A 142,029-nucleotide genomic window follows, 5' to 3' on the forward strand; every position below is an offset into this window, starting at 1 on the left:
TGGGCCACACCTGACAGTGCTTAGGAGTAACTCTTGGTAGTGCCAGGGAACCACATGTAGTGCTGAGGGTTAAAGCTGACTTGACTACTTACAAGGAAAGCGCTATCCCTGTCCTATCTCTCTGGATCCACAATTCACCCATTTAAAGAGTAAAATTAAACGGATCTTAGTATATTGGAAGTTGTCCAATCAATTAATTTTAAACATTTCATCACCACCCCCACCATAAAGAACCCTGTATCTTTTCTTAGTAGCTCTCATTCCCCTTAAGTCATTAAAATTTAAAAAAAAGGGGGGGAGGGGAATTGGGTCGGGGAAGCTGGACAGTATAGTGAGAAGTGTGCTTGTCTTGCATGCAGCCAACCTGGGTTTGATCCTTGTATCACATATGATTCCTGCCTCCTAGGTGATCCCTGGACACAGAGCCAGGAATAAGCCCTGAGCACTGTTGGGTGTGCCCCCACCCTCTGCCAACAAGAATATACAAGAATATATGAATGCCGACAGTTGAGAACTTATAATTTTTAAACATTTAAAAATAAAAAAATGACACCAGTTAGAATTAAAAAATTTATTACAAAGAAACATCCCATAAATTTCTTTTCACCAACAGAATAATGAGAGTGTAGTCATTGCAATAGGAAAACTTTAAAAATCACTATGAAAAACAGTATGATTCAAGTTACAACTTGTGTATCTGTGCACAAGTTACACAGAAACTTGAGAAATCTGGATTACACAGGAATGATGATTACCCACACAGCTGATCTGGACAGTCTGCCTGAGCTAAGCCTTCTATCTCTGGGCCTGAAGAAAAGATACGAATCACAGCAACTATGCAGATTCTCCAGATGCCAGCATTGGTTTGGGGGATTAGAAAAGTTCTTTAGTTTGATTTTCCACTCCCAGATAACTAAGTCTGAATTGCTCAGTAGTTGTGATTAAAGGTGCTAATTCCATCTGCTTCCACTTCCTTTGAGAACCAAGTCCAAGAGAAGTGAAGGAGCCATCCCTTTAGGGGACAAGAGCTTTCTTAACAGACTCTGGAACACGGCTGGCGTAGTAGTCAAAATTCCTCAGGGAGGCCAGGACGCCTGCGGAGTTCATGTGCTTCACTTCCTTGTTATACTGCAGGGCATTGCCATGGATGTCTGTTAACTTGCCTAAAGGAAAAACACCAGCATTAGTGGAAGACTGTATCTTTCAGGGTCTAGTTACACATTTGTTTGTTTTTGGGTCACACTTGACAGTTCTCAGAACTCACTCCTGCCTCTGCACTCAGGAATTACTCCTGGTGGTGCTCAGGGGACCATATGGGATGCTGGAGATCAAACCTGGGTCAGCTGGGTGGGAGGCAAATCCCCTACTAGCTGTATGACCACTTTGCCCCCTTTAATTATTTATAAATGTATTTTTTTCCCCTAAGTACCAATATTCCTATTCCATTAGTTCTGGTTAAAAAATAAGGTATATATGTGTGTAAGGCCCCGTTTTGTTTAGGGCTGGGAGCCTTGGGGCCATATTCGGTGCTCGGGGCTTATGCCTGTCTCTGTACTCAGGGATCACTACAGGAAGGGCTTGGGATCCCATGTGTGGTGCTCAGAATTACAGTGGGGATGTTTTAGTGCAAAGCAAGTGTCTTAATCCCTCTATTATCTCTCTAGTCCCAGTGGCCCTAGATTTGATTCCTGGCACTAAAAAAGAAAAAGGAAAGAAAATGAGTGACCATAAGGGTAGTCTTAATTCAGCAGAAATATAGAACTATAATATAATTCAGACGAACTGATGGATAAGAAAATTCCCTGGAAAGAAAGAGACTTACCTCCCACAGCATGTAGGATAACTTCAGGGGCACAAGTATCCCACTTCTTACAGCCAGGACTTGCAAATACATAAGCAGATGCTTTGCCTTCTATCAGTTGAATAATCTGTAAGGTTCAAGGTAAACGGACTGAGAACCAATAAAGATCAATGACCTACTTCTATCAAGAGTATTTCAAGAATTCCTTTTGTCAGATACAAGCTAGCATATAATCTTTAGTACCCAGGCATGGAAATGATTGGGTAATTATGCAGACACACATGGAATACACATATAATCATATGAAGGGGGGAAGTGAATCAGCAATAAGGGAGAATTCAGAACAGTCTATAAGCTACAAGATTAATAAAAGTTTCTTTTATTGTGTATTTTTCTTTCTAACCATAAAATCAATATTTAAGGAGATGATTTAAAGTTTTGGGCAGGAGAGAAAGTATAGGGGTGAAGGCACTTGCCGTAGACAAGGCTGACCTGTTCACTCCCCTTCACTGCCTGTGGTCCCAGCACTGCAGAGCCAGAACTAAGCCCCGAGCACTTCCAGGTATGGCCCCCACACCAAACAGTTCTAATCTCATAACAAATAAACACTTACTACAGAAAACAACAGAGAAATATCAACTACTGCAACAACGTATAAAGTCTAAGTAACCCTTCCAGCTGAGGAGTGTAACCAGCAGCTTCTAAAGACTTCAGAGTCACACCTGCTCCTCTTTCCACCATCAAAGTAGGTTTCTTTTAGTGTTGATTCTTTGGGACACACTTTGTGTTGCTCCAGAATTACTCCTGGCTCTGTGCCAGGAGCTGCTCCTGAGGGTGCCTTGGGGACCTTATGTGGTGCTGGGTATTAAACTCAGGCCTCCTGAAGGCAAAGCATGCCTTCAACTGGCCCCCCAAGTAGGTAATTTTGAACAGTCGTCTTAAGAATTCCTAAAATGCTCAAATGAAGTCCCTGACAGAAACTGTGTAACTTGCTCTTATGCCCTCAGTGGTCACGGTGTGCCGACAACTCAGACGGGAGAGACGGAGAGAGCACATGCCCATGGGCTGAGAGCCTGGCATGCACAGGAGAGGTCAGCATTCAACCCCTGGCATTGCAGGTCCCCTGAGCACTACCAGGAAAACCCTGTGGGCACAGAATATGGGTGGCAGGCAGGAATGAAGGGGTCCAGGCAGGGTCAGACTAACAAGCTGGCAGGAAGAGGAATCTAGAAGGGTGCCCAGGTGTTTGGCTGGCACAGCTGGGACAGGGGGTGCCTTTCAGTAGATGACAAACAGGAATAGGGAGGGAAGCACGGGGTGAGGGGGCAGAAGGTGTGATCAGGGTGATGTCCAGGAGCAATTCCATGAGAACAGAGGCCGGGACACAGCTGAAACTGTGGCCCCTTTCCCAGTTTCCTCAAGGGCCTAGCAGAAGAACAGAGAGGAGCTGGTAGGCATGCCTGTCCTCTCAACCCACTGAAGAAAGTTCTGGAAGTAACCCATGATGGTTCTTGAGAAAGAAACGTCTGGCCAGAGGTGCAGGGTCTTAGACTCATCACTCGTGCCCAAACTGTCTTCTAAAAAGACGGAGACCTTACATTTTGGCAAAGTCCAAATGGTCCTGGAACTTGCTTCTAATGATGAATTACAATCTTGGGTGCCTTCTCTCAGATTCCTACTCCAGGGTTGTTGAGGGTATTATTAAAATTTGGGGGGGGGGGTGAGGAGATGTGGAAGTCTGGCCACAACCACCAGTGCTTAGAGCTTACTCCTAGCTCTATGCTCATGAGTGATCCCTGGTGATGCTCAGGGGGCCACAGGCAGTGCGTGGTATCAAACAGCCAGAGGGGCTGCACACAGGCAAGTGCCTCGCCTCCTCTGCTTTCTCTCCAGCCAGTTTGGGAGTTGTAAGTACCGCAGCTGCGCCCGGGGACGCAGTGCATGTCCCCACAGACAGACGCTCACACACCTTGTTTCCTGCTCCTCCCACACGCAGCACGTCATCGGGGTTCATGGCAGCCACGCACTCGGTCACCAGCTTGTTGCTATGGGACCGGGTGGTAGTGATGATGTGCTTCCCGGCAGGCACTTCTTTCAGCTGAAACCCAAAGGCACCTAAGCCCAAAACGCCCCAGATGGTCCGCCCCAACACGGCGTCCGGTCCTGCCTACAGAAGGGAGCAAAACAACAGCAAAACCTGTCACCACTGGTGGGAAAACGTGAGGCATCAACAAAGCAGTTAGCCGCTAGCATTATGGGCTAAGCACGGCAACAGTTGAAATTAGAAGAGCCAGACTAACGGCAGAGACAGTTTCCCGATAATGAGTGCATGGCTCATGGCTATTTCCAGCAAATATTTGAGTTTCTCAGGTCCCGAAGGGATGTCTGGAATCCTCTGCGAAAGCACATGACTGCCGGTTCCTGTTCCTCTCTGATCCACCCAAGGAGCTTGTTACTGGGTCTGAAAACACTGTTTGCAAAAGGGACTGAAGTCCTGGAGAGCAAATACCATGCACGGGTCTCTACTTCACTGTGCCCCGTAACGACCAGGGTTACCAGGAAACTGGGCACAGTGCCAGATGCTTTGCCGCTATGGAGATTATTAAAGTAGCCACAAATCATGACTTTCCATCGAGCTGTGGGTGAGAGGGTTGTACTCCTGCCAACACAGGATGTGAAACGCCCTGTGCAGGGGTCAGAGAATTCTCCACCCCAGTATTCTAACTATAAACTTCACGTTAAAAACAAACAAACAGACAAACGCCATAAGCCGTATTTCAGGACATATAAAACTGACACATAAAATGACATGCAGCATGCAGTGGGGCCAGAGGAATTGTACAGCGGGAAGGGCATTAGCCTTGCATACGCCACCCTGGGTTCGATACCCAGCATCCCGTATCATCCTCTGAGCACTATCAGGAGTAACTCCTGAGTGCAGAGCCAGGAGTAACCCCTGAGCATAGATGAGTATGACCCAAAAAGCCAATAAAACCAAAAAATGATATGCCGCCATCAAAGCAACCTGCGGTCAACTGTGCCAGGCACACATGCACCTGTATATCCAGGATTGGTTCTGGTCACTCACGCATGCAGGCACCAGACTAAGCGCTTGTCTCATTCAATTATCAAACAAGCCCACTAAGGCCTTATTTTATAGATAGGGAAAATGAAATCTGGATCAATAAGTATGCTGACAAGGGCTCTAGGAAGATCATAACCAAATGCAGACTCGACTGTGTTCAGACCTGCCGTCTTCACTGCCATATTAAAAGTGCTTCACTTTATCGCCACTTTACTTGGCTGTCAAATGCATAAATGCATCCTGCCACCTGATGGCAGTGCCCTGGATGATGCCTCCGAGTGGTTACTCTGGCCAGTCCTGGATCAGTCCCTGTGCCCTCCCTCCACAGCCCTGCCAAGAGCACCTCCCCATGTTTTTTCAGAAAAAACAAACAAACAAAAAGCATACACAGGGACAAGGATGTCCTTCAAGGACTTCAATGAGTGTTAACTGAGTGTTAACCCGCGGAAATTCCTTGGGTCTGGTAGCATACACTACACTCTAATCAGGTTTCAGTCTCATCCTGACCAGGATGATTTCAAACGAAACATCCGGCCCTGAATACCACCAGGAAGCTAAGAAACTTTTCTGCTTGTCACAACAGATATTGAAGTATGTAAGGGAGAGAGGCAGGGAAGGAGCAGGAAGAAGAGAGAGCAAACAGACTGCACAGAGAGGGTGTGGTGAACAGAGAGGCAGGAGAAGGTGACGGTCAGGAGACAGGAAGGGGTGCACAGGAGGGGCTGAGCTACCTGGGGCCACAGCTGCCGCCTCCGTTCTACCTGCCGGAGCAGCCAAGCCCTAGCTCTTTTTCTCACCTTTGCTCTGTTGCTGTGTTCCCTTAACTTCTGCTTTTCATTGCTCTGTGGAAAATGAATACAATTTTTCTGATCTCGGAAATAATGGAAATTATTAACAACTCCGAAGCACTCAGATCATTCTTTGATGCAAACTGCCATTCACTGCAATGCTATTATTTAAATGGCCCTCTTTGGAGTCATAATATGACCTTATAGAGGACATGATGCACATATAAGTGTTTATCCTTAAGTAACGCTATATAAACACTTCAGTCAGACTAAGGGAATTAATGGTTATTTCAGGAATTCCATGACAGCCTTTCTCAACAGTCGTAACTGTTCGTAGCAAATAATCCCAAGAAGTACATGACTCAAATAACAAGCTATACGTAAACAAATGACAGAGTAAAACACAAATTTATCCTGCAGGAGTTAATCCTGCTCTTAACTCAAATTGGAAATCCAGAAGCTCTGGTCTCTAGTCTGCTTCTTCCAGCTTCTATCAGGATCACCTGAAGTGAAATACTTCACGTATTTTACCTCAGCACTTTCCTTTGCAGTTGAATGTGACTTAAGGATCTGTTCCTGCTTTGGAATTATACCAGCCCCATTCTTCTAAGGAAGTTGACTCTTGAAAATAATAAAGAAAGTCGAGGCAGACAGGAGATAAAAGAAAAGAGAGCACGAATGCATTTAGTTCTGTGATAAGTGCTGACTCCAGCTAAGGCATGAGGCAGCACTGTCTGGGCATGACTAGCATCTTTTGGCAGAAAAGGTCTATTTCTTCAAGGTGCTTCAAGAACTCTAAATCAGGTGTCTTTTTTTTCTTTCTTTTTTGGGTCACACCCGGCGATGCACAGGGGTTACTCCTGGCTCTGCACTCAGGAATTACCCCTGGCGGTGCTCTGGGGACCATCTGGGAACCAGGGATCAAACCCGGGTCGACCGCGTGCAAGGCAGACGCTCTACCCGCTGTGCTATCACTCCAGTGTCCAGATATCTTGATGATCAAGTGGATCAAGGTGTACTAGAGCAGTAACTTCCTAACATTTGCACTTGAATGCCTAAGGCAAACTATCCAATATATACAATATATAAATGAGTTCCACTAGATATATGTAACTGGCACGTCTATGCACACACAGCCATGAAGAAACAGTCCTACATCAGAAGGTTGGGATGTGGCTGCAAAATGTGCACTCGGAAAAGCCTGGAGGCCTAGAAAACTGTATGTGCAACCACTGTTCTACAAGGTTTCAGGGTGACATAACACCGCCAGTGTTCACCTGGCAAGGTATTTTTCTAGCACTTACAGTCATACCTGGTAGTTGTAATACGGCTGATTGATAACTCCTGCAATGGCTTTTCCTTCATAGGCTATTCCGATGAGAACCGTCACGTTATCAAGAAGGCCTAGAAAGAAATGAATGACGATGAGTCACTTTCTCAAGTTAGGACTCAGCAGCTCACAAACTGCTCAAATGGGGGTTTATTTTTGTTTTGGGGCCACACCCAGCAATACTTGGGTTACTCCTCGCTCTGTGCTTAGGAATTACTCCTGGCGGTGCCTGGGGGGCCATATGGCCTGGTGGGGACTGACTGGGGCAGTTGTGTACGAGGCAAGGGCCCTACCTGCTGCATTATCATTCCAGCCCCTGCACAAGGGGTTTGTTTGTTTTGACTGCCACAGAGAAGCAGTTTATTAGTAAAATGAGGACTGTGGGAAGCCACGTATTACATATTAGTATTTTCACCAATAACATACCACATCTGCAATAAAAATAAAATTTATTTTTTAATAAATTTTATTTTTATAAAAAATAAATATTAAATAAATAAAAAATAAAAATTAATTGGAACATATACTTATATAATTTATAATTCTTTTCTCTTCTGGGGGATGGGGGACACACTCAGCGATGCTCAGGGCTTATTCCTGGCCCTTCACTCAGGAGTTATTCCTGGCAGTGCTCAGGGGACCATATGGGATCCCTCAAACTGAACCTGGGTCAACCATGTGCAAGCCAAGTGCCCAGCCAGCTGTACTATCACTCTGGCCCCTACCTAGGATTCATTTCTATCCTGTAATTTCTAAGGCACACTTATTCGAATTGGAATGGTAATACATATATTTTATTTCCAAAGTAAGTCAAGACAATTATCTTGACAGGACAAAAACAGGACAGAGAGTGCAAGTGACCGACCTGGCTTTGATCCCGACACCACAGATGGTTGCCCAAGTACCACCAGAAGTGACCCCTGAGTGCAGAGGCAGAGGAATCCCTGAGCACCACCAGGAATGGCCCAATCTCCTCTCCCCATCAAAAACAGTAAGTAAATCCAATAGTGGAGAGAGAGTTGTGACATCTTGCTTGAGATTCAAAACTAAGAGTGTGGGTGCTTATATGTTTAATTTCCTTCATTCTCAGCATAATCTTTCCAGTACAGATTCTCAGCTGTTAGATTCTCAGATGCCGAGAAGAGTTGTCCAGAGCTTCCCTATTTCCAATCGTATTACAGACACATTTCCAGCATCCACACCTACAAGCATGGACACATTACAAGATGCACTCAGCTCACCAAGGACATAAAAGAAGCTTCTAGTAGTTATGAGAAGTTTTCTTTTGTGAAAGCAGAAAGCTGAGAACCAACACACAAAACAAAAGTCAATCCTGCTTTCAAAAACAAGGCTAAGCTTATGCTCTACTTCTATATCTCCAGCTCTAAGCCCAGCTCTTCTTGCTTTAATGTTGCTATTTTATTTCAGTTTGCTTCTTGCTTATTTTTCTCATCAGAGAACATTTCAGAAGAGAGAACAACTGCACCATGTTTGGAAACCCATCTATACAAGGAGGCTGTGAGGCAAGACACAGGCTCTCAGCTGAGAATCAGAAGTGAGGAGTAAGTAACATGTTCTAATTCTCCTGGGGCAGGGGCTGGGGCATAAATGCTGGGAGGCTGGTCCAGTGTGGAGAGGAAGGGGCTTGCTTTGTAGCCTGAGGGGGGCTTGCTTTATAGCCTGGTTCGATCCCTGGCATCCCTATAGGATCCTCCGAGCACCTCCTGGAGTATTGCTGAGCACAGAGCAAGTCGTCAGCCCTGGGCACTGCCACATGTGGTCCCATAAAACAAAACCATTACAATGGACAGCAAAAGGTTAGGAAGGACAGCAATATGGCTTTAGGGTTCAGACTTAAAATACAAACACCGATACCTGCTTTTCAAACAACATATGAAATCTCAGATGTTTCCAACGAAAGAATACACAAATACACAAGATCTGTTGTTGTTCGATAAAAAAAAATACCAACTTGGGGCTCAGGTGCTGAGCTCAGCCTGGCTCCCAGAGTTTGGTCTGGCATAGCCCATGACTACCATGCCCCCTACCCCCAAAACACATTTCTGTGCATGAACCCTACTTTTTAAGAAAAGATACTAACCTTCAGTGTATTCCTTGGTGCCATCTAGAGGATCAACCCAGACCACAAGCTTTAAAAGAAAAAGAAAAGAATTTTTTTCCCCCCTAGATTATTGCCCTGAGAATAGATTTAATAATAGCTTGAGAGTGGAGGAGAAACCAGTCAGATGGTGCTGGACTCTGAAAACTGGCAGGGCAACTGTTCGTGTGACCCTGACATTTCTACAGAGGCTGTGAGAGACTTTCAATTCTGGTTATCCCTGTTGTATAACTACCAACGTTTCCTCGCCACAGGCAAACACTCAGTTCCTTTACATGGCGATTAGCCAGGCGGAATGAGAAGCCAGGCTCTTACGTCTTCTTCTCTGATTGCACTGTACTGTGGTGGGCACGGCTGCCTCAGAATCTCCTCCCACTGCCCGTCCTCAATCAGCTCTTGATCGACGTCTTGCGCAGGCAGATCCTAAAGCAGAAAAAATGGCCATCACAAAGCAGTTCAATGCCCACAGGGCTCCTTTCGCCTCAGGAAGGGAAGGAATGCAACATTAATTTTCACTAGTTCTTCTTGTTGATCATTTATGTATAGAGCTTTGACTTATATATTGGTTTGGGGGCCATACCCAGTAGTGCTCAGGGCTTCCTCCTGGCTCTGTACTCAGGGATCACTCCTGGTGGGCTTAGGGAACCATAGAAAATGCCAAGGATAGAATGCAAGTTGGTTGCATTCAAGACCAACGCCTGCTTGCTGTACTATTGCTCTGGCCCCTGTTTAGAGCTTTTAAAGCAGTCTCTTGAACAAATGATGCTGGGAAAGCCGGATGGCCCCATTGAAGAGAATGGTGCCAAACCACTCTCTAACTCCATATACAAAAGTAAACCTAAAATGCATTACAGGGAGCCAGAGCGATAGCCCAGCATGGAGGGCCTTTGCCTTGCATGTGGCTGAACTGGGCTTGATCCCTGGCATCCCAAATGGCCTCTTGAGTATCACCAGGAGTAATTCCTGAGTGCAGAGCCAGGAGTAATCCCTGAGAATCGCCAGGTATGACCCAAAAAGCCAGAAAAAAAAAATGCATTGTAGGGCCAGAGAGATAGCACAGGGTTTAAGGCACTTGCCTGTATCCCATCAAGCCCATTTTGAATGCCCAGCACCACATGTAGTTCCCCTGAGCACCGCCTGGGGTCACTCCTGAGCAGAGGGCCAGGAGTAGCCCTCTAGCACCATCAAGTATGGGCCCCTTCCTCCCACCAAAGAAAGGACATTTAAAGGGCTGGAGGGATAGCACAGCGGGTAGGGCATTTGCCTTGCACGAGGCTGACCCGGGTTCGATTCCCAGCATCCCATATGGTTCCCCGAGCACAGCCAGGGAGTAATTTCTGAGTGAGCCAGGAGTAACCCCTGTGCTGGGTGTGACCAAAAAGGCAGTTAAGACATTTTAGGTCCATGTAAGACCTACACTGCAGGGCCCACAGAGCCCATGAAAACCACATGACAGAACATTCCATGACATGGGCGTTAGACATGTGAGAGAACACCTGGTCCAAGAGCAGATGTGAAGGTAAAGAAAACAAAAACAAACCAAGAAATAAAATAAGATAAACCGATGAACATTAAATATAAAATGAAGATTACCTGAGGACAGGGGACGGGAGAAAGACTAAGAAATAATAAAGAAACCAAGTAAAATGACAAAATGACCATCCATGGCTCATAGAATCTGATTACACAGGGCTCAGTTTTATTCTCTTGCACCGAGGTTTTAAGTGTTCAGACGCTGAGCTATAGTACAGAGGAGGGCATTTACACTGCACGGGCCAACCCGGGTTTGACCCCCGACATCCCATAAGGTCCCCCGAGCACCACCAGGAGAGATTCCTAAGTGCAGAGCATTGTTGGGTATGACCCAAAAAGCCAAAAAAAAAAAAAAAAAAAAGAAGAAGAAGGGTGGCGTGGGGGAAGCACTCTAAGTATGCTAAACTTAAACTGTGTTCCACTCTCTGGAATACAAGCTACTTCTACTGAGAGGCCAATTCTTCCCCTTCCGAAATGGCAGGTATGACCTGCAACCCAGTCTGCAAGCAACGCTGAGAGAAACAGTAGCACGCCTTTGACCCCAAAGTTCCAGAACTCCATAGTATGCTGAACATAACAGTAACTACATCTTGACATAGGTCCTAGGAATGGGCCAAAATATTTACAAATCGACATTTTCTGCAAGCCCATTGACAAGACCCTTACTTTTCTGTCAAAACACTAGATATAATGCTTGTGGGGTTTTTGTTTTTTGCATTGCCTGGGACTGAACTCAGGCCTTCCCACATGCAAGGCAAGTGCTCTGCTTCTAAGCTCCATGCCACGGCCCTAGAAAGATGATGCCTGAAACCTCTGTAGTGACACACAAAGCAGAAATGACAGTTTTACGAGGGGAGAGAAACTCTGAAGAAACACTCATCACTCCTCCTTACCTCCTCCCCGATGATGGTCAGCTTGGGGAACTTGCGCGCCAGAGAGGAGCAGATGCTCATCTGGACCATGCGGTCAGCTTTGGTCTGCAGGTCTGTGGCGCTGGTCTGCAGAGGAGGCAAGTTTTCAGAGCGAGCATGTGAAGCAGGTTGTCTGTGGCTGCTCACACACTTAAACGTCTGTGTCACATAAACCACCGTTTCCAGGTTCACAGAATCAACAGCAATGAGCCAGTGCGGTGTGGTTTGGCTCTTCTCCGGAGATTGATAGTGGTGAAAGGTTGGAAAGAAGCTTCTGTCGGGGCTGGAGTGAGAGTGCAATGGGAAGGGCATGTGGCCAACCCAGCACCCCCCGGACGGTCTCCTGAGCCCTCCAGGACCAAACCCTGAGCACTGCTGGGTGTCGCTCTTTAATTTTTTTATGTTCATTTACTTAGGATTTGGGGGCCATACCTATGTGTGGTGGACTGGAGTGATAGCACAACGGGTAGGGTGTTTGCCTTGCATGCGGCTGACTCGGGTTTGATTCCTCCGTCTCTCTCGGAGAGCCTGGCAAACTACCAAGAGTATCCCGCCCACACGGCAGAACCTGGCAAACTACCCGTGGCATATTCGATATGCCAAAAACAGTAGCAAGTCTCACAATGGAGACGTTACTGGTGCCCGCTCGAGCAAATCGATGAACAATGGGACGACAGTGATACAGTGCTACCTATGTGCACTCACCAGCTACTTCTGGCCTGGTGAGCATTTCAGGTATGACCCCCCACACCCCACCCCCACCACCAAAATGCCTTCTTAAAATGTGAAGAAATTTGAACCAAGGACCTTATAATCTCCTTAAGGGACGCAGTGGAGATTATTTCAAGATTAAAGCCTGCCTGGCTCCCTGCCCCCTTCTCAGAGGCCCTGGGTTACCTTCTCCACGATGCCCAAGTCCCCCTCAGCAATGACGCGCCGGACGATCCCGCCTGCCTTCTGCGCGATAGAGTACGCAGAGGCCACCAGCCGCATGAGCACTGTGGGCCCAGACGCCATGGCAGGTCCTACAGAGAAACAGACAGAAGCACTTGGTGACAGTCAAGGCAACTGCCAGCCGTACTCGCCAAATTTTAATTTGATCCAAATTTATCGTGTTTACCTGGAACAGCCCCATTCACTGTGACTGCTCTTAACTAAACAAACACTAAGCAGAGATTTGGAACTAAGCCTATCATTTCAGCATGCACCTTCTGGACAAATTCTAGAGCATTCTTTCTCCACAGAGGAGAAAGCACGGGGAAAGCAGTCTGCCTGAAGTGTAACATGCACGATGCTAAGAATGCAGAATGGGCTGCAAATAGAAGCTAAAAGACACCGACCGACCCTGAAGCAATAATTAAGATCTTGGTGGATTTGGGGCAAAACGTTGCAAGTGATTGTCTCTACAATCCAGAACAGGAAAGTGTCACATGAAGTAAGAGGCCTTCAGGGATTCTGGCACATGGTTGAGTTGGGAGGAACTGCATGTCATTATGATTTTGAATGTTTCTGAACATTCAGTGAATAGTCCTTTAGAAACCAAATAAAATTTAATCCACTTGTTATTTTTTGTTTGCCTTTTATTTGGGGGGGGACTACACCCTGCAATGCCCAGGGCTTACACCTGGCTGTGCTCAGAAGTCAGTCCTGGTAGTACTCAGGGGACTGTATCTGGTACAGGGCTAGAGCCCAGGTCAACCAGGTGCCAGGCAAGTCCCAACCCACTGTACCATCTCTTCTCTGCAGGTTATTTACTCCATCCTCACCAGCAGCCAAATCAAGTGAGAAAGCAGCCTGACTGAACGAGATTAATAACCATCTGGAAACATAATGAAAGTCAAGAGAAGTGCCTGGCCCCAATCTAAAACAAAATGTAGGGGCAATAGTATTTGCCTCACATGCAGCCAACACGGGGTTTGAACCCTGGCACTACAGATGGCCCCCTGTGCTTCACCAGGGGTGACTGTGAGCAGAGCCAGGGGTAAGCCCGAGGCACCACCAGGTATGATGCCAAACAAAGTATTTTGTTTATCAAGTACAATGTTCTTTGAAAACATGACTGTAGGGGTCAGAGTAAGTGCTAGGTGGGCTGCCAATGCTGCCTGCCAATGCAGGAGACCCAGGTTCAACTCCAGCACTGCAGGGTGTGCCCTGGCATCGCTCCCAGTGAACATGATTTCAAAGCAGAAGGGAGCCAGATCCAGAATCCAGAGGACGGTAAAACCTCGGCACATGGGGCTGGAGTGATAGTACAGTGGGCAGGGCGTTTGCCTTGCACTCCACCAACCTGGGTTCGATTCCCAGCATCCCAGATGGTCCCCTGAGCACCGCCAGGAGTGATTCCTGAGTGCAAAGCCAGGAGTAACCCCTGAGCATCACCAGGAGTGCCCCCCCCAAAAAAAAATAAGGACCTCGGCACAGCATCACCCTGCACCCACTCCAACCATAGACCTGGTTTGGTATGCCCTCATGCCACTCGGCACCTTTGCCCTCTCCCCCTCAAAGTCACAGCAATCGTGAACTCACCTGAGAGAGAGAGAACCTCAGAGTTTGCAGCCCGTAAGATGGCAGAGAACTGAAAGGGAGGGAAGGGGATGATTCCCTACTCAGGATCAAGAGGAAAGAAAATGGGGCTCTGTGGGTGTGAACTGTTTATCTCAGAACCTCATTAATGAACCAGTCATCTTCCCTTATGTAAATATTCAGTATTTCACATGGAATAAACTTATGAAAATGATGAATGATGCACTTTGGAGCATCTAAACTAGAAAACAGAAGAGAAAAATTACCAAGCACTGACAGGCCTTACCATTGCCCCTGTATTTCTGGCCAGCCCTGGATCTGATTTCTTCCGCACCAGGAAAGGCAGTATCAGGCACTAAGCTCTCCTGCTCAGATATGGGGACCGCGTGGCCGGTGCAGTATTTAGGGGAACGCTCTTTGGTCCCACAAATCCTTCCCCTCACCATCCTGACTGTTCTGAGAGACCCTTTACCTTCGAGCCAGTTGAGTAACCACTGGGCACTGCTGGCCTTCACCTCTGACCCAGTCACTCCCAGTCTATGCCAAGCCCACAGTGTTGAGTTTCTCTCCAGGAAGACTTTAGACTCCGTCCTCACCACACCCCTCATGCCTTGCAGGCTGTAGTTGGGAACCCCCATTTACAGTTAGCCCCAGTTGTTGGCCCAGCCTGAGACTTAGCTCAATGGGGTGAGACCTGCTCTGCAGGGGAGAGGCGGGGATCATCTGCTCTGCAGGGGGGAGGCAGGGATAACCTACTCTGTAGGGGGGAGGCGGGGATCATCTGCTCTGCAGCGGGGAAGCAGGGATAACCTACTCTGTAGGGGGGAGGCGGGGATCATCTGCTCTGCAGCGGGGAAGCAGGGATAACCTGCTCTGTAGGGGGGAGGCGGGGATCACCTGCTCTACAGGGGTGAGGGAGGAGGGGATCACTTGCTTTGGAGGTGGGAGGTGGGGATTCCCTCCCCAGCATCACCAGGTTCCTTGGGAAGTGATCCGTAGGCACAGGGCCAGACCCTGAGCACCAAGGAGTATGACCCAGGAAACAAACTATAAAACATAATGAATTTTAATTATCATTTGTTTAATAAGAATGTGAACATTCAGAATTGACATAAAGTAAAAACAAGAGTCTATTAAGAGACCCTGTAAACCACTTTTTTGGGAGTGCGGGGCACATCCAGCAGTGCTCAGGAATCATTCCTGGCAGGGCTCGAGGAACCATATTGGGTGTTGGGAATAGAACTCAGGTCAGCCACGTGCTAAACAAATACTGTACTATAGCTCTGGGCCTATAAATCATTTTTAACTTGTGTAAATAAGGAAATATTTACCCAAATAAAACAAGGAAATTCGACTGCTTTCTCTGACATACTTCTGTGGTCCAAACTGAACTAGTAATGAAACCTTACTACTCTCTACTCTGATATGTCTCTGATATATTTTTACACCCATAGTGCAATTTTATAGTATAAAAATGGAACTAGCCATGTTACCAAAATTCCAAAATTAAAAAAAAGAGGGTCCCTTAGCCTTAAAAACAAGCAAACAAAAGGTCTCTTTATTTTTAAAATTGTGATTGGGGTGCCTGGAGGTACTAAGGGGACCATGAGATCCAGGGGATAAAACCTGGAGCCATACTATATACCCAAAGCATGTGATCTAGCCCTTAGCCACATTTCTGGCCCCCTATAAGCCCTTTGAATTCTTCCTCCTTGGGGATCCCCAAATGAGAATAATAAGACTAGTTCAGGTAGGTAAAGAGTGAGGCCAAAAAGCTACTTGAAAGTTGATCACTTCCTTGTAGCAGTTAGCCCATGTACTCTGCAGTTTCATGCTATCTGGGTCCTGAATTCCACCAAGAACAAGCCTTTCTGAAAGTTGACTGAACCACAGACTCATGGCACGGGCCTATCAGCCTCTGTTCATATCTTAGCTCCTGACCACATTAGATGTGGCCAGGAAAAGTCACTCAGGTCCTCTGTTCGTCCATCTGCAGAATGTGCAGAATGGAGACAATGCTAGCACAGGATTGGAGCCGTGACTGAATGAACAGCCCACGGGCAACACATTGGTCCCTGGCACAGAAATACAGGATCATCCTGATTTTTCTGCTGTTTCTTGTTACAGGCTCTTATGCAAGAACACTAGGGCAGGACTTAGGGCGAACTTTTCCTATAGCTTCTGTAACGCCTTTCTAAGGGCGAGGTTGGGACACAATTACAATATGATGCTGAATCACAGCCCAGATTCTCTTTCATAACATTCTGGCCTGCGAACTTAGTACAGATGAAAAAAAGTTATATAATGCTTAAGAAAATCAACCTCCTATGAAATCTTCACATGCTGAAGAGATAGGACCGGGAGTAAAGCACTCCATTTGCATGTGACCAACCCTGGTTCCATCTCTGGTGCAGAGCCCTTATGGGAGTAAACCCTAAGCACAGAGCTGGGAGTAGCTCCCAAAGCAAAATAAAAACAAAACCACAGAAAAACTTTATAGCTGTCAACTGAGCTAGCTCAGAAAGACTAAAAAATAGGAATCAAATGATTGCTTGAGAATATTTTGAATTTAACATAAAGATTGCAAACATATGAGAATTAGGCTCTAAACTGAGTGAATTTCTGGTATCATTCATCTATTGAAATTTGACCAAATGACATTAAAGTTGATGGTCTGTGTGCAAAACAGAGCAAATTCTGAAAAAAGAACAATCAATGACTCTCTTTGCCAGTTATCAAAATAGGCTGTAAAGACAAAAAAAAACAACAACAACCCATAACTTACTAAAACATTTTGATATCAGGCAGAATTAGACAAGCAATAGTTAAAATTCCAGATAAATCAAAACACACTAGAGTTGTCATTTCTGAGTGTAGGTGAAAATTAGTTGTGCAGGGGCTGGAGCAATAGCACAGCGGGTAGGGCATTTGCCTTGCACGCAGCCCACCTGGGTTCGATTCCCAGCATCCCATATGGTCCCCTGAGCACCGCCAGGGGTGGTTCCTGAGTGCACAGCCAGGAGTAACCCCTCTGCATCGCTGGGTATGACCCCAAAAGAAAAAAAAATTAGTTGTGCAGAAGTGTCAGAGGAAAATATTGAGTCTCTTTTACATTCTTTATAGCAATACATGGGCTGGAGCGATAGCATAGCGGGTAGGGCATTTGCCTTACACGAGGCCAACCCAGGTTTGATTCCTTCACTCTTCTTGGAAAGCCCAGCAAGCTACCAAGAGTATCTCACCCGCACAGCAGAGTCTGGCAAGCTATCCGTGGTGTATTTGATATGCCAAAAACAGTAACAAGTCTCACAATGGAGACATTACTAGTGTCCGCTTGAGCAAATTGATGAGCAACGGGATGACAGTGACAGTGACATAGCAATACAATATCCCAGAAAATCATGATTTGATTTTTTAAAACTTGAGCCACTGTGATTTACAACGACATTAGTATTAATGTCTCATGAGTATAACAGTGCACAATTTTAAAATGGATTCGTGACATGAGGGAATAAAACTTGGGCAGAATGTTTTAGTCTGGTTGATTAAGGGCGTTTTTGTTGTTGGGTTTTTGTGCCACATTCAGGGGTGCTCTAGGGACCAGGTGGTCCTGGGATCCACCAGGGGCAGGCATATTGCAAGCAACTGCCTTCACCCCTACTATCTTTCTGATCCCCCCAAATAAAGAACTTTTAAACATGCTTTTAAAAAAGAACCAGGGGCTAGAGCTATAGTATAGCGGGTTTGCCTTGCACCCAGCCGACATGGGTTCAATCCCCAGCATTGCACATGGTCCCCCCCAAGCACCGCCAGGAGTAAATACCTGAGTGCAAAGCCAGGAGTAACCCCTGAGCATTGCTGGCTGTGACCCCCTCCCAACAAAAAGTAGAAAAGAACCAATACAAGATTACATTACATTAACACACTTGTATGAAAGATCAAAACAATTTTTACATCTATATAGCCCAAATATTTTAAACAAAAGAAATCGTATCACACTAGACAAATTTGTTCCACAGAGGGCTTTAGCTTTTAAACAGATCGACATATAAACGATGAACAAGAAACAGAGAATGAACGCAGGGTAGGAATAGGCAATTCCTGGAACAAGAAAAGCAAGGGCCATTAAGTATGCGAGCTCAACCTTACTGCTAAGGAAAGACAGGACTAAAAGATGCTTCATGTGGATGAGATCGGTGCAAAAATAAAAAGTTGGCTCCGCATGGCTCAGGAACTCTCAGAACCTGGTGAGCTGGGCTGTGAAGTGGGGCGACCTCTCAGGACGCACCCACCTTTTGCACTAGCAATGCTATCTTCAAGGTCACTGAAATAAATCAAACATCTGCAAAGTACACAGCAAAGACAGAAGGAAGTGAACGGCTATTTTCATAAAATTTTAGGTATAGATTAAAACGGCAACGTCTGGGTGCTCTCTCAAGTCCCTGTATCAGTCTAATTTCTGGCCATATCAGAGCAACCCGGAACAGATAAACAAAGCACCAAACGATTCCAAGGTTGGCACTCACAAATCTGCCTCAGAAAAGAAAATATACGGGGCAGAAAAGCGTCTCAGCGGCATGCACGGAGCCCAGAGTGGCAGCCCTTAGCAACGCGAAAGCATCATCAGAACTGAAATACACGGATTTCAGGAGAGGCGACCTGCTTGCAATCGTTCCCACTTAAAAACAACAGACAAGTCCCTGGAATCGCCTCTAATCCTGCACAGGGTGGAGTCTAAGGGGACCGATAAACCACTAGGTTTGCTGACAGCAGGAGAAACTTACTGGTGTTGACCGGTGAGGAACAGAGTTAGAGAACCTTCCCGGGTAAGCAAGTTCGCGCCTCCAAGCCGCAGGTCCCTTGGGTCGCGGCCACCGCGCACTCCTTGTCAATCAGAGTGCGGGAGCGGGCGGGGCCAGGCGCTCGGGCTCTGAGCATGCGCGGCGCTGGCCCCGCCCTCTGCCTCCAGGCCCTGTGCGAGTATCTTTCCTCTAGCTCCGCGTGCCCCCAGTGGGTTAGACTTGGGATTTACCGTGATACTTACGCCCCAAGCCTTCTAACTGCCTCCGTAGACCCCACTGTGTGCTACCCTTTCCTTCATTAGTTTCCCGTTTGCGGTGCGGGAGCGCCAGGACTCTAACCCTGGACCTCGTGCATGTGTTTATGCCCGGAGCTGTAGTTGGTCCCAGCTTTTTATTTGTTTTGGCCCTTGGGCCAACTCAGCCGTGCTCAGGGCTTGCTCCTGGTTCTGTCTCAGAGGTCGTTCCTGACGGTGCTCAGGAGACTTTGTGCGATATCAGGTATCGAATCCGGGCCAGCCACGTGCAAGGCAAAAGCCCTACCAGCTGTACTCTCTGCGTTCCCAACCCCCACTCTCTTTTTGGCTTTTTGGGCCACACCCAGCGATGCTCAGGGGTTCCTGGCTCTGCACTTAGGAACCACTCCTGGCGGTGCTAGGGGACCTATGGGATGCCAGGGATCGAACCCAGGTCGGCCGCATGCAAGGCAAACGTCCTACCCGCTGTAGTATCTCTCCGGACCCTCCCAGGCGCTTTTTTATTTTTGCAGAATTATCTATTAGTATCTTTACTCCGGATGCAAGCTGGATTTAGCTTGTGTGCCTTATGACTTGGAAGATCCGTGCCCAAGAGCATTTGGCAGTGAAAAGCACTGATGGTGACCCATTGCACAATCTGGCAGAAACCTGAGCATAGTTGCCGCAGACACGGCAGTTTTCGGTAATACAGGGACAGATCCAGGGTAAGAGACAATCTGAGAGGATTTATGATGATGTTATGAATTCCCCTCGCTGCCGCGGTGCCGCCCGAGAAGGACGCCGAATCGAGGGCTCCTGTGCCTGTAAAATTACTAGCAAATCTCAAAAGATTTGGTAGGAAGAGAAAGTGAAATTGATTATCTTTTACACTAGTTGCACGGCGAAGCGATGATGTACTGGAAAGACGGGGCTCAATGAACGGCATCCGAGAAAAGCAAAGTGATGGGAAATGTTAGCGGGGTCGGGAATTTGGGCACACCGGCCAGAAGGACTTTACCCGCTCCGCGCCCAGACCTACCCTGGGCACCGTAGCCGCGACCCGGACGTGATTTGACCTGTCGCTTGGAGGTCACCGGGTGCCCCGCCCCTTCCGGCCCGGCGCGCGTGCGCACTCCAGTACGGCTCGCGGCGACTGCTCGGGGGTCCCCACGGTCCAGGGGCGGGAGGAGCCGCGGAGCCGGCGCTTTCCGGGACGCCCGGCTTGGCCAGCCATGCGTTGGGGGGCGCTCCCTGGAGCGTCGGGGCCGGTGGCCCTGGCCGCCGCGCGGCGTTGGTGGGCGCCGCCCCGCTTTCGCTGCGGGGCGAGGTGGAGGGGGGCGCCGTGGGGACCCCCGGTGCGGGCAGTCACCGGGGCCAGCAACCAGCTGCGGGACGCGCGGAGCGGCAAGTACCGGGACACCGTGCTGCTGCCGCAGACGAGCTTCCCCATGAAGCTGCTGGGCCGCCAGCAGCCCGACATGGAGCTGGAGATCCAGCAGGTCGGAGCCTGGCACGGGGGGCTGCGGGAGGGAGGGCGCGGAGGCCGCCGCGGGCGACCCCCGCTCGGAGCCCTGGGGTGAGCGGTGGGTACCGTGAGCTCCCGTGCAAACCGGGTCGCCTGTGGGGAGGGCGGGGCGGTGACCGCCCCGGGACGGAATTCTTGGAGCCCCGCTTTGAAGGTGCCCCGCTGTCAGCTTAAGCACCCCGGTCGGGCTTGGACTTTCCCCAGTGGTTTGCAGAAAGCGGTGGACCTGAGCACGTGCACGTACGAGCACTCCGTCCTGAAACAAGGTGGCAGCTTGAGGTCATGGGATCAGCGGGTGCCCAGTGACTTGAGTCGTTGAAAGGATCGGTCGTGGGCCTGATATCTGAATATCGTGCAGCCAAAAATCTGAATATCCCCACCCCTCGCCCCTAGCAACTCTGCCTCCATCTCCTTCATTTAGACGGAAATTTTGCTTTTTCTTTCTGGGTTTGATTTTGTTTGGGGGTTACACCCCGCGGAGGGCTGGGGGGACATTGGATGCGGGAATTGAACCCAAGCCTCCTGCGTTGAAAATGTGTGTGCAGCCCTTCCAGTGCACTCCCAGGCGCCGTGCTTTGAATTAATTATTAATATATTTTTTTTAACCCCCAGACCTGTCACTGCTGGCCTGGAGCACCTCCTCCTGTTTGGTGCTCTGGGGTCCCTGGGGACAGGATGGAGCCCTGCCAGGAGTGTTCTGGGAGTAAGCCGTGAGCACACCTGGTGTGGCCCCAAAACAAAAACCCAAACCAACAGCAACCAAAATAACCCCACAAAACTGCACAAAGCTTAACGTGGTGGCTTCTCATATATTTTTAGTTTTGGGACCACTTCTTGCAGTGTTGGGAGTTCCCTGTGGTCCTGGGGCTGGGGGTTGGAGGGGGAGGGATACTTCCATACAGTGTCAGTGCCAGGGATGCAACCCTGGCTTCCTGCATGCACAGCCAGAGCTCCGCCTGTTGAGTGCTCTCTGGCCCCTTAGATGCATGCTTAGAAACTTCTTTCATTTTGCTGGGCCAGAGCCATAGTAGGGCTTGCCTTGTACATGGCCAACCTGTCACATCAGCATTGCAGCCAAAAATCCAAAACACCAAGAAGAAACTTCATTCATTTTGGACAGATTGGAATAAGATGAGAAGTAGCAAATGCTGGCTTATATTTAAGGTTAACCAGTCATTCTAAGGGCTGGCGTGCAGGCTGACCATGTCCTCGGCTGCATCTGATCCCACTACCACATGGTCCGCAGAGGACTGCTAGATGTGGCCGCCCAAAAGGTAAGACTCGGGACTTACAGGATTTTTTTTTTTTTAAACAGAAATGTGGATTTTCAGAACTTTATTCATGGCAAAGAGAAAGGAAAGTAAAGAAGGAATTTTGTCTTCATGATGGACCTCCTTATGCAAATGGTGACCCTCATGTGGGACATGCTTTAAATAAGGTAATTACGTGAGAGAAACTTTCCTGGGTGGACTTTACAGAAGTTTGTATTTGGACTCTGTGATACTGTTGTAAATTTGCAGTGGCACCTAAAATTAAAGTCTGAGTTGGAAGTAGCCATAGAAGGTTGAATCACTTGTATCACTTGTTATCCCTTTGATCTTTGATTTGCTCAAGCGGGCGCCAGTAATGTCTCCATTTGTCCCTGTCGCGTGCTAGTGCAGCCCAATGATATTTGCTTGCTCCAGGAACAGGAAGAGCCTCAAATTGTTCATTCAGGGATTTGACGAAGAAATCTGACCATCTAGTTGGTGGGCGGCCACGCGGTCTTCTGATGTCCCATGGAATCCATTTGGTAACAGAAGGTTGACTATAGTTTAAAAAAAAAAAAACATTGCTGGTATGTGCCTTGAGCCGACATTTACTCTGGCAAATATATTACTCTGGCAAAAATAATTATATTTGCCAGAGTAAATGTTCAATAAGTGATTTCCAAGCAGCTGCTCCATGCCAGGCATCATTGTAGGTTCTGGGACTAGCTGTGAACAAAATTGAGTCCAAGCCTTATCTTAAGGAATGTATGTCCTAGTCGAGGAAAGAAAAGCGAAATGTGTTGGTGAATTAGAGAGTTTCTGTGCACTGAAGATTTGTCTCCCTTCACCACATTCTTTCACTGAAACCTAAATTCCGTTGTGTTGTTGGTGTTTGGAGGTGGGTCTGGACGTGGTCAGGACGCGAGGGCAGAGTGTGGATAATGGGAGAGAAGGTGGTGGGCTGAGACTAGATCACGGCTTCTGCTGGGGCCGTGCTTTTGGACCTCCCCCAGCAGTTAGCACGGTGAGAAACCCACACCTTCATATTTTCCTCCCAGTCAATGGGGTTCGCTTTAGTGGACAGCGTGGACACTGAAACTGCTCTTAGGGCTACGAGGGAGCCAGAGGGGCTGCTTGGGCCAGTGGCAGTTCTAGTGGGATTGTCCAGGTGTCCATTCCCGCTGCTGGGGTCGTGGGAGATAGTGTGCAGGGGAGGCGGGAAAAGCCGGGTGTAGAGACCTTGCACGTTTCCAGCATGTGCTGGAGGAATAGTGCGGTTGTTGAAGCAGGAAATGGGTGTATTAGCCAAGGCTAGAGAAGGCAAAGGAGCTAGATTTCAGTGGCTGATAGAAGCATTTGAGATTTTACTCTGAATGTAATGAGAAGCCAGTAGAAGATTTTTAAGTAGCAGTATCAATGACCTGTATGTCTTTTGCAGGGGTTCTCTGGGGCCTCACCCAGTGGTGTTCAAGGGACAACATGATGATGGGGACTAAACCTTGGTTGGCCATGGGCAGAGCAAGCACCATAAGCGCTGTCCTGTCTCTCTGGATTTGTCTTAGTCAGGTCTTGTTGTGCTGCAGTGCTAGCTGTAGGCTGACAGTAGAGGGGTTGTGAGTAGGGGAGCCCAGTCAAGGCAGTGTTTTAGTATATCCGGAGAGATGCTTTGGAGAGGCAGGAAGGTCCCATGGAGAAACAATTGGATCTGGGTCAATTTCAAAGGTGGAATCAATTGCACTTGGTTGCATGTGGGGTGTGAAAGAATTAGGTGAGCTCCAGAGGTTCTGGAGAGCAGCCGGGAACAGTTCTGGTCTTGGCAGGTTCCCTTCTGATGAGCTTGGGACAGAGACCCAGGCTGGCTGTACTTGGGTTATCTGCATATCCTGACTAGGTTTTGATTTTGTTTGCTTTTTAGGGGTGGCTGCAGGCTTGATTTTAAATATTAAATGAATTGAGTGAGAGCTCCAGATTCCTTTAAGGACTAAACTTGACTCCCGTGGGTGACACACAGACTTTCTCTTTGCTTTCTTTGGCAAAGGTCAGGATGCTTGAGTAGCTTAATGGTAGTAGTTTAGTGCTGGGGTCCTTCCAGGTAACAAACAGATTTAGCACAAACTGTATCTCAGCTCGCCCCTATCCTTTCTAAGTTGTCCTCACCTCTATCAGGCTAATAAAATCATCTTATTTTTCTCTCCTTGAGTTTTTTAAGTTATTTGGCACCTTCTAAAGAAAACCCCAAGAGAACGCATTTTTTTGCCAAGTAGAGCAGTTATTTCCACATGCCTTCCTTTTGCAAAGCAAAAATTTTATTGCATGATATCATTTTCTACTGAGTATAGAAAAGGATTCAAACCTTGCCTTCTTGGTGGTCAGTTCCTCATTGCAGAAAGGAGGTTTTCTGCTTCATTATTTCCCTGAGCCTACTATGACTTGCTTGGTGTTTTAAAATGTTAAGAAAAGGGCCTGGCACTGCATAAATAGCAGTACTCCTACATTTAAAAAAAAGAAGAAGAAGAAAAGAAAAGGTAGTACAGGGATTAAGGCATTTGTCTGGAGTGTGGCCAACCCAAGTCCCACCTCAGTTACCACAAGATTCCCCACCGTGGCCAGGAGTACCCTGAGCAGCTTCTGCTTACTGTCCAACACCCACAAAGAAGAAGGGGGCTGGGTCCAGAGAGAGTGGGCTGGAGCACATGCATGCAGGAGGCTTGGTTTAGCTCCGGCCCCACAGCGTCGCTGCTAGGAGTAACGCCCCTCCAAGAAGAACGGGAGATAGAAGAGAGGAAAAGCTGTGGAGATGCCGGGGGCCGTCTGCATGCTCTCTGTGTCTGGGAACCTGAGTTTGATTGCCAGCACAGCACGGAGCCCCGCTCAGCTGGCCGAGTGGGCACCGAGTGGCCTTGCTTGCTGGGATGAGTGTCTTGGGGCTCCCCCCCCTTGTCTTCTTCTGCTTCCCAGTAGCAGGCCCCTCCACACTGCCCCACCCTGCAAAGAAGGACTCTAAGCCGTCTGTCATGTGATTCTCATTTTATCTTTGCAGATTTTGAAAGACATAGCCAATCGGTACCATATGATGAAAGGGGCAAAAATCCATTTCGTCCCAGGTTGGGACTGTCACGGGCTGCCCATTGAAATAAAAGTACTAGCAGAACTCGGTGCCAAAGCTCAGAATCTTTCACCCGTGGAAATCAGGGAGAAAGGTAAATCGTTTTCTTTTTTAAAATAGTACCTGTAGATGCTGACTTTTTGAAGGAGGGCTTATCAGAGACAACGTCTGTTCTTTGATTTTTGTTATCTTGAGATCTGTTGTAAACCATTTGCAGTCCAGGAGAATTCAGCTGAATTTTGCTGATTAGAACTGACATTTCAGGGGCTGGAGTGATAGCACAGCGGGTAGGGCGTTTGCCTTGCACGAGGCCGACCCGGGTTCGATTCCCAGCATCCTATATGGTCCCCCGAGCACCGCCAGGAGTAGTTCCTGAGTGCATGATCCAGAAGTGACTCCTGTGCATCGCCAGGTGTGACCCAAAAAGCAAAAAAAAAAAAAAAGAACTGACATTTCATCATCAGAGGGGAGATCTGGGAGCCTTTCTAAGGCTAATCTCTGTTCTATAGTCTTCATTCTTCGTGAAGTGATGCTTTTGCTTCTTACTTATTTTTTGGCCCGGCCTTGTTACCTATTCAGGTGTGTGTTCCCTTTCCTTTCTCTTCTGATAGTAGTAGCAGTCATTCCTGATATTCCCAATAATGCACTGATAAGGAACCACAAAGGACCCACTGCAGCTGGGAAGGGGTGCAGTGCTGGGAGCCGTAGTGCTGTGGGCCACTCTGCAGTCGGGGTTGGACCTCAGGGGTCAGTATTGTGAACCCTAGTGCTGTGGGCCACTCTGCAGTCGGGGTTGGACCTTGGGGGTCAGTGCTGGCAACCCTAGTGCTGTTTGCCACCCTGGGCTGTATGAGGTAGTCTAGGCCTACTGAGCTGTGTGAAATGGTGCTGGGCTCCCCTTGTCTGTGTGTGGTGGTGAGGACATCTGAGCCGTGTGAAGTGGTGCTTGGGGCCCCCTATAGGCTGTGTGAAGTCATGTTTGGTGGTGCTAGGGGCCCCAGGACTATGTGTTGGTGCTGGGTACCCCTAGACTCTGTGAAGTGGTACCAGGGGCTCACTAGGCTGTGTGAGGTGGTACTAGGGAACCCCTGGGTTGTGAAGTGGCACTAGGGCTGTGTGTGCTAGTGATAGGGACCCCTGGGCTGTGTGCTGGGGCATGGGACCCTCCCTCTGGCTTGTGTGAAGGTGCTTGGGACCCCTGAGCACGAGTGAGGAGGATAGGTTTCCCTAGTGGTGTGAGGTGATGCTTGGGACCCCCAGAGCTTGTGTGTGGTGCTGTATGGCCCCCGATCTGTGTGTGGTGGTGCTCAGGCCACCTGAGCTGTGTGAGGTGCTGCTAGCGCCCCATGAGCTCTGTGTGGTGGTGCTTCGGCTCCCTTGAGCAGTGGGAGGTGGGCTACGCACCGTGCATTGTGTGCTGGTGCTAGGGATCCTGTGAGCTATGGTAGTTGTGCTAGGGGCCGTTTATAGGCTGTGTGAAATGGGGTTACCGACCCCCTTTGCTGTGAGTGGTGGTGCTAGGGCCCCCTGAACTCTGAAGTGGTGCTAGGGACCCCTGGGCTGTATGTGGTGGTGCTAGGACCCCCTGAACTGTGTGACGTGCTGCTAGAGACCCTTTGAGCTGTGTTAGTGGTTCTAGGGGCCCCTTATACACTGTATTAGGCAGGACTAGGGACCACCTGAACTGCGTGAGTATGGCTTGGGACCCTCTGAGCTTGTGTGAGGGTGCTAGGGCACCTTGAGTGGAGTGAGGTGGTTCTAGGGATTCTGACCTTGCGTGTGCTGGTGTAAGCTATTATGTGTGTGGTGGTGCTAAGGAACCTGAGCTGTGCTAGGTGGTGCTAGTGTCCTCTAAACTGTGTGAGGTGGTGCCAGGGACCGCTGGGCTCTGTGTGGTGGTGCTAGGACCCCCAGAGCCCTGTGAGATGGTGCAACGGGCCTTCTGAGTTGTGTGAGGTGCTATGGGACTCTGTGCTGGGTTAGTGTGTTAGGAGCTCCTTACAAGCTGTGTGAAGTGGTACTAGGGAGCCCCTGAGCTGTGTGATGGTGCTGGGGACCCTCTGAGCTTGTGTGAGGGTCTCAGGGCACCCTGAGTGATGTGAGGTGGTGCTAGGGAGTCCTGAGCTTGTGTTTGGTGGTGCTAACAACCTCTGAGCAGTCTGAGGGGTGCTAGGGTCCACCTGTTGGCTGTGTCAGGTGGTATGTGCTGGTGCGAGGGGCCCCGGGAGGGAGTGCTGGTGTTTGTGAACCCTGGTCTGTGATAAGTGGTGCGAGGGGTCTCCTGTTTAAGTGGTGCTTGAGGCCCTTGTAGGTTATTTGAAGTGGTGCTCGGGACCCCATTTGCTTTCTACGGGGTGCTAGGTTCCGCTGGGTTCTGTGTGGTGGTGCTCGGGCCCCCTGAACTGTTTGCGATTGTGCTCGGGACCCTGTGAGTTATGGAAGTATTGGCAGGGGTCCCAAAGGGGCTGTGTGAAGTGGTTCTAGGGAGCCCATTTGCTCTGAGCTGTGTAAGTGGTGCTGGGGGTCCCTTCTAGGCTATGTAAAGTGGTGCTAGAGACCCTCTGAGTTGGGTAAGCGGAGCTAGGGGCCCTTTTAGGCTGTATGCAATTGTGCAGGGACCCCATTTGCTCTGTATTTTGGTGCTAGGGCCCAGTGTGTCTAGGAGGAGGTGCAGAGACCTTGGCCTGTGTGTGGTGGTGTTAGGGCACCCCGAGCTATGTGAGGTTTTGCTAGGGACCCCCTGAGCTTGTGAGGCACTGCTCGGGACCGTCTTAGCTGTATCATCGTTCTGAAGGCCCATATAGACCGTGTGAACAGTGGTGGGGGCCTTAATTGTTTTTTTTGTGGTGATAGGAACTGAACTCTGGGAAGTGGTGCTAGGGACTCCTTGCTATGGTGATGCAGGGTCCCTTGAGTGTGACTTTGTTCTAGGTACCAGTGGGCCATATCTGGTGGTACTAGGGCCCCTGAGGTTGGAGGTCCTGCTAGGGACCCTCTGATTCTGTTATCCCTTCTAGGCTCTGTGCAGGGGTGCTAGGGGCCACGTTTGCTTTATATGGTGATGCAAGGTTCCGCTGAGTTCTGGAAGCGGTGCTAGGGCCCCTGAGCTGTTTGAGAGTTTGCTGTCAACCTTGTGAGCTATGGACGCAGTGCTCGCAGCCCTTACAGGCTGTGTGAAGTGGTTTTAGGAACCTCATTTTCTCTTAGGTGTGTAAGTGGTGCTTGTCCCCTTGTAATTTTTATGAAGTGGTTCTAGGGACCCTCTGAGTTGTTAAGTGCTGCTAGGGGCCCTTTTAGGCTCTGTGAAATGGTGCCAGGGACCCCATTTGCTCTGTATGTTGGTGATATTTCTGTATTTCTCGAGTCTAGGAGGCAGTGCAGGGCCCCTGGCCTGTGTGTGTTGGTGCTGGTGCTGAGGTTGTCCTAGGGACCGCCTGGGCTTGTGAGTCGCTGCTAGGGACCCTATTAGCTGTGAAAGTGGTGCTGGGGGGTCCATATTTGCTGTATGAAGTGCTGCTAGGGACCTACTGAGCTGTGTGAGGTGGTGTAAGGGCCCCCTGAGCTGGTTGAGGGTGTTCCAGGGACCCCCTGAGCTCTGTGCAGCACTGCTAGGGACCCCATTTGCTGTGTAAATGCTGCTGAGCCTAATGCCCTTTAGGCTATGTGAAGTGGTGCTGGGACCCTTCTAGGCGGTGTCAAATGGTGCTAGGGACCCCATTTGCTCTCCTGTGTTACTGGGGCCCCTGGGCTATGTGTGGTGGTGCTAGAATCTCCTGAGTTGCTGAGGTTGTGCTAAGAGACCCCCTGTGACTGGATTCCTTTCTTGTTGGCCATTTTTCTCCTTTTCTCCTGTGAGGCACTAAGGAGCCCGTTAGCTGTGTAAGTGGTGCTGGGGTCCCTTCTAGGCTTTGTGAAGTGCTGCCAGGGACCCAATGAGCTGTGTGAGGTGGTGCTAGGACCCTGAGTTGTGTGGTGCTGCTATGGCCCACTGAGCTGTATGAGGTGGTGTGAGGTGGTGTTGGGCCCCCTGAGCTGGTGGGCATGCTGCAGATCCCGTGAGCCCTGTGAGACACCGCTAGGTATCCCCTTAGCTGTGTACGTGGTGCTGGGAAACCTCTGACTTGTGTAAGTGTTATTAGGAGCCCTTTGTGCTTTTTAAAATTGTGCTGTTTTTGTGGAGGCTGGAGCGATAGCACAGTGGGTAGAGCGTTTGCCTTGCTCGAGGCCGACCCGAGTTTGATTCCCAGCATCCCATATGGTCCCCTGAGCACTGCCAGGGGTAATTCCTGAGTGCAGAGCCAGGAGTCAGCCCTGAGCATTGCCAGGTGTGACCCCAAAAGCTAAAAAAAAAAAAGTGCTATTTTTTATTGCTGTCTCTAGTGATTCTAGGTCCCCCTAGTTTGGTCCGTGGTGCTAGGGCCCCCTGAGCCTTGTCAGGTGATGCTACGACCCCCTTATCTGTGTGGTGGTGCTTGTGCCCCTGAATTGCGTGTGGTGTTCTAAGGCCTCTTTGGCCATGTGAGTTGATGCTTGTGTCCCCTGAGCTGTGTAAGTTTGTGCTATGGATCCCTGGGTTTTGTGTGGTGGTACTAGGGACCCCTGACTTTTATGAGATCTTGTTAGAGACCCCTGAGCTGTGTGTGCTGATGCTGTGGCTCTCCGAGGTATTTGGCGTGGTTCTAGGGACCCTCTGAGCTATGTGAGTGTTGTTAGGGACCTGCTGAGTTGTGTAAGTGGTGCTAGGGGCCCCTTCTGTGCTGTGTGAAGTGGTGATGTAGGCACCCTGAGCTCTTAGGTGGTACCAGGGACCCCTGAGCTGTGTGATGTGGTGCTAGGGAATCTCTGCGCTGTTAGTGCTTCTAGGGAGCCCTTATAGACAGTGTGAAGTGGTGTTAGGGACCCCCTGGGCTGTTTGAAGTGGTGCCTGTGGTCTCCTAGGTTGTGTGAGGTAGTGCTGGGGTCCGCTGGGCTGTGTGATGTGCTTCTAGCAACCCACTGGGCTGTGTAGGTGCTGCTACGCTCCCATGGGCTGTGTGAGGTCGTGCTAGAGTGAGGGTGATCGGGACCTCTGAGCGTTGTTTGGTGCCCTAGAGACCACCTAGGCTGTGTGAGGTAATGCTTGGGGCCCCAAGGGCTATGAGGTGGTGCCATGGACCCTCAGATTTGGAGCAGTGCCAAGGACTCCCCCTGTTGCCGGGTGCTCACCGCCTTCCCTGTCCCTGCCTGCGGTGTGGCTCTGCTTCTCCGTGTCCCAGATTGTTCTGTGACTGGATTCCTTTCTTATTGGCCATTTTTCTCCTTTTTTAAAAATGATTTTTTGTTAATTCCTTATTTTCTTCTCCTTTTTCTTGATTTTTGTTTTCCTTTCAGTAGCTTTGATCAGGAGTAATTATGTTCTTAGTAGCCCAGCCGTTGTCTGTTGGGTTATGGTGGGAAGAGTTTGTACTTGTGGAACAGGTTATCAGTGGCTTAGATTATACTTGCTGATTTTATGTTTGCCTCTATAATCAGGTGATGGTTATTTTCTGACATCTTTTTTCCCTTTTTCTGTTTTGGGGGCCATACTCGGGTGCTTGGCACCATACCCCAGGGCCTCCACTCACAGCTCCCACTGCAAATGCCCATGTACAGAGCGTGTGCTCCAGCCCCTCGGCCACATCCGGCCTGGCTTATTATTTCCTGGCTTTTTAATATAAGGGGGGAAAGTTGGGTTTTGTTTGTTTTCCTGTGTGGGGCTCATTCATGCAAGGTCTGTGCTCTACCACTGAGTCACATGCCTGGCCCTTAGGGAAAGTTTTTCATTCTAAGTATATCACCACTGTCTGGATACAGAAGACTAGCAAAATTTTAGGTTTTGAAAGTATAGTTTTACGATTTCTTATTTTACATGAGAAACATTCCTTGTTTTACTTAGGGCTTAACTCCTGGCTCTGCACTCAGGGGTCGCTCCTGATGGGCTCAGGAGACCATCTAGGGTCCTGGGGATCGAACATGGGTTGGCCACATGCAAAACTAGCCCACTACCCACTGCACTATTTCTCCAGCCCCACGTTTAAGAATTTGAATTTGTTGGTTTTCAAAAGCTTTTTCTTTCTTGGTCTTTTTTTAGCCAGAGCATTTGCTGAAGCAGCAATTGAGAAACAGAAATCCGCATTTATTCGTTGGGGAATAATGGCAGACTGGAATAATTGCTACTATACATTTGATGGAAAATATGAGGCCAAACAGTTAAGGACTTTCTACCAACTGTATAAGAAGGTGATGAATTTCCCCCCCCCCCCTTTGAGTGTACTAATAATGTACTAGACAATTTCAGCTTTTAAATATACATTTTTTCCCCTTTTAGGGCTTGATTTATCGATCTTACAAGCCCGTGTTTTGGTCTCCATCATCAAGGTATTTGTTTGTTCTTGGCAGTAGAGCAGAGAATTTTGAGAGCCCTTCATGTATTCACTTGTGGTATCTTTTCAACTCCAGGACTGCTTTGGCAGAAGCCGAACTCGAGTATAACCCTGAGCACGTCAGCCGGTCGGTGTACGTCAGATTCCCTCTGCTGAAACCTGCCCCTAAGCTGGAATCTCTTCTGGGTAAGGTTTCTTTGTTTTTCGAGTTTATGAAAGTGACATAATTATAACACTTACTAATACATTTGAAATTTGATTTTCACAGATAGCGCATCTCGTATTAGTTTCTTAATTTGGACCACTCAGCCTTGGACAATTCCAGCCAATCAGGCTGTTTGTTATAAGCCCGAATCAAAGTAGGTTTACTGATGCATCTGATGTGGTGGGGGTTGAGGGTGGGGGTGGGGGTGGTTTTGGTCCAGGCCCACTGCTGGTTAGGGGCTGTGTTCCTGGCTCTGTTCTCGGGAGTAAGCCCTCCTGGTGCTTGGGAGACCATGTGTGGTGTTGGGCAGTAAACTCGGGTTTCCTCATGCAGGCCAGTGCCTTCCCTCCTGTCCTGTCTCTGAAGCCCATTAGGAATGAATTGTTTTGTGTGCAAACAAGGCTCATTCTCTCATTATCATTATTGTGATTTAATTTTTTCCTTACTTCTCTCTTGAAACAGGGAATTTCAACACTATGTTATTTATGTAGCTGCAATTCAGCTTCAGATGATTTCATTTAAGACATAAGTTTTCAGTTTTTAAATTATGAGGGGTTAGAAGAGTACCTTTTTTTTTTGCCACATCTGGCAGTGCTCAAAAGGCTTGCTCCTGGAACTGTGCTCAGGGCTCTCCCTGATGGTGCTCAGGAGACTGTGTGAGGTACTGGAAATCGGACTTGGTTGACTGTGTGCAAGGCAAACACCCTATGCGCTGCACTGTCACTCTGCCCTCCAAAGTAGTGCCTTTTTGAAGTTAGTTTTTCTTAAAATTATGTAAAACATTTAAAACATCTGTAGCTTTTCTATATTCTTAGCAATTTTCTTTTTGAATTTTGTTTTAGTTATGTTGTGGTGAAATGTTCCAAATCTGGTGACTTCTACATACTGGCTGAAGATAAAGTATCTGCTGTTGCTTCCTCTTTGGAAACCACAATGGAAGTTATCTCAACATTTCCAGGTGAGGAGCCGAGACTGTTCTGACAGGCAGAGCCACCGGGAGGCATCATTCAGTGCCCGGCGCTGCTCAGAGGCGTGCGCCCAGCCATCAGGCTGGCTATTGGCTCACCACTAGAGCATGAATGTGGCTCTGGGTTTGACTTCCAGCATCACTACAAACAGAGCAAATCAAAAAAGAATTGTCAGTAAGCAGTATTTTTGGACTTATAAAGGGAAGTCTTATTTTGTTTTTGTTTTTTGCATCACATCATGGTAAGAGCACTATGTAGCTTTAAGAAATGAGAAGTTTTCTTGGTCTCATTTGAATTGTTATAATAGTTGTTAATACTTTAAAGCATTTCCTCTGTGGCAAGTACTGCTGTGCTCAAAATGCATAAAATATTTTGAGCACGTGAACTAGGTCTCACCTATGGTTTGAAGATAGGAACCATAGTGGCTCAGTCTTCTACAGATCACTGGAGGTCACAGAGCACGGTCAGGGGCCTGGAACTCAGGCCCAGCCTGTTGGAGCGCCTGTCTGGACCTCGCTCTGGTGCTTGCTGCTGTGAGAGGGGCACTGCCGGCTGAACTGATTCTTGGGTGCAATTTTCTGGCTCCGCAGGTGCAGACTTGGCAGGAAGCACTTGTGCTCACCCTTTAGTTCCTGACCAAGAGTCTCCTCTTCTGCCTGCACATCACGTGACCATGACAAAGGGAACAGGACTGGTCCACACAGCCCCGGCTCATGGCATGGACGATTACAGCGTCGCTGCACAGCATGACTTGCCCCTGGTACTGTTGTTCATTATTGCTTGTGCAGAATGAAAGTGGTGCATGCAAATATCATTTGTGTTTTCACGAGAAACTGAAGCTGCGTTGTGAAATGCTTGGATTTATGCAGTACTTGAAAGTGTCATTCATACCAATCACAAAAGAGTTCTTAGGATTAGCTTGAGATCAACACCATGTCAGACTTGAAGAGTATTGAGGGATGGAGGGATAGCACAAGTGTAAAGGGAGGTGTCATGAGTGTGTGCCAGAACCACGAAAGTTCCCACTATTGTAATCGTGTTATGTCACCTGAGCCACATTCAGAGCAACAGGCATGTGTGAGTAATCCCAGTGGTGTTGCCTTAGCTGCAGACCAGCGGGGACTGAGGGAAAGGTGTTCCTTGTCTGTATTGTCCTCATTCCACCTTAGGCATGCACTTTGATGAACGAATTTGCCTTAGATGACTTAAGTGTGTCAGTTCACTAGTTCTTAAAGACCAAATCAAAGGATCTAAGTTTTCAGTGCTGTGAAAGATAAGACACTGCCAAGATGTTTTGTGTGTTTTGCCTTTTATTGCTGTAAAGTAAAATATCTTGGTGTTTCATTTTACTCATCTAAAGTGGTGCTTTTGTGTTTTTCAGGATTGTTTGGTGAATGAAGATGGAGTTTTCATGGATACTGCGGGTTCTGAGCTCAGAAACAAGGGTGTCCTCACAGAGGGGACTGATGTGGGTGAGTATTGGTCCTGCTCATGTCATGGACCATGTTTCTGCAAAGCAGCTAACAAGCCTCGCCGCCTCCTTCCCCTCTCACTCACTCTTGCACAGACTCAGAAAACTCAGACTGTGTTTTCTTTTTTGTTTTTGCTCTTTGGGTCACACCCAGCAATGCTTAGGGCTCTGTACTCAGGAACCACTCCTGGCGGTGCGTGGAGGACCATATGGAATGCTGGGGATTGAACTGGGGTCGGCCACGTGCAAGGCAAACGCCCTCTCCACTGTACTGTCACTCCAGCCCCCAGACCGTGTTTTCTTTGGTCACCTAGTTGTGTGGTTTGTGGAGGAGACTGGGTTTTTTCCAGCTTTTTTCCATCTCTCACTACATTGTCTGCTGAGCAGACCAAGTGGTCAGCGGGGACAGTAGGCTTTGAGGATGGCCGCTCAAAGACGGGTCTGCAGACAAGCCCGGGAGGAGCACATTGAGCAGGGGGTCCACTCCCTGCAGCCCTTGGGAGGCTTGTCGGTGGCTCACCAGTGGCTCTCATGCCCTTAGGCCCTTCACGTCATGTCCGGTGTTATTGTTGCTGGCATTTAGTGTGACTGGCCTCAGGGTTCAGGAATCCTGTCTGTGTCCCAGTGAAGACTCAGGCCTAACTCGGTCAGTGTGTGACTCCCAGGACCTCTGGAAAAGTCACAAGGAACTTAGTGGCTGATGACCAGAGAAACGGATTCTCTGATGGCTTCAGGGCTGAAAGGCTGAAATGAGGGTGTGGGGGGTGGAGGGCGTGCACCCTTGGGAGCTCTTGGAGGCACCCGGCCTCACTCTTCTAGCTGCGGGGGCTCCAGCTAACCCTGACACACCTCTGCTCGTAACGGCTTCATTCCACTCTGGCCTCGTCACGGGGCTTTCTTTGCCCTTTTGTTTCTCTGTGGATCTTTGTACACAGACTCTAGGTTGGCTCTAGGGTTCTCTCTGACCTGCTTTGACCTTATCTCAATCACATTTGGTCCCATGCACAGGAACTAGGAGTTAGGGTTTGAGACTGTCTTTTGGGGGTGTAGAATTCAACCACTCTCCCTGGTTTCTTCTGAATTACCTAGAAACCATTTTCCAATTCATGGTACGAAAGATTTGGAATCTGAATTTGGATGTAGAATTTTAGATAATGAGAATATCATCTCACTTTTTACTTTTCCTTTTTCTTTTTTGTCTTTTTATTTTTTGGCCAGGGAATTCATAGCCATACTTTGATATCTGGTAGTGGAAATGTTTTGCTTGTTTGGATCCTGTCTGGTGGTGCCAGGGGCCATCCCAGCATATTCAGTACTCGTGGAACCTGGACCTCCTGCTTACAAAGCATGTGCTTCCGCCTTTGAATTGTCTCCCCAGTCCTGGTAGTGGCTACTCTTATTCTCACCTGCTTGCTCAGATTTTAGTGCTCCCTGGGAGTTTAGAGTATTTAGGATCTTCATTATATTTTCACATCATGTCTGATACTGTTGTTGCTGGCATTTCCTCCCGCTAAGTTATAAAGATGCTTCAAGCTGCAAAGAATTTGTTGAAAGAGGAGAAGTTGGTGCACAGCTACCCCTATGACTGGAGGACTAAGAAACCAGTGATTATTCGTGCCAGCAAGCAGTGGTTCGTAAACATCGCAGACATTAAGAGCACTGCCAAGGTACGGACCCATCCTGCTAGCGGTGCCTCAGCAGGGGACATGTGCTTCCCCAGGGCCTGGAGGGGCGGGCTCTGGAGAGAGCTAGGGGTGCCCTTCTTGGAAGTTCCTCTCTTTGCTGCCTGGAGCTGTGCAGGTGGTCTCGACGCAGGCAGAGCTGAGTGTAATGAGTTACTAGACCTTCGAGAAGCTCAGGTCCTCATCTGTTCAGACAGGATGCTCTCGGCAGCTTCTCAGAGGGGTATGCTCCCAGAAGGAGCCAGGACCCGGTCGCAGGGTCTTGCTCTGAGTTACCGAGTGCTTTCTAGCTGGTGTTCTAAAGGCTCCTATTTGTGTATCTCAGCCTGGTTTTCCCGAGTGACAGATTGTAAGGATTTGTTAACGTGACCAGATATAAAGATGGCTTGGCCTTGCGCCTGGAGCTGGATCTCGTGCTGTGCTGAATGCCGCTTTGGCCTCACCTCCGGAGCCTTCCCAGCACAGAGCAGAGCAGTTCCCACTCTGTTTCTTAAGTAGACATCTGTGAGAAGGATGGTATGTTTCTGTTTTTATTATTATTTTTATTTATTTTTTTTTTTTGCTTTTTGGGTCACACCTGGCGATGCACAGGGGTTACTCCTGGCTCTGCACTCAGGAATTACTTTTGGCGGTGCTCAGGGGACCATATGGGATGCTGGGAATCGAGCCTGGGACGGCTGCATGCAAGGCAAATTCTGGACTCGCTGTGCTATTGCTCCAGCCCCTCTGTTTTTATTTTTACATTTGTTGGAAACCTTTCTTCGTTTTTGGGCCACACCCAGCCACAGTCGGGTTGCATCTGGCTCTGCTTGGGCGACCATACTATGCCACAGATTGAACCATAGTCAGTGTGTAAAAGGCAAGCACCCTGCCTGCTGTACTATCTCTCTGGCCTCCCTGAGAAACCTTTTTCTGGTCACTTATAAATGCTAAAATCTGTCTGCCAGCTCTGCACAGGTTTTTGGTTATAGAGTATTAAAATCTGATGCTAAAGACAAGTTTGATTCTTTATGTTTGTTCGGGCCACACCCAGCCGTGCTCAGGACTTACCTTTGCTCTGGTTTAGGGGTCACTCCTGGTGGTCTGGGCATCAGACTTGGGTTAGCTGCGTGCAAGGCCCTGCCTGTCGCCTTAACATCTGCTCTTGGTTGGGTCTGGGTCAGTGATGCTTGATTTGCTCTGAAATCTAGCAAGGGACTTTTTACTTTGATGTCTCATGGAGACAGGACACATGTGAATGACCATGAACATCCAGAATAAGAGCATATTTAGGATAAATAAGGACAGCATACACAGTTTGCTCTGCCTTCTCTCATTGGACCTGCCTTGTGAATCTGTTGCAGGAAGTCTTAAAGAAAGTGAAATTCATTCCTGGGTCAGCACAGAATGCCATGGTGGACATGGTGGACAGGAGACCTTACTGGTGTATATCAAGGCAGAGAGTTTGGGGCGTTCCAATTCCCGTGTTCCTTCATAAAACCAAAGATGAATTCTTGATCAACAGGTATGGCCCTACGTTTTTCAGCTTTCCTAGTCATGAATCTTCCAGATTGGAAAAACAGTGAGCTGGAAAATCCTGACATAGATTAAAGAAATATTTTCAAATTAAGGTCTTTTAGGGAGAACGAAAACACATTTTACAAAGATCCCTTCATATAATGACTTTTTTTTTTCTTTTTTCTTTTGGGTCACACCTGGCAGTGCACAGGGGTTACTTCTGGCTCTGCACTCAGGAATCACCCCTCGCGGTGTTCAGGGGACCATATGGGATGCTGGGAGTCGAACCTGGGTTGGCCGAGTGCAAGGCAAACGCCCCACCCGCTGTGCTATTGCTCCAGCCCCCATATAATGACTTTTTTGAGGGGTGTAGGGGAAGTTTTAATTTCCCTTTTTTCTATTTGTATGGAGTGACTGTGATTCACAGTAGTAGGCTTCTGTGCATGGAACCTTCTAGCACCACACCTGCCACCAGTGTCCACTTCCCCCCACCCTACCCCTGGAGACCCCCTCCTGCCCACCTTCCCTCCCTGGCCCCTGGAGAGCCTCCTGGATGCCCCTTGCAGCCTGGTGCTGTGGAGACTCGGCGGTGCTCTGGCCCGAGGCTGGCTCGCTCTCACCCCAGCATTGCTGCAGACAGTCTCTCCGGATATGGGACCCTACTAGCATGTAGTTGGACTCTTTCTTTCTTCTTTCTTGAATTCCCCTTCCCTTCCCTTTGCCCTCTTCTTTCGTGGGGGTGCAGGTGGGGGGTCTTGGCCACCCTGAGGGGCCACATTCCAGGCTCGGGGTGTTTTCCAGCTGTGTCCAGAAATACCTGAGAGCACCTCTGGCCCCTGCTCTCTCCCTTGCCCCCTTCCATTGTTGAGATGTTGGGGTCAGACACACACACGATGGGGGGGCTTGTGGCAGCTGCCCTGCTCCGGGCTGGAGCAGTGCTTCCCATGTGGGTAATCTGGGTTCCATCCCCGCTCCCTCGGGCTTCCTCTGTACTGCCAGACACCAGGCTTAGTGTCCCGTTCCCCCCCATCCTTGTACCAGGGAATGGCCCCTTCTTCACCACCACAGAAAGAAATGATGCCTTTCCTTGTCAGCATGGCTGGGTTTCCCAGATGCTACTGCTTATAAATGCCATGTTTCCATTCTGGGTAATTTTGTTTTTAAAATGGTGGTAAGGTCCCCTGCCCTCCCTGAGGTGCAGTGAGTTCCCTGTTAGGTATTCTCAGTCTCCTCACGGCACAGACCTCTCCAGCTTCCCACACGGTGCTGCTCGTGGCTCTGCCTTAGCTGGTGCTAAGCCATTGCTCAGCCACTCGCCTCCGTCATAGAGAAGGTGGCCTGTGAGCGGGCCTTGGAGATGGCCAGGTGTGGCTAGTGGGGGAGTCGGCGGGGGACGCAGAGCCTGTGGAAGAGAGGGTTCGGGTGGGACAGAAGGGAGTGGGACAGGGCCGGCACGGATGGGGAGAGGTTGGGAAGGGCCAGGTGTGGGGAATCTTGGCTGGCAGCGGCCGAGTATTGGCTGGCGGCCAGAGACCAGGCCCTTTCAGTGGTAGTTTCCCAGAGACACTGAACTTTGAAGCCTTCCTGCTTGTTTGTTCTTACAATTTAGGGTTTGGTTAGAGGTAAACTGCTCAAACCTTCATATCTCTATGGTGTATTATAGCTAAGTTCAGTTTGTACAAGTTACTGCACAAAGTTCCACACTAAATTTCTTTCTTTCCTTGAAAGGAAGAAAGAAAGAATTTCTTTCAAGGAAATGTTTGTAAGCCACTACCATTGTCCATTGTTTCTCATTCTTTTTTACTGGTTAGCAAAAAAGATATTTAGGTAATTTTGTTCAAGTGATTGAAGAGGACCAAATGCATATATTTGCAAACAGAACAAACTGGTCCATTTGGCCCCTGGATCATGACAGTGGAATGGCAGAACAGTTGATGACTGAGTAGGCCCAGTGAAATGAGCGTTGTCAGAGAAACACGTGCACTTCTTCCTAAGGCATCGGTTATGTTTATTTACAGCCAGTACAGTTTGTGGCTGTTACACAGTGGCTGTGGATCGCGAAGTGCCAGTGGGCCACAGAATTTGGCCTATGGAAGTGACAGGCAGGCGAGCCACTGTCTGTCAGTTCATAGGTCATGTTCCTGTGTCCCGCTCCTCCCGCGTCAGCCCGGGGGACGGCGGCCGCGTCTCCTGAGGGAGTCGGACCCAGCGCTGCAGCTGCCAGTGTCCTCTCTCCTGCTGCTGCTCCCAGCTGCTGTCCGCCGTGGCTCTGGGTCGTAGCGAGCTGGAAGCCGCCGAGAGTAACAGCATCTCCACTGGGCTTGGACACGGTCCACATGGAGTTGCTGTTACACTCGGCCACCCCAGGGGCTCCCCAGGCCGCTTCTCTCGTGCGAAGCTGACTCCGGTAGGCTTGTTTCACGGAACTGGCCCTACCCACCCAGCAAGCAGCTCACGTCTCTCGGGAGCATCGCTGAGGCGCTGGCGTGCCATTGTGACTGCAGAGACAGTCCGGCCCTGGTAAAGACAGGGGCTGCCTTTGACAGAAAGAAAATAAAGTCCAGAAACATTTGCTAGCTCGGAAGGAAGCTGTGACTGAGATCGCAGATGGGCTCCATCAGTTTAATAATGTCCGTACATCAGTTAGCACACGCTAAAGAAAACAATCCTAGACCTCTGGAAACGTCCTCAGAGGGGCAAGGAATTTTTCATTTTAGTGTTACCTTTAGCAGATTTTTCTATGTAAATGTTGGTGAACCTTCCTGGTGAAGGTTGCTAATATTCATTAAAGATTTTCTCCAAAGTGACTTCTGCTCACCTTTAAAATAAGTCTCAGATTGAATCAAGAACAGAATCCCTACCACCAAATTTCATTATTTCAGAATTTAATAAACTCTTACCTCATTCTCATTCCAGAAACACATGGGGGGAAGTTAGTCTAAAGTTTCTTCCCCGCCTCAGTTACTGCGCGGCTGCGGAACAGGGAGCAGGAAGCAGGAGGGCGGCAGCTCCAGCTTCTCCCCGGCCCCAGTGTGTCTTCCCAAACACTCGCTAATAAACCCCTGGCCCAGTTGATAGGGAGGCTGATAGTGATTGGCTGGTGTGATAGGCTCCTGCTGCCAGGAAGTCTTCCCTGACTGACCTCAGGAGGAACACGGAATGCATGTGGTCAGATAAGGGCCCTGCATAAAGTGCAAAGTTTTATGATGGGCTTATTGCTTTATGGAATCCGCCATTAACGTGGAGGCATTGAGATTATGTGACGATAAGTGGTTTCACCCACCTTTATCAACTGTCATTTACTCTGAGTTTTAGGTTAGAAAGCATGTGCTTATGTTGCACACTGGATATTAAAAACCAGTCTCAGTTCCTTGTGAAATAAATCATCTGCACACTGGAATTTTGATTTGTTTGGATCGGAGGATGTCTCCGTCTTACTTCTTTTGGTGTCCTGGGGGCTGTTCCCCGGCAGTGCTTGGGGCGGGGGCGGCAGGCAGAGAGCACTCGGTCGCCTCATGCAGCCGGGACGCCACTCTGCTTTGCCTTTGGTGTTGGCAAAGGCAACTTGATCCCAAATGTCGTTCTCCTTATTCCAGAGCTGCCTTTAGTTTCGTTTCTGCTAGGAACAGCGCCAGAGCACCACCAGGTTCCACACCACTCTTCTTTTTTTTGGTGTAGCCCCAACACCAAAAAAGAACATTTTATACAGGTGTTGCACAAATAAACACACACATACTGGGGACCATCTCAGAGTGATCTGAATTACAGCAGTCTTCTGCTTAGTAGCTGGTGTAGTTCTGTTTTGTGACACAAAGTGAAGAAACGTGAATGAAGCTACCACCTGTCTTTTATGAAAGATGCTTCAATTGGAGCATACGTTGTAAACAGCTTTCGCTTGTCCAGATTTCTCTGTGTGTGTTACAAGGAAGTACTGGGCTTAAATGTTATTTATGCATTTTTTGAAATCCCAGTAAAGACTTAATTACCACAGCCTTGTTTTTATTAGTATTAACTGTATTCTGTAGTTCTCTCTCTCCTCTCCTCTCTCCCCTCTCTCACTTTCTCTCTCCCTCCCTGCTCCCTGCCCCCCGCCCCCCAGAGTGCTTTTTCTCAGAGTTCTGAGAAGCATCGTGCATGCTGTGCCTGCAGGTGCTCTCCGTCTCGATCTGAGTATCTGCATCAGTGTGACTCTAAACCATTGGCTGTTCACGTGTCTTCCGATTCCCTTTGTGCTCTGCTGGGCCTCAAACTCAGACCCTCACACGTGCAAGACCTGTGCTCTGCCTCTAGCCTACGTGTCTCCCTGCTAGTTTTTACTTCTTAGTATGTTACTTTCCCGACACCTTTAGAACTGGCTCAGTTTTATTTTATTCTTCACCTACAATTGCTTTGTAAAAAGGAAAGTGCAAGTAGCATTCATAATTTAGAATCATCTCTTTATAATTCATGAGATTTTTATAATTGGTAAGAATTTCTTATCCTCCTGGCGGTGTTATGCATGAATATACCTGGCCAGTGTCTCTGTATATTTCTTTTAGAGGAATAGCATTAGGTTTATTCAGATTTTTTTTTATTGCCTATATTCCTGTTCTCTTAACAGATAAAATGTTCACTGCAAACTAAATAAAACAGTAATATGTAACTAAATATTACCACATTAACTAGGTATATATTGCACAAAATTTTTATGGTCTCATATCACAAGTTCATCGTTATTGCTAAAGTCCATTTTAAATATGACTAAAATATGGACTTGTGCCCATTTTAGCATTCTTACTATTTTCAGTTTCATTAAATAGATCCTTTTTCATGTTACACTTTTTCAGTTGGTTATTCAAAGGTTACCAGTTTTCTTTTCTTGAGTTTGAAATTTCAGTTGTGGAACCAGTCTGATTTATATCTATTGTGTTCCACTTCCCACACAGCCTTTTCATCAACACTTCACTTTATCTGGGGTGATCAAACTCGGGTTAAACCCTTACGTATCTTCATCCAGAGGAGTATCTTAAAGCTTACTCTGTCTCCTTGACTCCAGTGAGCCCAGCTGCTTCATTAACGGTGTGTGCTGGGGAGAAAGGTGATGCCAGGGCTAGTCGCACTGATTGTGTTTGAGTCTCTGAGCATCTCTGTGGGGCTGCATTTTGGTCATTGCTTTACAGGAATAACTGTCTAGGGGCCGGAGTGATGATAGCAGCAAGTAGAGCACTTGCCTTGCTCGAAGCTGGCCAGGGCGCAAACTCCAGCATCCCTGTGGCCTCCGAGTCCCTCCAGGAGTAATTCAGAAATTCCTGAAGGCGAAGCCAGGAGTTAGCCCTGAGCATCGTCAGGCATGGCTGCAAAACAAAAACAGAAAACAACAGGATGTCTAAGGTTGTGGCTGGTAGTGGTTTTTCGTTTGCTTGCCTTTGTTCTTTTTTTTTTTTTGCCACAGACACCTGGCACTGCTCAGGGCTTACTCCTGGCTCTGTACCCAGGGATCACTCCTGGAGCATTTCAGGGGACCATTTGTGATGGGGGGATTGAACCCAGGTCAGCTGTGTGCAAGGCAAGTGCTTTCACAACTGTCGCTGGCAGTTCTCAATCATATGCCCCAGGGTCTGTGTGCTGCCTGCTGATGAAGTGACACCAGGAACGGCTGCAGGGTCTTGCTTGTGCCCATGGCCGTGGCTCTGGCCTCCCTGGAGGTGACTCGAGGAAGCTGGGCCATCAGGAGAGCTGTGGCAGCAGAGGCAGACTGAGGGCGAGTGTTTCCTGAAGTGTGGCTTGGGGAAAGTATTGAACAACTGGATCTTCTCAGTGTGGGATTACTTCAGGGTTAGCATTTATTTATTGGCTTGAGCTGTGTGCAGGTCCCAGACACACAGGGGCCCTGGAAGGTCCGTTCCCCGTGCTGTCCCCTTAGGAACGTGCTTTCCTCTAAGGATCCCTGTGGTCACTTTGCCCGCATTCTGCTGACTGACGCGACACAGCAGCCCAGGTCAGCAGTGACTGACGATGATGGCACTAACGTTAGTGGGGACACCCTGCACACGGGGGACACTGCCACCTCCTCTTTTGAGAAATGCTCGAGTCGGTCCCCATGGTCACTCAAACAGCTTGGCTTTCTGTCCCCTGAACAGCCAGACCGTGGAGCACGTGGCCAAGCTGGTGGAGGAGCAGGGCAGCGGCATCTGGTGGACGCTCCCCCCGGAGCAGCTGCTGCCGCCCGACGTCTTGTCGCAGGTGAGTGTGCGTCCACTGGGGATACCCTTTGTGTGTCTGTCCCTGGGCGTTGGTGGGGTCAGTCCCTGGACGGTGAGTGGCTGCGCGGGATCCTGTGTGGCTGGGGCGCTCTGGGCCCCTGCCCCCACGGTCAGGAGGGTCAGATGGATGGAGCTGGGCCTGAGGACCATACCTCCCACCCCTCACCTGGCCCCCAAAGGCGCCTCCACATTCCATGCGATGTGAGTCAGCCTGACCGGTCGACTTCCAGATCAGAACCCACATTAGAAGGTGATTTCCCAGAAAATCAGCAGAGTTTATGCTTCCATTAGCAGAGGGCTAATGAAGTGGCTGATTATTCGGGCTGGGACGGGGGCTGCACTGGGATTGAGCCCAGAGCCTCACCCAGCGCTGACGCTCATGTGCTTTCACGCTCACTTTCGTAAGCACCAAGGTAGTGTCTCAGCAGCCCCGCTTGAGAGCAGGGTCACCGGCCCTTCCGTCTGTGAAGCCTGCCGGGTATCGAGCGCTTCTGTGGTGACCTGGAGGTGTTCATGCCCTCTGAATCTTCCTTACAGGCCAGTGGGCCCAATGGTCTGGAGTATGTCCCGAGTCAGGATATCTTGGACATCTGGTTTGATAGTGGAACGTCCTGGTCGTACGTTCTTCCAGGTGAGTGGAGTGGGGGTTGCTTGCTCGGACGCTGGGGGTCATGGCAGCACTGCAGCCTGCAGAGGGTGGGATGGGCAGTCCTGCGGGGATAGGTAGGACCGTGCGCTGGAGTCGAGTTTTTCTTTGGTTTTGCTCTGGGCCTTGGGACCGGACCACGGCCAGGGGCAGAGATGCTCAGGGGCCATTCCCACCAGTGCTGGGGGTCCATGTTGCCGGGATCAGACTGGGAGTGTCCAGCTACGAGGGCTAAGGCGCTTGCCTTGCACCTACCCACCCTGGTCTGCAGTCCTAGCCTGGGTCAGACCCAGGCATCCTTCTCGGACCCCGTTAGGAGCGTCTGCATGATGTCCAGGAAGGTGACAGAGCCGCGGTTGGACACCTTCGGTTGTCATTTCCTCTTGGTCCCTCACTCTAACCCATGACCTTGGCTCAGGGTGCTTTGTGCTCTGTGGGGTGTCGTCCTGCCTGGCTGTCCATTGGGTGGTGTGGCGGGAAGGACCCGACAGTGGCCCCGTGTCCACCTGAGGACCCGGCTGCCCTTAAGGAGACATTCTTCTCCAAGTTTGGTTTTGTGTTTCAGCCCTGCTGGAACCTCCGGAGTTAACTTCTGGAGTTAGTCACTGGAATTTCTTGAGGGAATGAAAGCTACAGTTCATTCTCCTTCCCTGGGAGTGTCACTCGTGATTGACCCCCTAATCTAGCCCAGAGCTATCTGTGGGTGGCCAGGAGCCCTAATCTAGCCCATGGTTATCTGTGGTGGCCAGGCTCACTCCAGGGTTTGGATTTAATCGGATGTTATAGTCTTTCCTACCCTGCTTTTACAGCCATACAGTTCCAGAGTTCAGTTTCCCCGGGGGTGTGTCTGGCCACACCCGCCCTTCCCTGGGGCTTCTCCTTATCTGGATTATAAGCTGCAGGGAGGGTGCCAGTGGTCGGAATGGAAACACCCTTCTTATGGCAGATGCCCACTCCCCATCATCTTCCTAATCATTCACTGTATTTTTCTGGTTTCCTTATATTTGATTTTTTTCTTCAAGGAACTGAACAAAGAGCAGATTTGTACTTGGAAGGAAAAGACCAGCTTGGGGGCTGGTTCCAGTCCTCCTTAATGACCAGTGTGGCTGCCAGGAAACAAGCACCTTTTAAGTGAGTCTCACACCAAGTTGGAAATCCAGTCAGCACTCTTGAGTACCCCACCGAGTACTGGCCAGCTCAGTACCCCACTGAATACTGGCCTGGCCTGCTCTGAGTATCCTGCTGAGTATTAGTCAGCCTGAGGACTAACCACCTCTGCCAAGTACTGACTAGCTCTGAGTTACTCTGCCGCATACTGACCAGTTCTGAGTACTCCCGCTGAGTACTTGCCGACACAGTGCTGAGTCTCTCTGTGCCCCTTTTGTAGTTTCCAGGAGTGAGAGAAGGGAACAACAGTCGAGAGAGGCCCCTTGCTCTGACTAGCCCCTCCCTCCCATGTGAGAGGGGCGCAGTGGGGAGTAAGGGTCTGCGGAGAGGGACCCTCACAGAATTGTTGTGAGCTCGACCCGCTGCCATTTGTGATGTGTGCAGGTTACAGATGAATAAATATAGCCTTTGGGAATTTTGTTAAACTGGGGATGCTGAGAGTTGGATAGTCCAGCCAGTAGGACATTTGCCTTGCACGTGCCTGACCCTGGTTCGATACCCAGCATCCATTTGGTCCTCATGCTCCACCAGGAGTGAGCCCTGAGCACGACCAGGTATGGCCCAAAAACCAAGTAAGAAAGTTCTAATCAGATTCTTTAAAAAAATCACTCAGGATTCTTGCTGTTTATCACCTACATGTTAATATATTATATGTAACATATTTGGGGGGATTCAGGCATTGCTGGGGGAGGGGTGCTGGGGGCCTCTCTCTGTGGTACTTTGGTCTACTGGACCAATGCTTCAGTGCTGGCCAGCGGTTGGCCATCTGGGAGACCCTCACTGTGTGCTCGGGCAGGCTCTGATCCCAAGCCACTCCCCGCCAGCTGACAGACATTGTCATTATTAGTAGTTTGGATTTGGGGCCACACCTGTGGGTGCTCATGACTCTGAACTCAGGGATTGAACCCAGGTCTGCCGCGTGCCAGGCAAGCACCCTCCCGGCTGTCCTGTTGGGGTGCTAAGTAACAGGCTCCCTAAAATTGTTTCGGCTTGGGGGCTACCCCAGCAGTGCTCCGTGAGTAGGGATCCGACTGGGCTCCTGAGAACTAGGCTGCCAAGGACGCTTACCCTGGGAGGAGTTGGGGCAGCCCTGTTCCCGGGTGAGCTGAGAAGCCCCCCGGCGGGCGGGCCGTGACCATCGGCTCCCCCCTCAGGACCGTGGTGGTGCACGGCTTCACCGTGGGAGAGACCGGGGAGAAGATGTCCAAGTCCCTGGGGAACGTCATCGATCCTGCTGTGGTGATCGACGGAGGGCAGGTAGGCGCTCCCGGATGCCAGCAGTCCCAGAGGCAACGGGGATTCTCACCCTGTTTTCCTTCTAGATGGTTCTGCTCGGGGCCCGTGACTTAAGTAGGGAGCGGTGGGCTTGACATGGCCTTTGGCCTGGTTTGGGGCCTGATTCTTCGTTTAGGTCCTTAAATCATGCTCCATCCGTTTATCAACTGACGGCGCTTTTAGCATATCAGATGTGGTTCTGGGAGCTCCGTAAGGCCACAGCGGGCGGCAGAGCCCCTTGGCCGGTGCCTGGTCGGCCCGTGGGTCTGCTCGAGGGGGACCACGAGCTCCGTGTTACGTCTCTGGCCTTGCTCTGCTCCTCAGGTCCCTGGTCATTTCTGCATGTGCAGGGCTGCCAGGGAACACAGAAGGGGGACTCCCCTCACAGAGTGGGGGGCAGGGCAGCGCTGAGCTCCCCCAGGGGCAGCTGGAGCAGCTTCCTTCGCTCCGTGCGCGCAGCCGTGGCCCCTCGCTGGGACTGACACTGTGCCGTGCCCCTCCTTCCCGCTCCCTGCAGGACCACAGCCGAGAGCCGCCCTATGGCGCTGATGTGCTCCGATGGTGGGTGGCCGAGTCCAACGTCTTTACCGAGGTGGCACTCAGTCAGTCGGTGCTCAATGCTGCGAGGGACGATATCAATAAGGTGGGTCTGCTGCTCCGGGCGAAAGGAGCACCCCCGGGCGCGAGCTCTCAGCTGCCTCCCTGAGTGCGGCTCTCACAGCCCTTGGGAAGGAAACACCTGCCTTCAAAATGGAGTTTCACGTTCTCTTATTTAAAAAATACTGCCCTTTTGTAGTTTATTAAAATAATAAAATACAACACAGCGAATTGCCACGAAGCTGTTGGAACTTCACACACGGCTTCCATGAAAGCCAGGGCCTTGTTCCTCTCATTCCCTCCTGGGACGTGGGCGAGTGCGCAGGCTGCTGGTTTGCCTGGCAGCCCGCAGAGATCTGATGGAAATTCTCCCCTGTAATGTCCAGCGGTGGCTTCTCAAGTCGGCTACTGGAGTGAGCTGATTTGTTCAGATTCATATTCTTGGTTAGGAGTGATACTTCAAAAGTAGGTCTCCCCTAATACCCAAGAACTGTAGAAATAAGTACCAGGAGGTTGACCTCATGGCTTCGCGGCTGGCCTCACGTTCCGGGGAAAGGGCAACTCAGAGAAGCGATCACCAACTACATTGTAGTGGAAGGCCATGTGGGGGAAGGGAGTTGCGGGCTGAATGAGGGCTAGAGACTGAGCACAGCGGCCACTCAACACCTTTATTGCAAACCACAACAGCTAATTAGAGAGAGAGAACAGAAGGGAATGCCCTGCCACAGTGGCAGGGTGGGGTGGGGGGGAGATGGGATTGGGGAGGGTGGGAGGGACACTGGGTTTACGGGTGGTGGAGAATGGGCACTGGTGAAGGGATGGGTTCCCAAACTTTGTATGAGGGAAGTATAAGCACAAAAGTGTATAGATCTGTAACTGTACCCTCACAGTGATTCTCTAATTAAAAATAAATAAATTATAAAAAAAAATAAAAATAAAAATAAAAGCTGTTGGAGCCTGAAAAGTAGTGCAGGAGTTAAGGCACTGCAAAAAAGAAAAAAAAAAAAAAGTAGGTCTCCCACAGAGAGTGTAACACGGGGCTGGAGATAGTACAGGGGGTGGAGTGTTCCTTGCCCGGGGCCAACCCAGGTTCAATCTCTGGCACCCCGTATGGTTCCCTGAGCACCGTGAGGAGTAATTCGAGCAGAGAGCCAGGAGCAACCCTCGCACATCACTGGGTGGCTAAAAATGAATGGAAAGAAAGTAATGTGGGTTATAGAAAAGTATAGGAAATAAGGAAACTTTTTGGCGAAAGTCACAGCCTCGTTTGCCTCTGAACGTATATTATATTTTCCTCTTCAATAGCTTAGGAATACACTCCGCTTCCTTCTGGGGAACGTGGCTGATTTCAACCCGGAAGTGGACTCAGTCCCCGTGAAGGACATGTATGTCGTGGACCAGTACATGCTGCACTTACTGCAGGACCTGGCCAACAAGGTGACTGCCCAGCAGAGCCCTGGCGGGCAGGTGCACCGTGGGCTGCTGCGCTGTGCGAGGCACGAGGGGCCCGGCTGGCCTTGTGCCCCAGGAAGCAGGCCTGCGGGCCCAGGGCTGCCATCTGAGCTCCCGAAGGAACGGCAGGTCCAGCTTCTGCTGCTCTTTCCTCTCGAGCACTTTGCGTGTCTCTAGCAGGAAGGGATAGAGTGAGCTTGGTGCATCTGCAGGCGCATGACAGTTTACAGATGGCCAGGCTGGAGTCCGAGCACCACCGGGTCACCTGAGCACTCCCTTCCGAGCACTGCCCTGGGGCCTGAGCAGCCGGTGACTTAAGAATTGGGGGAGGAGGGGTGCGGCATGTCCCCCCACCCCCACCCCGCAGCCCTCCCTGCACCCTGCAAAGTACTGAAATTTCTGTGTGTCGTAAAATACATAGATCTTGTGTCTTGTACTTAGACTTGTGTGTAAGTACAAGCTGTTTGCAACATGAGCGTTGCGGTCACTTTCAGGAACCGAGAGGGTCTGTGCACATGCCAGCCTGCCCTGTGCTGTGCGTTCTGTGCTCTCCAGAGTAAGGCTTTGCGATTGGAGGAACCTGAGAGCCTGAGGGCACGTTGGGGAGGGCCTCAGAACTCTGGCTCAGGTCCCAGCTGGCCGTTTCGACCTTCAGGGCAGGCTTCAGGGACGTGCTTCCATGGGATGCCTTGTGTTTCCATCGGCTTACCCCAGCTCCAATTTGCCTTGCCTCCTAGATCACGGATTCCTATAAGCAGTATGACTTTGGAAAAGTCGTTCGGCTCTTACAGGCGTTTTATACCAGAGAACTTTCTCAGTTTTATTTCAGCATCATCAAAGATCGGTACGTAGAGCCAGTGTTGAAATGCTCTGACAGTCCAGCATGTCCGGCTGGGTGGTCAGTGGCGCCTGGTCGGCAGCGCAGAGCCGAGAGTGGGCGCTGGCCAAGGTGGGCTGCGATGGCAGTTTCACTCTACCACTTTCTCACTTACTGACAGGGCAGTGCGCCCTAAACTCTCCGTTTCCTTATCCTGGTTTCTCTGTAATGGTGCTGGTACGCTGTATGTGGGAGGTGGTCACAAGGAGAGAAGAGAAGAGGCCATTGCTGAACTGTCCCTGCAACACAGTGCCAGGGTCGAACCCTGGCCTTCTCCCCGTGACACTGTGCCAGGGTTGAACCCTGACCCTCTCCCTGTGGCACAGTGCCAGGGTTGAACCCTGATCTCCCTGTGACGGAGTGCTGGGGTGGGTCCCTGGCCTTTTCCGCATGAAGCTTGCACTTAGGGCATTAAGCCGTGTCTGGAGCCCACACTGGGTTTTTGTGGTTATTTGTGGGGCAGGTGTGAGTCACGCCCAGCAGTGTTTAGGTAGGACCTGTCTCTGCACTCTGGGGTCACTCCTGGCAGGGCTCAGGATTCCTTATGGTGTGGCAGGGATTGAACCGGACTTGGCCACATGCATGGCCAGTGTCCTTCCTGTTCACTGTCACTCTAGCTCCAGTCTGTTTCATCTCCAACTAAAAATGCTTGGAGGCGTCTAACGGTATCTCAGGACACCTTGCGTGCAGCCAACCCCAGATCTGTCCCAAGCACCCCATATGGTCCCCTGAGCCCCCCCCAGAAGGGATTCCTGAGCACTGCTGGGTGTGGCTCCAAAACCAATAAAAAGACAGGAGCCATAGGGTCAGTGTTGCCGCTGCTGAGCGTGGTCCTCCCGCAGGCTTTATTGTGAAGGCGCCAGCGACCCCAAGCGACGCTCCTGTCAGACCGCGTTGGCCGAAATCCTGGATGTGCTAGTCCGCGCGATCGCGCCCATCCTGCCTCACCTGGCTGAAGAGGCCTTCCAGCACATTCCATATGAGAAGGGTGAGGCACGCTGACTTGCTCTCCGGGTGGGAGAGGGTGCCCCGAGGCCTCACCTGCTGATAGGCGCGTGTCCAGGGGGAATTCTCTGGCGTCTCCGAGAGCGGGGTTGGGACTCTGGTCTCGGCAGAGCACTGCCACACAGTGAACTCCTTAGTAGGAGCATTTCTTTTCTCTTTGTGTTGGAGAAAATTAGGAACTATAGATACCTGGAAAGAGAGAAATTCACATTGAACCTTCCCGCCTGGAGACAGGTGCGGTCGGTACCGGATCACTGCCTTTGGTGCAGTTTTCTTTCCTTAGAGATCATACGAGATGTTTATCCGTCATCTCCAGATGAGTGTTGGGTGTGCTGGGGTGGGCCCCGGCTGCTTCATCACACCCCCCGGGCGGAGCTTGCATTGTTGGGAAACTCAGCGAGTCGCCTTTGTCTGCCCTTCAAGAGCCCAAGAGTGTGTTTCGCACCGGGTGGATCCAGACGAGCTCCATCTGGAAGAAGCCGGGCCTGGAGGAGGCAATGGAGAGCGCGAGCGCCATGCGGGACTGCTTCCTGGGCAGCATCCCCGGCCGGAACCCCGCCGAGCACGAGCTCATCATCGTCATCGAGCCGGGGCTGCTCTTCGAGATCATCGAGGTGCCTCACTCAGAACCGGTTCCTTGTTTATCTTAGAGAGAGAGAGAGAGAGAGAGAGAGAGAGAGAGTGTGTGTGTGTGTGTGTGTTCACCCAGCAGTGCTCAGGGATCGCTCCTGGCCTCGCTCAGAACCGTTCCTTGTTTATCTTTGTGTGTGTGTGTGTGTGTGTGTGTGTGTGTGTGTGTGTGTGTGTGTGTGTGTGTGTGTGTGGTCTTTCACCCAGCAGTGTTCAGGGATCGCTCCTGGCTCAGCTCCGGGGACTAGTTGGAGTGCCGGGATCTGAACCGTGTCAGATGCGTGCAAGGCAAAGCCCCTCCCGCTGTCCTCTCCCCAGCCCCCGAACATGGTGTTTGACTGGAACTGCCCAGTCGGTGGCAGGGGGAGTGTCTGCCACGCAGGAAGCTCCAGTGACGGGAAGGTTTCAGGGTGAACCTCTCAGGCTCCTGGGAGTCCCTCTGCTCCGCAGCTCAGCTGCACAGGCTGTGGGGCCGAGCAGTCCTTCCTGACTGGCAGAATCAGACTGCCCCACTCCACGTCCAGTTGCTGGGGCGTGGAACTCAGGCACTGGCCCTCACTTGCTGCCCACAGATGCTGCAGAGCGAGGAGACGTCCAGCACCTCGCAGCTGAATGAGCTGATGATGGCGTCCCAGACCACGCTGCTCTCTCAGGGGCCCGGCCCGCTGGCAGAGGGTGTGACTCAGCACAAGGGAAGCTTCGTCATCAATCTGGAAGGTGAGGAAGGTCGAGGCCGCTAATCGCCATGAGTGTTTGATCCTTGTCTGCAGCTTTGTGGTGCAGTTCCTGTGTTCTTGCCCAAAACATGCCCGGTTCTAGGGAGGCAGCGTGACCAGTGGGCACTGTTCCCGCTGGCCAGTTCCTGCCCGAGGATCTCCAAGATGCGGGCTGGACAGTGAACCTTGTGGAGTCAGCTGGGCCTCCCCCATCCACTGCTGACACTCCGTGCTTGTCCAGCCTTGCCTGCCCCACTCTCGCCCGCCCCAGCAGCCCCTGGGCACACCCCAAGTTCAGGGCCAGGAGGAGGCAAAAGACCAGTGGTTCTGGGGCACTGTGACCCCGGCCCCCTAGCCCTGCTGCGGCCTTCGGAGGAAGCACTCATCCGACCAAGCATCCTTTATCTTGGCGGTGCTGGTGTTGGAACCCAGAGCCTCGCCTGCTGCTCGCTCCATCTTAACAAGGGCAGGAACCCGCCCCCACAGGCAGCTCTGGGTGCTTTGCTGCCCTGCCAGTTGGATGGGCCATTTCTGTCAGCCTGAAAGCAGTGCCTGATTCACAGTCCCACTGGGACCCCTTTGTTGCCACTGACTTTTGGCTCTCTACAATCGGGTCAGGTAGGCCCTGGAGTTAGGCGGGGCTCACAAGAGCCACGCCCAGAGGGTGAGGGAGATGGGAGTGGCAGTGCCCGGCTGTGCTGCCCCGTGCCTGGCTGCACGTTCAGTCTTGCTGAGGCCAAAGGAGGAAGCTCTGGGCAGGGGTGTGGCGGGCTAGGGCCCGCTGGCTACTGCCGTGCTTTCCTTCCAGATATCCGGGAGGAATCCTCCTACACCGTCTTCGTCATGCCCACCACTAAGGAGAAGTGCCCTCGCTGCTGGAAGCACACGGCCACATCGACGGAGCAGCTCTGCCCCCGCTGTGCCCAGGTGGTTGGGGGCAAGTAGCTCCTGGCAGCGCCAGCACCTCAGAGAGCAGCCCAGGAGGAGAGGACAGGCCCTGGTGGCACCTTCCAGAAAAGGAGTTTGTGGACGGGGAGGGTCGAGTTGGAATTGGTTTTTCCTGTAAGTAGATTTTAAAATGTGTGTGTGTGTTTTTCACACATGTGAAAAAGTCCCCTCTCCAGACGGGTATGGAGACACCCAAAACCCAGTGCTCAGTCGGCTGAGCCTTCAGGTATGGCTAGGCAAAAAATATTTTATACATCTTTTGACTATTTAAGTTCTACAATGTACAAAAATAAAGGCTTTCTGGAAAATTACTGATGTGGGTGTATAAGTTTTGAATATCTTGAGTTAAAAAAAATAATGTTGCAGCAGAGGCATATTTGTGGCAGGGCTGCCTGACTGGTGACGCGCATGCTGGCACAGCAGCTGGGGTTTTGCTGTTGCAGTAGGAGCAAGTGCCGTAAATGAGGGGGTGGGGGAGAAACAGCAACGTTGAAAATTAATTTTACTGATATACATAAATTCACAACAGTGAGCAGACAGAAAATAGCAGTATTTACAGGATTTCACTACTTACATTACATTACAGTAGGTAGAGCTTTTTATAAAGTTTAGTATCGAGTCCATTTTTCTAGGCATGGCTGATTCTACTAAGCAGACAGAATTCTGAAGCCCTGTTGGGTAAGAAGTGTCCCTGCTGCCCCCGAGAAGCCGAAACCGTCTGTCAGTCAGATGCACTGCTGTCACATTTCACGTCACATTAGCGTTGCTGGTTTTGCAGCCAGTCCTGTTCTATTTTGGGTTTTTGGCTTTTTTTTAAGCAAACAATTCCATACCTTTTACTGTGACCTTAAAGGAACTTAGAGCTAAAGCTCTTTGCCTGTCCTCTCTGCACACTCCTGGAGCACTTGGTGGCACTGCACCCTGGTCCCTCAGCTCTTCTCCCTCGGAGGGGCCGGCAGGTGCCCCCCATCACTGCTCTACAGTGGGATTCATGTCCCGAGGTCCAGTCGCGCAGGGCGGCACCCAGGAAAGGGTGTCCCTCCCCACTCATGGCAGTGCCCAGCGCTGACACCATGACTGCTCCTCCTGCGGAATGTGACACTTCCTGGCCTCCTTCCCATCAGACTTACTCAGAAAGCCCGAGAGAACATGCCTGTGTGTGGTATCGGGGCTGAGACCCAAAGGCCTCATGCACGCCGAGCGCTGACCACGCCCCCAACCTTGAGTGCCCTGCGCTTCTTCCCCACGCAGCCTGGTGTGCTGGGGGGCCCCAGACCACAGCGAGACACCGCTCCAGCCTTGGAGCTACCTCCCGGCCCTCAGGGCTTCTAACCATGTCACACGGTTCAGTCGGAATCCTGCCCCTGGTGAGTGAGCCTGACAGAGTCAAAGGCCTGGATAAACTGCCAAACCAGAAGAACCAGGTTTGTCTTCAGAAATGCTTGTTTATGAGCCAAAGTGTTAAGAGAATCCAAAGAAAGACTTGGCGAGTAATTCCCAGAGCTTCGGGTTTCTCCGCCCGGCCCCCTCACCACTCTCAAGGTACTCAGGGGAACTGCAGGAGGTTCTGAGCTTGCTGAGGCTCCACATTGGGTGGGAGAGGCAGACCCAGCTGCGGGCAGTGTGGGCGTGGGCTGGGGGCACTTTCTCCAGACTTGAACCTGGCTGCTAAGTGCATGTGTGCATGTGATGTCACCCGCAAGAACCCACAGGGATCTGCCCACACCGGACTCTCCCTTCCCTCCTGCCTTCCCTGCCACTGCCGCGCCGCCTCCGGGGCCTCGGACATGCAGGGTCAGTACCGACCATCAGCGGAACTTTGGGTCCCTCGGCACTGGGGGGCCCAGGGGTCGCTCTGGGCGTGTGGGCACAGCTGCACCTGAGCTTCTCGACCCAGTGAGGTAGGTTTGCTAACGCTGTCCTGTCACTCAGCATCTCCATCCTGTCCCCAGACGGATGAAGATCCCACATCCCAGAAAGACTTCTCTAAACACCTGTAGGAAAAATAAAGCTGGACTAAAAACATTTAGCCTCTTTTGTTTCCAACGTAAGCTTTACAAGATGATACATTTTTACAGTTGCCTGCCTAATATGGATATGGTTTGGGATTTTTTTTTTTTAAAGCCAATTTTGACTTTCACTGCTGCCCGCATCTCTGCACACTTTTTGTTTTGTCTTGGGGCCACACTGGTGATACTCATGGGTTACTCCTGGCTCTGCACCCAGATCACTCCTAGTGGGCTCAGGGGACCATATGGGGTCCCAGGTATCAAACCTGGGTCAGCTGCATGCAAAGCCAGCACCCTCCCTGCTGTCCTGTCCGGCCCCCATCGGGTGCTCGATTTTGGCACATACCCTGGGCCAGGGCTCTGTGTGGTGTCTCTGACGGACACGGTGGTGTCCTGAGCACATCATTCCTCCAGTCAAGGCCCTCTGATGGTGACAGCACAAGGTGGCTGGCAGCTGGGCCCAGCAGTCTCCCAACCTCACACAGGACGGGCTGCTGGCTCTCCAGGGCCACTGCTGGAGATGCCGTGGGGGACACACATGGTCAGTGACAGGAGCAGCCCATGGAGTAGGAACTACAGAATGTCACAGAAACAAAATTTGCCGCGCCCGAGCAACGGCAGAGCTGAAGAGTGAAGCTACTGAAGCCTGTGCCACAAACAGGAGGCAGCGGTCTCGGCTCCAGCTGTGTCTGTCCGTGTCTGTCCGTGTCTGTCCTCGGGATGAAGGGGTGAAGGTGGGCAGGACTGCACTTTACAGAAGTCACAGACGTGTGTGTATATATACCATATAAAACCAAAGCCACGGCCCGCCACCCGCTCCTGCGCCCAGTCAGAGGGTGGGGAGGGAGACAGCGTCCACGGCCTCCGTGAGGTGCAGGGCCAGGCTGTACTGGCCGTGCTGCTCTGGCAGCAGCTCGATCACTTTGTTCACCAGTTTCGCTGTTGTGGCAATTGGCACTTCAGTGTTCTGGAGATCCTGGGGATCCTGCGGAGGGACAGAGTTAAGCTCCGGTCAGCCACAGCCCGGCTGTGACTGTGGCCCCCCCCCCCCCAACGGCCCCGGGGCCTCCTTACCATGGCCTTGAGCCACGTGCAGAGCGTGGGCGGCAAGCGGGCCAGCAGCTCCATCCCCGCCCGAGTCTGCGAGTGCAGCAGCGCGTGCGCCAGCCGCTGGCCCGTCAGCACCAGCAGCTGCGAGGCCAGCACCTCCTTGTCGTGGACTTGGAGCATAGCCTGGAGAGGGACAGGGAGGGACACGCTGAGCCCCCTGTTCCAGTTCAGTGCCCGGCCAGGCACAGTCCAAGTCGGAATCAGGATCCAAACCCTCATTTCCGCTCAGGGCCTAATGCTTTTCCTGTCACCACGACACTTAGTGACTGAGGCCACCGAGAGTCTCAGTGTGGCGGGGTGAGGCCTCCGAGAGACCCACTGTGGCGGGGCTGAGGCCATGGGAAGGGAATTCTGTGTGGGGCCGGGTCTCCCCGTCGGCTCGGGCACCCCAGTCCCTGATGGTGTCGTGGGTGAGCCATGCGGGCCCGTGGCCCTCCCCAGCCTGATGTTCCCCCTCCAGAGCTGTTCCTGCCGGTCTCCAGACAACGGGCTGCTTTCTTCTTACAGAAACTTCGGTTCAGTTCAAACATCCCCTTGGGCAACCCAACAGAGTAACTTCCGGATTGTGCTGGGGTGTGGGTAATTTGGGGCCACCCCTGGCAGTGCTCAGGGTACCCTGTGTGGTGCCAGGACTGAACCTGAGTCCATGGTGTGCAAGGCAAGTGCCCTCCCCGCCGTGCCGTCTCTGGCCTCCGACACTTTGCTCGCAGACGCTGTTTCCCCCTCTGCCTTCATCACCCCGTATGAACAGCGTCTGCCTGGCCCTTTGGGCTTGCCTTTGCCTTTGACTATTCTCCTGAGTGGCCCCTGTCCAGAATGTCTAACCCAGCGGGGAAGGGGCAGGCGCTGGCCGAGAGGCCCTTACCTCCTCCCCCAGGTGGTCGGCGCCGTGGCTATACAGCTCCCCCACGTAGTGCCGCCGGACCACGTCCTCGTTCACTTGCAGGTGGAGGGCCAAGTCCATGGCCAGGGCTGGCCAATCCGGGTCTCTGCCAAGGGGAGCTGTGGGGGCCTCTTCGGGTGAGACCCTGTCTCTCCTGGCTGCATGCTGGGCCTGAACAGCAGCACTGACCACCTTCAGCAGGAACTGGACAGCAGGGAGACAAGGCGAGGCCAGGTGAGCTGAGGGAGGGATCTGAGGGCCACGCCCTGAAGCCCACCCCAGCCAGCACTGGGCCTGAGCACAGTGGGACAGAGCGAAGGTCTCAGAGCCAGAGCGGTGGAGGGCTGCCGTCACTACTGTTTAATTGGCAAGAAAGAGTGTGTTTTAAAGGGCACCGGCTCTCTCAAGGAGACTCGGTCACTTTCATTAAACCGCCCCCACTCCTGGACAAGATAAGACAAGCTCCAGTCACCTACCTGCTGTCGCGCTGAAATAATGTTTGGATCCATTTCTCCACTCGGTAACAACTGAATGGAAGTTAGGTCTTTGAAAAAAGCGTTTTTCCCCTACGGAGAAAGAAGAGTTGAGACACAGATGAGGATGTGCTGACGTGGGGGTGGGGGGGTGCAGATACTGCCCCGAGCCCAGTGGCCCTTTGGCTGCTGGGGAGAGACAAAGAAGAGAAGCGAATGTTCAAGATGACCCAAGCCTCAGGCTCGGGGTGGGTTCAACCCGGATGTCCAAGAACGAACAGGGACAAATCCTCCAGATGCAGCAGGAAGAAAGGCAGCAGCCGAGGGGGCAGGAGATGGGGAGACTGTGGGATTGGGCGAGCAGAGCACCCCTCACTGAGCACCGCCCTGCAAACCACCAGTGCTGGGATGCCACTGCATTCGCGAAGCCCACCCGGACGCCTGCCGGCCCCGAGAACCAACCTTACTGTCGAAGAGCGACAGGGGCTTCACGGCCTTGAGCGCGAACCTGGCCACGGCAAAGAGGAGGGAGCAGAGCACCGAGTGGTGCTCCACCAGCAGGTAGTGGACAGGCTTCTGCTCCAGGGCCAGCTCCACGATGGACACGGGGCCTTCCACGGTGAGCCACGCGTCCTCCGTGTCCAGGACCGGCATCTGCATTTCGTCCCGGCTCACGTCGGCCTGCAGGGTGTGAGGAGAAGGAAGCAAGGGCGGAGCCTGTGTGCCAACCCCAAACTCTAATCAAAGTCTGTTCTGCCCCCAACAGTCTGCCCAGAAATGTTTTCCAGGATGAAGCCAAAGTTTCGAGAGGAACCCATCACAGACAGTCCCGAGACAACCAGCTCACTGACCTCCATCAGGGTCTGCAGAAGATCCAGGCACGAGCCGAGGAAGGATGTCAGGGCTGTGTCACTCATCCCCACATCCTGTTGTGAAAAAGGGACCCATGAGCTTCTGTAGTGAACAACGGTCACTCCAGGATGCCAACAGGTTGGGGCGCTGGGCCCCATCCTGCAGTGCTCAGGGTTTACTCCCGGCTATGTGCAGGTGTTGATCCCCACAGTGCTCAAGGAACCAAGGGGTACGGGGGCCACAAAGACTCAGAAAGCACACGTGAGCACTGCCAGGTGTGTCCCCCAAATGCTAAATAAATCACAACCAGTCAACTCATGTAAATGCAAACACACGTGCACGAACATACATGCACAAACCCACACAGCGCCGCTCCAACCAGACTACAGTGGTCCTCACAGTGCCAGTGTTCACAACGAAAGACCGGTGGCAGGCTGCAGAGCACACGTGTGGCACACAGGAGCCCTGGGTTTGAGCCCTGGCACTGCAGGGGTCCTGGAGCACTGCCAAGAGCGATCCCCGAGACCAACTGAAAACGTTAAGGCCTGTGTCTACTCTGCCCGAAGATACTCGGGTAAAGAGTCATTTCAAACTCAGCCAAGTCCACTATCAGCACACACCCCACCAAAGCTGGAGTTCCAGCACCTGGGGACGCCCTGACTGTTCCAGCATGCGGGACACCCCAACTCTGTCTTGTGTAAGTGGAGTTCAATGGCCTGATAGGCTGGAAGGGTCAAGCCCAGCCACAGACAGTGAGCAATCTCCTTCACGGTGGCCTCTCCGTGCTCCTCGTCTTTTGCTGTGTCATCAGAAGGGCCACAGGCAAAGTCTGTCCCTGCAGTTACTCAGATCCTGGGCCAGGCCAGGACCAACGAGACCCAGAGAAAGGACCTTACTCACCCTCCGGCACAGCCTGTCCTTCGGTGCTTTTCCAACCTGAGAGAAAACAACACAAAACAGTGTTACCACTGCTACAAAGCAGTGTGACCGTGCACAGAAACAGATGAAAGTCACCAAACTGATAACCATAAAGGTCAATTAATTGTGGTGACGGTCACTGAGTCTATTGAGGCTCCTCCTGTTTCCTTCCAGCAAGAAGGAACTGACGGAACTGACAGAACAGCCACAGACACGCTCGCTCCCTCCTCACGGGGTTTAAAGTCAGAGCCAAGCGTGAGGCTCAGGTGGGACTGTGGTGGGGGCCACTTCCAGGTGACACAGCCACACACCCGTTATGGCTGTGCTCTTTTGCTCTCAGTGGGCAGGTGCTGAGACGTGGGACTGAACAATGTAGAGGCCCACGGGGGCTGGGGGTGAGTCTTGCGAAAGCTCCGGCTAAGCAGACAGGAAGAGGTGCAGGCAAGAAAGATGGGTGGGTGCAGTCGGAGGAGTGTGAACACAGGCCACCGCCGATGGAAACATGAGGTGCGGGGCTAGCTGGCCCTCACGCGTTTGACGATGAGGTTCTTCAGGCTGTCAAAATGCCAGCCTGGGAATTACATTTACCTAGTAAGCATGGGGACAATGGAATAGTTGAGCAAAAGCCGAGAAGGCCCACTGAAGATAAACTTCCTAACACAAGTTAGTAAAGGGAACCAAATAAACAAGAAATTCCACATCTATGGAATTTAAAAGACCCTTTCCTTACTCCAGAAAGACCATATTTTCCAATTAGAAGACAAGTAATAAGACAGCCTAACCTTATCCATCAAGTAGGCAGCCGCGGAAAACCTCTTCACCAGAAATGTGTTCCACATCATCAACGCGATACCTGTCCGGAGAGAGAGCAAAGCGTGACCAGAGGGTGATGGGTTCTCATTTAACAACAAATGTCTTACATCCAACATAACCTCTGTAAAATGACAATCAGGAGTGACGGGAGAGCTGGCTCCCAGGGCTGGTCAGCTCACAAGGGCGACTGCACTTGCATGTAGAAGCATGAGCGGCCCCAGGCTGGGCACCGAGCCTCGAGCAGGCCCAGGAACTACTCAAAGCACCACGAACTGTGACCCCAGAACAAAATTAAAGGAACTCAGAATTGCAGTGCATAGGGAGATAACCACTCCCGCCTTCCCCACAACCCACCATCACCAAAAAAAGGTAACCGAATGGTCAATAAAAATGTAAGATTCACATCATCATTTGTGAGATAAATGCAAATTAGGATCCCAGAAACACTATTAAGCCACCAATAAAAAGGCTAAATAATGTTCTTAGCGACAATGCCAAGCACGTGGAACAAACACTCGTACAGAGCAGGTGGAACCACACTGGTAAAACCACAGGGCCCGCTTCAATGGTCTCCCTGGAGCTGTTTCCATTTGGAGGTGAAGGTTTTCATGGTCTCCCTGGAGATGAGGATTTCAGTAGTCTCTCTGAAGTGTTTCTGTGGTCCCTCTGGAGGTGTTTCAGCAGTCTCCCTGGAGGTGAGAGTTTCTGTGATCTTCCCGTGGTCTCTCCGGAGGTAAGGATTTCCGTGGTCTCCCTCTGGTCTCCCTGGAGGCATTTCCGTGGTTTCCCTGGAGGTGAATGCTTCGTGGTCTCCCTCAAAGTGTCGTGTGGTCTCCCTGGCGGTGAGGGTTCCCGTGGTCTCCCTGGAGGTGAGGGTTCCCGTGGTCTCCCTGGAGGCTGAGGGTTCCCGTGGTCTCCCTGGAGGTGAGGGTTTCTGTGGTCTCCCTGGAGGTGAGGGTTCCCGTGGTCACCCTGGAGGTGAGGGTTCCCGTGGTCTCCCTGGAGGTGAGGGTTTCCATGGTCTCCCTGGAGGTGTTTTCATGGTTCCCTGAGGTGAGGGTTTCCGTGGTCTCCCTGGAGGCGAGTGTACCTCCCACAGCACTCACAATACGAAGATGGAACGAATACAGAAAGTGCCAAGGGCACATTTTCACCAAGACAGTAGTGAACAACACCCCCAATGTCCACCAATTGATTTTTGTTCATATGTAAACACCAAATAAAGTGACAAACAAGAAGCACTCAAAATCAGAAACAATGGGGCTGGAGCGATAGCACAGCGGGTAAGGCGATTGTCTTGCATATGGCCGACCCGGGTTCAAATCCCAGCATCCCATATGGTCCCCTGAGTACTAGCCAGGAGTAATTCCTGAGTGCAGAGCCAGGTGTAACCCCTTGTGCATTGCTGGGTGTGACCCAAAAAGAAAAAGACATCAGAAACTAAAACAAACTACAGGGAAATATTTCTTAAAAGACACCCAAGTACTGCACTGTGTGAAGGTGTGATCCCCGGCACAGGGAAACAATCTGAGCCGAGCCTTTTCCTATCCCACTTACAGGCAAGCCAGAGGGGCAGCGCCAGTGCTGGACTGTGGGCAGGAGGCCTGCCTCAATCCCTGCCACTGGACAGTCCCTTGAGCTATACCAGGAGTAACCAGCACTGGCGCCAGAGTCATCACACCAGGTGTGGCCCAAAGTTTAAAATTACCAAGTTAAAAAGCAGGTGGCATTGAACCGGGAACTTGAGGATTGTAAGGTGGCATAAACAAGCTGCTGGCATGGGGTACTGGGCGGGGTGTGAGGTGGAGGGACTAGAAGCCTCATGAGGCTCAGGCGCTCAGCAAGCTGTGGGGTGCGGTATCTGCACGCCATACGCACTAACACTACTGCAACCACGTCACCTAAACTACATTATCTAAAAAAACTTTAAAACCCAGAAGAGTCTTGCTTCCTCAAATTAACCAATCATGATTCCAAACCCAGTTTACTTACCGTTCTGAACGTGTGCATTAAGAATGTGCTTCAAATGTTCTATGGATCTAACAAAAAAACGTGCTTCCTTACATGCAGGGAGAAAAAGAGAGAAACAGAAGAGGTATCATTTACTAGACAGTTCACATACAAAGAGAAATTTCTGACACAACTTTGTAGCCCCAGGACGCCAGGGCAAAGAAATCCAACGGTTAGAAGTGATTTCTGCTAAGCTCAAAGTCTGCTGTCTCTTCCACCTGCCTGATGCATGCACTGACTCCTGGGAACACCCATGGCCCACAGTGTGCTGGCTCGGGAGGGCCCGGGGCTCACCTCCGGGTCTTTGTTCCACTGGACCACGTACTCCCAGCAGCAGTGCGCGTGCAGCACGTCGGGCTCCAGGCTGCAGGGAAACTGCTCGTAGGCCAGGCAGAGCAGCGCTGAAGGCAGAGGGGGGGTCACTTCTGTGCTTTGGGGACACGCGCTCCGCCTGGCGGCCACACATCCCCACAGTTAGGGCTTACCTGGGGTGCCGCCCAGGTCTGCCTCCCCCTCGGACATCTCAGATCCACCTCTTGAAACACCTTCTTGGGCTTCATCTGGGTTTTCTGTATCCTTACTGGCCAGTTTTAAGACGTCAGGGTTGAGGTCCTGCTTAAATATCCACTTGGCTACTGTGTCTGCAATACCACCTGCAGGGAAGGGACGGGGCAAAGGGCAGCGGGTCGTGTACCCCAGGGAGCGCAGTGTGGCAGGAAACCCGAGACTCAGAGTAGGGCCAGTACGGGAGAGGGCTGCTGGGTACCGAGCCCCTGTGCCCCCACAGACAAGCACACAACTATAAATGCACGTGCGTGTCCATGCACCATGGACTGCTGCTGGCCGGGCTCACTGGACACAGGCTGCAGCTGCCTGACATGGTATTCAATGTCAGTGAGAGCAGAGATCTGCACGCATGGTCTGTCAAGACCCCCCTCCCCCGCCCCACCTCCAGACCACATGCTCCGTCCAGTGAGTTGGCTTCTCTGAGCAGCACCTATGAATTTCTGGGGACACTGTGGTACAACGCAGCTGTCACTGGCCTGCACAACACAGCCGACTGCATCACTGCCAGGGCCCCCACCTCATAAATACAAACTGGAGATCAGTCAGGACCACCTAGCCGACAGCAGGCGTCTGCTCTGCTCTGCCCACACTGGTTCCCTCCATCTTTCTGCTGTCTGAGTCAAGTTGAGACAAACAACCAAAAAGGCCTCCCCACACAGGGCCTGTCCCAGAGGACTGCCACGCGAGTGGGTAAAGACCGCCAGGAGCGGCCGTCTCGGCGGGGCCCACTTCTCAGCGTTGGCCCCTCAACCCTTTCCCAGTTCTCATTCCAGAACCGGGCCCCGGGCGGGCCGGCGTGAGCCGCCGTGAGGACGGGTCCCGGGCTTACGCTAGGTTGGCAGCGGGATGAGCGGAGGACCTACCACTAAAAAACTCTATCACAAACGAGCCCTGCAGAGAGTAAGAGACTCAATAAAGATCCCTCAGTGCCCAGGTCTGTCCCAATGAGGCAGCCGTGGCAGAACGGCCTGTCTCAGAGCAGAGCTGCTCCTCGGCTCCCACCGCGGCCCCAGGGCTCCAGCCAAGGACACGGGGCACCGGGAAGGACAGGGAGGCCCCGGGACTGGGGACGCACGGGGCGGGCCTGCAGGCGGGCAGTGGGCTGTCCCCAGAGAAGGGTGCCTCTGGGCTGGCCCGTAAGGACGAGGAGGGCGGAGGAGGCTCACTCCTCAGGCCCATGTTCTCCCCGGAAACACGCGTTTCGCTCGCTGTCTCTGTGCCTCTCGGCCTCTTCTCTGCTCGAGGAGCTGTGCTCTGCCTGAAACATGCATGTCCTCCCTTCTCTCCCCTTATCTTTCTAAGTAAGTTTCAATTCAAGCTATCCGCATCACACACACACACACAAAGATAAATAATACGAGGAAGAGCTAGAATGAGCCCTTGGGGCCGGAGCAATAGCACAGCAGGTAGGGCGTTTGCCTTGCACTCAGCAGACCCGGGCTCGATTCCCAGCATTCCATATGGTCCCCTGAGCACCGCCAGGAGTAATTCCTGAGTGCAGAGCCAGGAATAAACCCTGTGCATCGCCAGGTGTGACCCAAAAAAAAAAAAAAAAAAAAAAGAATGAGTCTCTGCAGAGAAACAGGGTGGGAAAATAAAGGTCCAGACCCCGTGGGGGCAGAGCGCAGGGAGGGCGTGCTCAGACGCACACAGATGCCTCAGGTGAGCAAGGGACGGAGGCCGTGGGGCCCCAGCCCACAGGAGGGAGCAGCAGATGTCAGCCACACGCAAGCACCAGAACCCCGGGCCTCTCTCCCGGCCCTGGGCCAGCTTCGGAAACTGCGCTGAGTGCGTTTCCCATCTCTGTCCTTTCAGTCACGCTGCTCCGGTCTGGGGCAACCAAAGTCCCACCCCAGAGAGACACAGGCCTGGGGGCGGGGGGCAAGGCCACTCCTCCTTCCCTAACTTCCTCACCGAGACCCTGGGAGCAGCTCGGCCTGCAGTGCGGACAGGCTTACCTTTCCCTCCTTCCAGTAGCTTCTTCACCGAGAGCCGGGGCAGCGGCTCGGCCTGCAGCGCGGACAGGCGGGGCGGCACGCCGGGCCTGCTGTGCAGCAGCGTCTGAAGGAGGAGGCAGTCCTCCAGCTGCCGCAGCAGGAGCTTCCAGTACTCCGAGTCCAGGGAAAGCGCCTCCCAGGAGTCGGTGAGACCCTCCGAGTCAGTGCTCGCAGCAGCCTGAGGAAATGGGCAGAAAATGCCCGGGTGATCCGCTGGCCAGGGCGGGGCTCGGTCCACCTGAGTGAGCTTGGAGGCACGGCCAGTTCCGGGCAGGTCCCACGGCCGCCCACAGACAGAAGTGCCTGGCTGCACGGACAAACCCCATGGCTGGGAGCAGACGACAAAGTGGGGTAGGGGCGCCCACCCGCCACAGCCTCGGCCATCAGTCAGGAGAGGGGGGCGGTCAGGCCAAGGGGCTCTGACGGGCTGTGTGGAACCAGGCCATCTTGCCCGGCACGAGAGGCTCGGTCTGAGTCTGCAGCTTTGAGACCTGCCCTTCGTCCCATGTGGTGACGACTGAACAGGCTGCATGTGACAGGGACGAGCAGATGACCGGGAGCAACCCCCACCCGCTCCGCACACCCAGAACCTGCCAGATACTACATGTCAAAGCCATGATGTCCTACAACACGTAGACAACGTCACCCAGGAAGAGACGGGCTTCCCATGGACGGGCTATGTGGCTGGGGGAGCCAGGCCACGCACTTACCTTCTTCTCAGAGCCGCTGCTGGACAGCTGGGCGGCCACGGCGTGGCCTACGTGTGCCGACAGCAGGGCGGCCCCATTGTTCTCGGACTGGACACACGCGGCCCGCATCTGCTGCCACCACGGGGACACGGACTGGGAGTCCCAGCCCTCATCGATGGCCACTGCAGAGAAGGAGACAGGCACAGAAGAAACAAGTGAGCACTGTGGGGCCGGGGCTTGGGGGCCACAGTGTTGGGCGCCAGGGCTATGCACGGGGTGGCAGACTGTGTGCCGTTGCTGTGTCCGGGATGGAACCCAGCAGACACAGTGCAGGCTCTCCCAGGCTTTGTCTGAACTCTCACGTTACACAGTTACACATAACCCCCCCACTAATGTAGCTGCATGTTTCTGAGTGAGCAGATGAATACACCTATCTGCTTTATTCAGACATGTATATTCAGAACATGTATATTCCACAGGTTCACCTCACTTCTGGAGAAATCCCTATTTGAATATTTTCATTATCACTGCAAACTACTACAAAAGGTTTTAACAGAACAGATTAATCATGCCCAAAGCAAGACACAGCTCGCCTCCTCCAAGGACCCCGCACTGCCACATCACATTGGCTTCGAAGATGACACTATGGGAACCCCCTCCTCTGATGCACACCCCAGTGGCACTGAAAGGTTCGTACTAATACGGACAAGGGTCTCGGCAATGGTGCATTTTGTAAATGGTGTCCCTGTGTGTGTGGAGAAACGAGCTTTCCTCTCCTTCCCGCAAACACGGAGCCAGTACAAGAGGGGCCAAGTGGGCAAGCGGCCAGACCGCCAGGCCATGCAGCCCAGGGAGCAGGACGGCGGGGCCTCACCTTTCATCTTGCTCAGGAGGGACAGCATCGTGTGGAGGCAGCACACAGACCGCGGCTTCTCCAAAATATCCTTCTCCTTCGAAAGCCAGACGCTCAGGAGCAGAGACTGGAATCAGAGGGAGAATCTGTTCAGCACAGATAACGCCCGAGAAGAGCAAACGCCTGTTGTTCTGCTGCGAGCGCAGGCGCACACCTGAGGCTGGTGCGTCCCCTCCCAGAACGTGGGGAGCCGCCTACGAGACTCTTGCTTGTCCTGCGGGCCAAGCAGTGCCCCAGCTCCAGCCTCTGCTCAGAGGAGCAGCACACAGGCTGCCTGGCTGCAGCAGCGGTTCCCAGACAGCTGTCGGCCGGTGAAGACCGACGGATGAGAGAGGGAAGAGGCAGCACCGGGAGCCGGCCCTCCCGTGGCAGCTGGGAACTGCTCTGTAGGACTCAAACTTGGAGGCCCCAGGACAGCACAGGGCTGAGGGCAAACCTGCTCAACCCAGGTTCGATTCCCTGCAGCGTATGCTCCCCCCCACCCTGGAGGCGCCCACACCCCGCCAGGTGCGGTCTGAGGATCCCAGCATGGCAGCATGTAACCTGCGGCCTGGCACCGCGCGGACAGCGCCCTGACTGAGAACTGCCGGCGGGGACCCCAGATGTCCTGGACACTGCCTGGGAGGCCACCAGGACACCCGAGTCCAAGCTGCCTTGTGGGGGTTCCAGGAGCTGCTCCGACTGTGCTGAGGGCCACCCGGGGGCCTCCTGCAAACCAAGCATATGCCCGGTGCGCTGAGAGAGCTTTCTGCTCCCAAATAATCAACAGTAAATACTAAGGAACAGCTATTGAGGGGGCAGAGTGATAACACTAAAGAGAGGGCGCTAGTCTTGCATGCAGCTAACCTGGTCCAAGCCCTAGAATCCCACATAGTCCCTCTGTGTGCCTGTGCTCAGCTACAGGCATCGGAACACAGAAACACTGGGAGTCAGAAAGCTAGAGAGGACAGACTTCTTGGGGAGTGTCTGTGTTTCTGTGTGTGTGTGTGTGCATCGGAACACAGAAACACTGGGAGTCAGAAAGCTAGAGAGGACAGACTTCTTGGGGAGTGTCTGTGTTTCTGTGTGTGTGTGTGTGTGTGTGTGTGTGTGTGTGTGTGTGTGTGTGTGTGCATCGGAACACAGAAACACTGGGAGTCAGAAAGCTAGAGAGGACAGACTTCTTGGGGAGTGTCTCTGTGTGTGTGTGTGTGTGTGTGTGTGTGTGTGTGTGTGTGTGTGTGTGTGTGTGTGTGTGTGTGTGTGTGTGTGTGTGTGTGTGTGTGTGTGTGTGTGTTGTGTGTTCCCAACAATGCCGGCCGCCTCGGGGGGACAGACTCTGGCACTGAGAAAGCTCACCAGCAACAGCTGCGGGCTGAGCCCCGCCGCCTCCAGGGCCCGGCACATGTCCTCCGTGGAGCTCTCTCCGTGCAAGCACTTCCAGAAGAAGAAACTGCCTGGTGAGACGAAACAGACCCTGCTCGCCACCTGCAGACACGCCCCCACACCGCCAGCCAGAGTCCCCGGAGAAGCGACGAGGCACGAGAGGAAAAGGCACAGCTCAGTCTGCTCAGCTGACCGGGCAGAGAGCAACCCCGTCTGATGCTGTCCCTCTCGCAGACCCAGTCAGGGCTGCTCGGATGGCACCTGGATCCAGAGCACCTCTGGCTGGCTGAAGAGACATACAGTGTGCGTGCGTGCGTGCGTGCGTGCGTGCGTGCGTGCGTGTGGTCAGTTTCCAGTGAAAAAGTAAAATAAACCCTGGAGATGCTTTGAGTCCTCCCAGTCTGCCCCTGGAAACGGAGGGTTCACAGGACGGGTCCCTCCGCCACCCACCTAAGGCCACGTACTCCTCTTCACTTATCTTCTTCACACTGACGGCATCTTTCTCATACTCCAAGTATTCCAGGAATGTTTTGACGGGCAACACACCATCCACGTGATCAGAAAACCGAACAGTGGCCCTGGTGTTCTCCTGCTTGTATTTCTCCAACAATGCCTGAAGCTTGAACAGTTCTTTCTCATCAAGCCTTAGTAACACTGCCAAGTCCTTAAAAAACAGGAGGAAAAGGTTCTGGATAAACCAAGTGTCTTTCTTTGAATCTGTCACCAGTGTGACCCCATCATCCAAACTGCAAGACCCTGAACCCGAGAAGACAATTTCTCCTTGAATCTTGAACTCAGGAGCAGTTTATCTGAAAAAAAAAAATAATAAACTAGTCCTGAAATGACATATGACTACAAGGGCTACTCTTAGAAAGTTCCTTCAAAGAATGATTATGAAAAAATTTAGGCACTGAAGAATGTATGATGGTCAAGGAGATCCTGCAGACAGATGCAATCCACCTGAACTTTACTGCATGAAATGACTTGACTGCTAAGGTAAAGAGAAAAATAAAAACTCCTAAAAACAGCTTTTTTTGTATTACACAATCATAGAATTACAGCGACTAGCTTATGGCTAGAGTATTTACAAAACATAATAAAATTTTATGTATAATCCCAAAGGTTAAAAATATGTTAGCTTATGCAGGCAGTTTCCATTATAAATGAAAAAAATCTCTTTTTTTTGGTGGGGGGGTCACAATTTTTTAATTCCTGATTTTCTATTATCCTATCAAAGAAAACTTTTAATCAATGTTTCCAAAAAAAGAGACTATTCTGTATAATATCATCAGTTGAGATTACTTACATTATCAGAAAATGGTGTGTCTGAATGAAAATCAAGGGAATTTAACTGATTAACAGACTCATAAAGATGGAGTAATTTCAGCTTATTGTCACAAAACTGTAGCAATCCTTCATCAACAGACTCAAGCTCTAAAAGAAAAAAAGAGAAATACATGAAATACCTAGGGAGACTCAAATAATGCCTTTTGAAAATTAAATTTAATATTACACGACTCCCTGCGGCTCCATCACATTTAACTGAGGGGTACTCGAACTATCACAGATTAAGACGGTAAAGACGATTCTCTCCTTGTGGCAAACTGTCTAAACTACTTCATGAAATGAGTTGTTCTACAAAATAGAACAACAAAGAGAGAAGGGAAAACACTGTAGTCTGACACTGAAATTCAGAAATAAATGACCTCGGGCTGGAGAGACAGCCCAAGGGTTAAGGCGTTTGCCTGGCACGCGTTCAATCCCGTCCTGAACCCCCAGCACCCCACAGACCACCACCCAGAGTGATCCCTGAGCACAGAGCCGGGAGTAAGCCCTGAGCTGGCTGTGGCTGTAACCAGCTGCTTCCAAACAAAGAGGCGGTCTGGAGGCAGAGTCCTTGGGGAGCAGGGTACATCTCGGTCGCCCCCGCGGTGGTCAGTGGTCTGCTCTGGGCAGCACGGGGGCGGGGTCACACAGTGCAAAGCCTTCGTCCAGCCCTGCAGAGAGACGGGAGGACACTCCCCCACGCTGCCCACAGTGCTCATGCTCAGGACGAGGAGCAGAGTGTAGTCCTCATGGGCTCGGGCAAGACGACCACCAGAAACTGTGCGACAAGAGACTGGGGCTGAATCCCACACTGCATCCTCCATCGGTCAGGTCGCCTGTCCTTTCTTTTGTCTGGGGGTGGGGCGGGGGACGGCCCACACTCAGTGATACTCGGGATATGGGTACTGCGGGCTGAACCTGGGCTCCTGCATGCAAAGTATGTGCTCAGCTGAAATCTCTCTCAGGAAAATCCCAATACATCCCTATATGACAAATAATTACATCTAACACAAATATTCCTCCTTTGAAAGGCAGACACTGTAAACCCTCACAAACTCTTACTGAGGATATAGTCATCTGAACACTATTCAGATAGTAAATTCTTACAGCCATCATAAAATAAAATGTCAGATATTCAATACCTGACATTTCTAGAAGTCTCATTTATGAGTACGTCTGGTTTACTTGCAGGCCAGAGCTAGATCATATTTATTTAATAAATTGTGATAGTGGGGCTGGAGTGATAGTACAGTGGGCAAGGCATTTGCCGTGCACATGGCTGACCCAGGTTCGATTCCCAGCATCCCATATGGTCCCCAGAGCACTGCCAGGAGTAACTCCTGAGTGCAAAGCCAGGAATAATCCCTGTGCATCCCCAGGTATGACCCAAAAAGAAAAAAAAAAAAATTGTGATAGTTTATTAAAGCCTTGAGAAATAGAATGATGCCATTTGTTTAGGTTGGTTTTGCTTTTGTTTTTGTTTTTTGCCATCCCCAGCAGTGCTCAGGGAATACTCGTGGCCCTATGCTCAGGAATCTCTCCTGGTGGGGTGCCGGACACCATATGGGGTGACCAGGTTGGCTGCATACAAGACAAGTGCCTTACCTGCTGTGTTATCACTCTTGTCCCAAGACAGAAATGCCTTTTAAAGTGCGCCTTGGTTTTTAAAGGACACATTCTAAATTTGGTTTATGTATGTACAGAAAAAAAAAGAACCTCAAATAGGATATTAAAATCTCAAAACAGAATACTATAATTTGCTTATTAAGCCAGCTTTAAGTTGGCTTGGTTAGAAATATAACTGTCAACATTACCAGGCTTCTATAATCGTTTCTAAAATTTGAAATCAGACCACAATCTCCAGTCCATACACATCCTGTTACCTTGATTTTTAAATGTGTCCATTAAAGTCTGAGTGATATTCCTTAGACAGGAAAACGGTAAACGGTCACTTGCCAAAATGCTTTCCAGAGCCTAGGAGAGAATATTCAGCCATTTGAAAGGTTGAAAGTAACGGTCAAGTTGTAAGTTTTCTATTTGTGCCTCCTTCCCCCCCACCCCCCCACCCCAAATTACAGAGGAATGCTCCGTATTTAAGCTGTTATACACACCAAAGAATTAAAGTGGCTCTGTAAATAACACTCGATCCATTTCAGGCCATGCAAAAGACAGTGGAATAAGTAAAAACCCAGACAGAGAATGAAACAACAGGGACACGACTGACAGAGAACTGTGTGCCCCAGGGAACCAGGAAGAGTCAAAACTGTCCCCGAGAAGGGTCTGAGTGCCTCTGCACAGACCGGACCAAAAAGCTGCCCCCTCACCGAAGTGGGGAAAGGTAAGAACACAGATAGGTCCTGAAGATGTTACCCCGAGTGCGGAACAACGAGGAAAAGCAGGAGAGGGAAGCGCTAGCTCCTGAGCCCCGGGCCCCTTAGGAATGGGGGCTGGGAGGACACCAGGGGCTTCCGCACCACCGGGTCAGTACACCTTCATTTACTGCTCCTCACTGGAACACGGGCTGGCACTGGCGTGTCTGATAAATGACTTCATTAAGAGAGGGAGAGAGGTCCCAAGGGACCCAGCCCTGGCAGCCAAAACCCTCCAGAACTCAACCACCGCCAAGCTCACGGCCACTCTCCGCACGCTCGGGCTGAGCCTCACCCGAGAGTGAATCTATTCCTGGACCGTGCAGACGCATCGTGGTTGAAACACTTCATAAGACACACCCTGCCCATACTCCAAGAGCACCTCACATCTGATGGGGTTCAAAGTAGGAGGCAAGCAAACTTAGAGGGAAATACTTTCCTTATAGACTTACAGAAGGGCTTAACGGCCCCCGGGTGAAATACAACAATCTTCACACTCTTTCTTCTAAGGATACTTTTTTGTAGCATTTTCAGCATTTTTTCTTAACAATACAAAATATATTGGGGGCTGGAGCGATAGCACAGCAGGCAGGGTGTTTGCCTTGCATGAGGCCAACCCGGGTTCAATTCCCATCATCCCATATGGTCCCCTGAGCATCGCCAGGAGTAATTCCTGAGTGCAGAGCCAAGAGTAACCCCTATGCATTGCCGGGTGTGACCCAAAGAGCCAAAAAAAAAAAAATATATATATTATTTGGGCAGGGGTTGAGGTTCGATCTGGAAACATTCAAAATAAAGTGGTGGGAAGGTATAATGATGGTGGGATTTGTATTTGAATATTAAATATAATCAGATAGTGTGAACTACTTTATAAAATATCACTGTATCACTGTCATCCTGTTGCTCATCGATTTGCTCAAGTGGGCACCAGTGACATCTCCATTGTGAGACTTGTTACTGTTTTTGGCATATCAAATATGCACAGGTAGCTTGCCAATTAAAAAAAATATATTGCCAACTGCAATGCCCAAAAGGAGGGGGGGAGAGAGAGAGAGAGAGAGAGAGAGAGAGAGAGAAGAAGAGCACCTGCCAAAGAGGCAGGCAGGGGTGGGGGTAGGGGATGGGAGGGAACCTGCAAACACTGATGATGGGAAATGTAGAGTGGTGGAGGGATGGGTGTTGGACTACTGTATGACTGAAGTCCAATCATGGCTTTATTATGCTCTAAAAAATTAGAAATATATATATATGTATGTATGTATGTATGTATGTATACATACCTCAGAGAGCCCGGCAAGCTATTGAGAGTATCCTGCCCACACGGCAGAGCCTGGCAAGCTACCTGTGGCGTATTCAATATGCAAAAACAGTAACAAGTCTCACAATGGAGATGTTGTTACTGGTGCCCGCTCAAGCAAAACTGATAAACAACGGGACAGTGCTACAGTGTTATATACACATATATAAATGCATATATATATAACCAGAGAGGGAGAGACAACGGGAACCTCCGCACGTTCACAAGAGCACCAAGGAAAACAGACAGGGAGACTCAAGTCAGTCATATTTGCAAGGAATCAGAAAAATGCTTTTCCTTTATTTTTGTTTTTGGCTTCTGGGCCACAACCAGCAGTGCTCGGGGCTTCCTCCTGGCTCTGCACTTGGAATTTCTCTGCAGGCTGAAGCTGTAGCACAGCAGCAAGGGCGCTTGCCAACACACAGCCAACACGGGGCTGATCTGTAGCCCCCATACACCTCCCGAGTGCTGCCAGGTGCACTGTCTGAGTGATGAGCAGGGAAGGACGCCTGGACACTGCCCAGCGTGACCCAAAAACACCAAATACTTTTCTTTGGAGGATGTGTGGTAACTATAAGCAATCAAAGTTCATTTGATATATACACTTACCTGTTTTTTGGTTGCAGGGTACTTAATATCAAGAATCAATTCCTTTATTTCTTTTTCAACCAAATCTAGAGAGAGAATTAAAATTTTTACTTTTTAACAAGTCAACTTGATTCTGAAAGAAATCGGCACAAATTTATGTGACCAGGGTCTCTGCATTCCCTGACACTGTTTCACTGTCACACATTTTATTTTATTTTATTTTAGCGGGGGGTGGGGTCACACCCAGCAGTGCTGGGGCTACTCCTGGCTCTGTGCTCAGGGGTGCTCCCAGTGGTGCTCAGTGGACCATGCAGGGCCGGGAGCGAAGTGGGTAGTGGTCATCTCTTTGGCCCTCATTGTGATCAATTTTAATCCTTCCTGGATAATTTTATTCTTCCAAGAAAAAATTCAATGAAAAGCACATGTACTTCCTCCCCTCATTCCAAAAGGGAGTCGTAATAGCTCAGAAATACACTAGATTATTCCATTTACAATACCCTAGCGACTTCTAAAACGGCATAACAGTACATTCTGTCATTTTCCTTAAGGGTACCAACCAAGATTGGGAGATTTTGCTTTCAGCAAGGCCGCAAGTTTCTTCACTAAGTGCATGTCCTTCGCGCGCTCACTCTTCTTATCACTAAAACAACAAACACAACAAATGCCCACAGGACGTGAAACAGTTTTGCTTCTAGTTCCAAAAAGCTCCAATTTTTTCCTTTCTACACTTCCTAGTTACTATTAAAGATCTCAGGCGAACAAGAAACGACTGAGGACAGGCGCAGCAGTTCCGAGGAACAAAGTAACGGAGACGCACATTCAGGGGGCGCGCTGGCCCACACGTCGGCCTTACCTCAGGGCTAAGTGGAAAGGGACGACCACCGTCTTTACACTCCCACACACCGGGTCCACCAGACAGATCTGGTGTGTCTGTGGCTGCCAACTCTGGCTGGTAACGTTATTTAAGCCCATTATTTTGTAGCCAGGATACAGAAGCCTAAAGAAGTAAAGGCATATGAGAGAGAGAAGAAATGCCAAAGAGTACATTTTTTTTTCTCTTTGGGTCATACCCGGCGATGCTCAGGGGCTACTCCTGACTCTGCACTCAGGAATTACTCCTGGAGGTGCTCGGGGGACCATATGGGATGCTGGGAATGGAACCCGTGTCAGCCACATGCAAGCAAACACCCTACCCACTGTGCTATCACTCTAGCCCAAAGGGTGCCTTTATCATAGCTTAGAAGCCCTAGACTATTATTCAGATCAGGAGCATTAACAAGGGAAATAAATACTGATACTAAAAACCCAAGTAAAGCAAGACTGTTGTTTGAGTTTGACTTCACCAGAAAATGTAACAAACTCCACTAGGTCTGCGTGTCATCACAACAAGGCACTTGCCTCCCAAGCATCATCCCCGGGACAGATCGAAGGGACGTTCACTTTGCCCCGGCAGACACCAGCAGAGGGATGGGGACAAATGGCATGACCGAAGTTAACTGTTATATGTTCTGTTTGCAGAGCCAGGTACCAGAATCCAGGCCGCACAGCTCAAGGTCTAGTGCTCGGCCACCCTGCATTTCCCCACCACCAGAGCCAGCGCCCACGAGGCAGCAGCACAACGGCCTCTGCAGGAAGTTCCTCACTGCTCAGTACTCGCTCCCCAGTCAGGCACACAGAGGAGAAGCAGGACGGAGCACAGCAGAAGCAGGACAGGGAGCACAACAGAAGCAGGATGGGGAGCACAGTAGAAGCAGGACGGGGAGAACAGAAGCAGGACGGGGAGCACAACAGAAGCAGGTCGGGGAGAGCAGAAGCAGGACGGGGAGCAAAGCAGAAGCAGGACGGGGAGCACAGCAGAAGCAGGACAGGGAGCACAGCAGAAGCAGGATGGGGAGCACAGCAGAAGCAGGACGGGGAGCACAGCAGAAGCAGGATGGGGAGCACAGCTGAAGCAGGACGGGGAGCACAGCAGAAGCAGGATGGGGAGCACAGCAGAATTGGACAAGGAGCACAGCAGAACTGGACGAGCACAAGACTCAGGTAACATGTGTCTGGTGGTGTGGCCCTGGCGCAGCGTCCCTTCCCTGCCCACCTGCTCTTGCTAGCAGTGGTGGTGCTGGCGTGTGGCTCACCTGCAGTGCTTCCCCACGTTGAAGGCCCCGACCCTGGGCCCCTGCTGCGTGTTCCACACTTCCAGAATCCCCCGCCGAGGGGCGTAGATGACAAGAAACTGGGCCACTCGGCTCGGGCCCTGGTTGTGTCCGAAGGGGGAGAGGTCAGCTCTGTCCGGCACCCTCTCGTGCAGGTCCTCCACGATCTGGATCCAACCCACCTGCGCATCGCGGTACCCTGGAGGCGGGAAGGTGTGGGCCAGTCAGGCCAGAGTCACCTTCTCAAAGACTCAGGGATATTTTCCCAAGGGGTGAGAAAAGCCATGGAAGTACTTGATCTCCTTCCTTGGACAGAAAACAATTTTAATAAATACTAAATCAATCACCTTCCTATCAGACCTAAATATTCTGTATTTGCCTCCAGTCACCGTATTCCTTTAAAGAATGAAAGACGTAACTTGAACATTCCAGGCTTCCCCATTTGGGACCCCTTCCCCGCTTTCAAAAACCGACAGCCCAGTCTGGGCAGGGGATGCAGCTCAGCTGATCGGGCACCAGCATCCTATGTGTGAAGCCCTAAGCTTGGTCCCCAGTACCCAGTTCATGGTTTCTCTTTCTTCTTTTAAAAAGCAAGTATAAATAAAGGATAAACAGTATCATCAGTCAGGAGCTGATTCGTGTAAAAGGCAAACTGATTTTTTTTCTTTAGCTCTGGAAAAAGTACCTTTCCACATGCGTATTGCAATCCCTCTGGATACATCTAATAAAATAACTCTGCCAAAATCATCTGTTACTGCTGCCAGTGTGTTACAGGGAGACAGACAGATACTTTCACCACGGCGCCTCGAATCAGGAAGCCCAAACCTAAGATTTAAAACAAAACAAGAAACTTAGATTCTAATCTAGAAATACATTTAACAGAATAATTAACTGTATAAAACAAAATAGGATGAAACTGTTTTAATATAATGAAATAATAGCCTTAATAAATTAGTAGGTTATTAATTAGTCATACCTGATATTTGTGGTAGATTTTTAAAAAAAACTTGGAGGACACACCCATCAGTGCCCAGGGGTTACTCCTGGCATTGCTGTGCCCAACAACAACAGTGCTGGCAACTAAACAAGAGAGCTAGCTGCATGCAAAGCAAATGCCCTCCTCACTGTGCTATCATGGGTCCGACATTTTAAAGCGTAGTTACTGTATTCTGAGTTCCCTGCTTACTGTGGAGCTGGGTCTAGTGCCTTACATACAAGCAGATACTTCACTCGACACCACACATTTTAAAGAGAAAAAGTCATGACTATGACCAAAGTAGTTTCCCAGCATTCCAGCTAACTACTCGGACAGACACTCGTGACAAAGCACACAACAAACACAAATGGAGCAGCTCTAAATGACAGAGAGACAGAACGCAAATAAGCAGTCAAGAACCACTGCACCACAGCCCTGGTGCTCCAGCAGGAAAAACAGTTTACATCAACGGCTTCCAGAGGTGCCGCTGACACAGCGAGACGGACGAACCAGCTCTGCACGGAACACCGGGGAATAACTCTGCTTCTCCAGCACTGAAGTGGGGGCGGCAGACACACTTGCCTTACAGCTAATGGGGTAGCTGGTTCCACCTTGGGCTTCTGCTTCTGGAAGGCTTCCTCTTCGTGCTTACTCTTCCAACCAAGCCAGCCACTGAAAAGCAAGAGAATTTGGAATAGAACGGGGACATCTGGAGCTGCAGAAGGCAGAGTCCTAAAGGTCAATGAAAACGATCCTCGATACAAATGAGACGTTTTCACCTGTTGTGTGATTACCTGGCAGCATTAAACAGAGCAGAGGTGAGTTTGCTTGCAACGGCGAGCGCCACGTGGGACAGCAGAGGCTGCGTGCTGCCCTGCAGGAGGAACATGGGAGAGGGGCTCAGCCACCGACAGACAGGGACAGGAAGGGTGCTCAGGCTCGTGACAGCGGGTTTAGTTCAAAAGGTTTTGAAAAGCTACAAAGTCGGGACCAGCAGGCAAGAAAAAAATCCGTTTCTCTCCGACCTCACAAGGAGAACATTATGGCGGACATTAGAGGCGCGACCGAGAGCTCCTGCTGCAGCCCTCAGAAGCGAACCCACCAGCAGTCCTTTCATCCTCCGATTTCCCTCTTCAAACTTCAATTCAATTGATAAAAAAAAATCATGGCAAGGCATTAAGGTGGCAATAATGCAGTTCTCTCTTTTTTCTTCTTGGTTTGGGGGCAACCCCCAAACTGGAGTTATCATTTCTACACAACTGGCCCTGCTTCCTCTTGAATATGATTTTATAAAAAGTAATAAGGTAGTACGAACAATTCAAGGTTGCTTTAAAAAAAAAAGTGAGAAATAAGAGCTGCCAAATTTGACATCTGACTTTCCCCTATGTCAGGAAGCGATTTTCACCAGTCGCAGCATCTCTCACTGGCAGCCTACTCGGTCCTTCCCATCCCTCACTCCCTCAGGTTCCGGGCTGCTGTGGCACCGACCAGCCTGGCTGGCACATGCTGATGTCCGCACGGAAAGAGAGTTGGACTGTCCAAGAACTCAGGGCAAGGGAAAACAAGTTTTCTCACACTGAATTTGGCACTGGTCAACCAATCTAAAGATGCTTAGGGGAAACTGAGTGGAGAACGATCTCAAACTTAGGAATGAGAACTCTGTCATCTCTCCTCCATACCCATCTGTGTACAGGCGGAGCAACAAAGGTGGTTCAAGCCCTGCCAGAGTGAGGACAGCCTTACCTCTAAGGCATAGAAGAAGCCTGTGAACGGATTGGAGCCGACGGTGATATACTGAGACATGGCGGGCAGGCTATTCTTGATGGCTGCGTTATAGCCACCGATGTTGGAAGCAGTCTTCATTTGATCAAAAGGGGTCAGAGTCATAATACCTAGTAAGAAAACAGCAACACGAAATCTGGACATCTTACATGACTTCCCCCTTTAAACTTCATGCTAACTACTCAGTCTAACCAGTCATTTGAAAAAATTCAAAATATCATAGACTATTCATTTGGCCATCAGTATGTCCTTTAACCTGCACCTTCTACACAAGTGAAAAACCAAGCATTTGGAAGGTTTCCTATTAAGTCCTGTTATAGTGTTCCATGTACAGAATCATCTACGCCCCCACCAAAAAGGCGCTCTTCACAAAAAACATACTCTGTTGTCCGGAAAGCAATGAAGTAACTTCTCCCTGAGCCTTTAAGAGCAGGAGCACACAGACTGATAGCCCTGCCCCGTGAGCAACAATGATGTGAAGTGGAGGATGCTGAGGCTGCCCAGAAGCCCTAAGTTCATGTGCAAAGGCCGCAGGGCAGTGTGCAGGGGAGAGAGGGCCAGAGAGGGGCCATTCCAGGCAATGTCAGGCCTGTGGGCTCACAGAAGGCCTGGGGCTTTGGTCAAGAAAGAAGAGCAAGATCTGGAGAGAGAGTACAGGGGCTGAAAGGCCTGCCTTGCCAGCCAGACTCCTATTCTATCCCCGGCACTGTGAGTGGAACCCCTCCCCAAGCACCACCAAGAGTGATCCCTGAGCACAGGGTCAGAAGTAAGCCCTGAGTCCAGAGTATGCCCGGACTAACACACACTCAAGTGTAGCCCCCAACAGACAAATGAATAAGGCTAAGGCTGAGGAGAGGATCAGGGCAGCAGAGAGGGGGTGGGAAGAGTTTGGAGATGGGAGAAGGAAACAGAAAGAGCATGAAACTTTTTCTTCCAGAGCTCGAGCAAGGCAGTCAAGCGACCCGGTCAGCTGACTCTGGCAGAGGAAGACACAGCTCCTGGGGGAGGCACAGCTGCGAAAGGCCGGCCGGGAACCAACGGAATCCAACAACCACTGCCAGAGTTGGGCGAAGCCAAACGGAGTCGTTTCCTTCGAGAAAAGCACACCCCATCATGAAGGCATGACTAGAGGAACAGACACGGCAAAATCTCCTGTGGGAAAAATCAGGTGCCTAAACTCTGGGATCCCAACAGGTCCTAAAGAAGGTAACAGGCTACAATGTGGACAGGTAAAATAACAAGAGAAGCTGCTCTTCCTCTTGCTGAGAGGCCAAGTTCATAGAAAGGGGGACTTCAGCACCTATTCCCCCAAATGGAAATAAAAACCCAGGTTTAATTCAGAAGATGGTGCAAAGAATAGTAACCTGGCGGGTGTTACTACATCATCATGGACAGCTACTAGCTGGTTTAGCCAGAGGTGGGGAGTCACTGGCTGCGTTAACCAGGAATTATGCCAAAGCAGGGGAACGGCAGGTAGAACTAACTTCTCCAGAGGTTTCTCTTGTGACTTCAAACCTCGGCCAGAGTGATTTTCCCAACAGGCTATGTGGTGATGAACTTGTGCTCCAAGTCCAGTGCTACACGATTCTTTTCCCTGGATTTGGCCTGGCTCTCGAGACCTCTCCTTGGCACGCACTGTGTCTTCCAGGGCATGAAGAAGTTTCCCTTCCTAGGCCTGCAGACATGTTGGCTGGAACATCTCCGTGGGGCCTGCTCTAGTGGCCCAGGGTACTTACTCCCTCGACCTGAGGTCAAGGCCACTGTCTCCCAGCTCCTCTCGGAGCCAGGGCCTTTTCTGCACTCACAACAACCGGGTCACTTGTCAGAGTAGCCACTGCAAGGTTCTCCAAGACTTTCGTCCAACCTGCCCCAGTTCCTGCCTGAAAACACTCAGTCCCGGTGTCTGTTTTCCCGACGCCTAATGACACGAGCCTTCAAAGGCTGGCTGCATAAACAATCTGCTCTTTATCTCCATCTTGCTGGTCTACAAGATCTCCTTCTTTAAAAGACTGATCTATATGACACTATGGATTAAACTTTTCTGCAGAAATACTGAGTCAAACCAGAAGTGACTTAAAACTATAAAATTATTAAAACTGTTATCATTTCTTGAAATACAACCCATAATGATTTATTAGTCAGAGCTAACTTTCAAATGTCACACAAAATGATTTTCTTTTCACAAAAGAACAAACATTTCTTTTTTTTTTTAATTTTGATTTTTGGATCACACCCAGCGAGGCTCTTATTTCTGGCTTTACACTTATGAATTCCTGCTGGCAGTGCTCGGGGGACCTACATGGAATACTGGGGATAGAACCCTGCATATAGGTTAGCTGCATGCAAGGCAACTTACCCTCTGAACTACCTCTCTGCCCAGAATGAACATTTATAATGAAGAAAATACTTCAGAGTATGAGAAATAAATTACATTCAAAAAAATTAATAAATAAAAGAAGTTGGACTCTCGTAATGCTTACCAATACTAGCATGGTCAATAATAGTATCGATATCTTGTAGACCCCATTTCTTATAAGCTAACGGTGGTGGTTGGATATTCTCATTGCCTGATGCTGCAGCTGGTAAAGAGAAAAATTAGATATTTTAAAGTTAACTGTCATAGATAAAGCTTTAACAAAACCTCATTTTAAACTATAACATAATTCATTACTTTAAACTTCAATGACTAATCATGAGGCAAGACAATGTACTACACAAGGCATAAAGTAACAAATATTCACCCCGAGACAATGCCCACACAGCACCAACAGGAAAGAGTTAAACTGCCTTCACAGGAGGTTTGGGAACACAGAAGCTGAGAAAGACTGTTAAGTCTAAACTGCTGCCATAAATCAAGATGAATTCAAACTACAGTTGGAGCCCCAGTAAGCAATTTCTTTTGTTTTTGTTTTTGGTTTTGCTTTTGGTCAAACCCAGAGATACTCAGAGCTTACTCCTGGCTCTGTATTCAGGAATTACTCCTGGTAGGAACCTGGGGAACAAATGGGATGTCGGGTATCAAACCTGGATTGACTGCATGCAAGGCAAACACCCTTCTTCCCACTGTATTATGGCTCCAGCGGCACCCCCACCACCCCAGTAAGCAATTTCTCCCCCTTGGGAGTGACATTTCCCGGAGCAGCTGCCCGTGGTTCACACAGTGATAAACTGAAGAGCAGATGGGCCATGCCTGGCAGGAGCACAGGCACGGCAAGCTCTCTGGGCCACGTGATGGAGGCCAGGCTGGACAGAATGCTGTTGGCAACAAGTGCACTGCCAGAGAGAAGGAACAGAACGCCACAACAACAGGAGAGGTGCCAAGAGGTACCACCCCTGCCACATTCACACACTCTGGCCCTTTTGACAGAAACTCCTCAGACCATGCATTAGAATCCTGCTGGATGCTGGTGACGTGCTATTGAGTGACAAAAAGTACTGGGAGACAGGAGAAACGCAGCCTCTGCGGGGGTTCGAGTTCAAAATGAAAGACAAAGGAAAAAGGATTTCCTTCTACTTGTGAAATGAAAGTCTCAACAATTTGTAGCAAAGTCACCAGGTTTTTTAGACCCTTTTTAGACCCTTCAAAATAAGAGGGCACTAAATGGCTTACTACTTCTTAGGAGACAAAATAGACTTTATGGTTTTGAAACAAAACAGAAATTCAAAAACAATAAAAATCTACCAATTGACAATACCAATTACAACATAATAATACCTACTGCTAGTTCATTTTGTTGCTAGAACTCTTATATACAGAAACTTACTAGCCTCTTTGGGTTTGTATTTTAATGGGAACTACTTTAAATGCTTCCAAGATGATGGAACTACAGTGGATTAAATTTAAACAATTTATTGGACTATGACAATAGGTATAAAAATTGAAAACAAACTCTAACTTGAGAAAAGCTTGTGACATTAAAAAACACCTAACTAAGACTTCAGAATTTTATCACTTCACCCTGACCAAATATGAGTGCAAAATTTTCTATTGCAGTTTAAGGCTGTTGTATTTTCCCCCTTAAAAGAAACTGTGTCCTATAAGTTTCCCTCTGGCTTCATGAATAACCATTGTGAATTAACCTACAATTTCAGGGGCATGTCTATTATTTGTTACTAGTTTGTCTCAGGAACACTATAGTCTCTTTACCCTATCCCAGGGAACAAAGGGAAGGCAGTGTGAGTACAGGTATTCTCACCAATTTTAAGGCCTTTCTTCCCCATCTTTAAACTTGGAATCTACAAATCAACGGTATGTCTTTTACTGGCAGAAGTCTCGCTTCTGAGTGGTACAGAAATCAGAAGTGAATCTCACAATCAATGACATCTTGAATTAGATGACCAACTATTGCATGTATCCTTTTCTGAAGAAAGTAAACTATGGGTTATGCAAGTGAGTCTTGATTCATGCTGTGAGCACAAACCTGGGCTCAGTGCGGGAGCATGTGCTTTGCATGCAAGAAGCTCAAGTTCGCTGCTAGCACGGTATTACTCCCTGAGCACCACCAAGTGACCTCCAGCACAAAACTGAGAGCAGCCCCCCTATGATCAAACCACCACCCTCTACCTCAGGCTGAAAACAAAACAATGATTCATCTCAAATCTGGAAAGAACGCAGCTGCCTGTATATACACATCATGTTCGGGGCTCGACCACTTCCCATCCAAAAGGGTTCCAAGATAATCCAAGGGAGCCAGTGTCAATTCTCAGCAGATCCTGACAACTTAGGGAAAAATCTCCCTGCACGTGGCACCATCATTACCCTCGGTGGGAAGAGTGGAGATGTACACAGTCACGAGATTCCAGTAGACTGGTCTGCCAGTTGCTGACCTAGCGGGAAATTCATTTCCCATCTAGATTTAACTAAATTCCACATGCCAATGCTGGTTTTCATACAATTACAAGTCTAAGCCCACAAAGGCATTCTCCCAAACCAGTGACTGGTCTGTTTTTCCTGCCGGCCACTCTCCAATCAGCTGGGAAGAGCAGATGTTTCTCTGGTGCCCATCTCAGCGATCTATCCATCAACACCTCCCAATGCTCCAGGCCTGGGCTTCCCCCTTCCATCATGGCTCGGAAGCGCTGCTTAACTGAGTTGCTTAACTCCAAGCTCCTGCTCTGCTCGGCAAGTTTTATTTATGTAGGCTACATCAAAGCAAACATAGTGAAGTGAGAAAAATTACCTTTTGCTACCTGATTCCGACAAGCACGAAGAGACTGAAAAAGGCTAAATCCATCAATAGTCACAATGGCAGCTGGGTATAAGATACTCAGCTCTTCATTCTATTTGGAGAAATAAGAAGACATACATTTCAATTTTTCAATGTTGCTATTTTTCTGATATCTGAATGTCATTTTAAATTAAAAATAACAAAGCTGGGCCTGAATACTGTCAATCACCCAACACACAAAACAATATGAGGCAGAAGACCTTTAAAAATAAAACGAAAAATTAATCTCACAATGCCTATTGGCTAAGGACTTAAAATTCTTTTCAAATATGAGCTTTTGCATATGTGAACAATGCCTTCAAGACAGCTGGTGAGATTAACAAAAAATGCTCAAGTCTTGGTGCTGTAGCGACAGCACAGTGGGTAGGGCGTTTGCCTTGCATGTGTCCAACCCGGGTTCAATTCCCAGCATCCCATATGGTCCCCTGAGCAACGCCGGGAGTAATTCCTGAGTGCAGGGCCAGGAGTAACCTCTGTGCATTGCCAGGTGTGACCCAAAAAGAAAAAAAAAAAAGTACAAGTCTCATAGAAATGAAATAAGTCATGTGCAAATGTAGGAAATAAAGTAGAAAGGAGAAACGAAAACTCATCTGAAATTCCACCCATGACCAAAAGCTTTCCTTACAAGTACTAAAACACTTGTGTGTGAGCAGGTTCACAGACACTATTCCTTTTTGTTTTTTGGAAACAGAAAGGTTTTGGAAGGTAGGAGGAAAGGGGAAGGAAACTCCCCGGCCAAGTGAGGAGGATTTACTACCGGACCAAGCCCAACAGACACTATCCGGTAGTCCAAGAACGCATCTGTGCCAGGTCTCCACTTCAGTTAGTGAATCTTCTTCACGGCTCCACAGTGTTGTGCTACGTGCATCCAGGTTTATTTCCCAGCTCTCGCTGGCTGGGCCTTACTGAAGTGACCCAGTGTGGCTACCTGCTCTGCTCCTGCTCTATACAATCCTCGTCCCACAAAGTCTGCAGTGCGAGACGCGGCAGCTCAGTCCCCAGACTCCCGGCCCGAGTTCCCCGAGGGCTCTGCTCGGAGGCTAGTATGAAACACGTAGGCTCCAAGCTCCTGCTCTGCTTGGCAGAGACCCCTCCCGGTGTCACCTCTCTTTGCACCGTGGGAAGGATGGCGGCCACCACCGAGAGCTCTGCATGGGCCGGGACTGGCTCCTCCCAGCGCTTCCCTGGCCCCATTTCGGACCATGTGTCCCCCCGACTCCCCTGCCAGCTAAAATGCACTGACTCAGCAACGCTGCTCCTGCGCTTCACAGAGCATGGCTCTATCGTGCTCCCCGGGAACTCAGTACCAGATGGTAAAAGGTGTTGGTCTAGTCTCTTCTGCTGGACTAAGTCCTTCTGAGCTCCAGCAGTGACAAAGCGTGCCATTTAAGTCCACAAAATATCCATACACAGATATCACTGCTGAGTTGAACAGTTCAGGGCCTGGGCACAGTACCCACCATGCACACACAGTGAGCCAGATAAAAGTCGGCTGTTTATGTGGCTCCAAATTAATGTTTAAGACAGAACTCTCATGCAGCACCTGGGATATTAAAGACCAGCACTTTCTTCTAGTCTTTGGCAGGGGATCTCCCGAGTGGTGCTAAGGGAACCCTGGGGCCGCTCCCAGGGATACCAAGCTGAACTGTGTGGACCCAATGGCCCCTGTGGGGCCCAGCAATGTGGTGCTGCTCAAGTCCAGTGGCTACCCCAGCAGTGCTCCGAGGGCCACACCACACCGGGAACAAACCCAGGACATCCCATGTGCCAGGCATGAGGCATGCCTTCGGCCTTTCGAAATCATCAGTGACCCCAGCACAATCAAACCCAAACTCAAACAGAGCAATGGCCAAGTCCTGCAGGGTGCCCCGAGTACCCCAGGGACTGAGGCCTGGGCCACACCACAGCCTCATGCCTCACACTGGACCACTGACCTTGTTCATCAAGAGTTACTGAGAGGCACTCCTTCGTACCACACACGAGGACCCCCAAAACAGAAAAAAGGTTGAGAGATAAGACAGCCGATAAAACAGGTCACTCAGATAATGGATTGCATGCAAGTGACCTCGGTGTGATCCCCAGCTCCACAAACGGTTCCCGGAGCACCACCGGGAGCCACAAGAAGCCAACAGCACTATCAGGTACTGCTGCCCCCATAAAAATAAATACAAGCTTCAATGAATGTGAAGCATCTCCCACAGCACAGCGGGTAGGGCATTTGCCTTGCACATGGCCAACCCGAGTTCGATTCCTCCGTCCCTCTCAGAGAGCCCGACAAGCTACCAAGAGTATCCCGCCTGCACAGCAGAGCCTGGCAAGCCACCCGTGGCGTATTCGATATGCCAAAAACAGTAACAAGTCGCACAATGGAGACGTTACTGGCGCCCGCTCGAGCAAATCTATGAACAACAGGACGACAGCGCTACAACAGTGCTACGACAGTCTGAGAAATGTGAAGCATACTGTAGTCAACACATTAAGAGTTATGTTACCAATGCTTTCTTTTCTTTTACTGTACAAATTATTTAATGATTTGGCCTTGTGACTACTCCAAAACTGAGAGTCATTTTGGCTTCTCACTGAAGTACTTTGGTATAAGACAAACCCCAACACTGCTTCCTTAAACAAGTACAAGCAGGACTGGGCCCTGCACTCAGCCCTGGACAGGGTGTGTTTCTGGAACATGGCAGCTGTGCAGCAGCCACAGTGACCTGGAAGCGTCTCAGCAATGAAGAGGGAAGCAGTGGCGGTGGGGCGGGCGGAGCTGTTACCTGCTCAGTGACGCCAGGGTGCCGCGGGATCTCGTAGGTCCTGCACTTGAGCTGCAGCACTGGGTCCTCGTTCAGCAGCTGTGCCAGCAGGAGCACACCGTTCTGCCAGGAAGTGGAGACAGCCACTGTGTCCTTGCCCAGCTCCCCGGCGTCCCCAGAAGGGTCCCCATATTCTCCCGTTTGGGGCATGCAGCGCCACTTCGCTGCAGAAGTTCCCCTCACCCATATCCCCGTTTTCACAAGTGCCAACTCCCCACTCCCAAGCCCCAAACAAGTAGAAGGGGGCACTGTGGGCAAGCGGGACCCCTCACCTCGGTGTAGAAGCGCACGTAGCCTGAAGTGAAGCCCACCACGATGCAGGTCCAGTCAGGGCGCCCTGTGGAGCTCCTGTGGTGGACAAAGCTGATGAGCCCAAGCCAAGCCAAGCAGTGCGAGGCGAGCAGATGCCCACCGCCCCTTACCTCTTCTGGCTTGCGAGCGGGATACAGAGAGCGCTGGTGACACATTCCCTGAAAGACAAATCCAAGCCACATGCTTAACTCATGAATCTGTCACCCAGGTCTGCGTCTCTAGAGCTGAGGTTACCAGGCAGTGAGCACATGAGCTCTAAGGGACAATTGACCAGAGTTTAGGAAACAGTGCCTATGGGGGGGGGGGGAGTAAGCAACACTGGCGATGCTCAGAGCTTACTCCTGGCTCTGCACTCAGGGATCACTCCTGGCAGTGCTCAGGGGACCATATGGTATGCCAGGGATCAAACCTGGTCGCCCGCGTACAAGGCAGATGCCCGACCCGCTGTACTGCCCAAGAAACAGTGCTCTGCGATCTGCGAGAGGCAGGGACGTGAAGAGCTGGGAGAGAGACCTGCCTGTCGCCCTCCTCCCCCGTGGCAGTGGGGATGGGCAGTGGCACACATCAGGGGGTTTATTCTGAGGACTTTCTGCGTTCCGTTGGTTGGAGATTTATTTCAGATGTGGCAGAAAAAATGCTGCCCCCTATAACCTATTTCTGAATACATGCTTCGCTGGGTGTTCCTTAAAATAGTTTTCCTGACACTCAGACTTGAAAACTTCCTGAGCAGCTCAGAGCCTCAGAACCGAAGTGACACCTAGGACTGTTTTATAACCTGCCAAGTCTCAGGACCAGCCTAGTTAAACATTCTCATGAGACATTCTTGGCCCACAGACAATCACTAAACAAAATCAACATTTTTGTTTGTTGTCCTTGTAACTCCACGTTTTTTGTTTGTTCTACATTTCTGGCAGCAATCAAATATCTTCCAGAATCTTATATGAAAGGAACTGAAAAATACTATTAATTCTCATAAAATAGGAAACACGTTCATTAAGCACCTACATTGTACTCCGCCTGTGCGAGGGGCTTCCGTGTGCTTGTCCTGTACCCGAACACAGTACATGTCCTCAGTCACTAATCAGCTACTTTCAGTCATGAAGGTTTGGCTGGAAACGGTTCAGGGTTTACAGCCCTATCAAGGGACCCTGGGACAGACTTAAAACTCCTCCTGGATCAGCAGAAAACTTGGATGTACCAACTTTCACCGCTTAAGTGTTTACGAGCCGTAAAGCCTGAGGAGCCAGCTACAAGCCCAGTGCTCACTGAGCAGAGAAGACAATGCTCACAGACCTACGGCTGAGTCCCGAGGACAGACGGAAAGACAAAAGGCCTGAGGGTTACCAGGGAATTCTCTGTGTCATCTTTATAAAATCTTCTCCAAGGGCTGGGGTGCTGTGTGCAGGGCTAATGCCAGCTCTGCCCGGGGAAGCCCAGGTTTGAGTCCCAGCACTGTGGAAGCCAACAACCGCCCCACCCAGCACCATGAGCTGTGCCGCCTACCAACAAAATTTTCTACCAAAGAGGGTGGTGCTTGTTTGTTTAGCAATCACATCATGATGCAAAAACTAAACTGACGAATAAATCATGCTCCATGACCTCTAAAGTTGGGATGAATACATTTATTAAATAATAAAATTTCTCAATAGAATCACTTATGAGTCAAACAATTTCACATGTGTATTTAACGCACAGATAACGTATTAACTAGTTGGGGCTGGGGAGACAGTACAAAGGGTAGGGCATTTGCCTTGCACATGGCTGACCCAAACTGAATCCTTAAAAGCCCATATGGTTTCTAAGGCCCACCAGAAGTGACCCAAGTTCACAGCCCATCGTGAGCTGGCCCTAAGCACCACTCAGTATGATACAAACCAAGAATATAAACGTATAAAAATATACCGGTACATACCCATCTTCAACATTCAAAGAACCACTCCAACCAACAGCAAACTGCATTTCTTCCTTTCCTTTATCACTATGTTTCCATTTTTCTGAAAAACATTTAAGACACAGAAAAATCTTCATCTTATACTAAAGGTAACTTATAAATTTCACTTTTTAGAATGAGCTATGCAAAATTTAAGTTTTATGTTTTTTTTATTTTTTATTTATTTATTTATTTATTTTTTGCTTTTTGGGTCACACCTAGCAATGCTCAGGGGTTACTCCTGGCTTTGCACTCAGGAATACTCCTGGCGGTGCTTGGGGGACCATATGGGATGCCGGGGATCGAACCCGGGTCAGCGGCATGCAAGGCAAACGCCCTACCCGCTATGCTATCGCTCCGGCCCCATGTTTTTTTATTTTAATAGGTAAGTGTAGTGTTTAAAATTCTTCAGTTTTATAAAACTACTTAGTCTCATGATCTTCAATCTCTCCTTCCTCCAATTAAACCAATTATTAATTTGTACTCCCATCACCTGTCTTATTATAAAGGTATTTTTCATTTCAAGTGGCGAGAAATTTTCCCATTAGATTTCTAAGACCACTTCAGAGTCATGTGAAATGTAATCTCACTTTGACCAATGGCTTTTCAGAGTCCACAGATATACAAATCTTAATTCTAGAATTATTGATAGGAAGTATGAACTGAGAATGTCTGCCCAAATTAACAGGAATTACAGAGAGCAAGCTGCAACCCACAGCTGCACTCATTCCTCACTCCTTTGTCCCTGAGGCCGGGCTTAGTCACCGGGCCACCCTCTGAGCAGATGGCGGGCACTGTGCCCCGGCCAGCACTCCTCGAAGGGCCCCCGCAGAGATGTGTCCAGCTGAGAAGGGAACACAGACAGGACACGCAAAGCACAGAAGAGACAAAGGACAGGCTGAGAGGGGAAAACGACACAAACGGGATGAAGTGCTAGACGATCCAGAAAGTCGGGTACACACTGCCACCCGGTCACACACAGGGTACGGGGGTCTCACCAGTTGCACACATTTTCTGTTCTTGTTTTTATTAAATGCATTAAAATTGAGGCCACTAAAAATAATTGGGTACTCACGCACGAGAAATACAGCTTTCTGTTCCCGAGCTATGACCATAAGATCACTGGTTGGCGATAATGACAAAACACAATCTTGAAGCCAGGAAGCTTTTTGTGCTTTGCTGGCATTTCCTTCTTCTTCCTGTGGGAAAAACGACAGATACTGGGGATTCCAAAATGATGAGCATATTTCAGCTCATTGTGGCCCCTTGAGGAGCACAGAAGGAAGAAACAGGAAAAAGAAGTCTTCCTGGTTCTTACTATTAAAATGATCAATAACGCTTCTTATCAAAACATGGCAGTGATGACCAGCACAGACAAAGTCTGCTACAAACAAAAAGAATGCACGGACGCTAGCAGAAATAAATCTAAAGCGGCATGACATTCAAAGACGGTCCCCTAGGGAGGGCCTGGGATTAGGAAACACTGCCAACAGTCTGCGCCAGAGAGACAAGTAAGACATCTGCCACCCGGGGGCAAAGGAAATAGTGTCCCATGGTGATGGCCGCAGGTTCTACTAAGGAAATAGTGTCCCATGGTGATGGCCGCAGGTTCTACTAAGGAAATAGTGTCCCATGGTGATGGCCGCAGGTTCTACTAAGGAAATAGTGTCCCATGGTGATGGCCGCAGGTTCTACTAAGGAAATAGTGTCCCATGGTGATGGCCGCAGGTTCTACTAAGGAAATAGTGTCCCATGGTGATGGCCGCAGGTTCTACTAAGGAAATAGTGTCCCATGGTGATGGCCGCAGGTTCTACTAAGGAAATAGTGTCCCATGGTGATGGCGGCAGGTTCTACTAGACTACGTGACAGGTTTTTATTTGAGCTGATGGGTCTTTTTCCCTAAAATTAAAAACGTATGTACTATAAAGGGAAATTCAAAGGTTAAAAATTTAATGTTTCTCTAACGGTCGTTGAGAAGGACTTCTCCAGCTCGGGCCCGCACAGCTCCCAAATGTCCACTCTGCAGCTGACGCTGGGATGACCCCGTGCAGACCTGCTGCCCGCTTCCCTTATACACAGGCCTTTCGCTCCCTCTTAACATGCACCTTTGGCTCCCCCTAGGCAATTTATTTTTAATGGGCTGGCACGAGAATTGTACTTGATGGACTGACTGGCATGTGCGGAGTATTCATCAGACTGCAAAGGTCACGGGTGCAGGAAGCAATGCCAGAAAATGGGAGAGTGAGCCTGGCGGAGAGCTGAGCTGGGACAGCCTGGCCCTGAGGGCAGCAGAGTGCCCACTGCAATGTCCCTGGCCTCTCCCCACCCAACACCAAGTATTGCCATGGGACTCAGATCCTGCCAGATGTCCCTGAGGTACAAGACGCTTTCAGCTGCAAAGCCTTAGCTGAGTAAGAAACATATCGTACATTTTTCAGTTGGAAGGGGAAAGAATGTTTTAACTCATTAAAAAACTGCAGTGCTAGGTTCAATAGAGTGTGATAAAGGACTTGAATTGCGTGGTCATGACGCATAAGCCTCCTCCACACACAGGCCACTGAAATACCACGGAACACAAGGTACGGGGCTTGCATCTGCATCTACCTCAGGCCCTGGAAGCTCTTGCTTCTCACCTGCCAGGGGCAGGGTAAACACACCAGTAAGGGGCGCTGGAGGTGAGGCTCTGCGATGCTCTGCCCCGCCTCGGGCTCCCTCCCTCTGCTCTACCTCAGCAACTGTGTCAGGAGAGGAGAGGGGAAATCAGCAGTGCCTCCCCGCACACCCTGCGGGAGCCCAGACCTGGCCCAGGAGCAGGGCGCTGGGAGCACGCCTCCCCGCCGGGAAGCAAGGCAGAGGAGGGACTGTCCTCTGGGACAGATCCTGGGCTGCCCACTCCTGGGTCCTAGTTCTCCAGAAGCTCTGGGCCCAACATGTCCAACAACATAGTGAGGGATGGGGGTCGGGGAAGCCAACGCCGTCAGCTGCAGGCTGGGGATGCGTCTTGGCGCAGGGCCCTCAGCAGCGGGCAAGGGGCCAGCTCTGCAGGCAAGCAGTTGCCTTTGGGGCTTTATTTTTTTATTTTTTTCAAGCTTTAAGAAAGACACTGACAAGCAGCAATAAAACTGATTTTACCTTTTCAACTGATTTCAGATTCTCGTTCCACCCCACTCCACTTCTCCAGAAAAATACACAATATATTGTGTCCAATGCTATCTCTCTCTACAACCTGGGATACCCACTTCAATCACTGCGTCATACGGTATTTTCAGTGTCGCTGAGGTGACGGTGGGTGGGTCACACAGAGGGAACACAGGGACCACACCACTGTGGGCCGGGTTTCTGGCTCCAGCACTGCGGCCCGGAGGAGGGATGTGGCCCATCCCTCCCGCCACCACACGACCCATCGCCATCGCCACCAGACACTGCTGCAAGCCCACTGGGCAGGGATGCTCTGGGCGCCGGCAGGAGGGCCACGCCAGGCAGATAGCTCCAGACGGCAGGTAGGCGAGAGCAGCACAGAAGCCAGAACATGGGTGGGGGGTGGAGGGGGGTCTCTGGAAGTGGCTCCGGAGCCAGATGGTTCAGGGGAGCCTCAGATCCAAGCACAGGGAACTGGATCAAAGGCCGTGAACAAAGCCTTTCCGCTCCAGGCTGCGTCCCCAGGAACCGACACAAGGCTTGACAATGCATCGTTCACTTCCAGTGAAACTCTAAGAGGACTTGGGCTGAAAAAAGTGGGCTTGAAGAAGTCAAAGAGTTAAAAGGATGAGCCCGTTATTCTGCAAACTCATTATTCTGTCTTGGAACTTAAGGGCATTTGCTACCAATTAGGTTTTCTGGAAACTTCCCCCACAGTAAAAGGCCTTATCTACTAATGCCTCTCTCAGGAAGCTACTGGTGGGAAATCAACACTATCATTTGACAGGGTAGTTAATTTCCCAAGTGAGGCATGAAATTAAAACAAAAACAAAAATAGCACCACCAGGGATTTGCCTTGACTTTTCACAAAATCTAGCATCTGCCCAGTTACAAAAGTTAACAGTAAATGCATCCATTAGCTATAGAACAGAACCTGGGGCTTAAAAGGTTGTTTTATACTTTTGGGTTTTGGTGGGGAGTGGGAAGGAAGGAGAGGTTGGGGCAAAAGAAGCAAAGCAATCTTTATGTGAGCCTGGCCTTTTGCTCTGAATTGATGCCTTTGGTAAAAGTCTGTCTTAATCCACACCAATATAGAAGCCACAAGGAGGAGCTGTGAAACGTAATTCTACACAACTGAGACTGGAGCATATTTTTAAAAATTCCTTTCTTCCTACTGAAACCCAGGGACTGGCCAAGCAATGACTCTTTTACAATGTAGTAGGCTACAAAACTGCAGTCATTAATCAGTCTTTCATTTAATCATCAGCCACTACCGCTGCTGGCAAGTGTCCACCCTGACCTGGGCGGCAGACCCCTTCCTGGGTATCCCCTCCTGTGGGGACTTGACGGCCAAGAGGCGGCTGGCAACAGTCCTGCTCTCAACTGTGGGTTTTTTTTTCTTTTTGGGTCACACCCGGCGATGCACAGGGGTCACTCCTGGCTCATGCACTCAGGAATTACTCCTGGCGGTGCTCAGGGGGCGATATGGGATGCTGGGAATTGAACCCGGGTCAGCCGAGTGCAAGGCAAACGCCCTCCCCGCTGTGCTATCGCTACAGCCCCTCAACTGTGGTTTTAAGAAGGCCCTCTTCTGCGGTTCATTCTGCTCTTGGACTGACCCTCCCGAGAATTCCGGACACAAGGCCCAGTATGGGTAAGGGGCTGCCGGCACCTTCCTGGTGGTTTTCAGTGGCCTGCCACCAAAGTCACAGAAATGAAAAGTTTCCAGCCAGGAGATGCAAGAGCTTCACAAGTGAGCACACCACCCTCCACCCTCAAACATTTCTCTTTTTCATTTTTCCCAGCTGACTGCTACCGTGTTTAGGAACTACTAATGTTTCTCAAACTTTTCTCTAAGTGGCTGTACTTATTTTTCCCAGACAACATTTTATACAAAAATTCAATATACACGAGAGATGCAGGTGTGGGTGAGCAGAGGGCAGGCTCTCTGCAGGACCTGGAGAAGAATCCAACAGCACAGAAAGTTCTGTCTGCGCCATTTTCCCATTTGGAGACAAAAATTCTCAAAAATCTTAAGGTGTTTCCAAAATTAATATGGGGTGAGGCAAAAACTCATCCTAAATTTGATTACAATGTTAAGACAACCCAAACAAAAGATTTCTATAATCTTTTGTGATTTCTATAATCACAAACCCCAACACAAAATTTTTTTCTTCCTTTCAGCCTCCCTTGCTCCTTTCCTCGTCCTTCCCTCCCTCTGTCCCTCCCTTCCTTCCTTCCTTCCTTCCTTCCTTCCTTCCTTCCTTCCTTCCTTCCTTCCTTCCTTCCTTCCTTCCTTCCTTCCTTCCTGTTTTTGAGACATACCTCGGGGTACTCTAGGGCTATTCTTGCCCCTGTGTTCCGCGAACCGTGTATGGTGGGGTGTAGGGATTCGAAACAGGGTTGCTCTCACCAGCTCCCCAAATTACATCCATGTATAAGACCTATCCATTTTCTGCTAGATTTCCAGCACCTGCCAGGGTGGCCCCTCACAATAAGAAATTTTAAAATGAAAAATTACTTTCTCTCTCCCAACCTTGGAGGAAATAAACTATAATGTATAACTCTTCCCGTTTACTTCACTTGTCTATTCAAGTAGCTGCTATTAATTATCACTCAATTGGACATGAAAATCATCTCATGCTTAAAGCACCCTGTCCCCATTGGTCCAACCACTCAAGATACAGAAGCACGGAAAATTCATAACTCCTTAAAGCTAACAATGATGGTGATGCTTAGAAATTAGAAAGTTGATTGAAGACTCATTTCACAAATAATTACAGTAACACACCAAACCTAAAGACACTCTTCATTTATTAAACAATTATTAAATTCTGAGTACTAAAACTATTCTAAGTACTGAAGTTAGGAGAAAGTACCAAACAACTGTTCAAAAACTTACTATCAATTGAACATTCCAGGCTAACAAGAAAAAAATCAGCACCTATTAAAATTAGGGTAAGTCTAGCAGCTGAATGTTATGCATCTTAAGTTGCTATTAATGTTGAGGAAAAATATAGACAAATAGTTAATAGCTCTACAAAAAGGTCTACAAGAAAATACTTTAAGAGATGAACTAAATTTGATGTGGCTTTGTCTTTTTTAAAATAAAGGCCACTGGAGCTGGAGTGATAGCACAGCAGGTAGGGCATTTGCCTTGCATGCGGCCGACCTGGGTTCGATTCCCAGCATCCCATATGGTCCCCTGAGCACTGCCAGGAGTAATTCCTGAGTGCAGAGCTAGGAGTAATCCCTGTGTATCCCCAGGTGTGACCCAAAAAGCAAAAATAAAATAAAGTAAGGGCCACCTGGTGCTTGGAACTAAACTTAGATGAGTCAAATCTGTATTAAACTAAAAATTCTGTATTAAATTTTAATTTAATCACAAGTTCCTCCCTGCCAAGTCAAGTAGAATGTTCCTATGTGGAATGATCTGCTGGTTATTCGGGGGATAAGAAAATATTCTACAGAAATAACTCTTAGCATTGCCAGACCCCCAAATATGACCAAATACAAATGATCCAGCCACAATGGAAATCTTCACACATTAAAACAGTGGCTGAAGTATCACATTGATCTGATTAACAGTGACTGCAGCAACAAGTCAAGAGCACAGCGTTTGGGCAGGAAACCCATTCGTCTCCGCATCCTGGTCTTCATTAAAGTACAAGCATGCGGAAGCAGAGGGGGGGCCCCCCCGCGCTGCCCCCCCGACAGAGGAGGGACGCGAGCAGGAGCCCTGGAGGAAGGGGCTCAGGAAGGGCAACAGCCTCTGGGGAGTACACATCAATCCTTTCTACTAATACTTGACATGTGGGACCCTTTCCCCCTAAAAAAATCTATTTTTAGGAACGGCTGTAAAGGAGTAACAAGAATTGTTGATATGTACCTGAAACTTGCCTTGGGTCCTGTTTTCTAAGCACCACCATCCACTTGGATATTGTCATTCGCCCCATTTTAAATGGAAAGAGACAACAGGCAGCAAAGGGAAATTACTTCTTTTCTTTGCTTTCTTTTATTTTTTAGGGGACCTGGGGCCACACCTGGCGATGCTCAGGGGTTAGTCCTGGCTCTGCACCAATCATTCCTGCGGTGCCCCGGGGCCATATGGGATGCTGGGGTTCAAACCTGAGTCGGCCGCATGCAAGGCAAGCGCCCTCGCTGCTGTACCATCACTCTGGCCCCACGAGGTCACTTCTGTCTGTGGATTTAATGCCATGAGGTGGCAGCGCTGGGCTGAGAAGCAGGCTGGCCACCCTTTCAATTGCAACCCCTCCTGCCCACATGTCACAAGGGCAGCGTGGCTGATCAAGAGATGTGATGTAGCAGAGCTTCTGTTCGAAAGGACAGGAAGAGAAAAGAATGACCCTCACCACAGGCTGGGCTGAATATATCATGGGACAACTAGATGACGAAATAGGATTAGGTCATTTACATGCGCAAATACTGACACCCTCCGCATTACATTAATTGGAAAGAGCAAGAGACGGAAGACTGTGGATGAAGGAGATGAATCAAACACTTTCCTGAGACTCTGCCTCACCCTCCTGGTCCTCTCTCTCCAGCCCGCTGGAAACAGTTAAGAGGGTCCTTTTGAAAGGGAAAGGCAGGAAGGGCGAAAGGAGGGAAAGTAGAAGTCACACAATCTAGAAAGCTAGAGAGCAGAGGCCAGGCGGTGAGTGACTCTGTCGTCCTTAGAAAGCGGGCCCCTCCCCGGCGGATCGGAGGAAAGTCGAGAAGCACCCCGGCTGCTCTGCAAAGCTGCCAGGCTCTGCTGCCAGCCCCCGCTAAGGCCCTGGCACGGAGCACAGTGGGAAAACGTGTTTATGCCCGAGCTGGTCTCCAAGCCCCTCCCTTTCCCCTCTCAGCTCCTGGCATCCCTTCCCCAGCCCAGAATGCTCCCCGCCCCCATTCCCGAGCCACCACCAACAGAAGCGCCACAGATGGCAGAACGGGCCGGCCAGGGCCAGAAGGCTGGAAACAAGGAACTGTGAGTGAGAGCAAGGAAGAGGTGGCAGACAAAAGGGAGAACTAGGGATCAGCCTGTCTTCAGGATTCCTAAGGGGCCAGTGATAGCATAGCAGAGAGGGCATTTGCCTTACATGCAGCCAACCCAGGTGTGATCCCTGACACCCCACATGTTCTCTCCCTCCCCCCAGGATGCCAGGAGTGATTCCTAAGTGCAGAGCCAGGAGTAAGCCCTGAGCACCACCAGGTGTGGCCCAAAAAGCAAAAGGGGTTTGGGAGGGAAGGATGCAGAAGTAAATCATGCAACCAAGATTGAGTCTGGTGAACTGCTTGTTGGACAAAGACCCTTAGGATTGAAATGTGCCTCTGTCTGCCCGCAAACATCCTTCCACTGCACTTCTCAGGCTAACAAACCATTTCACCAGAATTTACTAGAACCAAATGGTCTCAGAGGCCTCCGTGCTGAAGCCCTCCCAAAGAGGCCAAAAAATTCTACAGAAAGGCAGGAACAGAGCAACATCAAGTCATGTATTTGTTCTGCCACCCCCTTTTCAGAAAAGACATCACTCAGTACCCCTCACCCTGAAATCAATCTTCTTTAGGTGAATAAGCAGAAAGTACCCACAAAGGCACCCAGACCTTCACCAAGCCCAAATTATACCAGCACCCTTTCAGGACCTACTACCGCCCACTCTGGGAAACACTGATTGAGAATGTGATTTCAAACTTCACTTGGGCACAGTGACATCTGGCACTGAGGGCGTGGGGGTGGGTGTGTTGTACTGTGCACTGGAAGCTGTAAATGGATGGATGGAACCACCACTCCTCAAGGTGTGAAAACCCAGGATGGCTTGACAGTGGATCACCCCCAGATGGGAATCTCTAGTCTAGATCCAGCCTTGGTTACTGCTCACCAGATAGTCCAAGCAACCAATGAGTCTTACTCTGCTTCTATCCAAAGTCCAACGGCATGCAAAGAAGGCAAAATTTTCCAATGTGATCCCAAGTCACTCATGCCCTGAGAATCCCAACCCAGGCAACACAATACCCTATTTCTCAGCCCATAAACACACATTTCTCTCCGGCCTCCTTCTGACCAGTGTGTGTTCATTCCCCGCTAACCTGTTAAATTCTAACAGCCTCTACCGGTGGTATTACAGCACTTTCTGCAGTATAGATGGGGCATGTTTTGAAATCTCTTCTGAAGGTGAATCTCTTACTACACCTTCTGTTCCAGAAACTACTCCCAGATGAACTCTTTTTTTTTTTTTTTTTTTTTTTTTTGCTTTTTGGGTCACACCTGGCGATGCACAGGGGTTACTCCTGGCTCTGCACTCAGGAATTACTCCTGGCGGTGCTCAGGGGACCATATGGGATGCTGGGATTTGAACCCGGGTCGGCCACGTGCAAGGCAAACGCCCTACCCGCTGTGCTATCGCTCCAGCCCCCCCAGATGAACTCTTGACCCAACACTTCTTGGTTTATGAACCAAGGAAGCAAACCTGCCATTGTTGATTGAGATTAATTTAGACCATGTCAAGCTTCTTTCCAACTTTCTTTAACTTCCTCTTCAAGCATGAGGCTAAAGCATAATCATTTCCAAACAAAACTCCCACCTGAGAGATGCATAACTGTAAAGAACTTTACCTGTTGTAGGACTACTGATCAGCAGGTGCTGGTGCACCTGGTTCCCCAGTTTCCTCAACCCAGCCACTAGCCCAGTACGGTGTTTACTTAAAATCTGTCCAATCACCTTAAGGTAGTTCAAAATCTTTGCTTTGCTTCCTCTTCATCTTGAAAGCCTTCTGCCGGTCTGCCCAGTCCTTGAGTGTATTTGCTGTGTGTCATCAGCAGGAATTCCTTAACCTTATTCTTTGTACTTGTACAAAGCAGAGGCCTCCTGACAAGTTGACTATTTGGGGCACCCTTATGGTTGAAAAGGTGTCACTTGGTGAAACCTTAATCCCTGATGTAGCTCGGGACATGCTAGAGGAAACTAAGGTTTGAGAGGTGAGTGGGGCAGACCCCTGACCAGTGAGGCAGTGTCCTTCCAGAAACAGAAGGGACCCAGTTCTCAGTCCTTCTCCTGGGCACAGACAGGAGCTGTGTCGGCACAGCAGGGCCAGAGGCTGCACTGAAACCAGACAGGACACCTGTCCTTAGCTTGGGTTTCCAGATGCTACAGTATCTGTGGTTTAAGTCACTTTGCATACACCCAGCAGACAGGAAATACCACTGATGGGATTTCTGTCCTCTTTTATAATACAGACACACTTATTTGGGGGCTCTAACTTGCTACTGATTGGCACTGACCTACATGCTCTATAGGCCTGCAAGAGGTGAGTTGTCTCCGCTAGGCTCCCACAAGAACCATGGCCCCACAGGACCTACCCATCATGGGTTTGCACGTCCAAACTACTTCAGGATGTGCCTCTTCTCCCCCTGCTGGTCTCCCCCTGCACATGGACAAGATGTGCCGGCGAGAGGCTGAAGGAAGGTGGGTTCTGGGTGCTCTCAGCCCCACAAGGCCAAAGGAATGTCCGGCCCATTCCCGCCTGGAAGCCGGTGCTGCCGTGACTCGTTTCCTCTGAGCCTGCTTGTGGCACTGGTCAGGACCACGGGCCCCTCAGCTGAACATCCCCGGGACTCCATGCAGTCAGCTCCCAAAGGTTCCACGTGGAACGTTCTGGGTGACACTGCAGTCCAAGACAGTCAAACCCGTCCCCCTTGCCACCATGCCAGTTTTGTTCCCACTCGCCGCGCAGCCTCCCGAGGCGAAGATGCTATCTTGTCTAAAGAACAGAACCCAAATCCACAGAATCTCCCCCAAACACAGCTGAATCCGTGTCATATCTAAATAACTTCTGTCCTCACCAACTGCAGGGTCACCCCCACTGCCTCTTCCCATCATGCCCATAAGCCCACGACAAGGGTTCAAAGTAGGTCAGTAAGAACAAGCCAGAATCCCTGCTGCTGATGCGCTAGTACAGCTGCCGAGGACGCTGGCCAATACCGTTCCACTTGGCCCGTCCGTTGGTCCTCGGGCTGGGCAAGCCCATCAAGACAGAGAGGAACAGGCACCCTCAGCCATGACACCGTTTACAAACCCCTCCACCATTTGATTCCAAACACAGAAATGTTCTACCTGTTAGGAGTTTTATGTTTGGGGAATGAGTAAGAGGGTGTTTCGTCTTTTAACTGAAATGGTTTAAAGGCTTTATCCCTGTAACATCCCTGTCCCAACATACCCTACAGGAGCCTAAAGGAGTTCTGTTCACCAAGGCTGCCACTGGCCACCTCACCCAGGATCAGCGGCAACAGTGGAAGATCAAAATGAGACACCCAATAACCCAGTCCATGACGCCTATGAGTCAAGAGGCACAGCCAATAAAAACTACGACCTCTCCCACCATGAGTGAGTTTTAAGGACCTGAAAGCAGGTCAGGTGGCTTCTGGTCCATTATAATTGTCTCTAGATCCACACATACCTCAGGCCTGCTAGCTTCCCGTGCCCCCGAGTGGAAGATGAGTCGCCTTCTACTCCTTGGGGTTACAGTGGTGTAGAGAAGGCACGTGGTAGGGTAAGCCAGGCCCATGGCACATGACCATGAAACCAGACTCACCTCATGAGCCGGCAGAAAAGCAGCAGCAGAGACATGCGAGGAAAACTAGCCTCGCACGCTGTTCCCCAGCCTCACTCCCAACCCTGTACCAACGGGCTCGAATGACCCATCTTAACAGATGGGAGGCCTGCCAGGAAATCCCGCACCAGATAATTTTACGGATTTTATAATAACTGCCCCGCAGAGCAGCCTCCGAGACTGCAATTATGTCCAATTGCTGTAAGGGTCACTCAAGAAAACTTCACGCTTACTTAGGAGCTTGTATTACTCACAAGTCACCGAGCAATGGATTCTAGAAAACAACTACTAATCACCAGAAGTAGAGTGACCAATGCCACATCCAAGGGCTGGAAAGAAAGGACAAAGTAAGGTGCTTGCTTTGCACATGACCCGTGTTTGATTCCCAACAGCCGCGCCCACCAGGTCCTCAAACTCACCACCCCAAGTAATCCCTGAGCACAGAGCCAGGATTAAGACCTGAGGATTGCCTGGTGTGCCCCCCCCACACACACACACACAATACCACACGCAAGACAGCTGCCTTTGTTCTTTTCTAACAAGATTTCCAAAGCACAGGTCCTGGAAACTTACTTAAGACAGTAATGCAGTCTCCAAGCTTTTTTGTGTAACCCCCTGGCTTGCCTTTCCCCATCCCCAATTTGGCCAGAGCTAACTAGGCTGCGGGTGGATGTGTAAGTGAAGGCGTCTAAAAGGGTAATTAGTGAAGAGGAGAGAGAGCCCTAAAACAACTCTTCTCCCTTTAGCCCACTGAACTATAAAGCCACTAACTTGCTTATGAACAGGTATTACTTTATTATCAACTTTATTAATATTATTAACTAATATGATCTATTAATAATTATTCAGCTTTATTATCTACTTCAGCATCGCCAAACACAAAAAGTTTCCTGACAATTCTGGTCACCATCATTAGAAAAGTAAAGTCCCTATCACAAAGCATACACAGACGACTTACAGGCTCCTGGGGTTCTGTTTCTTCCCATGCTCCCCAGCCATCATCTTCCCAATTGGATTTACCTATTAAAAAAAAAAAAAAAGATTAAAAATGCTCACATAAAATATAGAACTCAAAATATTTTTAAACATTTTTCTCTAAGTATAACAAACCAACTGAATATGTGATATAAATGTACATTATATAAACACAATGCTGACCCTAAGGAAGAAAACAATAGTTAATTATATCAGGATTTTGTGACTGCAGTAAGAGTCCAAATTTACGCAACAGTAAAACTGTGCAAGTTACCTGGGTTTAAAACAATGGACAGCAGGCTTATTTACATTTAAACCAAAAGGCAAAGATAGCTTTAAAAATTCTTAAAATGACAAATATTTGGACACACACACACTGAATTTTAAAACAAGACCGACCTGCTCCTCTCCACCCTTTTCTGATACCCTGATTCTCACAAGCAGGAATATTCTCTGGAATGTCACTGTTTACTAGAGAGCCCAATGGGCTGAGCGCGTCATCTGCACGCAGGAGGCCTAAGTTCCATTAATAAACACCATAACAGGTGTTAAAAATCCAAGCCAGGTGTGGGGAGTATGAGTGTGTATGTTACTCAAGCCACCTGCTTTTCTATAGTTAACTTTGAATCTATCTTTTAGAAAATCAGGTAAGATAGGAAAAATGTTTGGTGGGGGGAGGGGAGTAGTGCTCGTGGGACTCCAAGGTGTAGCAGGTAACACCCAGAGCCGTGGAGTCTAAGCATGCGCTCCAGCCCTGAAACCCCCTCCCTGGCCCAAGTGATCCATTTTTGATCTATTACTGAGAAAAACCATCATCTACAGGATCTGTGTCAACTCAAGTTAAATTACAAAACAAATAAAGGTGAAATAAGGGCCCCAAACAGATAAACAGATTACCGAGGGGCAACTCCAGGATAGAGGAAGTGTTCTCACCATCAAGCAAGGAAAAGCTGTAGGGAGCCACTTTAGAGAGCCTGGCTTTTATCTTCTGATCAAACAGAGGCTTACTTAAATTCACTGTGACAAGGTTGCCACTACTGATCTTACTGATCTTATCACCATTTGTTTCTCACTAGCCACGTCCATGCCTGATCTGCATTTTACTACTGTTGTAAGGGGGTCCAGGCACGCATACCATACCACCTCCTCCCAGCAGAGAGGTATAAGTACTGTAACTGCCAGTACAATAATCTCTCTGTCTCTGTCTCTGTCTCTGTCTCTGTCTCTCTCTCTCTCTCTCTCTCTCTCTCTCTCTCTCTCTCTCTCTCTCTCTCTCTCTCTCTCTCATCTTGCTGCTTTCTGGCTCTGCGTCTGTTCATTCGGCTGTGTGCCCTCCTCAGCCCCACAAAGGGTCCTCCCTGCTGGACAGGAGGGCACCCCCACAAAAAGCAATAGAACCCGAATCTCGAATGGGGTTCTTCCACAGAGAACAGACTGAAGTATCAGAGCCTAACCTACTGCAAAGTTTCAAAACTAGTTATTAAATACTATGAAACAGAAACAAAAACTAGTATTTCCACCAGTTTCAAAATTCTGGGAGAAGTATTAATTGAAATGATGGTAGTTAACCTGATTACCTAGGATGCTTACAAGAGAAAGGAGGCAAATAGTAACTAATTATATGGGTATCAGAAGTTGCTACAATTACATATAGTGAAAAAAAAAAAGTTACAGTCTGGAACTTAGAATCATTGCCCCACTAGCTTTGTGGCCATATTCTTATCTTTGGCGCTCAGATAAGCAAATTACTACTTCCTAATATGCCAAGTGTAATAGTTACGCATGTATTGTCCTAAAATAGCAAAATCATTTGATTAATACCACACAACTTATAGAAGGTTTCCATGTACATATCAATTAAACAATTTAACAAATGCTCTGTTAAATACTATGTGCCAAATCCTGTAGTAAGGCTCTGAGAAAAACACAAACACACGCCTTGTACATCCTGATCCAGCGTAGGAGAAAAAACATGTGGTGAATGCTGGAATCAACTACGCAAACTTGGATGAGGCTTGAGAAAGATGAAAAAATACACAGAAGAAATACAGTCTTCTTGGGGGCTGGAGTGATAGCACAGCGGGTAGGGCATTTGCCTTGCACACCGCCGACCCAGGTTCGATTCCCAGCATCCCATATGGTCCCCTGAGCACCGCCAGGAGTGATTCCTGAGTGCAGAGCCAGGAGTAACCCCTGTGCATCGCTGGGTGTGACCCAAAAAAAAGCAAAAAAAAGAAAGAAAGTCTTCTTAAACTGAGACTTTAAAATAAATGGCCAAAATATAAAAATATTCTTTAGGGAAGGTGGAGGTTGGTCAAATGAGCAAAGCACAGAGGGAAAATACTCAAGACACCTACCAGGGTTTGCCCACAATAGCTAAGTGCAGTCAGCATTTCTATACACCTAAGTGCCCCAGAGACACTGATACACTTCAGCATGGATGCTCACCACGCCCATTTTAAACGGGAAATGCCAATTACTGCAAGTTACAATTGTCTGGCCAAGATCCTAGTGGACTACGTGGCAGCAATGGGACTTGAGTTCAGGTCTGCTCAAGTTCAGGCTCCTAGGTGTTCTGCCAAATTTACAATTCTCCTACGGCTTATGGAGGAGGATAAGATTAGGGGCCGCAGAGGTAGCCCAGCAGGGACAGCATTTGCCTTGCACATGGCCAATCAGTAGTGATCCCTGTCATCCCATACAGTTCCCCCAAGCACCACCATACCCTCTAAGTATTGCTGGGTTTGCACCCCCCGCCCCCATTCTTTTTTAAAGGGAATGGTTAGGTTTACAGTTAAAGAACATTTTCAAATAACAATGGTCCCTGAGTAGTGTGGTATTTTTTCCTCTCTTGGAAAATGACAGCTTGTTCTTGGCAATCCAGTTGACACAGGCAATCGTTGTTCTGTTGATTGTTTTTCCCCACTGCCCCCAAAACCAACTGCACTGTTGTAGGCTGATGGCAACTAGACCATTCCTTTTACACAGTTCTAGAAATACCCTTTCTATTGTTTGGGTTTTGGGGTCACACCCGGTGGTGCTCAAAAGATATTCCTCGCACTGTACTCAAGAGTGATTCCAGGGCTGGAGTGATAGTAAGCACGCAGCCGACAAGGGTTCAATTCCCAGCATCACATATGGTCCTCCAAGCACTGCCAGGAGTAATTCCTGAGTGCATGAGCCAGAAGTAGCCCCTGTGCATTGCTGGGTGTGACCCAAAAAGAAAAAAAAAAAAGAGTGACTCTGGCAGTGCTCAGGGAATCATATTTAGTGATGGTGATCAAACCAGGGTGCAGCCGAGGCAGCCACACGCGAGACAAATCCCTTCCCACCTGCTAACTCCTGTACCACTCTCCCGCCCAGAAATTACTCTTTAGTGAGAAAGCAAAGTACATACAAAAAGGTATCCTCTAAAGTCCATGATTCTATATTAAACTGTTATCAAAATTAAGTATTTTTCAAGGTACCACAATCTCAGAAAGACCCTATAAAATCAGAACATTCCATACAAATAAGCTCATCCACCATTTATTCATTCAACAATGAACATCATTAAGTGTTGGGCAGTGCACTTACTGCTTGAGATACAAAATCAAAAGAGGCATCCGAACAGCTTAGTGGTGCACATAACCTTTAATAAACATCAACACAGCTTTGAAAAATGGATTACTTCTCCTCCACCGGGTATAAAAAGTATCTGACTCAACTCACAAATGGCTCATGCAATCACAGGAAGACAGCCGCCATCTGATTTCCTGTCCCTTGCAGACCCAGTATCTCTTCATGCCCATTTTAAAACATTCAAGAAGACAAAGACCTTGAGAAAAGCCTTCTGCAAATTATTAGTATTTGCTCAGGCTAGCATGGGGCAGGGATGTGGGGGGGTGAGTGTTGGGGGTCCAGACTGTGGTTCAGACTGCGGAGTTTCTACGAACAAGACGAAAGATAATTTAATCAGATACTTCCTGCTATCACAGGAATACGTTTTGCCAAGTAAAGGTACAAAGGTTAAAGGCACAGAACTGCCATGAAGATAGCTGTGAGATGCCTTTGAGGGTTGATCGAGAATCCTATTGAATAAGGAATGTGAGGTGTTCTGAGTTCAATCCAAATTAGAAATGGAAAACCGGCAAACAGGGCTCTCCCTTCTTGGCTGTCCGAGCTCAGAAGCAGTGACATTCTGGCAGTCCACAGAGGTGGGCCCAAAATCATTTGATACCGTTAACATACCAGAATCTCAGAATGTCACCAAAACTATTTCTTAGGCCTGGATACAGTGGGCCAGAGGACAGGGAGGTGATGACTGTATAATAAATTATCAGTCATGAAAAAAATGTGATTTTTTCCTTCTAACTCTACTATAAGGGGTGGCATCCTTCAGCCAACATCACCCACCATATTGCCCATTCATTGAGGCTGCGGGGAACCCAAGCCATGTGGTTTTACATGTATAAGAGACCTCAGTATTGCCTAAGGTCAGTATGGAGGTCTGCTAGCCAGGATCCACCAGGCAATTTCTTTCATTTAAATGTATGTTATGATATAAAAAAAAAAAAAAGTAGCTGGGCACCAAAAAGTCCTACAAGAGAATATCTTTAATCTTTCTGCTCACATACACGACAAAGGGAGTTTATATAAGAAAGTATTCCTTGCTCAAAGATGTCATCTCTGATACACTATAAAAATGAGCACTTTAATATTAAAATTATCTTTTAAAATTAATTCATGGAATTCTAGCTCCTGTAGGGAAATGAAAACTATCAACATCTATTAAAAAGTATCATCTCTCAATGAGTAATTTTATAAGTCCTTTTTTTCTCCTTGAATTCTTGTTCTACTGCATTTCCTCCATGGAATGCAATTGCAGACTTTTATTATCAGTCCAAAAATATCTCTGCAAAAAGGGAAATGAATCGAGGAGAAAAGTTTTCCTGTGGCTGTAAGGTTCTAAGTATTAAGATTTTTCTTCTTGCCTGACTGGCTGCAATCACGTACGTCCTCAGTTAACCTATCTTAAACTGCTTAAACTTCGACTTTAAGCAAACGTCAATTCAGTTCAACGTCATCTGGGATTTTTATCCCCCCTCATCAACAACCTGCCCTATTAGAAGCAGCAATTTAGGAAGAGAACATAAATTACAGAGTTTGTTATCATTAAATAGCAGAAATTAATCAAAAATCTCCTAATGAGATGGACAGAGAAGTTTCCAGGGTGCTATTAAAGGATGGGCTTTCTCACCTCCTGGAATGACTTACTAAGTCAGTCAGTACTCAGAATGTGGGAAGGGAGCATTTCTTAGGAAAGTCAAAGTAAAGGCATTTTAAAATTTTTTTTAATTTACAAAACCGTGAATTGTAACCTTACTGATAGTTGAGTTTTCAACACCAACCCCACCACCAGTGTGAACTTCCCTCCCCCTGTTCCGCCACACTCTGCCCCTCCCAGCCCACCTCCACCCGAACAGAGACATCACAAAGTTCAGGAGCTGCAGCTTAGATCTCGGACTTCCAGTGCGGCTGAGTCAGGGCTCTGTCTTCATGCCCCCTGACCCTGACCATCCATGTGATCACGAAGCTCCAGCCCCTGCTCCCCAATACTTCCCTGAGAAAAGCCACTTTCGTAGGGACATCAGGAAGCTGATTCACTTAAAACTATCTGACTTACTCCAACAAACCTTGACAAATTTCCCTACAATCCCAAGCCTGCTGACTTCAAAGTAAGACCCTGCCCACTACCTTATAAGTAAAATCCAACCCCTGGGCCCAACTCTAGAGCTTCACCCATGACCACGCCCTGCTCACCATCACAATTTATTCTGTAGTTTTGGGAACCACACACTGGTGTTCCCAGTGCTGACTCACCACCTTCTCTCCATCATGAGCACTAAACTATGAAGACTTGGAGAAAATGGCAGATCCTCGGTGGCGCTGCTCAAGTCCCAGTGCAGGCGAGACCAAAGACATTGGTTCTCCAAAGATCCCAGGTCTGTGATGGTATCTCTCGGTCTCCTTCCAGACATGCATTTCTCTTTACTAGGATAAAACTCCCTGAATGAACAGTTTGAGGTTCTTCCTGTTCCTAAAGCAAGCAGATACCATTGGGCTACACTAGCATGCGACAGGGATGAATGGAGACATCACTGCCGCCCGCTCGAGCAAATCAAAGATCAACGGGATGACAAGTGATACAAGGATAAAACTATTAAACCTTCAAGATTAGTCTGTCCTATAGAAAGATTGCACTCATCTGCGGAATATAAAGTAACAGGATGGGAGACTAACACCCAAGGAGAGTAGAGATAGGGACCAGGAAGTTTGCTCCACGGCTTGGAAGCTGGCCTCACATTCTGGGGGAAAAGGCAGTTCAGACAGAGAAGGGACCACCAAGTAAATGGTGTCTAGAGGGCCTACTCGGGATGGGCGATGCGTGCTGTAAGTAAACTATATACCGAACATGATGGCCATTCAATAGTTTCATTGCAGACCACAACACCCTAAAGGAGAGAGAGAGGAAAAGGGAATGTGCCTGCCAAAGAGGCGGAGGGGGAGAGGGCTGGGGGGTTAGGGGGATACTGGGAACATTGGTGGTGGAGAGCGGGCACTGGTGGAAGGATGGGCACTCAATCATTGTAGGACTGAAATGTAAGCACAAACTTTTGTAAGTCTGTAACTGTACTTCATGATGGTTCATTAAAATATAAAGAGTTGAAATTATATATAGAAAAATACTACATGTGTATATAATAACTTTGAGGTTCAAAACATAATCATTTAGGGATTAACTTTGAAAAGAAATAAATAAAGATCAAAAAAAAAAAAAGATCAGTCTGTCCTTAGGGCCAGAGAAAGAACAGCAGTAGGGCACTTGTGTTACATGAGTCCAACCTGGGTTTGATCCCCAGCACCCCATCTGGTTCCCTGAGCCCACCAGCAGTTATCTTTGAACACAGAACCAGGAGTATCCCCTGTGCACTGCAGGCGTGACCCCACACACACAAAAATATTATGTAAATATTATGTGCTCACTACATAGTAGATTCTCAAATACTAGCTGAATGAAGAAATTAAAGAACATGCATATCTCAATTACCTCACTGGTAAAAACTATTTAACTGTAAGATATGCTTCTAGCTTTTGTTTTTCAGACACAGCTGGTGCCAGGCATGGAATGCGGGACTCCTGCATGCAAACCTTACATTCCTGCCTTTTAAAGCTCTTTCCCCAGCACCCACTGGCAGTCTGTAAAGTTGAAGAAACACAGGGCTACGGAGGCAGCTCAGTGGTGAGCACATGCCATGCAGGAACCCTCCCGGCACCGGGAAACAACAAGCAGGGGCTAAGGAAACCTAGAGATTTTCTGAAATACCGACAGACATTCCACTTTTAGATTACTTCTCTTTCAGTATGATCTCAAACAAAGGAAATCGTTTCCACTTAGTATTCAAAAGGGTATTCTATGCCCTTTGTATATCCCATAATATCCCATCATGTAAAGGATTCCATGATGTCAGGGTACCCTAATAGGCAGACTTTTCCCAGTAACTGTAGTACAATAACCTCACTTTAATCAATGACTCCAAGATAATTCCTTGCATGCTTTACTTCTACAGAATGTCAGAAGGAAACTGTTTTATTATTAGGTCACTTTAAAAGTCCACAATATTCTAATGCACAAATTACTACTCCCCCCCAATATTCTGAGCCTCTCTCGGTACATATATTTCTTCTGTACCCAATCAACTGCAAATACAAAAAAAGTTCTTGTTTTATTTTGTTTTGGGGGCCTCACCCGGCTATGCTCAGGGCTTACTCCTGGCTCTGCACCCAGGGATCATGACTGGGGGGACTCAGAGACTATTTGCAGTGCTGGTAGGCCACTCTTAAGGCAAATGCCCTAGTAACTTACTATTGCTCAGGCCCCAAGAAAGCTCTGATATCCAGTCTTCATCCAAAGTTATGACACCATAAGTTAAGGTGGGTAATTCATACCATTACCCATCTCAGAAATTTCAAAGCATAAGACCAAATTTCATGTCTGAAATAGCATTTGATAGAAACAATTACTATTAGTTACTACTAAAATAAACAATGGGAAAAGGGGGATCAGGATCATTTTATGGGGGCGGTGTCTCCCAAGCAGTGGTCAGGGTGCCCAGGACCTCCATCAGTGATTCTTGGTGGTGGGTCAATGCGAGGATCCGAGGACACGGTACTGGTCAGGCGCATGGCGCCAGGGATTACCAAGGATGCAGCACTACTGGCCCCATGGTGCCAGGGAATATCGGGTATTTGGGGGTCTCTAGGGACTGAGCGTGTGGTTATGTGACCTAATTTCTATGTTATAACCAGGCCTCAAGATCCATTTTCAAACAAAATACCATCTCACTCTATAAGCGAACATATGACATCAGTGATTGTCAATTCAAAGAAAGAAGGCAGGACTGCTGAGTTCTGGAGCCAGGCAGCACGAGGTCTGTGGCTACTGTACCTATTAAAATAAAACTACTCATTAAACCAACTGATTCAGACTTCAAAATGATCCTTTTCTAGAACGTACAATCCACGAGAAATAATTGAGACTTTTTTTGTTTCTATATCCCCTCCAAGTAAGGACAAGAAAGTAAGACGGTGTAAACTAGAAAATAAATGACTCCATGATTTCTGCTTCTCAAGACAGTAATCATTGATAACATTAATAAAAGTGAAGAAAAGCAATGTCAATCATTAGCCCCAGTTTAAGGCAAGTCCCACCTATCTGTTCTGGTAACTTCATTTTAACTGTCAATCTGGGGGCGGAGGGGCAAGCCACACCCAGGACAGCTGAGAAGCTATTCCTGGCTCTGCACTCAGGAGTGACCTCGGTGGTCCTCGGGGTACAGTATGTGATGCTGAGGATTCGAACCTGGGTACTTCCTACACTACTTCTCTGGGGCCAGGCCACCCCGATGGGAAAAGGTGTCGTCCCTCCGCCTCTTCCCCAGGAAGCTCGGCAGCCACCATTTTCCAGAGCTCACTGGACAATCCAGGTATGGGCCAGCTGCGACAAGACACAACAGGCCTCACGGGATAGGGGTGGAGTCAGTCCTTCTTCTTCCCCGCCCTGACAAGACCCTGAGATGCGGCCCACAAACGGCCCCTCCGGCTACTTATGAAACTCCTTAATGGTCACGATCCCAGATACACACACACACACACACACACACACACACACACACATCTCAGAATCTCAGAACTGAGCAGCTTTTGGCAGAAATCTCTCCAGACCTAATGATTAAAATTTTAGAATTCCGAAACTGTGCGCCCACTCTTGCGACCACATGATACCATATACTATTCATAATCAGCAATAAAAAACAAATTGTCTAATGTTGCCTTTTCGGCAGGTCTGAGTGTTGGGGAAAAATTCCAAGCAATAATGGTGGGACTGGTATCGAAATGCTGAATGTAATCAAAGTAGAGAGAGAGTAATCTGAAAAATATCTGCCACACCAGTAGGGGGAGGGGCGGGATGGGGGGTATACTGGGGGTTTTGGTAGTGGAAAATGTGCACTGGTGAAAGGATGGGTATTGATGATTGTATGACCGAGACTTAAGCACAAAAGCTTTGTAACTGTTCTCACAGTGATTCAATTAAAAAAAAAAAAGTTAAAAAAAATTTAGGTACCTATTCTCTTAATGAAGAGCTCTTTATAAAACTATTGTTCAGTAAAAGATGGTGAAATCTATTACAAATCTTTCCAAGACTCTATGTAAACTCCAAGTTTTACAAAGGACCTCAGTAACTAACAGTTTTCCTTTTTTCTGTGTTTGAGCCACACCCAGTAGAAACCAGGGGCCCTCTCAGCTCCACACTCAGGAAGGTCACCCCAGGGGTACCTGGGACCTTGCTAGGGATCAAATCTGAGGGCAGCACCAAAGCCCTCGCCCCAGCTTCCCCATTTATCTTCTACTTAAATATTCTGCAGTCACAACAGTATCAACAAACATGGAGAAATGAAAGGGTAGCCAATCAGACGTGCATAACGCCAATGTCTGGGGCATGATGTAGCCAACAGTCTGGACCGAGTGCAAACTAAATCTGCCCCTTCACTGGGTAACTCTGGACACGGACTGACTCTGCATGGACTGGATGACAGCAGCCGTACAGTGGCATCCAGCGTGGCAGCCGCCAGTCATTAAATGGTTATTTCAATCCAGGTCAGGGCAGAGTAGAGTGGTTAGCGCGCACGCTGGGCATGCATCCAAGCAGGGTCCGCACCCCGGCTCCACATCGCTGAACACTGCACTGGAGCCCTGAGACCCCAGAACACCACTTGGGTGGGGGTGGGTCTGATGGTCCCCAGCACCGCAGGGCACAAACAGCGCTGATTCCTCGAGCCTTAGCAGAGAGCCACAGGCCAACCCAGGAGTGGCCCCTGGGCCCCCTTAGCCCCCTTGGGAATCACCCTCCCCCCCTTTTTTTTCAATAATTAGGTAAAATCCAATGCCTTGGTAGCACTTGCCAGCTTTAGGGGCTCAGACCCAAAGCTGACCCCACAGGGACAACAAAAGCCAACTGAACTGGAGCAAGCCTGAGTGATGATACACCTGAGCGCCATGGGCACGACTCTCTCAGACGCGTTGGTGAGAAAAGGCTTCTTTCTCTGGGAGGCGGCAGCAGGGCAGCGAGTAAGCCTAGAGCTGCGCAGAGCATCCAGAACCATGGGCTAGGGCACAGGTCCTGAGAGTCCGGCTGATTCCACAGGAGACAAGTGTCTGTGGCTGCATCCCGCAGCCCCAGATGGATGCATGAGCACAGCACGGTACAAGAGTACCACTCCCCCCCAAACCCGAGCCCCCGCTCCTTCCTAGGTTTAGGCCAAAGAGCCGAACAACAGACTGCAGAGTGTCTAAAGAAAGGAAAGCAGGGGAGAGGCTGAGGGGTAGTGGTGGGCCGCCGGGGCATGAAGAGCTGGGAAGAACTCCTACCTGCAGCTGAGAACACTAGCAGAGTGAGCGCAACAGTCAGGAACACTCACCCCAACTGCAGCTGCCACAGAAACACTGGAGTCACCGCCTAGGGGACAACAGGTCTGGGGTGGGGGGAGGAGTGGCGGGGGACAGTGCCCACTGGCCGTCCCAGGCAGGCACCCTGAGGCAACAGCTTTCCCATGGAACCCCCAATCAGCACGCTCTCTGTCCTCCCCACCCACAGGGACTGCTAGCCAGACCCGGTCCCTTCCTCTTCAGCACCATGGAGTCTGCTTCGGGACACTGACCGCTCTTCCAGGGTCCCTCACCCTCCTCTCTCTCTCCTGGGCTTGCCGTCCCCAGCAAGCCTGCAGTGACAGCTGCAATCTGCAACTCACTTGGGGACAGGCATTGTTCTGCTAGGAGCTCCCGAATGAAAACTCCTGACCGTGGGGGCTCCCTACGCTCCAGACATCTTGAGGGGGTGAGGGGGGGGGGGACTGAACCCCCTTGCTTGCACGTGCCACACCTATTTCAAACTTAAACTTGCAACCTGAATAAATGAAATTTAAAACTTGAATCTTAGCCCGGACCCTCATTACACCCAGGCCCAACCTAAACCAAAGGCTTCATCAATCCCCCTCACCCACCCACCCCCAGACACCCACTAACACCAGGCACAAATGCCATCACCAGAACTTCTGGGTCCTGCCCTTCCTCTTCCTTTAGCTGCTCTTTCACCCTTCCTCCAAACCTGCTGGGGCGCGTCCCGCCTGGGCTCCCGAGTCCCTGCACAGATGACTACTCTCTCCCTCCCCCCCCAACACACACTAACATTCATGGACACCGTGGTGCCTCTGCCTGTCTTCCGGAGGATCCCATGACTTTTGCAGGCTGCTCGCCATCCAGCTCCTGGTGCCAATGCCCAGCGTCGGGTGCCCCCTGGTTTTCTCTCCCACCCTCAAACACGCAGCTTCCCCCCCTTCTCAATACCCAGCACTGGCACTGGGACCTCCCTCCGTCTGCCATGCCCCTTCTCTCCCTCATTCGTTGGCCACTTCAAGAGGGTGGGGGGAACTTAGGCTTAAGTGTCACCTGCAAGAGCCCATGCCACCCCTTTGCCCCCGCTGACGCCAACCACAATCACGGGGGTGCGGGAATGGGTTTACCCGGTACCCCCCAGAGCACATAAGCTCTTAGACACAAGTGGCAGTGCTGGCAGCGCTGGCGGCTGGTCCAGATGAAATGGTCCCGAACAGGTTTGACTTGGCAGCTTCTTCCGGTGTTGGGTTTTTGATTGGGGGGGGGGGGAGGGAGGACGGGTGCGCACTCCAGCTGTTCCTGAGCTCAGGAACCACGCCCTGTGGCTGGGGTGGGGGCTGGGGTGGGGGCTGGGGGGACGGACCCCGGACAGTGCCAGGGAGACTCCCCGGGGCCACCCACGTGCAGAAGGTAAGCCCCTAACTGCTGCCCTGCCTCGCGGGCCCCACTGGGCAGCTGGACCAGGCGCGGAGGAGCCTGATGCAACAGCGGGCGGCCGCCCCGGCACCCGCGCGGCGCGGACGGGGGAAGCGTCCGGCGCGGCCGGCCGCGCACACGCTCCCCTCCGCGGGGAAGCCGGCAAGCCGGCGGGACGGGCGCGGACCCGGTGACGCCGCGGCGTGCAGGTTCGGGTCCGGTGCGCGGCCGTCGGGCAGGGCCCGGCACTTCTCCCGGGCACGGCGCCGCGGTATTCCGGGTGGAGGGGGACGCGGGCTGCGGGTGACGAGCGCCCCTTCCCGAGCGCCCGCGAAGGGGGAGCGGGGCCGGCCCGGGAGCGGGGCCGGGCGCGGGCGGGGGCACTTACTGGGGTCCCGCCGCACGGCGCCGCCGGGGGTCTCCTCCCGCAAGTGAGGGAAGAGGAAGTCCCGGGCGGCCTGGAGGTCCTGGAAGGAGCCGAACTGGACGATGGAGCAGGCCATGGCTCCGGGGCCGCCCCCAGCACCCGGCTCCGACGCTCGCCGCCCCTCCCCGCTCGCGGCCCCGCTCCGCCCGCGGCCGCCGAGCAGCTCCGGCCACCCCGGGGCGGGGCCAGCGGACCGGAAGCTGTCAGCGCACAGCGCAGGCGCACGGCGCAGGCGCACGCGGCGGTCACGTGAGCCGCGGCGGGGCCCGGGCCCGGCGACTTGGAAGCTGAGGCTGCGGCTGGCGCGCGGCCTGGCGCGGTGGCAGCTGTGCCCGCTGGCGGGGCGCCAGAGGTGACCTCACGGGACGCTGCCCCCACGGGCCTTCGAGTCTCTGAAGCGGCCTCTGGCAGGGTTCCGGTAGGCCACGGAGAAGACAGGCGGGCCGGGCGGGGCGCGGGGGGCGTCTGCGGAGACGGCGTTTTCCGCCGATGGCCCCTGAGCAGGCGCTTTCGCAGCCCCCCGAGTCCGCGTAGTACGAGACACACCTCGGAGCGTGCCTGTGATGCGGGTCACACGCCGCTGTCGTCACCGGTGATTTTCCATTCATCCCTCCAGCCATTCATGCCGCAGAGGCCTGTCGCCTCGGTTTTGCCGCGCCAGCCGACGCGGGGCGCCGGGAGGCAGAGGGGAAGGGCTGAGGGGCCTGTTTCGTGGGTGATGGATGCGGGAAGTGAGCGACGGCGCACGGATCGGACTGAAGTTACGGCAGTGCGAAGGAAAGAACTACCAAGTGCTATGGACAAGAAAAAAAGAGATTCGTTTGTTTTTCAGGGCAGGAGGAATAGTCCTGGCATGTGGCCTACCCATTCAGTCTCAGAAACCCACGTAGTTCCCCAGCACCACCAGGAGCGATCCCTGAGCACTGCTGGGTGTGACCCAAAAAACAAAAGTAGAGTATATTTTCTTTTTTTTCTCTTTGGATCACACCCGGCGATGCACAGGGGTTACTCCTGGCTCATGCACTCAGGAATTACTCCTGGGTGGTGCTCAGGAGACCCTATGGGATGCTGAGAATTGAACCTGCGTTAGCCACGTGCAAGGCAAACGCCCTCCCCACTGTGCTATCGCTCCAGCCCCCAGTAGAATATATTTTCAAAGTGCTATTGTAGCTAGGCTCAAACATTCCCCTGGGGGCCTCTTATTGGGCCCTCTCTACAGACTGACATCCACCCGGTTCCTCAGAGCTTCTGTTCCTTCCCTCCACTCCCCACAGCCTTCCTAATCTGCCGGCTCCTCCCAGGATCATTTCCATCAATCTCCTGCTTTTAACTGTGGGTGTACTTCGGAGGCACCATCCCATCCTGTATATGGGGCTTGAGAGTATCAGTTCTCTGTCTTTGTTTGGGGCCCAACCTGAAAGGGCCCGAGCTCAGTCTGGGGCCCCTGGGTAAAATCAATCCTGTTTCTAAGACTTTGCAGTAAATCTTCAGTTTTTCCCAGTTCAGCCCTGTGGAAATCCCACACCACTATGACGAAACATAACAAGAGACCTTAGCTAATTAGTTTTGACTTGTACTATTAAAGGAAGAGTTGCGCGGATCAGAACAGTCTTGACAGTTGCCAAGGCCGGAGGTTGGAATCTCACTTCAGGCCACTTTCTAGGGACTATCTGGGAACCTGGCACATACTAAAAACATTGAATGAAAAAGCCAGAGTGACTATGAAGTAAATAGAATCATCCAAAACCCATTTATTTTTACAAAACATCATGTATTTGGAGTGGGGCTCTTCCCAGGCAGTGCTCAGGCACCCAGGAGCCATTCCTGGTAATACTCTGCTGGCTAGGCAGGACCTGAAAAGTTTTTGTCGCAAGCCACTGTTCTTGCAGCTGTAGCCTGACAGCAAGGCCACCAGGGCTACAGGGGCTATACCCAGGCATGGGATTGGGCACAGGGGTGGTGGGGGCTTTTATGTGCAAACACATACTGCAGCCCTTTGAGCTGTCCCCTCTTGATATTTTTTGAGCAGCATTTTCCCATGCTTGTCTACTTGGATAGTCTAATGCCTCTTGAAAAAGTATTTTATCTGGGTTTTTTAAAATTTTTTATTAGTGAGGTACAGTTACAAACTTATAAACTTTCGTGTTTGCATATCAGTCATTCAGTGATCGTTTACCTATCCCTCCACCGGTGCCCATGTTGTGTGGTTTTTTTTTTTAATGGAGATATGTATATGTCTCTGAGAAGACACTTAAACTACTTAATGGTCCAGATAATTTAACTGGACAGCTATTTTAAGTTATTTTTATTTTAAAAAGCCCAAAACCAAGGAAAAAATATTTTAATGTTGACTCAAAGCCCTTAGACATATTCTCCCACACACACACCCCCACCAGGAACATAGGAATCCAAGTAGTAGAGAGTGTCTGTTTTCCCCCGCCCGTGTACTTACTTACTGAGTCCTGGTAAAACAACAGGTGTGATTCAGTGTCCACATTCCTGCTTCATTAATTCCTCCCTCTTTCTAGCATGGAGTTGTTCTCATGGGAGAGACCAGTGATCTCTATGTTATCAAGGTTTCTGTTCCTCCCTAGAGTTTAGTGCTTGGATTAGCTTCTCCATAGCTTTCTTCAGCATGGACACCTATCAGTCTACAGCCAAAGCTTGCAGAAAAGGCAACTTCCGGTTCTCCCCTTTTCATCTGAAAATAATGCAGTGCTTCCTCCAGCTATCATCTTTCCTGATGACTAAACCCTAAAATATGGCACCAGTACCTGACTAGAATACCATTTAATTCAGACGCTCTGCCGAGTGATAAAACCATGCTCCTGGGGCTGGAGAAAAGGCACAGGGGGTAAGGTGCTTGCAGTGCACTTGGCCAACTAGTTTGCCGACACGGCATAGACATATGTGGTTCTCCAAGCCCTGCCAGAAGTAATCAGTCATCCCTGGGCACAGAGCAGGTAGAAAGCCTCCAGCACAGCCAGGTGTGACCCCACTCCCCCAGCACACCACCAAAATCTACAAGCCCCTGTTCAGCTCAATGCTGGAACTGGCCTGCGATAACCACACAGACCTTCGTTCTGCCCCAAGGCACTCATCTATGTCTCCTTAGTGGCCACTTAATTTCCTTACTGTCACTTTCAATGGCTCTGTCCCACTTCCTTCCAGCTGGGATTGAAAAGGCTCATTCATAAAGGTTTTCAAGAACGTCAGAAACTCTTCACAGAAATGCCAGCACATTCACCCACTGAACTCTTCCCCCAGGAAGTTCTAAACCTGCCGCGGGCTTCCTTTGGCATCCTGCTGCCATGGTTTCTCTGCGTGGGAGGATTGTGTCCGACACACAGTCACAGGATGGCACATTGCCAGAAATGCACAGCCTACACAGACCCCAGAGAAGTGTCTCCGAGCTAGGAGTTCAGAAGTTGGAGGTGTGGGGGAAACGACACACTATTACTCAAACAATCAGAAGGAGATACCAATACGAACTTTCTCTCCAGCCGTCAGTGTTGGATTCAAGAGCACAGAGATGGTTACTAAGGGCCATTTGCGTGGATCCTGGCCAATCTTGAAAGGCAGCCAGAGGCCACAGTTGCCAGAGACCAGAGGGTGAATGAGAAGCCTGGGTTCTGGAGAGTCTGGCTCTGTCTCATCTCTGCTACATGAGATGCCACATGACATGGACAGTGCACATGCCCTTCCTGGGCCTGAAATCTAAAGTCCCTCAAGGGACTAAGGAGCTGGAGAGGCAACAGTTTGGGGGAGCTAGAGTTTCTCAAATGTCTGTGTAGACACCCAAGGAAAGGCCTGGGGATAAACAGGAGGGCATCTCCCAGAGGGAGCCAGGAGAGCAGAGAAGGACTCCGAAGCCTGCTCAGAGCCTAGCTGAGGGTCAGCTGTGAAGGGGTTGCCCAAGTTAGGATTCTAACGTTCCCTCGATATCACACACCACAGACAGGAGCGTCCATGCAGAGTGCCGGGGTGAGTCAAGAAGGACAGGCCCTCCTGAGACTTGCTGCCTAACAGGAAAACAATCCTTAAGAACCTGCCAAACAGCAGCAGGGGCGAAAACCCTGCCGAGGGGCTGTGGGAGGAAGGAAGGGAGAGATGAATCCTGCTTCCTAGCAGTGGGGGAAGGTGAAGAAGCGCAGTCAACCAGCTGGTGCCAGCCGACTAAGAACCTCAAAGCCCACATCTGAACTGCGCTTTCTCAGCTTTTTTCTGGCAGGGGCCCCTCCTGAGCTTGTTTCCTTCCTGTGGCCCCTGTCCCACTCATCGGCCCCCTTTTCACACTGGCAAATCATTTCAGTGATTTTCATCTATTGTTCCTTGGAATATCCTAGGAACCGCAGAGGCCCATTGCCCCTGTTGAGAAATGCTGATCAAACCTGTGTGTTGGTCTGTGAGGAGCTTTGTCAAGGTGCTAGAACATGGCAGGAAGGTGGCATGTGGCCTGAATAAAGGCAGAGAGACCTTGCAGGGCTGGAGTAGTGTGCTTGCCCTGCATCTGGCCAACCTGGGCTCGATTCCCAGCACCTTATATGGTTCCCTGAGCATGCCAGGAGTGAATCTTGAGCAGAGATCCAGGAGTAAGCTCTGGCACAGCTGGATGAGGCCCCCAAGGAAAGCAAACGAAGCAAAATAGAGCAGAGGAATGTCTCAGGGTATCTTAGCAACACTGTAAGGCCAAAGCAATGGTCTGGTCTATGATTTGTTTGGTAAGGAGGGGAGATTGGGACACTTAAGACTTCAGTAGAGTACCTATCTTGTATTTTAAATCTCCAACAAAACACACACACGCACACACACACACACGATGAAAAAGAATAAAAGAGAAAGAAAAGAAAAATAGGGGACTGAAGAGATAAAGAGATGGTTCACTGGGTTGAGTGGATGTTTTGCATGCAGGCGTCCTGGGTTTGATACTCAGCACCATATTGTCCCCCAGCACTCTGAGAAAGAGAGACAGAGATAGAAAGAAGGAAAGAAGGAAGGAAAGGAAGGAAGGAAGGAAGGAAGGAAGGAAGGAAGGAAGGAAGGAAGGAAGGAAGGAAGGGAAGGAAAGGAAGGAAGGAAGGAAGGAAGGAAGGAAGGAAGGAAGGAAGGAAGGAAGGAAGGAAGGAAGGAAGGAAGGAAGGAAGGAAGGAAGGAAGAGAGGGAGAGAGAGAAGTAGTAATCAAGGTGGTGGCCAAGTGCTCTGTCCACAGGACCGCAGTGAGCGTAGTGTCGAACCAGCAGCTATTTGAGAATGTAAAAGGAGGTTTGGAATTGGGGGAAAATGGGATCTTCTGTCCAACTTCACAATCAGGCCCGGAGTCTGGCCTTCTTTTTGTACATGCAGGAATGAGAAGGTTTTTTTTCTTTTTTTCTTTTTGGGTCACACCCGGGGATGCAGAGGGGTTGCTCCTAACTCTGCAGTCAGGAATTACCCCTGGTGGTGCTCAGGGGACTATATGGGAAGCTGGGAATCAAACTGTGTGCCATCAAAATGTGTGCAAGGGAATCAAAATGTGTGCAAGGCAAACGCCCTACCCGCTATACTGTGGCTCCAGCCCCATGAGAAGTTCTTATCCCCAGGATTGCACTTTAACCCAGGTGTCGGAATTCCCCAGAACACTCTCTCCCCTCCAAAAGATAAATGCCTGATGTCATCCTTCCTTACTTGAAGTATAAATTTCTCTTCTCTTGAGGGTGTCCTGCTTGTCAAAATCTATCAACCCAACTGTATTTAAAGGCAAAGAAGCCACAGCATATGCACCACTTGACTTCTTTCTCAAGGAAGCCCTAGAAAACTCTGAATAATTAAAGTTCTTCTTTTGTCCTGAGTGCAGAAATGATTTCATTCCGTTGACAGGAAAAAACTCAATGTTGAATGTGTTAAGTGTGATGAGATTGTCTAAAAGCTGGGTTTTGAACCACACCCAGCAGTGCTCAGGGATCACTATATGAGATGTTAGGGATTAAACTGGGGTCAGACACATGCAAAGCAACGCCTGATCTGCTGTTCTTTCTCTCTGACCCAGGAACTGTTTTTCAAAAAGGTTCTTTTTTGGTGGGGAAAAAATTGGCAGGCGGCGGGGGGAGGGGGGCACTGGAGAAAAAGTGCAATACTTTTAAGGTACTTTTCTTGCATGTAGCTGATCCTAGTTTTGTCCCTAGCATCATATCTGGCTCCCTGAGCAACACCAGGCGTTATCCCTCAGCACAGAGCCAGGAATAATCCCTGAGCACTGCCAGGTGTGCCCCTTACAATGTTTTGTTTTGTTCAACAGATGTTAGAAATGTGGGATGTTGGGGGCTTGAGCGAGCAATAGTAAAGTGGGTAGTGCATTTGCCTTGTACACAGCCGACCTGAGTTCAATTCCTGGCACCCCATATGGTCCCCCCAAGCACTGCCAGAAGTAATTCCTGAGAGCAGAGCCAGCAGTAACCCCTGAGCATCGCTGGGTGTGACCCAAAAAGCCACAAAAAAAATAGAAAGAAAGAAAGAAAGGAAGGAAGAAAGAGAGAGAGAGAGAGAGAGAGAAAGAAAGAAAGAAAGAAAGAAAGAAAGAAAGAAAGAAAGAAAGAAAGAAAGAAAGAAAGAAAGAAAGAAAGAAAGAAAGGAAAGAAAGAAAGAAAGAAAGGAAGGAAGGAAGGTGGGATGTTAAAAGTCAGAGCTGGAAGTTCCTGGTGGAAGCCACCCCAGGATTTACATAAAAGGGATAGGATGAAAGAGGACTCTCTCACCGGCGCCAGAGGAGAACTGGCTCAGGAATCCAGCTGACAGAGAGATTTTATTCTTTATTGTTTTGGTTTTGTTTGGGGGCTGCCCATAGCAGGGCTTACAGCTTCTCCCAACTCTGTGCTCTAGAGAACACGTGGTACAGGGGATTGAATCTGGGTCTCCCACGTGTGAAGTGCGTGCTTGGCAACCTCTCTAGCCCCTGAAATAGAGCTTTAAAAGAGTCCAGGAAAGGGCAGGAGAGATAGTACAGTGGGTAGGGCACTTGCCTTGCATGTAGCCTGAGACTGGTCCCCGGGCATCACACACGGTCCCCTGAGCGCTGCCAGGAGTTTGCCCTGAAAGCAGCGCCGAGAATAGCCCTAAGCACTACAGGATGCGAGTTGTGTTTCCCTTTTGCACAATGTCAGCATTTGTATCCTCTTTCATACCTGGCTGGCAGTCAGGTCCTGTGGGCCAATGTCCTCTGCTCCAGATGCAGGATGCAGGATTTCCTTGGCATTTATACCGGAGGCCAGGTTGGGGCAGGGGGCGCTGAGCCGCCACTTTCCCTTTCCCTCCGCAGTGCTGTAGACCCGTCCCTGCCCCAGAATCCAGAGTCGAGACAGTTTCCTCCAGGAGAGCACCTGCCTCTAGGATCCTCTCTCTCCCTTCGCTCCTCGCCCCGACAGCCACAGGCCCTGGGGTGTCTCCTGCCCTGGAGCTGCTCAGTGATCGGGGTCCTGCAACAGCCACGGGTGTTCTTTCTCCTTGACACCTGCGTTTGGAGATCTCTTCCCAAGCGCAGTTTCCCCCTCATTAACTGCACCCTTCACTGTGGCCATGCTTTCGCCCTTCCCACCTTCTTTACGTGGAAAGCGTGCAGAGGGCTCGAGCTGCGGGGGCAAGCGGGATCCTTCTAGCACCCACTTGCTGCTTTTTTCTCTACCAGAAAACTGAAATCCCGGAGACCTGGACTCAGACTTGCCCTCCTCTGGGCGGGCTCAGACCTCCAGGTGCACAGACACTTTGGAGTCGCACTGCGTTTTCTCTGGGACCCCTCAATCGGGTGTCCGGTTTCTGTTTGCATTTCCCTCTCCCCCACTAGATGGGGGTGTAGTCAAGGGTGCAGGCTGTGCTGTTTACCTTTATAACCGTCATTCCTTCAGTGCTTCCTTATTTTGTTTTATTTTGGGGGTCATTACTTATTTTGTTTTATTTTGGAGTCATACGTCCGATGGCGCTCTGTGCTTACCTCTGGCTCTGCACTCAGGGATCTCCCATGGGACTCAGCGGACCAGATGGGGAGGCAGAGATCAAACCCCCGTCAGTCATGTGCAAGACAAGTGCCCTACCCGCTGTACTCTCTCTAGCCCCTCACTCAATGCATGTTTCAAAATATCTTCTTAGGTGCAGGGAGCTCAGCATATCTATGACTCATTCTTAATATACCAAAAGAAACACATGTCTGTACTAACAATAGACTCGAAGGCCAGTCACAGATGGACAGGCATTGTGACTACATTCTGAAAGCACAATATTGGAAACAGTGCAAGGGAGAACTCAAGGACACCAAGGATTGAAGGTCAGGGAGGGCTTCCTGGAAGAAATACCACCTAAGCCGAGCAAGAGAGGAAAGAAGGTTAAAAAAAAGAGAGTGTGTCCCAGTGGTAGAGCAAATGCCTCAAATGCAAGAGACCTGAGTTCAATCATTGGTGCTGTTTAAAAAAAAAAATCAGAAAAGGAAAGGAAAAGAAAGGAGGGGAAGGGAGGGGAGAAAAAAAGAGGAAAGAGCAGCCTGGCCTCCAGGGGGTGGTATGTAAATGATGTGAAATGAAGACCTTGTCAGGGCCGGGATGGGCAAGACAGATGTGTCACATGAGGTAAACACAAGTATACTACACAGGATTGTGCTGCCAGGGGAAGAAATAATTTTTAAAAAGATAGTGAAATAGCAATAATTTTATTAATAAAACATAAGATGATGGCCAGAGAGATATAGTACAGAGATTGAGGCACTTGCTTTGAGTTTGGCCAACCCCAGGGAATAGATGTATGAATCCCTGGCACTGCATAGGGTCTCCTGAGGAATGAGTCCTGAACACAGAGCAAGGAGGAACCCCTAAGCAACACAATGTGTGGCACCTCAAACAAAAGAAGGAGGAAGAGGAGGGAGGAGGAGGAGGAGGAGGAGAAGAGAAGAAGAAGAAGAAGAAGAAGAAGAAGAAGAAGAAGAAGAAGAAGAAGAAGAAGAAGAAGAAGAAGAAGAAGAAGAAGAAGAAGAAGAAGAAGAAGAAGAAGAAGAAGAAGAAGAAGAGGAGGAGGAGGAGGAGGAGGAAGAGGAGGAGGAGGAAGAGGAGGAGGAGGAGGAGAAAGCGAAAAGAAGAAGAGAGAGACAGAGCAGAGAGAGAGAAAGAGAGAGAGAGAGAGAGAGAGATTTGACTCTGTCAAAGTAAGAGGAAGAAATTATATATCCCAAACCAGGAGGTGACCCCAGGAATGGAGTGTGCCATAAAGGAAAGGGAAGATGAAACACCTGGGGCAGAGGGTGTGTGCCCTGGACTGGGTTCTGAAAAGCCTATTTGATTTAGTTTTTGAGTTTGGGGCACACTTGGTGGTGTTCCGGGACAAGTCCAGGTTCTGTGCAGTGCTCAAGAGACTATGTGGCTCCACGGCTGTAACCCAGGGCTCCCACATACAAAGCTCTGCAACCCCTTGGAGCCATCTCACAGGCTGACACAGATATTTTTTTTCTTTTGAAAGGCAACCAACACACTAGAAATTTCAGGAAATATAAAAACATTTTAGAGTGACCAAGGTCTATGGAACATAATTTTATGTACTGGGTTATTCTGGGGAATGGGTACATACTCAGCTCAGGGATTACTCCTTATTATCTTTATTTTTTTTACTTTAATAATTTCAGTGTGTAAGAATTATTTTCTGTAAATGTCATGGTTCACATCTTGAATGGGCTGTGCTTCTTGAACCACACTCCCAGCTATTGGATCTTTTCCTTTTATGATTTTTGCATTTTTATCATTTGTTTTGTTTTGCTTTGGAGCCACACCCGGCAGTACTCAGGGGTTGCTCCTGTCTCTGCACTAAGGAACCACTCCTGGAGATGCACTGGGGATGAAGTGTGGTGCTGGGTAACGAACTCGGGTCAACCATGTACAAGGCAAAAACACTCTATGCATTGTACTATCGCTCCGGCTTCTTAGCATTACTTTAGAGTTTTTGCTATTGTTTGCAATGGTCTCAAATTTAGATTAATCTCTAAATTTCTTTATTGATCATTTCTCCACTCTCAGAAAATCCTTAAAGATTGACCATCACATTCAAGCTGCTTATTTATAGAGTCTGAGTTGAAAGTGCTGAGTTTGCTGTAGAAGTTCAGTAAAGGCTTACAGAGAAATATTCTGAATGAATTAATTATTCCCCATGCACAACCTCCCTTTAAACAAGCTAGCCTTTCTGTTAAATTTGCTTTTGGTAGGGTCATTTTCATCAGTTTGTATTCCTCTTCTCCAAGTCTATTTACATTATGATTACAAATAAAATTGTATAAGATACAATCACAAGATAAAATGTTTTTCTCCATTGTTAGTTAGATTTACGTCTAGTGGTTGTCAGAGCTGACGCCTACCTACTTGCCAGAGCTGATTGCTAACTTTTCCAGAAATTTTCTCCAATCAGTCCCAGTAGGAATATTGACTTCATACAAATCAACAATACTGACAGTGATCAAAAAAATAGATTTTAAATTTTTTAAAAATGAAAAGTTTAAAATGATTTAAGTTGCTGATATCATTAAAATAAAATGATTCTTGGAGTTTTGGATGTTTTATGATAATTATTGCTTCATTGTTTTATGATGACTATGATTTTAGTACTACTATTTTAATTTTTAATTTATTTTCATTTTGGGGTCAGACCTGGCAGTGTTCAGGGGGTACTGCTGGTCTGCACCCAGGAATTACTCCTGGTTGTGCATGCAGGACCACATGGGATGCTGGGGATTCAGGTCAGCCTCTTGTCTAGCCAGCCTCATGCATAGCAAGAGCCTTGCTGCACTATCTCTCAAGCCCCTACTATTTTTATTTTAATGATATCAGCAACTAAATTATTCTCATCTCTCTAAATTCAATTGGATCACATCCTTTCCTATCTCCCAGGCCCCTAAGAAAATAGATTCTGTGTGGTAAGTCTAATAACTGTCCATTTTAATAACCACTATCAATAATGATGATACAAAATCAATGTAGATTTTTATGTAGACAAAACACAACTACAGTATTTAAAAAGCAAAACAAGATGTGTGTTGGGGTGGAGAGATTGCACATAGACTGAGCCTAGGGTTTGCATGAGGAAGACCTGTGTCTGATCCCTGGAACCTCATGAACACTTCAAGCTCCACGAGGAGTACAGAACAGAAGTGATCCCTGAGTGTGACCTTGAGTGTGACCTCACTCTCCTACCCCCTGAAAATACAACAAAACAAAACAAAAATAATGTGGAATCTCAGCTAATGTTCTCCTAGTTTTGCCTTACACTATGAATTCCTTGGCATCCATTTGCATTTCTTTTTCATTTGTCTACTTTGGCCCTCCTACCCTTTTCCCATCATCAATTGTCTATGAACGGTACACAACACTATCCTATATTCAGATGACGGGGTATGACACAGCCATTCTTCTTAAATCACTTTCCGTAAATGAACCTACCCGCTGACTTTAAGGAGAATAATACTTTTTTGGTAAGATATGTCATTAAGCTCTGTGAACCTGAAAAAGGTTGTTTTGAGATTTTTTCCTCCAAAGTAAATTAAATCTCAAAAGTGCTGAGATGTTAAGCAATGAATAAAACAAGGGAATAAATAATTCACTGATATATTAATAAATATTTCAGTGCAGCATGAATCCTGGTTAATGCATGTTAATAACAGTAAGTGAGGTTCTTTGAATGTTTTCTGTGGTATAACTGACAGTAGTTAGCAGCATTGACTGTGGATCTATAGATAAAACATTTAATAAAGGCCAATAGTAAATGTGAAAAAAAACATTGATACTGTTTTAATATGGAACTCACTAACAATATAAAACACTCAAAGGCAATGATCTGTATTTGTCGCCTCCTAAACCTTAGTTCATTAGGACTCTTCTCACCTGAAATGGCTTGTTAAAGTGACATCTGTACCCAACATTAAGATGCTCATTGTTATTTCATTAAACTTACAGCTTTCTTTATGTGGGTCATAATTCCCTAAAATGCTAAACTCAGATAGACTGTTTTTAACTCATTTAATTCTTATTGTTTCGGTTTTTAGCAGTCTAATTTTATTTGCGGAACAGGGGATCAAACAGGATTTCACAGAGGGGCAGCGTTTGCTCTTCCACTGAGCTGTAGCAAACCCCTAGCAGTTTACTTAGACCTATGACAGGAGAAGAACTTACTAGCATGGCAAGTGCAAAATTCCTTTTTGTCTTTGCTCTGCATTATTTATGACTTTGCTTGGATGTGCACAAAGGACAGATGTCACCGTCCCTCCCACCTTTAGGTGCATAGCAGGATACACTTTCAGCATTATGACATCTGTTATTCCTTGTCAAGGTGCTGTCTGCTCATGGACTCTGTAGGTGGTTTGTCCTTCCCAAACTTTCTCACACTGCAAGCCAGCTCAGCCCCTTGTTGTTCCAAATCCAGCCTTCTTCACACTTATGTTGCCAGGGCACAAATGAACCACTTTTGAGAACCAAGTGTTTTACACGAACATGTATAGAACCAACATATGAGTTAAATGTAGGAGCCTTAACATAGAATGAAAAATTCTTTCTCTTCAATAATGAAAAATTGGTTAGTGATCTATTCCTGAGAGTGGTGACCATTCTCATAAGTCAACATTAGTGAACTCTCTTACATACATGTAATTGCATAGACTACAGCTTGATGAGTTTAAATAAGTGCATATATCAATGTAGCTTAGATCAGTTTAGATAGATTAAAGACATTTCATCAGGTTAAAAAGTTTATTCCTGCTGCTTGGTGGTTGATCCTGATTTACACTAGTCCAATACTTCCCTGCCCCAGAAAAATACTCACTTTTCTCCTAAAAGGGGAGTTCGGGCTGTTTTAGAAGGTCATAAGCTGAAATTAGAGATATGTGCTCTTTTGTGTTTAACTTCTTCGACTCACCCCATCTCTGAGGCTTACCCATATTGAGTGTATGACAGAAATTTGTTCATTTTTTTAAAATTTTATTAGTGAATCACCATGAGGTACAGTTACAAACTTCTGAACTTTCATGTCTGCGTTTGGTTTACATCCCTCCACCAGTGCCCATTCTCAAATTTGTTCATTTTTATGTGATGGTAGTATCTATTTGATTATACCACACTTGTTTATCCAGTTAACTCAATTTCTGGAATTGGGTTGCTTTAGCTTGAGGCTATTACAGCTCTAACTTTTGTTTTCAACTTTCATACACACACCCTTTTATAGACATGTTTATCTAAGAGATGTGACTCTCTTAGATATATAACTGGAACTGAAATTCCTCTATCAGAAAATAAGTATCTGTTACCTTTATAAGAAAGTGGTTCTAGGATTTATACTCCAACCAACTTTGCCAAACACTAAGTTACTACACATTCTCACCTTATATTGTCAATCATTTTCATTTTAGTTACTTTAGTGATTCTTCAGTGGCCTCTCATTGTAGTTTTGTTTGTTTGTTTGTGGGCTATATCCAGTGATGCTTAGGGATGACTCCTGGTGATGCTTGAAGAACAATATGAAATGCAGGGGATTAAATCCAGGTTGGCCGTGTGCGAGGTAAGTGCCCTACTCACTGTACTATCACTCTGACCCCTCATTGTGGTTTTAGCTTGCTTTTTCCTCATAAATAATGACGTTGAGAACATTTTCATATACTAACAGATCATTCATAGCTCTCCATTTCTGAAGTATCAGCTTAAGGCATTTACCTTAATTTATGGTTGAATTGTAAGAGTTTTTTATGTATTCTGGACAGAGATCCTTTGTTGTGTATATACATATGTATATGTATAGATAGTGATTACTTTATAGAAAATTCTAATAAAATGTTTGGTAACAGAAATATGATTAGGGGGCTGGAGCGATAGCACAGCGGGTAAGGCGTTTGCCCTCCACTTGGCCGACCCAGGTTCAATCCCTGGCATCCCATATGGTCCCCCAAGCACCGCCAGGAGTAATTCCTGAGTGCAAAGCCAGGAGTAACCCCTGAGCATCGCTGGGTGTGACCCAAAAAGAAAAAAAAAGAAATATGATTAGGATTACATTGAAAGAATCTCATAAAGGTAAGTCCATATGAGCAAAGATTCTACCATGAATTTATTCATATTTTCACATAGTTGACCTATAGAAAGATTTCATAATCCTAAATTATAGTTTGCATAATAGTAATACATAAAAAGATAAACATACTCATTTGTCAACACTTCTACTATAAACTCTATAATCATTGTAAAATAATAAAAATTTTTAATGTGACATCTACTTTATCAAATACCCTGAAAAAGTGTGTTTGCATCTGGGTAAGTGTAAACAAGCAAATAAATAGATGTTGGGCAGTGAAGAAGAACAATTTTTCTTTTTCTCTTTGATGATGGCAATGCACAGGGCAATGCACAGGGGTTACTCCTGGTAGTGCTCTGGGGACCATATGGGATTCTGGGAATCGAACCCGGGTTGGCTGCGCGCAAGGCAAATGCCCTACCTGCTGTGCTATCACAGCCTCGAACAATGTTGGTAAATTTGATGGAATACTTTGTAACATTTCTCACACAACATCTAGAATTTGAATATACAATCACTTTGACTAGAGGAAATGCTCTTAATAAAAAGTTTGAGTGGGCACCAGTAACGTCTCTCATTGAGAGACTTATTGTTACTGTTTTTGGCATATCCAATACACACGGGTAGCTTGCCAGGCTCTGCCACATGGGCTCGATACTCTCGGTAGCTTGCCGAGCTCTCCGAGAGGGGCGGAGGAATCGAACTCAGGTTGGCCGCATGAAAGGCGAACGCCCAACCGCTGTGCTATCGCTCCAGCCCTAATAAAAAGTAAGTAATTATATACTGCATATTTTGAAGTAATAGAAATTAAGAGTTGGAATGAAATCTAGAGACCATCCAAGTCCAAAATTCTGCTTTCACAGTTGAATAAATGGATAGAGAATAATGAGACCATTTTAGAATTACACCTATAAGGGATCTCTATGTGTGTGTATAATGTTATATACTAGACACTAGACTAAGTATAATATATATGATATACTAAAAGTTTATATATCATATTTTCATGTACTATAATATTCAAGATATAGACTTAATAGTCTATATTTATGTATTTGTATATATTTATATTGTTTATTCTATATACTAATATAGTAAATACTCTATCACATGAGTTGTCATATATGATATATATAATGTAATGATGATTCAATTGATGAAGATTCTTACTATTCTCTGGAACGCTTACCCCAGGGAAGCTGTGTTCTACCACACTTTTATCAAGAAGATGCTATAGATATCAGTGATGGGTTGCTTTGGGTGGGTTTGAGATTAGGCCACTTCCAACTACAGTCTTTCCTTATCTGAAATTTCAGGAACTTGGGTAGAGCAAAATTACTCTCTAAGGATTGGAGTTGGGCTGGAGTGATAGCCCAACGGGGAGGGCGGCTGCCTTCCAGGCAGCCAACCTGGGTTCAAATCCCAGCATCCTACATGGTCCCCTGAGCACCGCCAGTAGTAATTCCTGAGTACAGAGCCAGGTGTAACCCCTGAGCATGCTGGGTGACCCTCTCCCCTCAAAAAAGAAAACAAAACAAAAAAAAGACACCAAAGGGTTGGAGCACATGATTTGCATGCAGAAACTCTAAGTTTGATTCTCAGCATTGTATTGTGCCCCACCTTTGCACATCTGACCCCAAGCACCGAATTTGGGAATTCAGAAAGTTTTAATGCATTTAAATGGGGAAATAAATTGTAGCGAAAGTATGAAATTTTGGAGTTGGAGGGATAATGGGTAGGGCATTTGCCTTCCATGTGGCCAACTCAGGTTCAATCCCTGGCATTCCCATATGGTGCCCTAAGAACTACATGCAGTAATTCCTGAGGAGCCAGGAGTAATCTGAGTATTGCCAAGTGTGGCCCCCAAAATAAAATAAAATAATAATAAAAATTTGGAGTCTATTTCTGGCATTCAGTCAGTTGCCAAGCTAGTACCACTTTATGCATTAGAAGAATGCAGGATGGTAGAAATGAATTTATGCCTTTCTTCCCTCCCCATTTAATTGTATACATGCTAGTTTCTTAATGATCACAGGATGACTCCTTAGCATCTCTCCAGTTTCTGTACCTACTTTGTCGAGATTTCTTTTTTATAATTATTATTATTATTATAAATGTATGTTGTGTTAAATTTTCTGATTAATGGGATAACAGTGCTATAGTGCTAGGGACATTTTAAAATTAACTCTATTTTACCTCATTACTTTAAAAGTTTTATATTGCCTTAATCAAAGTGGTAGCCATCTCTCTAGACTGAACTAAGCTATATCCCCACGCCGGCTGAGAAGAAATACCCTTCTTTCTCGGGAAGAAACGCGGCGTGGTGTCAAACATAGTGTGATGTCCATTAAGCAAACAGACCTGGTGGCGTGGGAATGGGATATAAGGGGAAAATTATGTACATGGAACAGTGGGACGCTGGTGGAATCTTGAGCCGGAGCCGATACCAGCGCGAGACCTTTGGTTCCAGAAACTGCTTGCAGACACTCTACTAGTCTATCAACTAAGCCAGAGCCCCACGCCTGCTGATGATGGGAATTAACCATCCTTTTCGGTTTTTTTTTCCCTTGTCAGGCAGCGTGGCGATTACTAAACAGGCGTGAACTCGGTGGCGCGGGGCAAGGGGGAAAAAGAAAAGTTATGTAACAAACAGCGGGACTTAATATCTCTATATTCTTAGCAGTGGAGAACTATCAAATGCCTCCTTGGCAATAGGACTGCTTTTCTTTTTTGGGGGAAACCCCAACAACGGTAGTGAGTTATGTGTTGAAACATGGAATGTAATCGAGATAAGGCGTAAACGAAGTGAAACATCACTTACAAGGGTGGGGACTGGGGAGGTGGAAGGAGGCGGCAGGTATACTGGGGGGGTTGGTGATGGAAGATGGGCACTGGTGAAGGGAAGGGTGTTTGAGAATTGTATAACCGACATAATCCTGAGAACTATGTAACCCTCCACATGGTGATTCAATAAAATTTAAAAAAAAAAAAGTTTTATATTGCCTTCAGGCTTCTATAATTGCTATTGAATAGTTGATTGTAAACATTTTTTTCCTTTTGAAATAATCTTTGCCTTTTCTACCTTTTTGATTTCTGCTGAATTTTGGTATACTAAAAATGAATTTATGTCTATTTATTTTATTATATTGCTCAAGAGTCATTGGATTTCTTAAACCTAGGGATTAATCATTTTTGATCCATTTTTTTTTTCTGCTTGGTTCATACCCAGCGATGCATAGAGGTTACTCCTGGCTTTTGCACTCAGGAATTACCCCCAGCGTTGCTCAGGGGACCATATGGGATGCTGGGAATTGAACCAGGGTTGGCCACGTGCAAGGCAAACGCCCTACCCACTGTGCTATTGCTCCAGCCCTTTTGATCCATTTATAAAAATCACTAGCCATTGATTATTTAATGCCTGCCTTTAAAAATCACCTCTATCTGCATAATACTCTATCACAACCATCTTCAGTCATTTAAATACCAGTGACCTTCTACAGTTAATATGTAAAATAGTATACTAATTACCCTTAACAGTCATTTTCTTCCACAAATCTCTATGCAGACACTTGAACTCAGATCTAGAGATCTGAAGACACACTTCCTAAAATATCAAGTGATAATGGGGTTATCATTATCTTCTTTACAGTATCTTAACATTATCAAAGTTCTTCATATGTTTTTAATTAAATGTTCAATTTTATGGTTCTGTGTATGTGAGACTGTGAATGTTACTGTATTTTTGGAGGGAGAGAATCTGAGAATAAAAATTAAATGAGCATCATTGATGATCTTGAAAACCAAAAATAAAATTTTACAGAGTAAAAGAAAAACAAAAATCACCTCTTTCTCCTTTTGAGAGATCACTTCTTTTTAACGTATGTTGAGTTTCTAAGTCTCCTGTTTTGCTTACTTGTTTGCTTCATATTTTTTCAGTTTGAGCTTCATTTTAGAACAACTTCGTAACATTCACTCTCCAGTTCACTATTGCTTTCTTTAACAGTATCTACTGTGCTCTTTAACCAATTTATTATCATTTAAAACTTTGGTGCCTAGATTTATTTAGTTTTAGAATATAATTTAGTCCTTTTTAAATTTTAGTTCTTCAAAATCATTTCTTTTCATAATAATGAAATTACATTTTTTTATGTTTTAATTCCGCCTTTTCTATTTTTTGTTTGTTTGGGGTAACACTTGGCCATGCTTAGGAATTATTCCTGCTCCGTGCTTGAGGGTTGCTCCCAATGCTGGGGACAATTAGCTGCTGGAGGTTAACCCCTGACCTCCTGCATGCAAAGCATGTGCTCAGTCCATTGAACTATCTCTCTGGCCCCTTTATTTTGTGTCTTTAGTAAATTTAAACATGCTTATTTTATGGTTTCCTTTAGTAACCTAATAGCAAATATTTTGGTAATCTAATAGCAAAAACTTTCCTCCTCCTCTTTCATGAGTCTCTTTCCTCCTGTGCTCTATCATTGTAAGCCCTATCTCCTTTTTGGCAATGTCTTCTGTGTGGGAATGTATCTCATGGTGCCTGGGTTGTAGGTGGGATTCTCTGAAGCCTGCTGTGTTTGGCTCTGGGTAGATGTCATAGGGATGTCAGGACTTGGAACCATGTTTTATTGTTCCATGTTTGGCATGGGGATGATTTTAAATTCCCAAGAACTCAATTTCTTTCTTGCTGTCTATTTTGGAAATACATTGGCTTCTAAATCAGTGGTTTTCACCATTTTTCTTTACACCTGTGGGCTGGCAGTGTTCCCTAGATCAATGGTTGAAGACTACTGTTCTCATCTACTCTTTGATTTACACTACTAATTTTAGGAAGGACACCATTTTGAATAAACACCAAGAACTGTTTAAAATAACTTGAAGCCTAGTTGTCATTTCCAAGGCAGACACTAAAGAAAACTTTAGTGTTTCGAAGGCTGATGCTACCTCCTGCTCCAATCATCTATGATTAGCTCACAAGCTTACTTCTCCTTCCCCCATCTCCAGTCTTTAATTTCTAGCACCTGCAACATTTCCATTGTTTTCATGTTTCCAGTTATGATTTAAAAGTGCATTTTTAATAATTTGTTTGGCATTTCAAGGTACTCATAACTTAAAGATGATCAGGTATTTTTATTTCTCCTTATTGGAACAAGAACTCTCAAATTGTTTCTTTAGAAGATCTTTAAATTTGATTTTCACAACAAGACTTTGAGGCATTTTTTCCCCACTGTGATGAAAAAATAAAGTGAAATGCAAGGTAGGGAGACCTAAATAAAAATAAAATTACTCCATACATTTAAAAATCTTTTGACCTAGTTTATTGTTATTGCTCTTCTCTATGTGTTGAGAGGCATAATATTGTGGATGAAGAAAATGGAATTTTGTCTTCCAAGTTGCAGTCTTTGCCTGTCATCTCCCTCTCTGTTTAATTCTGGATATGCAGTTCATCCTCTGAGAACTTGTTTCCACCTTTAAATTAGGAACAATACTGCTTGTTTAAGTCCCTTATAAGGAAATAGAACTTTGAAGCTGAAGTGAGATCATGTATGGCATACAACAGCTGTCTATAGAATGTAAAGCTTTGGCAGTACACGTACTAAAATTGGAAATGGCACAGAGAAGATTATCATGAAATCCTATGAAAATTTGTGAAGTCTTTCATGTTTAAAAAAAGAGAGAGAGAGAATGTAAAGCACGGTGTCAATTATGTTTACCATAATGCACATTCAAATAGTAGTGGAATTAGTGAATTGATTTTATTTCATTGATTTTCTTCCCTATCTTGAATGCTTCTGCTTGTATGCTTATATTTTAATGCCAGAACATTTGTTTTCAATTAAAGAGAAAAATGGGATTTAACCCTTCATGGAATACTGGCTAAAATGAATGATGTTGAAAATCTTATTTTCTATATCCCAAATGGAGGAATAAGAGAGAATCACTAAAGTTGTGATAAATAAATTGCTAGAATTAAAAAGAAAAAAATTCCCTTCTTTTCCTCCACCCAGTTCAGGGATTTCTGACACTTGGGTTGTGTGTCATCTTTGTTTTTTTTTTTTTTTTTTTTTTTGCTTTTTGGGTCACACCCGGCAGTGCACAGGGGTTACTCCTGGCTGTACACTCAGGAATTACTCCTGGCGGTGCTCAGGGGACCATATGGGTGCTGGGTATCGAACCCGGGTTGGGTGCATGCAAGGCAAATGCCCTACCCACTGTGCTGTTGCTCCAGTCCCTGTGTGTCATCTATTATATTACTTGTTTCCACTTATTAAAAGTGATCTCACATTTTGGACATCAAAAACAGTGGAGCTGAGGGGGCTGGAGCGATAGTACATTGGGTAGGGCATTTGCATTTGCCTTGCACTCGGCCTACCTGAATTCAATCCCCCTGCATCCCATATGGTCCCCCCAGCACCACCAGGAGTAATTCCTGAGTGCAGAGCCAGGAGTAACCCCTAAACATTGCTGGGTGTGGCCCAAAAAGAAAAAAAAACAACAGCAGTGCTGAGATTCTTGGGCACTGCTGTCTGTGTAAAGAAAATGGTGGCAGTATTTCTTTAACTTACTTTAAAATTGATTTATCACTGATTTACAATGCGGTAGAGTTTCAATGGCATTCGACTTTATATGTCTATTGTGTATAAGACGCACCTCTTCCAACAAAGCCCCAGTGTCATCGCACATCCCCAAACAACCTCCTTTGTCACTCTCTGGGGGGAGCTCAGGGAACCATGCCATGCCGGTGACCATATCGGTGTCCCAGCATACAGAGCATGGGCTCCTCAGCACAGTGTGCGCTGGTGTTGGTTTGGGGCCTCAAGCCCCACTCATTGCCCCCTCTGTTGCAAGCAGAACATCTCGAAGGTCTAATGCCCCAAAGTATGGCGGTCAGTAAAGCAAATGTTGCTTTTTTTTTTTTTAATTATCTTTGTAAAGTTGTTCACTGTGAGTTTCCAAAGAAAAAGCATGGTGGCACATGGGACACGAGCATTTTGTGGTGAGAGCCACCTCCCCAGACCGGACAATGGCAACGGATGTACGAAGGACTGGGGAACGGAGAAATAGGAACTGGGCCCAGGCTGGTCAGTAGTCAGTTGTTTCTCTCTCCTCCCCGTAGTTCGATCTCTCCCTCACGGTGGAATCATAGTTGTAGTTTTGGTTGTAGTCCCGTCATCGTCGTTCCCTCATCCTAGTCTCCGCAGAGACCTCAAAGTTGGTTGCATTGACCACACGCAAGGCAAGCATTTCAACTCCTGTACACTCGTTCTAGGCCCAACCAACATTGTTTTACTTACCCTTATGGATTTTTAGTACCACCTCCTACTGGTTGGACCCCTGGTGTCTTGGTTAAGTGGCTGCATTTCTGTGGCCCTGAGAAGTCTCTTCTTGTTCTTCTTTAGGGCTGACAAAGCAGTTGTGTCCTTCTAAGAACTTTGCCTTTTAGCTTGATCCATGTGCCTCTTCCTGCCAGGGTCTGTGGAGAAAGTTGCTCCTCTTTTTATTTGAAAATGGGATACTCTGAGCTCACTTCCTATCTTAAATGAGCCTCCTGAGGGGACAGTGACAGGCCCTTGGCTACACCTGATTGCAGCTGCAGGATATTAGGGCTAGGAGGATCTTCCTGGTTCCTGGGCCAGCTCTCACATTCTCTAAACAGAGAGATGAGACTTGTCTGAGGTTCCAGCGTTGATCACTGACAAAACCCAGAGCGCTGGCTTTCTCTCACAGCAGTCTCCTGCTCTCCAGTCCTTTGGGGGTTCGTGTGGAGTCTGCTGCTGTGGATCAGTTTTGACAAGGCTGATGAACTCGCCAAAAAATTCCTTGGGACCACCAATGTTCCCATCCAGTTTAGTTATTAAAGCTTCATTTCTCTGCATGAGGGCTAAAGGGAGCAGCAGCGTGAGATGAGATAATGGCAGTTGACCTGGGTTCCAGCATTTGCAGAAAACAAGATGGAGAGAATGTATTTATCGGTTGGGACATCCAGGCAGGCTTTCCTATGACCCATATTCTTCAGCTACCAGCCTCTCCTGCCACCACTCCCAGAGTAGCGGGCCAGAATCACAGTTCTGCTCATCACAGCTTCCTGTTCTCCTGGGCACAGGAATGGTTCTGAGAGATCACGAAACACAACTGGGCCTGTGAGAGTTAGGCTGAGAGTCTCTTTCTGTAGCAGAATCATGGGTGAGTAGCGACTGAGGCTTTCTGTCTTAAGGGTTCTCTCTCATTCATCTTGGTTGCCTCAGCCAGGAAGAGCAATGTAATGGTGAGTTGAGAGTACAGGTCATGTGGCTCAGCTGCTTCTTCTCTACCTAAGTATCTTAGCCCTAAACAACCCAGCTCTTTTGAACCCACGACCTCAACTGTGGTGTGGCTCAGTGTGACTCTGCACTGAATCTCGGCTGGATAGAGCCTTGGGAGGTTGCGTCTAGACTCGTGGCCTCTTTCTCTTATTGGAAGACCCCGTGTGTTGTTCATTTTCTTAGGTCTTGATTTACTCAAGGTATGACCCAACTTCCCATGTAAAAATGTGATACATGACTGCTGCTGTCTGGCCCTGTAACACTGTAGCACTGTAGCACTGTCATCCTGTTGTTCATCTATTTGCTCGAGAGGGCACCAGTAATGTCTCCATTGTGAGACTTGTTGTTACTGTTTTTGGTATATTGAATACGCCACGGGTAGCTTGCCAGGCTGTGCCGTGCGGGTGGGATATTCTCAGTAGCTTGCCAAGCTCTCCGAGAGGGGCAGAGGAATTGAACCTGGGTCAGCTGTGTGCAAGGCTAACTCCCTACCCGCTGTGCTAGGGCTCCAGTCCAACCCGTTTACTAAGTTTGCTAATTTAGATAATGGGGTTATGAAAATGGCTCAAAAAGCTGCAACACAGGTGAGTCCCAAGTTCAATCCCCAATATTGCACTATCTCCCTAGCACGACCCTTCCCCAAGATTTTAAAATAAAAGGCTACTCAGTGCAGCTTCTTTTATATATTTGATTCTTAATGTAAGGGATATTTTAAAGATATCTGCATCTTATTTATTTTTAAATCTTTAAAATATTTGAGAGATTTAGCATCACACAAATTCTGAACCAACTATCTTGGCAGAAAGGTTGCTTTGGAATTTGGCTTGAACCATGCCATTGTTTCCCTTTGACAAATTACCTCTCCCCAGATCACTCTGATTTTGTGAGGTTTGCCATTGGGAATCACTGTGTTGTTCTTTGCTTTGTATGTGTAAGCACATCTCTTGCCTTGATAGAATTCAGTTTCATCCTGAACGCAAAAACCTTCAATTTTTTTTTTCTTTTTGGGTCACACCCAGCAATGCACAGGGGTTACTCCTGGCTCATGCACTCAGTAATTACTCCTGGCGGTGCTCGGGGACCATATGGGATGCTGGGAATCAAACTCGGATCCACCACATGCAAGGAAAACGCCCTACCTGCCATGCCATCACTCCAGCCCCAACACCTTCAATTTTAAGAAGAGCTGTGTGTTCCCTCTCATCCCAGAGACCTCACTTATAGCCAGCAAAAATGGTTTTGGATCATAGCCATCCAGTTATTTCTGCCATTTAGACAGAACTCCACATGATTCAAGACAGTGGGAAGAAGAACGTGAGGAACATTTATGGAAAAATATTTAAGGAAAAATATTCTACTTTCATTCTGATCATGTTTTAAGTTTCTAATTTCAAATAAAAGCCTTTGGAGAGATTACAGAAAGGAAAATCTAAAAACTACTGGGACTAAGTCAGCATCCTATTACTGGGAACTTCATTGAAAGTCACCCGTTTCTTCAAAAGGAAAAGGAAAAGTGAACTAAAAGCTCTCCAAGGTTCCTTCTAATTTTGAATTTAAATATAAAAGATAAAAGGCTTCTCAATGTGGTACATGACTGCTGCTGTCTGGCCCTAGAATGATCTTATTCTCCAAGTACCTTCTTTACAGATCAACCTGTGTTCTCACACACGAAGAGTCACATTTACTTTACTCTTCATTAGATCTTAGGGTAGCTGGGTAACGAACCTTGAAGTACCCATCAAATAGAAACCTCTGCTTCTGGCATGCAGTCTCACTCTCCCTAGCTAATTCTTTGTTACCTCAATGGCCTCGTCTCCTGGATAATCCAGGGAAAGTCACTTCCTTCTTTTGGGATACTAATGACGGTGAAGCAGCCTTCCTTTTCTTCAGGGTTTGGGAGCAAAGCACGATTTCCTCATTCTCTCACCTCTGCCATCCGGCTCCTTTGACACCTCCAGCTCCTAAACTGGGAAGAGCTGAGAGTTGCTAGGCGACTAGGCCTGAGACGCAGGCAGTGTTCCAACAGGCTGGCAAGGAGAAGGACCAACAGTGTTGAGTATGTAGGGGAAAAAATACATCCTGGACCTGGAGCTGGATTTTAAAACAGAGCTGAAGTACAAATGGGGGTGAGATGCGGAAAGAAAAGCAAGAAGTCTGGTGCAAGAGCTTATAAATATGAAGCTGGGATCCACGATGAGGCGAGTGTGACTGGAGGCTGTGTGTATGGCAGTGAGCCTGCATCTTATTGCTCAAAGGACACATGTGGAGAGGCCCGTAAGATTGAAGTTCCCAGTGAGCAGGAAGGTGATATGAATCATTGATGTTGATGGACCTCATGGGTGGCTCAGGTGAGTTGGGAGGAGAAAAGACAGTCACCTTCTCCCACTCCGCCTCCGCCACTCGGGACCCGCTGGGAAGATTAGAACTGGTAAAATGTGTGATGAGCCTCTGTTGGCACGGGCCTGAGCCCCGTTGGCCCCACCAGGTGGCTGTCAGGCCACACCTAAAGTCCGATTGGTCTGCCGGGCACAGGAGTTGATCCCGCCCCCCCCCCCCCCCCCCCCCCCCGATTTCTCCGGGAGCCCCGGACAGGCTGGAGCGAGGATTTGCCCTTTGCAGGAAAGGAGAAACCAGTCCCAGGCCTGACCCAGGGTTTTTGGGGTTCTTGTCTCACCTCACAGAAAAGAATTTCAGGAGTAGACAAGCAGTGAAGTAAAACAGATTTTATTTGGAGGGTTTTTTAAGCTGTGGAGGGGGAGAGAGGGAGAGAGAGGGAGGAGTAACACGCTCAAGAGAGAACACAGGTTTCTCCGTAGAGAGCCTTAAATGGGATTTTGGGCTGGATTTTATAGGTTCTTCTCAGGTTGTCTTGGTCTGGAATAATCTGGAGTCTTCTCTGGGCTGAAACACTAGTTAATTGGATTAAGGGTGGCGTCCAAGGGTATTCAAGGAATTTCCTTTGTGGGGAGGGGTCCGATTTCCTCAGGGTCTTCTAGAGGTCTTATCAGGTCTTGTTTTCCATATCCACAAGGTGGATCAACCTTAGAACTTTCCTTTCCAGAAATTTTGTGGAACTGAGTTTCATTGGCCCACATGGCAGAGCCTGGCAAACTACCCATGGCGTACTTGATATGCCAAAAACAGTAACAACGACAGTCCTCATTCCCCTGATTCTGAAAGAACCCCAGTACGCCATTAGGTTACAGTAGCACGCGACAGGGACGAATGGAGACATTACTGGCACGCGCTTGAGCAAATTGATGAACAATAGGATGACAGTGATACAGTGAAGTTTCACTGCTGAAGACCTTTCCCTGTCTACCTGCCTACATCAATACCACCCAACATGGTGACCTTGGTTAAGATCCTCATGATCAATGCTATCTCCCCTTGAGCTTGTTCCCAGAGGCACTCAAGTTGATTCAAATGCATCTGTATTCACATTGCTCAAGGGAACTGATTCAGTGATGCTCAACATTATTGGTGGGGAATGGTCCATGGCACACTGATGGAAACCCTGACAAAGAGAGGGTTTCACCAGAGTAGGAGACTAACACCCAAGACTAGTAGAAATAAGTACTAGGAGGTTGACTCCATGGCTTGGAGGCTGGCCTCACATTCTGGGGAGAGGGCAACTCAGAGAAGGGATCACCAAGTATAATGTGGTCGGAGGCCATGCGGGGGAAGGGTGATGCGGGCTGAATATAGACTAGAGACTGAACACAGTGGCCACTCAACACCTTTATTGTGAACCACAACACCTAATTAGGGAGAGAGAACAAAAGGGAATACCCTGCCACAGTGGTGGGGTGGGGTGGGGGGAGATGGGATTGGGGAGGGTAGGAGGGATGCTGGGTTTACTGGTGGTGGAGAATGGGCACTGGTGAAGGGATGGATTCTCGAACTTTATATGAGGGAAACAAGAGCACAAAGATGAGTAGATCTGTAACTGTACCCTCACGGTGATTCACTAATTAAAAATAAGTACAGAAAAAAAATAGAGAGGGTTTTACATACAGATAGGACCCAGTTGACTAGTGGGTGAATCTATTGTCTACCTGGCCCACACTGTGGATCTGTCTACAGCTGCCTCTGCCTGAATGCCGGCCTGTCGCTCTCTGTGGTGGCAGCAGCACCACCACCATGAAGACCTCTTAAAGGGTGGGCTTCTTACCTGTTCTTGCTGTTGGTAAGATCAGGATCTTGCTTGACACAACACCTGGCACTTGGAAAGAGTTGAGCTTGTTAGCTGTACTGCTCCAGGTAGACCGGTCCTTGTAGATGGGTTGACCTATTCCTCTTCTCACTCCTCTGCCAGGAAGAGGGGACAAGACCTGTGTCTTTATCGTGAGGTGAGGATGGATGGCAGGGGTCTTTAAAGCAGACCTGTCTCTGCCAATCCCCTTAAAGTCCTCTTAGTCCATTTCTGCTCCCTTGTGAGCAGATATTGATTTTCAGAGTCCATTTCCTTCAGCCAATGGATAGGGGTGACTCACTCCCATGTTTACCCACATCACCCAAACCTGACTCAACAAAACATGAGCCACGTATGACCTCATCTGGCCAGGAAAAAGCCACTTTCCTTTATCCCCGAGCTTTGTGTAATGTGACTTGTCTCAAAAGTCAAGGCATTCAGATAGGACCCAATTGACTCGTGGGTGAATCTATTATCCACCTGGCCCACATTGTGGCTCTGTCTACAGCTTCCTCTGCCTGAGTGGTGGCTGTCGCTCTTCCGTGGTGGCACCACCACCACCAGATGACAGCCAGCTCCTGGACAGGAGTTACAATCCTGGCTGATGTAATATTTTGGAGGCCTGGTGGCTGTGTCACGTGACTGTCACAGGAGGTGTGAGCTTCTGGGAAGGCTGCCCTAGCAACTTTGCTCAGCAGACACTGGCTCGCAGTTCTTTCAGGAGATCGAAAGCAAAACACACAGAACCAAACAAGAGCAAAGGGCCAGATTCACTGTAATCACTTCACGAGAAAGGGAGAAGAAGGGAATTGGAATATTTCAGAGTCTAAACCTTTCCTCCTTGGGAGTCAGATACATTTATAACTGAGAGAGAGACAGAGGGGCAGACACACACAGCATACAGACACACACACAGAGAGAGAGAGAGAGAGAGAGAGAGAGAAGAAAAGTGCCTGCCATAGAGGCAGACTGAGCATTGAGGAGAGATAGTGGGAGGGAAATTTGGGTCATTGGTGGTGGGTCTAATCTGCTCTGGTAAGTGACGCTGGCCAGCTGGACTAGTTAGGGGTCTTTTCGCCATAGCAGTAAGAGGCGAAGCTTGGTTAGATCCTTTCAGTAGAGAATTCTTGTGCATTCTAGGTGGGGAGTGAGTCAGAATATCGGGGAGGGGGTAAAGGCTTCTCTAAATACCCAACCAAAATCTATAAAGTTATAGGGCTGAAGCAATAGCACAGCAGGTAGGGCGTTTGCCTTGCACCCGGCCGACCCAGGCTTGATTCGCAGTATCCCATATGGTCCCCTGAGCACTGCCATGGATAATTCCTGAGTGCAGAGCCAGGAGTAACCCCTGTGCATTGCCAGGTGTGACCCAAAAGCAAAAAAAAAAAAAAGAAGAAAAGAAAAACCAAATATGAAGTTATACCTTTGATCAACCATGAATTTTTAGTTGTAATTTTTTTTTTTTTTTTGCTTTTTGGGTCACACCCAGCAATGCTCAGGGGTCACTCCTGGCTTTGCACTCAGGAATTACCCCTGGTCGTGCTCAGGGGACCATATGGGATGCTTCGAATCGAACTCAGGTCAGCCACTTGCAAGGCAAATGCCCTACCCGCTGTGCTATCATTCCAGCCCCAGTTGTAAAATTTTAAATCTATAGAAAGACTGCTGAATACCAAAAAATACCTACATATATAACTTTTACCTAAAATTGTGAATGAATGAAATTTATTACTTCCTCTTTACACTAATTCTATAGAAATGTTAAAGCAATATCTATCAATTG

At 48.8% G+C, this 142,029-nt stretch overlaps 3 protein-coding genes across 4 annotated transcripts; 1 reads left to right on the forward strand and 2 right to left on the reverse strand.

Moving 5' to 3' along the window:
* Positions 1–556: 556 nt before the first annotated feature.
* On the reverse strand, positions 557–19,012 carry BPNT1 (3'(2'), 5'-bisphosphate nucleotidase 1). 2 transcript variants are annotated; one of them, XM_055144316.1, is made up of 10 exons: positions 18,875–19,012; positions 12,465–12,592; positions 11,550–11,654; positions 9,439–9,546; positions 9,106–9,154; positions 6,987–7,078; positions 5,684–5,728; positions 3,771–3,968; positions 1,823–1,928; positions 557–1,163 (listed from the first exon to the last, which is right to left on the reverse strand). In XM_055144316.1, exons 2-10 carry the CDS (start codon positions 12,582–12,584, stop codon positions 1,015–1,017), a joined length of 972 nt encoding a protein of 323 aa, XP_055000291.1. In that variant the 5' UTR covers positions 12,585–12,592; positions 18,875–19,012; the 3' UTR covers positions 557–1,014. The 2 variants fall into 2 exon arrangements, with proteins under 2 accessions (XP_055000291.1, XP_004613071.2); XM_004613014.2 differs by lacking the exon at positions 5,684–5,728.
* A 1,274-nt stretch (positions 19,013–20,286) lies between these two features.
* On the forward strand, positions 20,287–53,096 carry IARS2 (isoleucyl-tRNA synthetase 2, mitochondrial). The gene is made up of 23 exons (XM_055144312.1): positions 20,287–20,624; positions 21,966–22,088; positions 24,941–25,100; positions 31,116–31,264; positions 31,353–31,402; positions 31,484–31,593; positions 31,676–31,766; positions 32,455–32,570; positions 33,171–33,340; positions 33,962–34,052; positions 35,567–35,718; positions 37,077–37,237; positions 43,350–43,452; positions 44,010–44,103; positions 45,141–45,249; positions 46,440–46,542; positions 47,078–47,203; positions 48,463–48,594; positions 49,347–49,453; positions 50,329–50,474; positions 50,915–51,105; positions 51,694–51,838; positions 52,646–53,096. Exons 1-23 carry the CDS (start codon positions 20,358–20,360, stop codon positions 52,780–52,782), a joined length of 3,033 nt encoding a protein of 1,010 aa, XP_055000287.1. The 5' UTR covers positions 20,287–20,357; the 3' UTR covers positions 52,783–53,096.
* A 174-nt stretch (positions 53,097–53,270) lies between these two features.
* Positions 53,271–113,895, reverse strand: RAB3GAP2 (RAB3 GTPase activating non-catalytic protein subunit 2). Its single transcript, XM_055144311.1, has 35 exons — positions 113,672–113,895; positions 100,859–100,920; positions 89,228–89,351; positions 88,135–88,216; positions 86,333–86,380; positions 86,183–86,258; positions 85,872–85,973; positions 83,053–83,152; positions 80,353–80,451; positions 77,834–77,982; positions 76,885–76,964; positions 76,673–76,762; positions 75,800–75,939; positions 75,097–75,313; positions 73,818–73,961; positions 73,522–73,604; positions 72,986–73,050; positions 70,594–70,684; positions 68,691–68,818; positions 67,835–68,048; positions 67,358–67,455; positions 65,981–66,086; positions 65,128–65,288; positions 64,379–64,595; positions 62,339–62,506; positions 62,148–62,254; positions 61,836–61,902; positions 59,813–59,883; positions 59,013–59,048; positions 58,112–58,186; positions 57,723–57,941; positions 57,264–57,353; positions 56,770–56,991; positions 55,869–56,027; positions 53,271–55,779 (listed from the first exon to the last, which is right to left on the reverse strand). Exons 1-35 carry the CDS (start codon positions 113,784–113,786, stop codon positions 55,624–55,626), a joined length of 4,161 nt encoding a protein of 1,386 aa, XP_055000286.1. The 5' UTR covers positions 113,787–113,895; the 3' UTR covers positions 53,271–55,623.
* Between the last annotated feature and the right edge of the window lie 28,134 nt (positions 113,896–142,029).

The sequence above is a fragment of the Sorex araneus genome, chromosome 7 (assembly GCF_027595985.1).
Source record: "Sorex araneus isolate mSorAra2 chromosome 7, mSorAra2.pri, whole genome shotgun sequence".
Taxonomy (NCBI): domain Eukaryota; kingdom Metazoa; phylum Chordata; class Mammalia; order Eulipotyphla; family Soricidae; genus Sorex; species Sorex araneus.

Excerpts from the sequence above, each read along its gene's own strand:
- RAB3GAP2 (XM_055144311.1), bottom strand. The coding sequence starts at position 113,786 with ATGGCCTGCTCCATCGTCCAGTTCGGCTCCTTCCAGGACCTCCAGGCC. Across the intron at positions 58,187-59,012 it reads AGGACAGGCTGTGCCGGAGG|GATGTGGGGATGAGTGACAC; the intron begins GTGAGTAAGGTC and ends TTTTCACAACAG. Across the intron at positions 56,992-57,263 it reads TTATTTCAGCGCGACAGCAG|TTCCTGCTGAAGGTGGTCAG; the intron begins GTAGGTGACTGG and ends CCTGCTGTCCAG.
- IARS2 (XM_055144312.1), top strand. The coding sequence starts at position 20,358 with ATGCGTTGGGGGGCGCTCCCTGGAGCGTCGGGGCCGGTGGCCCTGGCC. Across the intron at positions 25,101-31,115 it reads CGTGGAAATCAGGGAGAAAG|CCAGAGCATTTGCTGAAGCA; the intron begins GTAAATCGTTTT and ends GTCTTTTTTTAG. Across the intron at positions 43,453-44,009 it reads CGCCCGACGTCTTGTCGCAG|GCCAGTGGGCCCAATGGTCT; the intron begins GTGAGTGTGCGT and ends TCTTCCTTACAG.
- BPNT1 (XM_055144316.1), bottom strand. The coding sequence starts at position 12,584 with ATGGCGTCTGGGCCCACAGTGCTCATGCGGCTGGTGGCCTCTGCGTAC. Across the intron at positions 3,969-5,683 it reads AACACAGCAACAGAGCAAAG|GCAGGACCGGACGCCGTGTT; the intron begins GTGAGAAAAAGA and ends TCCCTTCTGTAG. Across the intron at positions 1,929-3,770 it reads TGGGAGGAGCAGGAAACAAG|ATTATTCAACTGATAGAAGG; the intron begins GTGTGTGAGCGT and ends TGAACCTTACAG.